Source organism: Telopea speciosissima, chromosome 4 (genome assembly GCF_018873765.1).
Source record: "Telopea speciosissima isolate NSW1024214 ecotype Mountain lineage chromosome 4, Tspe_v1, whole genome shotgun sequence".
Taxonomy (NCBI): domain Eukaryota; kingdom Viridiplantae; phylum Streptophyta; class Magnoliopsida; order Proteales; family Proteaceae; genus Telopea; species Telopea speciosissima.
The window spans coordinates 12514968-12633350 of record NC_057919.1 but is presented as its reverse complement, the minus strand read 5'-3'; the positions used below and the strand labels follow the sequence as shown (position 1 = coordinate 12633350).

General features: G+C 39.8%; 7 protein-coding genes across 7 annotated transcripts; 2 read left to right on the top strand and 5 right to left on the bottom strand.

The window, feature by feature from the left end:
* Positions 1–2452: 2452 nt before the first annotated feature.
* Positions 2453–16430, bottom strand: LOC122660405 (amino acid permease 6-like). Its single transcript, XM_043855704.1, has 11 exons — positions 16250–16430; positions 16045–16123; positions 15817–15900; positions 13622–13771; positions 7193–7327; positions 6809–7042; positions 6588–6681; positions 6262–6476; positions 5956–6101; positions 3380–3607; positions 2453–2929 (listed from the first exon to the last, which is right to left on the bottom strand). The coding sequence occupies exons 1-11, from the start codon at positions 16373–16375 to the stop codon at positions 2504–2506; spliced, it is 1917 nt and encodes a 638-aa protein (XP_043711639.1). The 5' UTR covers positions 16376–16430; the 3' UTR covers positions 2453–2503.
* Positions 16431–39001: 22571 nt separating this feature from the next.
* LOC122658979 (myb-related protein 308-like) lies at positions 39002–40615 on the top strand. The gene is made up of 4 exons (XM_043854148.1): positions 39002–39204; positions 39311–39440; positions 39552–39627; positions 40409–40615. The coding sequence occupies exons 1-4, from the start codon at positions 39072–39074 to the stop codon at positions 40613–40615; spliced, it is 546 nt and encodes a 181-aa protein (XP_043710083.1). The 5' UTR covers positions 39002–39071.
* Positions 40616–42517: 1902 nt separating this feature from the next.
* On the top strand, positions 42518–65029 carry LOC122658929 (dnaJ protein homolog 1-like). Its single transcript, XM_043854092.1, has 4 exons — positions 42518–42842; positions 42937–43361; positions 64218–64668; positions 64735–65029. Exons 1-3 carry the CDS (start codon positions 42678–42680, stop codon positions 64654–64656), a joined length of 1029 nt encoding a protein of 342 aa, XP_043710027.1. The 5' UTR covers positions 42518–42677; the 3' UTR covers positions 64657–64668; positions 64735–65029.
* A 3084-nt stretch (positions 65030–68113) lies between these two features.
* LOC122657599 (tubulin alpha chain) lies at positions 68114–70215 on the bottom strand. The gene is made up of 3 exons (XM_043852349.1): positions 69993–70215; positions 69011–69616; positions 68114–68897 (listed from the first exon to the last, which is right to left on the bottom strand). Exons 1-3 carry the CDS (start codon positions 70083–70085, stop codon positions 68241–68243), a joined length of 1356 nt encoding a protein of 451 aa, XP_043708284.1. The 5' UTR covers positions 70086–70215; the 3' UTR covers positions 68114–68240.
* Positions 70216–75549: 5334 nt separating this feature from the next.
* LOC122658978 (LRR receptor-like serine/threonine-protein kinase HSL2) lies at positions 75550–77757 on the bottom strand. The gene is made up of 3 exons (XM_043854147.1): positions 76203–77757; positions 76047–76121; positions 75550–75923 (listed from the first exon to the last, which is right to left on the bottom strand). The coding sequence occupies exons 1-3, from the start codon at positions 77755–77757 to the stop codon at positions 75550–75552; spliced, it is 2004 nt and encodes a 667-aa protein (XP_043710082.1).
* A 9147-nt stretch (positions 77758–86904) lies between these two features.
* LOC122658977 (LRR receptor-like serine/threonine-protein kinase HSL2) lies at positions 86905–87801 on the bottom strand. Its single transcript, XM_043854146.1, has one exon. The coding sequence runs from the start codon at positions 87799–87801 to the stop codon at positions 86920–86922; it is 882 nt and encodes a 293-aa protein (XP_043710081.1). The 3' UTR covers positions 86905–86919.
* Positions 87802–108151: 20350 nt separating this feature from the next.
* On the bottom strand, positions 108152–111636 carry LOC122660333 (receptor protein-tyrosine kinase CEPR1-like). Its single transcript, XM_043855589.1, has 2 exons — positions 108982–111636; positions 108152–108688 (listed from the first exon to the last, which is right to left on the bottom strand). Exons 1-2 carry the CDS (start codon positions 111461–111463, stop codon positions 108333–108335), a joined length of 2838 nt encoding a protein of 945 aa, XP_043711524.1. The 5' UTR covers positions 111464–111636; the 3' UTR covers positions 108152–108332.
* Between the last annotated feature and the right edge of the window lie 6747 nt (positions 111637–118383).

The window sequence follows — 118383 nt, the reverse complement described above, 5'->3', positions numbered from 1 at the left end:
GAAGCTTCAGGTATCCAGGTAGCAGCAGAGTGAGAGGAACGTTAAGAGAAATTGTTATGTTTTAATGATAAATACCATAAATACCCCTAAACTTTTAAGTGACATGTGTTTCATCGCATTTTTTGCAGAAGCGTTTCTCACCTGCAGAAACACAAAATTAGTGTTTCTCAAATAGGACTCAAAAGTGTGCCAAGTGTCTTGCTCGTTAAAAAAAAAACTACAGAAAGTCAAACCGGACATACCATACAGTTCTCACTCCGTTTTTATTGGAAAAAAAAAATCAGAAAAACACTAGAATCATTTTTGTTTTAACATTACCAAATGGGCCGCTGTGCTACCATGGAGGTTTTTTTTCTTCTTTTTTTTCTCTTTCTATGATGATAGGAGGCGGCAAAATAGAAGGAATATTCTTAACCTAGAACGATAAAAGTACTATGAGATGACAAGTGGTAGCTTAAGCATTCAAGAATCTGTTTGTCAAATGTTATATCCACTGGAAGCCTTATCAAAATGGTTTTTAAGTTTTTTAATCTGTACTGGACATTATGTCTAACTGACTTGATCAATTGAAAGTCTAATGGAGATTAGATGATATTTCTACTGCTTTACGCAAATGGTGTGTGTGGATGCACAAATTGGTAAACTGTGATTGAAGTCACAATTTATGCCAAAGTGGTAAAATAGGTGAGTCAATATCTTAAGACCTTCACATCCATCTCATTGGACAAATTTCATTTTTAACAATAAAAGTGATTAAGCAATGAAGGCTAATTAAAAAAAAAATTGAATGTAAAATTCTATTTTGATATCAGAGAATTCATTTAAGAGAAAATCGTGAACAATCTAAGGCCTCATGAAATCAAGGAATAGAATGCAATCATTCTGTCTTGCATGAAATCGACAAGGCCGTCTTGGTCAGGCTATTTGCAATTCTATTCCAAGTTCTTGAAATACAAGAGAACAAAATTGAACGAAATGTGACCGCTACACAAATTATATCATGGATCAATAATTGGTGTAATGGTATTTTTTGTAATCTTTGTCACTTTAAATTCAATTTTAATGAAAAAATAAACTGAACCTGACTTAAAGAGGAATGAAGTCAGACACATTGTCAGTTACATTTAAACCGTTTTTGGAACTCCTAGCAATAACTGCAACTTTATGAGATACACACCGAAGAGAAACTGTTCAAAAGAGTTCGGATACCTAAATGAAAACGAGAAGAGCTCCCATGGCTAGTGACATGAATCTTGAGTCAACTAACCTATCAAAAGTTTACAATGAATCCAATTGTCAATGGTGAAATGCGTGTGCTTTACTAACACACAATTTATTGATACTAACGTGTAATACACTTCGATGGAGAAGAAACTAATTCCAAAATTCATGGATCGGAAACAGGCCATACTGTCATACACCTAAATAGGTTTACACCCTCTCAGGTTTTTCCACATTATATCCCAAATATGTTTTTATATTCCTAGTTTTTTTTTTTTTGTTTTCATTTTATATGCATTTTTCTTTTAACATCCATCATGTTGGTTCTGTTTGGTTGCAAGGAAAATTAAAGAGAAGGAAAGAGAATTTTTTTTTGTAATTGTTACCAAACATGATTGTATGAATTACTTATATTTCTTACTATATTTAAGAATGATGTAGGACCACTCTAATAAAATGGGTCATACAACTAAAATGAGTCACCATATTTGACATATGATAAATTTAAAGAATTTCCAATCAATCCAACAATGAGAATGTGACCTCATCTTAATGAAAAAAATAGTAGGGGTGTAGTCGAACCTTTATGTACTCCATTTTTTGGGTTGGTCCATTTCCCCAAGTTCCTCAATAGAGGGGGTGGAAATGACCACCTTACCCCCTGCCCGGGTGGGGTCCACCCCCCTCTATTTAGAGGAATTTTGAGAAATGAAACAAGTAGCAAATGAAGCAGATAAAAATAAGGGTGTAGTCGTATAGAATATTTTTTCACTTTTATGGAAGAGATAATCTTATTGATATAATTTGTAATCTTATTTTGTTGCCCTTTTAGTATAATAAAATGAAGGTACATCTTGTCATTTCACATTTATATTAAAAAAAAATTGTACAAGACATTGACAATTTTTTATACAGACATAATGATAAATAACTTTCAAATTATTTTTAAAACTTTAGTTTATTCTTAACTTAAATAACAAAGGGCAATCAAAAAAAGATGTTAAGTTCTAAATATACAAATAGGGGAGTCATGTAGACGATCCCTCTCTCTTTTGTTTCTTAGGGCAACACATAATTATATATATATACATACACAAGGAGGTGCCTTAGGTTACAAAGCTGCATACAAACACCATTGCTCAGAGCAGTTGCTTACAATTTGCAACAAAAGTTTCAAATATTTTTTTTTTTATTTCAAAAAAAAAAAATTTATTACATACCCATTTTCAACATTGGTGATCAACTACAATCTAAGTATATATAAAGAGACATTAATTAATAGTTAATTTTTTATCTTAAACGGCTTATAGGTCTTGACATCTGCCACAAGACCCTGAACAGATCCGGCAAAGGCAAGAATTGAAACAATCAAGCAAGCCCAGCTCAGTATTTTGAGCCATGTCCACCTTAAAGAATACTTCTGTAGCTTAGCCTGTGCAATGTGCATTTCAATGGGGAAGTAAACAGTGAGTGGATAGAAGGAAGCAGCTCCCATCAATCCAATGAAATCATTGAAAAATGGAAGAATCATGGCCAGAACTGAGGTCAAGATCACGTATGCCGTCCTCCATATCAATCGGAAGAAGTTGATGTAATATGAACCGTAGAATGGAATGTTAACGGCATATTCGTTCGTTAGGAATCCGTTTTCCGGCCACCGTTGGTTGCACCGATTTTCAACGAATCCAAATATGGGTTGGCAGAACACCTGATCGAACATAGTACTTAAATCAAAATAGAAGAGGGCGGGCCTTGGTCCAACGGTTAAGGTTGTTCTATTATGACCAAGAGGGATCACGGGTTCGAATCTAGAAACAACCTTTATGTGAAAACAAGGGGTAAGGCTGCATACATTATGGGACGAAATTTTGCTGCTACACTTGCAAGGCTGGCAGTCAAGGAAATGAGATCTTAAAGGGTATTTTAGAAAATACTTAAACCTAGGAGGGTATTTTTGAATCCAAAGGAGAATTATTCTATTTCTTTGACTGCCTGTCAGCCTTGTAGCTGCAGTAACATTGCTACTTCAAGTGTAGCAGCAAAATTTTTTTCTACATTATGACCCTCCCCAGACCCCGTAGTGGCGGGAGCCTCGTGCACTGGGTACGCCCTTTTTAGAGAAGGTAGTAGTGATGAGTTGCAGAAGAAGATCATTTACCTGGTATGCTCCGATGAGATGGATTGCAATGCAGATGTTTGCAAAGTCTATGAGCCAAAAGGGCTCATAGAAACCAAAGCCAGTGAGAAAGTTTCCTGGTGCATCGTTCCCAAACGCAGCGTAACCCATGCAGCCGCATAGCATATAGAACAAGGTGGTCGTCAAGACTCCGACGAGAGAAGCCTTCTTCATCACTTTGTTTTCCGGCGGGCTTGATTTTAGTGTGTCCTGAAATTTTCATGGCAATATTGTCGATGTCACACCACTAAGAATCTAACAGATGATTAAATCAATTGGGGTTCCACATGGAAGACGGAAGTAATAATCCTACATCCAATGAGACTAGTCTCGTGTGGAGATTTATAGGTACTTGGATACCCATTTCTTAATGACTAGCTTTTAAGGATGAGTTCTACCCAAGTCACTTGCAAATGGTAACAAAGCCAAAGTTGTGGATTGACCTATAGCCCTACTTACTCGTAGGTTTGAGAAATGTAATGGCAAGAGCTGTAGATGAATGTTTCTATTCTCTTAGAGCAAGAGAACATTGTTTGGTCACTTAGGTTGTGTTTGATATGTATTTTTGGAATGCATTCTAGGTTGATTCTGTATTCTTAGGTGATAAAAACAACTAATTTATCATCCGAGAATACGAAATCAACCTAGAATGCATTCCAAGAATGCATACCAAATGCAACCTTAATTTAAATGAGAAACTTTTCCCTCACCATGCAACGCAGGTTCACCATACCATCTTAAATTCACAAACCCTATAGGATTTTAGTATATTCACAAAACTACCCTTTCGATACCTTCCCACTCGCAACCTCGCTGATGATATTTTACATGATTTTTTTTTCATTTAAAATTTCCAATTTTTTTTATTTTTTTTTTTTTAATAATTCTTATATTTTTTGTTAAAACAAACAGTAAAAAATAATTATTTTACAAGAAAAAAATTTCCACCATATTTTACTTGGAAACAAGTGAAGATCTCAAAACATAGTTTGAAATTTGGTGGATAAAGCTAGGGAGCAGCCAACTGTTAACCTTTTGTAAAGTCAGCTTTGAGAAACATGGTACTAAACAAAGACAAACACTGAGGGAAAGATGAAAAACAAAGACAACACTGAGGAAAGATGGAAAAGGTGCAAAAAGAAAGAAGATAAACGATGCCTGGGTTTCCTAGGAAGATTTTGGAAGGAATCTTTTTAAAAGAGTGGTGTAGGGAACGGAATATGGAACAAACACAGACTATCACACCTGGCAGCAAAGAAATTTCCCACTTTTTCCAACTTTCCAATCCATCCAAGGGGCCACGCCAACGCTAGGGTTTCCATCTTTTTTATCTTTCTCTCTCTTTTCCATGCTTTATATTTACTATTAGTTTCCCCTTGCGTATTAGATTCCCATATAGTTAGCAACCGGGGAAAAGTAAACAATCAAATAAATAACCCATTTTTACTGTCTAAAGAGATGCAACACAACACATTGAATGGTCGAAACATTTGAGGTGAAAGTTGTTTGTGGTAGCAGAGGTCCCACTTAATTGGATGGTTCCTCTGCTATCGGAATTTTAAGGTACAGGTAGAGATGCTTTCTTCTTTTTCATTGATGCAGAGTTAATTGTTCTTGAGTTATATTTTATGGATAGGGTGCTGGCAAGAAGTTACGTGTTGATTTTCGGATCTTTAGTCCCTCCAATTCCTTACCCGACCTAGTTTCCCAGTCCTCCTAACAAAGGGGGCGCAATGACCACCCTACCCTGTCTACATGGGATCCACCCCATCTTATTAGAGGAACTGGGACCTAGTTTCCCAGTTCTCCTAACAAAGGGGGCGCAATGACCACCCTACCCTGTCTACATGGGATCCACCCCACCTTATTAGAGGAACTGGGGAACTGGACTGAGTAGAAAACTGGAGGAGATAATTTTCCTAGTTTTATTGGTTCTTGACTATCAAAATAATCACCAAAAAAAAAATTACAAAGGGTGGATCTTTTATGAGACTTGGCTGCAACTTGTCTTTAAGTTTAGGCATGGAAGGGGATCCAGAGACGTGGGATGGAGGGGGGATGTAGAGGTGAGGTGTGGAGAGAAGGCAGGGTGGGGAGAGGATGCAAAGGGAGAGAGAGAGAGAGAGAGAGGCTGACCGTTGGGGGTGAAAGATCACTATCACGGCGTCACAGTCTTTTTCAGGTAAAATGTTCAACGACTGAGATTTAATGCAATTAACTCGATAATTATCAGTCCAAGAACAGCCTGGCAACTTAGCATATTAATCTTTATTTAATGCTAGTCATGGAATCCATTCATCAAGATGGGTGGTATAAAAAGGGTATTTTAGGAAACATACCAAAACCCCATAGGGCTATTGAGGAAAACTTTGTCCCTCCGTACTTGAGAACCGGAAAGAGAAACTTTCCTTTTTTTCTGTATTTTCCCTTTTGTTGGGGTCCAATGGAGAGAATATATGCATATATACATACATACATACATATATACATATGAAACAAAAATTGATAAAATTTGAATGTAAATGGTGTGGGAAACTGAGATAATGGGATGGGCTTGCCTGTATCTCGATAAGGACCATGGAATAAGAATAGGCAAAGGCAATGTTTCCGAGGGCTTGGAAGGTCCTCCACACCTTTTCCGTACCCGAGACATCTACCCCTACGGTAACCCCCGTTAGGGTTGTTCTCATATGATGCCCTTTCTCTGCAGGGTATAAAAAAAACAGAGACCACCATAATAAAGTGAATGGAAACCACAGAAAGAAACTTCTGACCACATCTTTCTTTTTGTTTCTTTCTCATAATCAATCAGACAGATGATCTCAAAAACAGTAGTGTCAGTGTTGTTGGAAACTGATGCTTACCTGCAACTTTTGCTATGGAGAGACCCACTCCAATTGAAGAATAAGCGAAAGACATGATTGCAGCTACAATGGAGAGCCATGAGAGCTTATGGAAATTGGGTATCTGAGAAAGAACGATCTGTATGGATGCAAATATCACCATGAATGGATAATTCGATGTGTAGCAAGGAGCTTGATGACCGTTCTGGTGGAAACAATTTGACCTTTGGATAGCCCTGATTATCAAATCAAATATAAATAAAAACACACACAAAGATTAAATAAATACAGAAATGGAAAAAACCTCAAAAAATTAAGAATTTGTGTTTCGGAGGAGGATTACGTACACCATACTGATGGATGCAGTGATAGTGTATCCGATTGTAGTTCCTATAAGGTTCGCATACTGAGCCAATCCACAGAGTTTAAATTTCATTCCCCCTGTAGAGGAAAAAAAAGGAAAAAGAAAAAAACAAGAATCACTGATGAGAATTTCGATCTCGAGAGAGAGAGAAGCAATCTTGGTGGGAAAAGGTAAAGAGAGAAATGAGGGATTGATTGATTTTACCTAAATTGGATCTCACAACATCCATGTAGGTATAGCTTCTCTGGCCGGAAATAGGGTCAGGAAACCTGTAACAGTCGGCGAGCAGAGTGGAGGTGAACCAGGTGATAACAGAGAAGGCTAGTAGAGCAGCAGGTCCGGCCACCCAACCTAACTGAGCTATCGCCCAGGCTAGCGATAGAACACCCGATCCAATAACAGCAGTAATTATATGAGCACTTGCAGTGACCATCGTTCCTTCATATCAAAACAGTAAGCACAAATAATTATTACGAATTGGTAGGAAAAGAAGAAGTTCAAATTAAGTAAAATGTTGTAGTGAAAATGAAAAAAAAGATCGGCCAAAAGGAAGGAAGCATATGAAGAAGATGAAATCAAATATACTACCAGTTCGCTTTTCCCGACCATCATCATCCAAGTTGGACTTCCCACTGAATCCCTTCTCCATCACCTCCGGCGCATGATGCTCCATGAACATTCCATTCCTCTTCTGCAACTCTAAAGCCATCTCTCTCTCTTTCTCTTCTCTTCTCTTCTCTACGACTGAAGACTGCTTATCCGTATGGATTGGACTATAAAGAGGAGGTGGAAGAGGGAAGATATATATATAGAGAAGGGAGGGAGGGAGGAAGGGAGGAATGAAGTGGAGTGTGAGAAGAAAGAAGTAATTGTTAGAAAAGAATGGAAAGACAGAGAGAGAATGAGCAAAAGGAAGGAGTTCCGTATGGACCGGTGATCTTTCAGGCCTACCTATGGAGCACCACTCTGTGACAAAATGTTGGGCGACCGAATCAATGTAGCGGAAACTCTGCGGTGCCTTTTTCTTTCTCTCTCTCTCTCTCTCACACACACAGCCAATGAATACAAATTTTTATCCGGTTACTGTAACTGTAGCGCTGCTGTGCGCATCGTGTGGTGCAGCAGCGGCCATGTGTGCACAGCAGGTCTCACTGTGTACACATGGTCGCTGTTGAACCGCATGATACGCACAGCAGCGCTAGTATAACTGCAGCGGATAAAGGTCCAATGAATACAGGTGCAGAAAAACCCCAAAACAGTGACTATGAATATGATTGGCTGTAGTGGGGCCATAAATATGCCCTTTGACTCCCCCGTATTTGGGATGAGTCAAATGGACCCGCAAAAGAGGGAGAGAGAGAAAAGGGTTTTAGTTAATGATATTGGAACGGATATCGGTCAATTTTGATATCGATGTGATACCAATATGTATTGGTATGGACAACGAACACCTTTTTGCGTATTATCAACAATATGTATTGGTATCATATTGGTATTATTAATCAAGATCGATATCGATATGGATCGGTCGATATGACAAATCCGATTATGATACTATAAAGATCATCAACCACACCCTGAGTCAATGCAGGTAAATCGGTTACTGAAACAAATGCACCTGCACCAACATAGGGGATTGGTAAGGGGATTTTTCATTTTATAGAGGGTAGGACAATCAGGCGACGTGCTTGGCACATGCTTCATGTGATCAATTTTCTTTTTTTCTAAATAATAATAAAGAAAACGAGCTTGTGTGGGATCGTGGTTCTTGCATCTAGACATAGGCCCCCACAAAATGACTACCAATCCTCCCCCCCTTTTGAAAGGCAAAAATTCCATCCTATTTATGGTTCCATTCATGCTCTCATTGGCCTATGCTGATGCCGAACCACGTTCCCTGGCAGAGAACTCTCTACCCCTATGCTAGACAGAGGCGCATGGAATGACCATCATGCCCTTGGAATTTTCCATTGGACATGACGGTCATTTTACATACCCCTCCCTATGTGTGGACAAAGGAGCACCAATGCGCTTAGGTAGTGTTCTTTCTCCTTAATAATAATAATAATAAATGAGAGAGAAAAAAAAAAAACCCTATTATCACTTTAGGGTCCTTCAAAATTGAAAAATACTGCACCACCACTGATGGTGGTGGTTTCAAGTCTTCCCGGACCTACTCACTCCGATCATTTCTGGCCGTCCACACAGAAAGAAACACCGCTGACTTCGCCCTCTCCTTTGGTTACGTACCCTTTTATTACAATGATGACGAAGACTATATGCCTAAATTTCTACAACATTGATGACTCGTATAGTCTTTACCAAAAAAAGATAACTCGTATAGTCGTATATGCTTTTTTGGGGGGGGGGGGGGAAGAAGAATTGATAACATTCCTACTTTGAGATTATATGAAGGTATAGAGAAAGAGAGAGAGAGAAGTTTTGCCACGTGGATGAATGACATGGCAGATCTAATTACCGTCCACCTAATGGCTATCATGTTGATTGCTCAACATCTACGTTTCTCGTGCTCCCTAATGAGTCAGAGTCAACAGGGAAAGGGATTATATATGAATATGAGTTTGTGTTGGTGAAATTGTGGAAGGTCACCATTGATTGGTCATTTAGTGCTATTGATGATGATATTTCTACGTTTGACTCTCTTATTTTAGTATTTTTTTTGGGGTAAAACTCCCTTACCCTTGTTAAAGGGCATTAAACTATTAATTGTTCTTGTTTGGAAACTATAATGGAGTAACTATTCCCATTTATAGGGAGAAGGTTCTCTGAGCAAGTAGGTAGTCTGGAACCAGATCCTCTTCAGTGCGTAACTGATGGAGAAAAACTGTTCTCCATATTAATTTATTGATTTTTTAAGAGAGAAAAACAAATATTTAAAAAAAGTACGTGAGAAAAGGAGGGTGTAGAGTTCCCTGCTTACTAAGAGAACCCTCTTCCTTCTAATAATTATTATTTAAAAAAAAAAAAATAAATAAATATATATATATATATATATATCTATGTGAGGAAGCATTGTGTACTCTATAGGTTGAGAGAGCTCTTCCCCATTTATTTTATGAGATGGAGTTTCAACTTTTTTTGGATTAAGAGCTTGTATTATAATAGGAGGGGGGGGGGGAATTAGGGGATGTGGATAAGCCCCATGGTGGTTTGAACTCATAACCTCTTATTTGAGAAGTTGGTCTCTTGCCAACTGAGCTGATCTCTTTGGGTTAGAGTTTCTACTTTTCTTTGACTAAGAAAGGTACTTAGACCTTCCCCAGTAGGAGTGGAAGTCAATGATGAATTTTTGTTGGAAAAAAGATTGCTACATTGCCTTTGAACAAATTACTTTATACACTCTTGACATAATAAATAGTGTGACCTACATTGACATTTCTTTCCTATCCTAACCATGTGGGCCCCATATTGGTTCCATATGGATGATACCATTTTCCAATCTCTCATTGGTTTTAGTGTGCAACTTTTTTTTGACACTATCCTTGTGGGAAACCCTCTCCCTAATACTTAAAACTTCTATAGGTGTAACTATAACTTGACACCTTCATATAAGTGCCCCTTCTCTCACTCTCAAAAGTTTTCAAGTTAGAGGTATAAAAGGGTTTTCAAAAATTATTTAAAAATGATTTATCATTATTTCATTATTATTGTGTTGCACATATTTCAAATATACATGTGAAATTATATTATTACCTTTATTGAAAAAATATTTCTATTTTTTCGTTAATAAGAAAATTCAATCATGAGAATTTCATGGAATACACAAGACCTCTTGAAAAACTAGCTCATGAAGCCAAGTAATGGAATGCGGCCAATCCATCTTAGTGTTATATTAAAGAGGTAAAAAATTTATTAAGATTATCAATCATTTTTTTTTGTTTTTGAAGATTATCAATCATTTGACAACTTAAGGGGTGTCAATGAAAAAATCTGTACTAAAAATTAATGTCTCTAGTTTAATTACTTAAGGTTTGAAGATTAAAAAAGGTATACCCAGTGCACGAGGTTCTCGCCATTGCGGAGTCTAGAGAGGATCATAATGTACGTGATCTTACCCCTGCTTTGTGGAGAGGTTGTTTCATTTGATAGATGACATCTATTAAATATGTGCGTTTTGACATCTCACTTTTTTTTTTTTGGTGCTAAATGTTGTAAAGAGTTAGTTTGAATGTTTGATGAATGAACTATAAGCATCAAAATATTATATGGGGGTGAGATGTACATACCACCGTATGGAGGAGAGATGTACACCACCATGTCAAATCAATGGACACAATGGAGGGAGAGTCTCACCACTCGTATAAAAGGGGTCTACATTTTCTGGGAGGAGAGAGTGTGTGAAGGGGCATGTACTATCGATAGTGTGTACATCATTTTCTGTTGGAAAGTTTCAATACGACACTCAAGTTTTAAGAAATATGCATCTTATATTGTTTTTGTGCATTGCCTTTTGTCCTCGACATGGGTGTTTTACTTTGAAAGTTTAGTAGCACAGTGTTTGGAGATGGGGAAGAGAAGAGGTATATATGTAGGATGAGGTTCTATACGGGTGTAAACCCTAAATGAGAGACTTTCCCTTCACTCATAAGTGTGGGCATGGGCTTTTTTTTTTTTTTTGGATGACAACCTTTTGTCACGGGCTTGGGCTGGACTTGACTTAATTATTTCGTGGAATTGGGCCTACTTTAATAATACATTAGTAGAATGAAGGTGTGTCCATTTGTATATACATTTTGGTATGGACATGTCTTTGCATAGAGACGTACATGACCATATATATATAAGAGTGCTTTAAGGCACTAATTTGGAATCTTTCCTTAAGATTTTATACAATTTAATCCACACCATTGAAGTCCATCCCTTCAAGGGGTATACCCCTTCAAATAGATGCGTTGAAAGGACACTGTCACCTCTTTTCATCTAATTTCGTATTTTCTCTTTCTCTTTTAGTTCTACACTTAGCCGAATTAACAGTGGTATATTATAATATAGTCGCAACCAAAAAAGAATAAATTATTGCCGCTACCTATTGATATTTAGCAACCGAAATATATTACCATTGTTGAATGTTCGAAACCCATTCTCACGCCCCAACATGAACAGCCCGCCAAATAATTTATGTGCGCATCAAATGGGTATTGGCATTTTTTGCAGTGATAGTAAACTTTTTTTTGGTTGACAGCGATAGTAAACAATTGCCCTGATTATAATATCAAAGACAGTTTTTTTTTATTATCGCTGCTATGTAAATTTAATTTTTATTATTTTTTATGCATTGTATGTTATTAGGCATTTTTTTTTAGAACAAGTACTTCTTAAAACAGGGTTCCTAAGTGGGTCCAATGGATCATGCAATGAGTAGCAGTTATTGAATACCATGTTATGTTAAAGTAAATGGAGAAATTATTGGAATGATTTAGTCTCAGAAGGGACTAGGTTGTTTCAAGTGGTGGAATAAGTAGGATTAGTGTACATATTTCTCATTTGCTTTGCTGATAATTGCATGATTTTCTCTAAATTTGGATCAAGGGTATCAAATTGGATCCGCAATTAAAACTGAAAAAGGACCAAATAGGTCAAAATGAATAAATTCCGTTATAATTCTGTTCGATTTCGATTCCAACATAGGAATTGTTGGTTCGAACCAAAACTAAACCGAATTGGGATACTAATATATTATAGTATATTAATAAACTATAATACTAATATATTATAATATATATTAATAATATTAGTATTAGATTTTATAATATTATATTAATATAATATATTATATTATATATAGTATATTAATATTTTATAGTACTTATAGTTAACGAATCGAGTATGGAAACCAGAACCAAACTGTGTAAAAACTGAATGTTGGAACTGAATAAGCACAATAAACCCAACCAAGCAAGTTTGGTTCGAGAATCAATTTTCAGAACTAATTCGGTTCTCGGTTCACAACAAACACTCTCTAAAACCTAACCAATTTACACCCTTAATTTGGAGGGTACTTCCATTATGAATCCAGCTATTGTGAGATGTTTGGTTACCAAATGAATTAGAAAAGTCAGGCACTCTATTTAATTAGTTCAAATACCTTTAACTCAAAGCAAGTGACGGTGGCTATTTCAATGGGCTTAAAATTTGTATTCACTCATGGTACCTATTTGGGGCAACCCTCAGAGGGGAGGAGGATGGTGTTTACTCGAGATTTTTTTACTTATCCCCAAATCCCCAAATCTAAGTATCCAAAATATCAAACCCCTCCCCCAGGTTTTGAATAATGATAATGCATTCCCCTACTTTTGAAAGATTCTATCAAGAACCTGGATAAACGCCTATTCTTAGGACCTATATAACCTATTAAAGAAGCTCACAGTTAAAAAGATTATGGAGGCGTCTCCTTCATTTTCAAAGTATGAACAAATCTATTATCCAATATCTAATTATGAATGAATCCCTAAAATTCATTATGGAGTGAACACATGGAAAAATATATGAACATAAAGTTCTGTTTTTAAGTCCTCTCTCTCTCTCTCTCTCTCTCTCTCTCTCTCTATGAACCTGATGAATACATGCAAGTTAAAAGGATTCCAAAATAATAAGACAGATCTCCTTGCCATTACTCTTGATTCCCCGCGAGGAACAAAATTCTCGTTGATTCACGAAAACGTTGTGTTCAACCATCCAACCCCATTGAGGTGATCTGATACAACTGAAAACTGAACATGGAACCAAAACATCACTGCTCATCTTTAATAATCTTCCTCGATTTTCTTCGATGAGAATTTTCAGAGGAACCCAAAGAAGTAACATCACTCCGACCTGCTCCAGAATCTCGGGTTGATCGATCCACGGATGTTGTGGTCTCCACAGTGACCCTTTTCTTCGCACCTCTTGATGGCACCTCACTTTCAATCAGTGAATTTTTATGTCTACCACTAACTGATGGTGATACAATACTATGTGACATTCCACTCCTTGAGTGTGGGCTTCTCTGTTTGCGACTACTATGGGTTGGAGTTGCCATGGGATGGGATGTATAGGTGGAAGTCCCCGATCTCTGACTCAATCGGCTTGGATGATTAGAAATGGGTTTCTCCAACTCTGTAGGTTCTGGGTAATGGACTAAAGAAACCCGCCGTGAAATCTTTCCAACTGCACAAGACAAAAATATGCATAAACCTTTCATTCCATAATATTTGCCCAAAGCCCAAATTTAAGTTTAAAAAATCTGTTCTTTATTGGTGTGATTACAGAGATTAAAAAAGAATACACTAAAAAATTAAGTTACCTAACGCCCTATTTGCTTAGATGCAAAGTGAAGTAAAACAATATTTTCTTTGGTATCTTTATGTGATACTAAAAAGAGAAGGGCAAAGGTAGGCTGGATGGCCAATCCAGCCATGGAATCTATGAGCAGCGCAACTACATGTGCCATGTGGCAGGTCAGGTTGACCTAAAATTTGAACACAGGTAGACTCTAAAGTCCCCTAGTCACATGTTAAGTTTCAACCAAAAGGGAAGTAGCCAAGAGGCAAATAAAGCAATTGAATGAATCAAAGACGGCAGAGAGAGTGCACACTAATACATGACCAACTCTTAATTAAAACAAAAAAACTAACTAAAATAAAAATAACAATGACTAACTTAGAATTCTCCCACTCTCGACTTAACACTAACTCTCCCCTTCACGGAAAAATATTCAACATGTACAAACAGTTCACATAAACTGTGAGCCAGAGCTCTCCCAATCCTTAAAAATAAAACTTCAGACATAATGGATAAAGATTCAGCATAATACAAATTGTTGTCTGAAGTATGGACAAAAGCAGCCCAAGGAAACTGACAGAACTTATATAGGGAGTTGAGAAGTTGCACTAAATAAAAATTTAGTAGGTCAATGAAAGAAGTTTCAACAGCAAAACTAAATATAATCTAACACCTGAAAAAAATTGGGTATACATACTCAGTATGGTGGAAAATTTTAACGAATGTCAAATAAGAGTCAACAACGAGATATAGTTACTTGTCTTAGAAATCTCCAGGGAATTTTCATTTCCTTGTGTCCCTGACCTCCCATGTACATGTGACATTTCCAAATTTCATGAATCAGGGCTAATGTTTTATTTCTATTATCATGGGTCAAAGTCAATGGCTAGAGTATCCTGAAAACACAAGGCATTCCTGTCCCCCTGCAAAGTTTATTTCTTCTTCTCTTTTTTTTTTTTTTTTTTTTTTTGGGGGGGGGGGGGTGCGGGTTATGGTTAAGAAACAAGAGGAATAAAAGTGAGAGAGGGGCCTCATTCCCAAAAAGGAATAGAACGGTTAGAGAAACAAGTAAATAAGACCACAACTCTGACATCCCCAAGTATAAACATCGAAGCAAAATAAGAAACCTCCAATTCCCAATAACGATGTGACACTTCCCCTCAAAACCACTACTTCTACTCAATTCATCACCCCACCCTCCAAAAAAAGGCACAATGAAACACAACTGTTTCCCCTGCCTATCCTCTATCCCTTGAACCTTATCCCTCTTTACCCCTATCTGCTTCCCTTCAACTGTGATTTGTATCAACGGTCCTTTTTCATTCACCTCCTCTATCAAATGAATTGAAATATCAGAAATAATTGGGTTCAATTTCGCTATTTAATCCGAATACTTCTCACAATCCTGGTTTCAGTGTCCATCTCCGTCAATTGAGAAGTTCCCCATCATACTCAATTGCTCAACACTAAACTCCTCAGGTAGACTACATCATTCTAGACAATCAACGCCTCAGGCACTGAAAAAATAGGGAATGGCACCCAGAGGGATAGATTAGGAGTTATAAGAGGGGCTGCCTATTCAAGATTTACGGCTACAACAACTGCAAACCTCTCTCTCTCTCTCTCTCATCTTCTGTGGTCAGTAAAGGAAAAAAAACTCCAGTAAACAGATGAGAATTGATACAAAAAATTTTGTTGCAAATTTTGGGGGTCCTTGGTATGTTAATAATGTAGATGAATGCATTTAGATCCATTTCCACTGCAATATAAATATCCAGATCTCTTTCTTCTTTTTTTAATAATTAAAGTGAAATCCAGATTTCAACCTGAAAGAAAAGATGCATTGAATAATGAATAAAATAAATATAAATGAACATAAACAACCAAAAGAGGGGGGGGGGGAAGGAAAGAAAGAGTGCACCAATGCTTACCAGCTTTCGACTCTGACGGAGAGGATAGGAAAACTGTAGCATCTGGTTCTTGTGCTGCAAAGCTAACCAATTTATATGATTTTCCTGTCATAACTCATAACAATAAACCAGGGTTTAGAATTATCAAAGAATTCTCAGACATGAATGTCAATTAGACAATTATAACTATTTTTTTAATAAATAAACAAAAGTACTCTTTGAAATCTTCCATATATGAACTGCAATTACCAGAGGAACTCTCAAAGCTGCCTAAATGTCCATCATTATGGAGCTTTAGTGACACCTCTTCCCCATCAAAATCAGGAGGCTACACAACCAACAATTCAATGGAGTGAGATCAATGCCAAGTAAATACAATATTCACTACGAATGAAATAACTGATTTCAACAACCTTCAAAGAAAAAATAATGTGATTATAAAGGAAACTTTTACTTGATTAATCGGCCATTGGATGAGCCAAAGCTCAGTCGAATCTGTCAAAGAGATGTCAACAAGAGGGTCCTTGGCATCCACTTGAAATTCTACTGGAGGCTTGTAATCCTCTTCTATAGTACTCATTTGCACTGGTTTCAACACACCAACAGAACCACCACAATTATTAATAAGCAAACGTTAAGCTAAGTTTTTTTTTAAAAAAAAGCCAATATTAACATGCAATTTATTTTTTTTAAAGGAAATTTTCAGTAATTTGTGTTACCAAAATACATAAACTATGGTTTTATCTATTTCTTGCAACCAATGCTTACTAGAAGGGAGTAAACTATAGTTACAAAATGAGAAATGTACGAAAATGTGGAGCAAAACCCCAGTGACGGAAATATATAAACTAGGGCTTTTGATTGATAAGAAGCCCTCGTGCTAATAATCGAACATCATGAGTGTTTAAGAAGATAAGGCATCAAAAAGATAAAAACAAAGAATGATTAAACTGTCTATATTGACTGAGCTTCATAAAAGATTGTATGAGCACCCCAAACCACCTACCATTACCTGCTCGAATCACAATACAACAGTAACATGTCCGAGGGAAAAGATGTTCCTACTCTTGTAGAAGAAGCGAGGGTTAAGGGTCAGACCTTCCTCTTCTCCACTTGAGGAATTGGGGACTGTTAGTTAAGAGACTTATACTGGCATAATGGTGAGGATTTCGAAACTCGGTACCTGGGTCTGAAGCGCAAGGAACGTAAGTATGATGAGTAGCAGAAGACCAAGGGATAGGATAAAAATCGGAAGTTTTATCCCTGGGTTTTATTTATCCCCATCCCGAAGTGGAATTCTACACAACCATGTCCCATGAGGCCATAGATACAGAGTCAACGAAGGAAGGAGACAGATACTAACAGAGAGGAAGGGGCCGCTGCAATCCACAAGGAATGGAGACGGAGAATAGGAAGGGGACTCAATACCCTTAGATGGAGAGTGGAGACTCGCCGGAGTCGTAACTGGAAGCTTGCCGGACGGGATTTAGGGTTGTAAAGTCCACAGGTTTCTTCGGGTGCAAACATTGATGGAAGACATTTAGGATTCGAAACGTAAAACCGAGATTTGGGGAAGGGACTAACTTGGCTTTAGGGGTTTTGAATCGTTTGATTGAGCTCCTCCCCAGGGAGCCCAGCACGCCCAAGGGGGCATCCAACCATTGGGCTGTGCCACACACATCCCGCATGCACCGAGATGTGTGCGGCATAACCCAACCCTTGGATGCCCCCTGGGCTTGCCTTGGGCACTGAGCTCCCTAGAGAGGAGCCGGATTGGATTACCACAAGGTACCCTGAGTTTGATGAAAGTATGTTTGAGGTAACGATGTCAAAATGGAACCAAAATCGAATATCAGAACCGGTATCGACCATTTACGATCGAACCGAATCGCACTGCAGAAAAATGATCCGTTTTGATTTTATAGGTTCTTTTTCTGGTTCGGTTTTGACTTTCACCACAAAACCGTGATTCTAAACCGAATAAGAAACCAGAATAACCGAATAAAAACTGATACCTCTTACTTTAATACTAACACATGCATCAATTGGATTAAATAATAATATATAATTAATTTAATAAATATAATTATTGCATCAACTTGAAGCATAAAATAAGTAAAATATCATGGGTTAACTATATATTATATTAGTTCAAATATGAATTGAAAATTATGGATGATGTTAAAATGGATTAACAAAATCCTACTTTTTAATAAAAGAAATAGTTTGCTCATCATGTGAGAGTGAAGAAGAAAAAAAAAATGGAAAAACAAAGAATAGGAAAGGAAAAGGACGGGTGAAGATAATAAGTTTTTTATTTTTATCACATAGGCATAGGAATTATGATGAGTGAGGAAGATCGGGAGAGAATGGGAAAACACGGGAATATAAAGGCATTGAAAACCAATGTTGTCTTCATTATTGTTTCTCAAAACGACACTACACAAATCGCATGTAAATCGATTGTGAATCGGATAACGAAAATCGAATAAAAATCGATAAAATCGGACCGTATACAAAACGATTCTTATTTTGACTAATTCCTATTCGGTTCGATTTTGATTTCACTTTATCAAAATGTAAACTGCACCGCAACCAAACCGAATAATCAGAACCGCACCATTTGACACCCTTAGTTTGAGGTACCTCAAGTTTTAAAAATGACATTTGCGATACTTTGTTGAGTTTATTTTATTTTTCCAAAGTGGAGCTCTTTTTTTTCTGTTTACATTTTGCTTAATAATCTGCTTCATGTTTTTGAATTCGTATCTGTAGCCACAATCAAATGGTTTAGTCTCTTACCCCTCTCAACCTCACTCCCATCCTCCCTCGGCCACCACCTCCACCCACCCCTAATGCAGAATCGCCTACTTATCTCTCTCTACCCCACCCTTTATTGTTCCTTGTGGCACTACAAGAAATATGATTTTTCGCGACGGTAATAAACCGTCGCCAAAAATAGATATCTGTCGCTAAAAATATAGGCGACGGTAAATTTAACCGTCGCCAGTCCGTCGGCTAAACTGGCGTCGGGAAAAATCGCGACGGTAAAACTGCTACCGTCTAGCAAAATCATTTTTGGCGACGTTTTATATTACCGTCGCTAAAAATACATTTTCACGACGCTTTATGTTTCCGTCGCTAAAAATATATTTATGGCAACATTTATGCTTCCGTCGCCATAAATATATGTTTAGCGACGGAAACATAAAGCGTCGTGAAAAATATATTTTTAGCGACGGTTTTAATCATCACTAAAAATGTAAATATTAGATGACGGTCTTTTGTATACCGTCAGGGAAAATCTAATTTATACGACGGACAATTAAATAACTGTCAGTAAAAATAAATCTTTAGCGACGATAATAAGTTTACCGTCGGCAAAAATTCTTTTTTTTTGTTTTTTTCATTTATATGGTATTCATTGTTTGTAATTCAGAAAAGGATACTTTCACCTGCAATTTACATCTATATATAATATTCATTCCATAAAAGAAAAACTATTAACTACAAAATCCATATAAACATTGCATTAATTCATTGCTTTCCATTAACACAAAAAACTCAAAAGGCTAGTATTCCTTTAAAATTCACTTTCAATCAACTCTCCACCAATGTTGTTAACCAAAACACCAACAAAAAAAACCCAGAGAGAAAAAGTTTTTAGCCAAAGGAACATCATAATCTAGTACTCCTTCCAATTAAGTACTTCATCACCGTTGCTGTCCACATTGCAGATCAAGAACATCATAATCTAGTCCTCCTTCCAATTTTCATCCTTTCGAATTTCATAGTTGGAACTTTCTAGCTTCTAACTTCATTGGACCTGAAGGAAACATAGATGAACAAATTACACATAAGTAAAAATCCTTTGAAGGACTAAAAGAAACAAAAAGGGATCATCTTGACAAGTCATCATCTTCACACTAAGAAGTGGCAAACCATATCCAACTTGCCAAGTCATCATCTTGATACTTTAATTTCATTGATAATGCCAAATCAAACTAAACTACCATTTTTAATCACTAACACCACATTTAAGTAAATATAGGTTGTATTTCCGACATCAATTCCATAAAGTTCAAACAACATAACCAAAAAAATGAAAAAAAAGGAATCATGATATATATTCCAACAGTAGAAAAGAAACAAACACTTCTGTACAAGTGCAAAAACCTACTTACCAAGGAAGACTCCAAGGAGTGAGATTCAAAACCTACTTACCAAGGAAGACTCCAACAGCTGCTGAGATAGTTATTGCATCCCATTCAAATCTAATAATATCTTAATTAACCTGTCTCAAGCTAACTCAGTGGGTACTAAGGCTGCTGAGGAGAATATGAAATGTTGAATAAAAACTAAAGTAGGCCTACAAAGATACTAATACTCAATTTCACTTTCTCAAACGGATTTAGTGCATGGATTTATACCCCAATTGAAAGCTTTCCAACTCACATTCCCCCACTTGGATCCCATAAAAAGAAACTAATGGGGGAGAAGGGGAGCATGGTTGTCTTCTTTTCACTTTCAGATAGTGTCATTGCAGGCTTGCATCCTCCATCCAAGGAGTGGAGCTCACAAAAGGGCCATATGTTTAATCATCAAGAAAAATTCAAAATTTTCATATTAATCTCTTTCTTTCTTCCTCTTTCATGTGATAATCAATTATATAATGCCAAATCCATACACTATTAATGCCAATTGCTTAAAACTGTTAAAGAACTCATTCATGGATTTCAAGAAGGGTGAGGAACCCTCTTAATAAAAGTAGTATATCAGATTTTCTAAGTGATCAATTCCTGTTGGGAAGATAAGAGAACAGTAGGACCCCAAGAAAAGGGAGTGCTACTAAGCCCTATAACTCGAGCACACACCCCCTTTGTTGCCCAATACCGAGCACACACACCCTTGCTGCCCAATTTGACCTCGAACACACATCCCCCTTGCTGCCCTACACCGAGCACACACACCCCCTTTGCGGCGGTCTTGAGCACACACCCCTTGCTGCCCTACACTGAGCACACACCCCCTTCCCCCCAATACTGAGCATACACCCCGCTACCCAATACCGAGCATACCCCCTTGCTTCCCTACAACCGAGCACACCCCCTTGCTGCCCAATACCGAGCACACACCCCCCTTCCCGCCCAATACCCGAGCATACACCCCTGCCTGCCCAATATCTGAGCATACCCCCCCCTTGCCGCCCTACAACTGAGCACACCCCCCTTGCTGCCCAATACCTGAGCACACACCTGAACTGCCTTTGTTAATGTCCTAATCTACTTTTCAAATAGACAAAATCCCCCAAATCTCATTAAGGATGCTCTTGGATGGGGGGGTTTTAGTAATCCAACTTGGATCTCCTTGTGGAGGGAAGCAGCTCTTAAGTCTCTCCCTTCTTTGGGCTTTGAAAAAGAAGTTCATTTTCAGGCAACTTGGTTTAATCCTCAATTTCATGAGTTTCTAGTTTCTAAATGGTAAGGTCTTGGTAACCAAAATTTGATTGTTCAGTTAAATGGAGTAGTTATGATGTACTTTAAGCAGTGGAATAGAGAAGTGTTTGAAATTTTATTTCCTCTAAAAGAATCTCTCTTTAAGAAATACCAGGAATTGGAACATAAGGATCCTTTCCCTGATTCTGCAACTAAGCTAACAGAGATTTCCAACAACAGATGCATGTGAACCAAATAGGCAATCACTCAAGAGATGCGCTACAGATCCGAATTTCCCACAAATCTAAAAAACTATGACACACTGCAGTACTGAATCAAATAGCAAATTAATTAGCAATTTGTCCACATGAACTGGCCCTGATTTGTGGAAAGGATTCGAAGATGTGCCTAAGGGGTGGGGGTGAGTGAGTGTGTGAGTATGTGTAGGGGCAGCAAGGAGTAGGTATGGTTTGTGTGTATTTCTTTATAATGTTGTTATTGCATGGGTTGCTGGCCATGTGGCTACGAGTGTGCTTGGTTCAGATCCATGTGGTCTCAACCATAGCTATCAAAGGGAAGAGAAAAAGTAAAGAAGAAAATGAAAGAAGAGTAGAATGGGAAGAAGAAGTTGAAGGAGACAAAATATAAGAAGTGTTGCAGAAGAGATGGAGACTGGGAGCTGCTGCCCTATTGCGCGGGCGAGGTCACTTCCCTCTTTCCTCTCCATGTGTGTTGTGATTCGGTGGTGGTTGGGGTGCTTTGTGGCCCCAGCCATTACCAAGTAAAAGAGAAGACCAAAGAAAAAGAAAAGAAAAGAAAAAACGAAAAAGAAGAAGAGGTAAATGATGATGGTGCTTGTATTTGTGTTTATTTGCTGTCCAGGTGTTTGTGGATATGTGTGTGTGGTTGGGTGTGTGTATGTGACTGTGTTGTATGTGTGTGTGTGTGGGGTGAAGGTGCTTGGTTGAGGTCCATGTGGTCTCAGCCATAGCTATAGAAAGAAAGAAAAGAAAAGAAAAAAGAAAGGAAGAAAAAAGAAAGGAAAATAATGAGGACAGTTTTATGGCTTGTGTATGTAGTTGGTGGATTTGCCATTAAATCAAGGGATTGTGGAATGGCACCTAACCCTTTAAAGTCATCAGGTGTGGTTTGGTTTTCTATCCACTTAAAATCTATGTTCTAGAAACTCTTCAACAAAATGAGGTGTTCTTATTTTGTGGCCACAAGAAAGAAATAAGGAAGGAACTTCACTGGAAAGACCAGGCATCGCTACTTCACTCTTAATACTCGATTTCAAGAAATGTAAGGTATAGTCGGGATAGATGTGATTGGATATGGTTTCTTTCCATGCTTTACATTTTGCATTTTTCATTGATAATGTGGATTGTGTAATACAGGAGCTCAATGAAGCGGATAAACGACTTTGGAATGTTAAAGCAACAGAAGCAATGGAGGCTTACAAAAAGGAGATGGAAGAATACAATCAATCTAATGTGATAATAGCTAACAACAACCCTAAGCCCCGAACACCCCAAGATTTCTGTTCATGTTCAAGTAGTTCTCATTGAACAGCTGCATAACCCCTCTACTGGTGGGGGCTTATCTTTTATGCTAACCTAAAAATATATTTGTATTCGAAAGGTGGAGGCCAGTGTAATTTTTTTTTTTTATAAGATGTAATTGCTATTTCAAGAGAATCACTTTTTCCAATTCAAATTTCCTCTAAAAATGTACAGTCCAGTGCCTTATTTTGATGTATAAACTAAATCAGGCAGTGAGTGAATTCAACTTTCAAAGTACTGTATTTTGAATTTTAGATGCTTTTACCTAATATTTGAACTTAATGGTGATAGGATAGTTTGTAAATCATCAATAACATGGTTAAATTTTTCGGAGTGAACGAAGAAACTCTGTAGAGAGCAGATAGCTAGCAACTCTGTCTCTTAGCTGAAATATCCAATAAGTTTCATATACTTCTACTACTGCTGTCTGCAAATCCAAAATGAAACAAGCATCGCAGGGCATGTACAAAATATTTATGTTGCTAACCTTCTCTAAATACATCTAATAATTGAAAGAGATAAATGATAAGGATATGGGTTTGGATTTGTGACTCATGCAGGTTCTTTTGTGGTAGATAAAGTCAGTCAAAACACTTAAATTATCAATGGGAAACAGGTAGGTATTTTTTGTTTGAAATATTTAGGTTGAAATCAAGAGGACCATACCAAAGGGAGCCATTAACTCTTAAGGATTTTTGGATGAAGAAGATCTTTATGGGTGGAGTTCCTACAACTGAAATAGAGGTATTTTCCTATTTCAGCATCGGATTAAAAGCTATTCTTAGAGTGAGTGAGATCAAGAGAGCCATACCTTGTAACGATCTTCAAGGTTTTAAACCCAGAAAAAAATGCTCAACAAAATCCTGAAATGGAAACATTGCACACAACCTTAAATAGAGTAGGTGTTTTTCATCTTAAAAAAACCTATTAAATATAACAGTGCTCATTCCTCAAAGTAAGCCTGTAGGAAGGACTTTACCACAATTGAAAGAAGAAGAAAAAAAAAATAGATGGATTTTACCCCTGAAATGCAAAAGCAGCCCTGTCCATCCCATAAGGTCCCCTTGAGATTAGCCATGTGGAAAAGCAATAAAGTGTGCATCTCAGCTTTATATTCCACCATGTATAACACTTCCCACAAGCAATGATAATACTTCAATTTAATCAAGCCTCATTTTTCCACAACCACCATCTACCACCAATAAATCATAGACCATTAACATGTTTTTGAGAAAGGGCATATCCAGATTTAGAGATATTAGGAGTTCTCAAGGCCAGTCCATTCCCATACAAAGCCATATTCTGTACTACAGTGTAAGCTCTCTAATCAATTCTGAATACCTCATTGACATCTTTGTCTGCCATTCTATTTTAAAGCTCAAATCTTCACCATTGTGCTCCATTCCAGAGTTGCAGCCACTGGCCTTCATTGAACATGATTAGATTAAAATTTGAATGAGTGCTACACTTAATTCCTCAGTAGGATTTGTTTTTGAATCTCTTTTATGATCTTGCTACTCATTCATCTTAACAACCTTTCCTCTTTGGAGTGTTTAAAAAAAAAAAAGAAAAGGGGAGCACCCAATGCATGAGGCTCCTCTGTTGGAGTCAGTAATTTGAAATTTGATATTTTGTCATGCTCTAATGTTTCAAATCAATTAGTTTATTCTTTATCTAATAGCATCTTCATATATACCTTGAAAAAGAATTTCAGGCTCGAAAGTATTGTTAAAATCCAAACCTTGAAAAGGCCTTTCATACCTTAAAACCATCACTATCAGAATCTGTCCCCTCCCTCTCTCCCTCTTTCTTCCATTCTGTACTTCTCTTTGCAACCATAAAACCTTAAATGAACATTCTCTTTCTTATCATAGACCCATTAGAGCTTCACTAGATGGAAGACTCTTGAGCCATTTACAAGCATTATTCCTGCATCTTGTGGAGCAAAGTGTTACATGCAAATATGTTTGGTTTAAACAGTACTACGACAAGTAAGCTCTCTCCCTGTGTTATTGGAACTGATGTAAATGTATGTTCATGGAAGCAAAAGAGAAAACCCAAGTTCTTCTAGGAATTCATAGGCTTCTTAGACTAGATATTTCTGTGGTTTCTTTGGTTTGTGAGTCCTTTCAGGAGGTTGCATCTATGCTAACATAAAAATGAAATATGAACTACAGGCACAATTTTATGCATCTATTAAATTTAACTTCTGGTGGTGATTTGCTATTCTACACTCTGTACATGCTATGGACATCTTGTTAAACATTTATCTGTAGTTATGTAGAAATACACAAACTAAGAATTTTTTAACTGACTCTGTTTGCATGAGTAACTAGAAATTTTCAGATTATTGTAATAGAAAGATCCTGTAGTAAACACAAGGAATCCTGGAAGGTTGTGTCTATGGATGAATTCCCATTTACAGACTAGTAGACTGCCATATGAAAACCTCCATGAACATAGATCCAGACCCTGAGTTTGGAGGCACAAATGATTCAGAAGGTTGCACCCTGAGATTCCAAAATCATATTGACAAAGAAATTGTTCCAGATAAAACAAAAACAATCTAACCCTATTCTTCATTGGCGTACTGAAAATGGTTTGTCTCCCTACAAGTGTGACATGAGTACCACTATAGCTCAAATAGACTTTCTTACACTACCTACCCAACCTATGTGAGACTAAATTCCCCTCCTATTCTTGACCATAAAATGCACTCACTGCATTAGAGGCTCATTTCTTATGGCATAATCTCCTTTGATACGGTTGTTGGCATGGTTGTTTGATTCTTGACTGTTGGTTCCATGTAGCTTTAAGAATTTGACTGGACTGATCAACCAATGACCAGGTTCAACCAAACCAAGCAATTTTGTGTAGTCTTGCTGTAGGATTACTTGATTTTATTGGAAAACCAATTGGAACCGGACATTTCAAGGGAATCCTAATTAGAGTAGGGCTCAGAATCTAATTGCAAATGTAGGGTAAATTAACAACAACAAAAATTTAATCATATCCTATTTTAGAAAATAATTAGGAAATACTTTATTAGAGCTCAGACATATATAAAAACAAAAGGCAAACAAATCTGAAATGTTTAGATCACAGGAGCTCAGAAACCATCCACAACCGAATAGAAACACATATTAAGGTCCCACCATTAATATCCATTCCTTACGTTTCTCTCTTTCTCTTTCTCTCTCTCTCTCTCTCTCTCTCTCTCTCTCTCTCTCTCTCTCAAAAACTCAAAAACCAAAAAAGCACCAAGGTCCCATGGGGAGCGGACAGTGACCCAAAAATATGTGGAGAAAAGCAAGAAAAGAAAAGCTGAAACAGGAAGACCCAAATTTACCTTTGATATATATGTTGGGACTTGGCAGCAGCAGGGGACTACTTCTGATGAGGAGGCAACATCATCGTTTATCCATCGCCCATCGGAGACCAACAGGAAAACCAGAAAAAAGGTTTTTTTTTTTTTTAAAAAAAAAAACCTAAAAATCTAAAATAGTTTTTCTCCCTGCAAGTGTCACACCCCTATCCCGACAAGGGATAGAATACAATATCAGGGTATGATTGGGGTGACACGCGTCATCCCACCTCACCGCCAGGATCTCGATGCAGTGGCCAACTCACAGTCATAAACCAATATTAAGATACAATAATATCAGAGTACGAAAAGACAAAGGAATATTACATTCCAAGACAGGTCAGAGTTTGCGAAAGCGTAAATGAAATGATTATAAGATGTTCATTGGCTAATGATAATAAGTAACATAGTTATAAAATTCCTATGACCATCAAGTAGCTACCAAAAAGGTAAAACATAAAAGTTTATACAAAGCACAATGCTCTAAAATAATAATAAAGCGGAACGATCCCAAGTAACAGACAACCCGTAGGCACAATCATCATGGGCAACCATCGCCATGATCCTCGACCACGGTCTCGGCTCCACAGAATCATCGCATCCAAATCTAAAAAGAATGTGTACACGGGGGTTAGCTCCACCGAGCTAGTGAGAGAGAAAAGGGGATGCACAATCACACAATCACACAATCACAAATAGTCCATGGTGCATGCTATTATTAATTCATTTACCACCTAACACACAATGCTAAGTCAATGGGTATATGCTATCGCAATAACTCGGGAAGACATTGTGGATCCTTCCATTCTCACCACAATGCAACCTTAATTATTACTATGGAGCCGCGCGGTCGTAGTCATCACCACCCGCAGGCGGACCCGATAACCATTACTACCCCCGGCCTGGCCTCTCTAACTCTCCACAGCGGCAGGTGCTCGCTACCCAACACCTAAACCCCTGTTGGTAAGGGTCGTAGCATAGGGAACCGAGCCTAACCACGGATATACTACATGAATCCTATCGTGTTGAGAGGTACATCCGGGTGTGTCAACGTCCCATTCCATCTAACACCCGGTACCAAGACAACACGGCGCATACAGCAAGAATGAGATGCAATATACAATTCCATCGTACACGGGGTTCCGTGCCGTGACTTCCGACCGTAACCCAACACAAATCCATATCATCCAAATCATCATCATCGAATAAGAATAAATACAAATATGCAATCATGCTTGAATGATAATGTCACAATATAATTCATAATTGCATGAATAAGCAATAGTAAACAAGCTCAACATACCCAAACCCACTCACCAATTACTTCAAATGGAGTTTGTATAAGCGCAACGATTCCGCTCAAAATCACCCCATTGCACATATGTTGGCGCCTATGGAAGTGAATAAGAGTGTGAGAGAGTGTAGGGGAGGCCTCATAGAGAAACCCCACCGTTTACATAAGTTATAAGCCTTAAAAGCGCATCGGAGGCAACGTCGGACTCAGCAGGCTGCCTCCGACCTTGCCTCCGACCTTCCCTGCAGCTCGGGACACATCGGAGGCAAACATCGGACTCACGCAGCTTGCCTCCGATGCAACCCAAGTGTGATTTCAAGGTCTTTAAAAGCCCGGGGTTGTCCCATTTGGTTCTCTAAGCCTCAAGGGACTAGGGAGGGGTGTTTTGGAGTCTATTTGGGTCTTAGAAACACCCAACATTCAAAGATTTAAGGGGGTTTAAAGGATCAAAAGCTCAAAAATCCAGATTTGGGGTTTTCTTTGGTGGTTGAAGCTTTAGAATCAAATAGATTCAGAAGAGGTCAAAATAGAGGTCTTTATAGGATTGTAATGAAAATGGGATAGCATCCTACAAGGGAAACTACACATGGCTCGAGCTAACCCTTTGGGTTTCCAAAAGAAATCCCCATCTTGGGGCTGCAACCAACGAACCACCCAAGCTCAAACGAGCAAGGGGGAAGAGAGAAAAATGGGGGAAAAGGGCACTTGGCTTACCTGGTTTGAGGTACACACGAGGTGCCCTCTTTAAAGCTCCAAACCCAGCAGCCGTTTCCTTCTTCTTCTTCCCTTCCTTCTCCTCCTTCTCCTCCTCTCTTCAAAGCTCTCCTCTCCTTTCACGATTAGGTTAGGAAAGAGAAAGAAAAAAGAAAGACTAAGGAATAGTCTTACCCCTCTCTCTCATATAGACTTCACATTTATTGGCCTATTTGGATAAGGCCTCATAAGTGTAACCTAGGGTCTATTTGGGTAGGGTCAAACATGGCAGGGCACCAATAGCACCTTAGCCACGGGGTCTCACCCACAAGGGTCCTTGTTAGCGGCATTGGATGCGGTGGTCGGAGGCGCCGAGAACCTTGCCTCCGATGCGAGTAGGAAGGTGGTTCCCACCATAAGAGGTCGGGGCCTTTGGACCACACTTCGAGGGCTTTGAGAGGGCGTAAGCACACAACAAAATTTGGTCAACTACTTACCCCGACACGTCAAGGTGCAACCTCCGTGGTCCCGACTAGTTTCCACAGGCAACCTCTCGTACTATGGTCAATATAGCTGGGTTTGACCACCAGTGAGAACAACTCACCGGCATACGTGGCAGTGATAACTACACGTCACAGGAAGAATTAATAATTAATTATACTCCCGGTGCGGGTATAACATTCTCCCCACCTTACAAGAAATTTCGTCCCCGAAATTTGAGGCGACTAGGGTCTCAAGTGATAAGGGTTGTTGGATAACAACATCCCAAGTCACCCACATCTTAAACTAAGTCAAAGGTCGGGTCAAGATGAGAGGCGGTGCCTACATGTCACGGCAAGTCGGGTTCCACAACTCTCTTTTCCTTACAGGTCAAATTACCACGGGGTGTGGTTCATAATAACCCTAGGAAAACAGGGTTCCAACTACTAAGTTAAGTCTCAGGACCAAAGGTTCCCTAGATCTTCCGGATCGGGTGATACCACTCTAGCCTTCATGATCTGGTCATTCTTGGGTTACAGGATTTAACCTGTCCATGACCCAACATAGGGTTTACATTCAAGGCTTTCACATCCGGTTGTCTCATTACCTAACCCAACTTTAGAATGATTTGGAATATTGATGGAATCTCCTATTGTTCACTCCCATGCACGAGGGAACGCATTTGGTGATCCATTACCCCATTCATATCTGTCGTTGGAGAAGGTCTTGTTACATCCTTCGGTTTCAACTTTCACAACCTTTAAACCTACTACACAGTTATCCCACAAGGAAGAGTCCACATCAGTCCTCTTTCGAGAACCAATAACCCTTTAATAGTTTTGGTCCAAGTCAACTCTTCAAGCAGGTCTCAATAAATTAACCTACTCGATCATTAAATTCATTATTCATTACCCTAAGGTTTGGTCAACCAAGGTCAGGGCTCCAACTAGTTTCACAGCAAGGTCGAGGTAAGTCATACTTATAGTACCAGAGAATCACTCTAGTCACACAAGTCCAAGGTTCTAAGGGATAACTATATATATATATATATATATCACACCAATATGTAGGCATAAATTCAACAATTATATTCAAATTCCTATGGACATATCTGTCATCTAGGTCAATCCACCAGAACAAGAAGTTCTCAGGTACGGCTCGCTAAGTCCTTTCTTTGGAAAGTCAAATCGCGGTGTAGGACTTTCTCTATGAGTCTAAACAAGGTTTGGATGGACCAAGTAAAGTTCAAATAGAGTCGTCACTAGCTTGAGGTGTTATGAGTGACTTCCAAATACACGTGACCTTCATGGCTTACTCAAATAAACAGCCCAAACCACCTATTACTCTCCTTTCCTAGTACCTACCCACGGTTTAGATTCTACGCACCCCATTAAGGGTCTCTACCCGCATAGATTTAAGTTTCCCTATCCATAAGGTTTGAGTCCTTACATTCATAGGGTCTATGGATCTTCACCCTCAAGGGTAACTCTTCTCCTTTTAGGTAAGAGAGGAGTCACAGCGGTTACCAATGCCTGCTAGTTCTTATTAGCTGGCCCAGTCAGGTACAAGTCCTAACCTCTTTCAATTTTTTAGGTATTAACTAGACTCATGTGGTCCCCACAAATGGGTCACACAACAGGGTGGTCGATCTAGGGTATAGGCACAAGATCATCACATATAGGTGTGGTCAAAAGGTCTCCAAAATAGGCTCAAAATCTTAAAAGAAAATCGGGTGGACTCACAAGCGACGCCAGACTCCGGGTGCGTTCGTGGCTCCTCCGTGAAAATAGGTAGAGCGGATTAACAGGCGGATGTAGAATGCAAATCCGTTCATTCGTCCGGTCTCGAAGTCTCAAAGGCGAGAGAGTTGAAGTCAAACGAATCTATGGATAGACGCATGAGTGTGGATCCGTTCGTTGATCCGCACGCTTTTAAAATGATAATTTCAAGTTTTGTGCGGAGCGGATTCACGACAAGTGGATCCGTTCGTTCGCTTGTTCGTAGAATTTTAACAAAACAGAGCCACGAGTTTTAAAACTCATTTTTGGCTTCAAAGAAAAGGACATAACCGTAGGGAGAAAAATCTCTGAGGGACTTCGTTTAAGCTCCCCTTAGGTGGTTTTCTTGTAATCCTAAGCCTCAAGGTTCAACTCTTACTTGTTCATGATATGACTTTCTTCTCATTCCTACTTTCTCTTTCTTGGATTTGGGATGAATCATCTCAAGTTGTGATCATGTCTTGATTTTGCTTGTAATCCCATGGCCATGTACACCAAATTCATACCAAACCGATTGGCCGAAACTAGGGTTTTTAGGTGTAAATCAAGTCCTATTTGATCGATGATACTAAGTTGTTGGATCTTTATTTGATTATTGCATCTTTTATAAATTTTCAAGTCTTTGCGCATTTTAGAGATGTTGCTATGTTTGTCAAGTCTAGTTGAATTTTACTAGGATTATATTCGGGTTTTGATTGTGGTAAAGTTATCAATTCACAATATTTTGGGAAAACTCTCCAAGTTCAAATCTAATTCTTTTACATGCCATAAAATCTCATAGAAAATTATCACATTGTCTTATCTTCAAACATATTTCCTTGTATACATGATTGTTGATAAAATCCTTAGAATCTTTCCTCTTCTCTTTTGCCATATTTGATTCGGTCTTACTAGATAGGGCTTAGCTTACATTCTCCGAGTTGTCACAAATCATATTTACTTGTTTCCTAAGATTCAAACTTCCAACCACAAAATCTGAAAATTTTCTTTGAAGTTCAAGGCATGCTCCATGATTGAATAAACCTATTTCTTGCTTGAACCCATTGTTTTGTATAAAATATTACTTTCTAGGCATAATATGGCCATTAACCTCTATCATGTATGATTGCATTCACATAGTGGCCATGCATTCCCTTTTTCCCCAACTTCTTAGATCACAATTTGATAAAAAATCAGAAATTTCTAGCCTAAGAATCCTGCTGTAATTTAATTTGCTTTGAAAGGGAAAATCAAGGGCTAGGTTTTAAACCTCATAACCTTACATTGATCATCTACTTAGGCCTTAGCATTCAAGGTATTAATTTGCTATCTACTTGGCTTTTGGCTGCGGTTAAAACAATCAATGGCTCCAAGAACACGACGTACATGCGTAGAACAAATTGCACCAACTGTCCTAGATCCACTATGGTTCCAAAAGATAGAGGACCAAGAGCTTTATCGAGACTACTTCCGCTTGAAATATAATAGAAGGGCGGGATGTAGTGTTGGATGATCTCAAGCTTATAAGGTGGGGCGGAGATTTGAGGCATTGGGGTGGACCAACATTCTCAACCTTCCCGAACCATACTACCCAAAACTCATCGGCATTTCTATGCAAATCGAACACCGAGAACCCGGGCACACAAAACTATCGGGTTGTTTCATATGTAAAGGGGGTTCCTATAGCCTTCACTGCGAAACGATTGGCCGACATTATCAATGTCCATTGGAGGAGCAAAGACCTATTGTTCACCTAGAAGGAATCCCTATACCTTCATCGGTGGGAGGTATTGACATTCCGACGACCATAAGGCGGTTGAACCTACGAGTGGTGGATGGCTTCGATGAGGTCACGAAGTAACTCTTCGACCGACTCGGCGCCTAGAGGGTATCGAGAGAGGGTAGATGACATCAACACCTTTCTTGGTCGCGATGGTGGCGGTGGTGCAAATGACTATCCCAACTTTCTCTCAACAAATTGAAGTTATCCCGGATCAGTTCTTCTAGTTCTTGTCTTAGGATGAACAACTGGGAACTTTTAGAAATGGTAGACTTGTATATTTAATCTGAGATGAACAGAATCAAATGTTTTGAGTTGGAACAGATGAGATCTTGTATTCGAGTTGGGAAAGGCACATTTATGCCAAGGAGAGTCCGGAACAATTATGGTGTTTAGATTGGTATCTTTTGATTGAGTAGGATGGAGTCATATGTTTTTGTTGGAATGGATGAAATCATGAATATTGAAATAAGAAGGATATGGTTGCCTTCTGGGAAGATTTGGAACAACTTGACATTTCTAATTAATCTTATATATATCTTTATGTACTTGCTTAATTCTCTCTTGTTTAAATCATTGTTGATAATTATGCTTGGTTATAATTGGTTCATTATTGTTTATGAATTTTAACATATAGTTACTCATTTATGACCTACCTAAGGCTCAACCAAGCAATTTCAAAGTTGTAGCTTAATGTACCTATGGTTCAAGTCCTAAGTGCCATGTTGCCTATTATCTTCTAAGTTTTTGTTTCACCACAACCAGTCTTCTCCTATGTCCGCACATAATCATTTATGTTCTTGAAGATTTTTAGTTTAGAACCTAATTGTGGAGAGTAAATCAAGAGTCCGCGAGATCGTGGGGTGCAGAGCATCATTTCTCGATACCATGTTGTCACACCCCTATCCCGACAAGGGATAGAATACAATATCGGGTATGATTGGGGTGACACGCGTCATCCCACCTCACCGCCAGGATCTCGATGCAAAGGCCAACTCACAGTCATAAACCAATATTAAGATACAATAATATCGTAGTACGAAAGACAAAGGAATATTACATTCCAAGACAGTCGAGTTTGCGAAAGCGTAAATGAAATGATTATAAGATGTTCATTGGCTAATGATAATAAGTAACATAGTTATAAAATTCCTATGACCATCAAGTAGCTACCAAAAAGGTAAAACATAAAAGTTTATACAAAGCACAATGCTCTAAAATAATAATAAAGCGAACGATCCCAAGTAATAAGACAACCCGTAGGCACAATCATCATGGGCAACCATCGCCATGATCCTCGCCACGGTCTCTGCTCCACAGAATCATCCGCATCCAAATCTAAAAAGAATGTGTACACTGGGGTTAGCTCCACCGAGCTAGTGAGAGAGAAAAGGGGATGCACAATCACACAATCACACAATCACAAATAGTCCATGGTGCATGCTATTATTAATTCATTTACCACCTAACACACAATGCTAAGTCAATGGGTATATGCTATCGCAATAACTCGGGAAGACATTGTGGATCCTTCCATTCTCACCACAATGCAACCTTAATTATTACTATGGAGCCCGCGCCGGTCGTAGTCATCACTACCCGAGGCGCACTCCGATAACCATTACTACCCCCGGCCTGGCCTCTCTAACTCTCCACGGCAAAGCAGGGTGCTCGGCTACCCAACACCTAAACCCCGTTGGTAAGGGTCGTAGCATAGGAACGAGCCTAACCACGGATATACTACATGAATCCTATCGTGTTGAGAGGTACATCCGGGGTGTCAACGTCCCATTCCATCTAACACCCGGTACCAAGACAACACGGCGCATACAGCAAGAATGAGATGCAATATACAATTCCACGTATACGGGGTTCCGGTGCAGACTTCCCGCACCGTAACCCAACACAAATCCATATCATCCAAATCATCATCATCGAATAAGAATAAATACAAATATGCAATCATGCTTGAATGATAATGTCACAATATAATTCATAATTGCATGAATAAGCAATAGTAAACAAGCTCAAACATCACCCAAACCCACTCACCAATTACTTCAAATGGAGTTTGTATAAGCGCAACGATTCCCGCTCAAAATCACCCCATTGCACATATGTTGGCGCCTATGGAAGTGAATAAGAGTGTGAGAGAGTGTAGGGGAGGCCTCATAGAGAAACCCCACCGTTTACATAAGTTATAAGCCTTAAAAACGCATCGGAGGCAACGTCGGACTCAAAGAGCCCGCCTCCGACCTTGCCTCCGACCTTCCTGCGAGCTCGGGACACATCGGAGGCAAACATCGGACTCACGCAGCCTTGCCTCCGATGCAACCCAAGTGTGATTTCAAGGTCTTTAAAAGCCCGTGGTTGTCCCATTTGGTTCTCTAAGCCTCAAGGACTAGGGAGGGGTGTCTTGGAGTCTATTTGGGTCTTAGAAACACCCAACATTCAAAGATTTAAGGGGTTTAAAGGATCAAAAGCTCAAAAATCCAGATTTGGGGTTTTCTTTGGTGGTTGAAGCTTTAGAATCAAATAGATTCAGAAGAGGTCAAAATAGAGGTCTTTATAGGATTGTAATGAAAATGGGATAGCATCCTACAAGGGGAAACTACACATGGCTCGAGCTAACCCTTTGGGTTTCCAAAAGAAATCCCCATCTTGGGGCTGCAACCAACGAACCACCCAAGCTCAAACGAGCAAGGGGGAAGAGAGAAAAATGGGGGAAAAGGGCACTTGGCTTACCTGGTTTGAGGTACACACGAGGTGCCCTCTTTAAAGCTCCAAACCCAGCTAGCTTCCTTCTTCTTCTTCCCTTCCTTCTCCTCCTTCTCCTCCTCTCTTCAAAGCTCTCCTCTCCTTTCACGATTAGGTTAGGAAAGAGAAAGAAAAAGAAAGACTAAGGAATAGTCTTACCCCTCTCTCTCATATAGACTTCACATTTATTGGCCTATTTGGATAAGGCCTCATAAGTGTAACCTAGGGTCTATTTGGGTAGGGTCAAACATGGCAGGGCACCAATAGCACCTTAGCCACGGGTCTCACCCACAAGGGTCCTTGTTAGCGCATTGGATGCGGGCGGAGGCAGCCAGAACCTTGCCTCCGATGCGAGTAGGAAGGTGGTTCCCACCATAAGAGGTCGGGGCCTTTGGACCACACTTCGAGGGCTTTGAGAGGCAGTAAGCACACAACAAAATTTGGTCAACTACTTACCCCGACACGTCAAGGTGCAACCTCCGTGGTCCCGACTAGTTTCCACGAGCAACCTCGTACTATGGTCAATATAGTGGTTTGACCACCGAGAACAACTCACCGGATACGTGGCGTGATAACTACACGTCACAGGGAAGAATTAATAATTAATTATACTCCCGGGGTGCGGGTATAACAGCAAGTGTGACATGAGTACCACCGTAGGCAAATGCTCAAAGGGGAGGAGGCGGGGACAGTAGAGAAGGGCGTGGGAGAGGGGTTGCAGAGAAGGGGGTTGGGGCTAGGTAATCAAATAGGTATGAGTACGATTGGGGGTTAGGGTTTCACCATGAGAGAGGATCTCGATCTTCTCCGTCGTGCGGGAATGGGGTAGAGAGGAGGAGAGAGAGAGATGTTTGATGGCGGAATCGGAAAGAAGAAAGCGGGAAGTTGAAAACTAAGGTAACCCGCTAAAAATTTAAGGCAATATAGCGACGGTATCATTACAACCGTCGTTACGATGATATTTTCTACAACGGTATTTATACTACTATCGTTAAATATATATATTTTCCACGACGGTAACAACTATATCGTCGTTATAAATATTTAATTCATGACGAAATATTATTATTGTCGTTAAAGATTCCATTTTTCACGACGAAACTTTTAATACTGTCGTTATACATTTCATTTTCCGCGACGGTAATACTGTACTGTCGTAAAATATCATTTACCGCGACGGTAATATTTATACTGCCGTTATATATTCTATTTTCTGCGACGGTAATATAAAACTGTCGTTATAAATATATAATCGACGACGCAATATTAAGACTGTCGTTAAAATTCATTTTTTGCAACGAAAATTTTATTACCGTCGTTTTAAATACATTTTTCACGACAAAAAATTATAATATGTCGCCCAATTATATTTTCCACGACGGTTACTTAAGAACCGTCGCGAAAAATAATATTTTGCTACGTTACTTTATTATCCGTCGTTGAAAATCATTTTTGGCTACGGATCATATTTCTTACCGTCGGCAAAAATAGGATTTCTTGTAGTGTGGGCACAGTCGTCTAGTATCTTAATGTCTTTCTCTTTCTTGAGGCCTTCAGTTGGGTCAACTTCCCCCATGTAGAAGAGGCAATGACTTGCAGGTCAAGGTGAAGATATCTATTTTAATTATTCTCCTTGTGGAACTATTGGATATAGGTACACAATTTCATAACGTAATTCCACACAGACTAGATAAATATGATTCAAAGTAGAATTCATTCCATAACAAATACTTCAACTTATAATTCATTCATACACAATTAATCACATTAGTCCTACAGAAAAAGGATTCACACAAACATAACAAGGAGATTCAAATATAGCATTCATTTGTACGGAATCAAACATAGTAACTCAATAACAACATGATTTCACACAAACAAGGAATTAAGGCTATATGCTAGAACTCACCCACAAACAATCTCATATGTATACAGTAAATAAGATAACCATTCAACACACATTAGTAAAAGGTTTCAAGGTAGATTCCGCTCAAATCATTTCACCATCGATGAATTGCCCGATCGAGGGTTCTGGGGTTCTCAATAAACCCCACGCCATCTGAAATTAAAAAGTCATGTAAAGTGTGTTACCATTGTCGAATGAGTCAAAGGTCACGTCCATGTTAGACTCCAATAATCATAATAATCATTTTCCCCAAAACAGGGTGATTTGGACTTGCCGGATTACGATCTGGTTGATTCTGTTGCACAGATGAAACAAGTCCTTTACTCACAGAATCATCTGGATTGTCTTCTGGACTCGCTAGACCACGATTCGGATAAACTTTGACTTGAGCTAGAACTAGTTGTAGCTCAAAAATGGTTAGGGCTTTCCCGAGATATAAACTCCAAACTCTCATGCACAACATTCTACCTCATATACTTCACATTTGCAAGCCTAACACTTGGATTGAGTCCATAGAAGTCAAATCCAACTTCGAATCCCAAATATTTCACTCTCTATGGTATCTTTTACAAACCATAGGCTTGAATCACTTCACTCTTCTTGTTTCTTTCGAAACCTAGGTCATGGATGCGTGTATTGGGTCTCATAATACCTTTCACACGGATTAAACTTCATTTTTTGCTCCTAAAATGAAAACCAAGATGGAACTAGGGTTTTTAACTTTCGGGATGACTTGGAGAACCCAAGTCGGAGCGTAATGGTGATCTGCCCACCCTCCTCTGCGGTCAAGTGAGCTTTGCCTCTTTCCAATGCTATCCATTCCAAGTATGTCCCGACCATTTGCCCCCAAGCTTGACCGATGGAGGTGTTCTTCCCCCTCCTCTCTCTTTTCTCTTTTCGTTCATTATCCCAAATGAGAAGTGAATAGTCCCACTTAACCCAAACCAAGACATTATATTGGCCAACCCTTAGACCAAGGTGGCCCAACCGTGGGTTTGACCGATCCAATTGAACCAGCCAACCAGATTGGTTTCCTCATGCTTTTAAAATTCTTAATTTATTCTATTGTTCATTTCAAGCCAATTAATTATATTCACTAATCCTTGTACATCTCTTTCCCTATCATTATTAATGTAAAATTATGAAGTTGCCCTTAGATTTCCTAAACCAAAATTCGGGGTACTACACTCCCCTTCTCTCTTGGGTTTTCGAGTTATGGAACATTAATCAAATTAAAAATCAATATCAAGGGAAGGGAAAAAGAAAAAAAGAAATAACATAAAATCAGAAAAGGAAACTATTGTCCCTTACATGGATTTCTCTAACAGAATATCTATTAGATTTTGTATGTATTAAGCATATCTTTAAGTCAAAAGATGGGGTAGAGGGAAGGGCTCACCCTTTGTTTATGTTGTTTACCGTTTTAAACGTGTTTTGGTACTTGTTTCCCAATAATACGAGAAAAAATGACAAAAAATCAGTATTTTGTTTAAAGAGGGAAATTATCAACGCCACCCCTTAAGTTACACATTTATTTTAGGATTTTTTATAATTACCACCCCAAAATTTTTACTATCTACTATTATCCTCCCAAAAACTTTCAAACAACTGTTACCCCCCTCTATTGCATACTAATAACTAACTGACCCCCACTGTTACATTTCTGTAACGGAGAAGGTTAGTCGTGACAGTGTGCCGTTGTCACGTATATTTTAGGATCAAAATACCCTTTTGGGGTTTTGGGGTGGTAATTGTAAAAAAAAAAAAAAAAAAAAAAAAAAAAAAAAAAAACCATCACCGTCCCTTCTCCTCCTTCTTCTTCTTCTTCCTCCTCTGCATAAAACCAGTTTCACTGGATCAAATTCTTTCTAGAACAACCTTTACAGAAATCAAATAACAAAAATATGGAAAGAGAAATCTCTCTCCCTCTCCCTCTCGTTTAAATGATGAGATTTCGTTTAATTTCTTTTAACTCTCATGAAAAAGTAGACCTACCTACCAAATCCCATTCAGCATTGAGCATCTCTTTTCTGATCCTATCTTGTAACTACTCGTCTTCCTCACTAAGTCGGTCAAATGCCCACGAAAGGGTTCGACTCAATTGGTACTCAAGAGTTTCTTCCTCATATAAATCCTCTCGTTCCTTTGTTCCAGTACTCCTTTCCATAAATCCTCTCTCTCTCTAATTTAAAGGGCACAAAACACATAAAAGAAGCAGCAGCAGAACACATAGAAGAGAGATAGACAGATGGGTCGTTCTCCTTGCTGTGAGAAAGCCCACACCAACAAAGGTGCATGGACCAAAGAAGAAGATCAGCGCCTCATCAACTACAACAGAGCCCATGGCGAGGGCTGCTGGAGATCTCTCCCTAGAGCCGCAGGTAACCCATTTAGGATTAACCTAACCCAAATCAGCCAAGCTAGAGAAAACCCATGTCGTTACTTCTTCTCTAACTCTCTTTCTCTCCATTTATGTGTGTGTTTCAGGTTTGCTGCGTTGTGGAAAGAGTTGCAGATTAAGATGGATAAATTACCTGAGGCCTGATCTCAAAAGAGGCAATTTTACTGAAGAAGAAGACGAGCTCATCATCAAACTCCATAGTTTACTTGGAAACAAGTAAGCCCCCTTCTCTTTCCTTCTCATCAATTCTTTTCGATTACACATTTAATTGAGAATCTGAAAGCACTTCCAGTATGAACTCATTTGGGACTTTTTTCAAATATTTAGATGGTCTCTAATTGCTGGTAGAGTACCCGGAAGAACGGACAATGAAATCAAGAACTATTGGAATACCCACATCAGGGTACTCCAGACGCCACTTATAGTGGGTGAGAATTTAATTGGGTTTTTCAAATGGGCCTGAAAAAAACCTGAATTTTCTATCGGTCCAAGGTTTTTGATTTTGGTTTGATGGCAGCCACATTTTGGGGTTGGGGTTGCAGAGGAGGAAGAAGAAGAAGAAGGAGGAGGAGAAGGGACGGTGATGGGTTTTTTTTATTTTTATTTTTTTTACAAATACCACCCCAAAAAAGTATTTTGGTCTTAAAAAATCCGTGACAACGGCAAACTGTCACAATTAATCCTTTCCGTTACGAAAATGTAACGGTGGAGTCAGTTTGTTATTAACATGCAACAGAGGGGGTAACAGTTATTTCAAAGTTTTTGAAAAGGTAATAGTAGATAATAAAGATTTTGGGATGGTAATTATAAAAAACCCTTTATTTTAATGCAATCCCATTAAGTATCCAAATATCAAACTCATCCCAAAATCTAACCGGGTTAACTGTGTGAAATAAAATTACTAAAATACCTAGTTTTGAAAAATTTTATGGAGAAATTGTAGAAATGACTAAAATTTTATGAACCCAAATCTAATGGGGACTGACGCCCCGGCGAGGATTTTTCTGGTTTTGCGTCCCTCTCCTCCTCTTTGACTCTTTCTTTTTTTGAACCAGTTTCCAGATCTGGTTTTGTTCGTCGTTTTTCTTTTCTGTTCCGCTCTGTTCACATTCTTCCTACAACTAATTTGTAGCAAGAACATGCCCACTTCTGAAGTACCTGAACATTGGTTAAATGGGAATTAGGTGGAGATGACTGCTGCAACCTACACAATATGTGGCAAAATTCCAGTGAAGAGCTCTGGATTTTTCTTGCAAATGGCTTACTCTGCACAACCTGGAGGCATCAAAGCTCAAATTAAGAGAGAGATTCGAAAAATCAAACATAGCAAATTCCCTGAATTTACAGAAAAGGATTCTTCAGACATCACCAGAAAGAAACCCAATAATTAAAGGCATTTTGAAATATCACTGAGCACCAGGTGCCGAAGCTAATGGAGGAAGACATGGGGTCCGGCATGCAATACCTGCAAAGGAAGGGTCTCTGCTTCATGCACAGAGGGGCCTGGGATTTCTGCAGGACTGGAGCAACCATGGTGAGTTAGTCGAAGGAGCATTTGAGAATCTCATCAGGCTGTTATCAATTAGGGTTGAATCTAAACCCTATCGATCAAAGTTCTTCTCCGGTAGCTTCCCATTTCCTTTTTTTTTTGGGTTTTATTGCAGGGATTCCTTCGCCGATTTTAATCAAACAATCCATTTGGAGAACAAATATTCTCTTGGAAAGAGAGTACGGTGGAAGAGCACAAATGGGAAGCTCCAAAAGGACACCATCTCTGCGTCAATAACTGCGGGTTCTTCGGTAGCCCAGCGACCTTAGATCTCTGTTTAGAAATCCCTCGCCGCTGCTTCCTCACCCTCCTACCCGTCTTCTTTGCTGTCGTCTTCCACTTCTGCCACTCCGGCGACAGCTCCTCTCTCCTCCTGCTCTAACCTCACCGGTGGCGGAAACCACCGATGACCAACGGGATCCACTAACCATCTCGTCTGCCACCGCCGTTGCGTCAGCATCAGAGCAGGTGCCACCATCGATGGTGGTTGCCGGAAACATGTTGGGTTGACTGGGTTGAGGAAGAAAATGATTTGGTTCCCCTTCATTTAATTGAAAGGGTATAATAATCTTTAACAAAATTTTACCAGCTGACATCACCACTTAACAGTTTTATAGTCGTTTTAAACATTAGAAGTAGGTATTTATGTAATAATTTCTCAATTTAAATGAGTATATTATCATGTTTTTTTTTGTCCCTTTTTCATTTTTTCTTAGACCTGTCCCACTCATTAATAAAAGATATTGGATCTTAGGTTTAGAATCGATTAAATAAAGAGTGTGCTTGAATGACACTTCTATAGAAGTATTTAGAACTTGACACATTCTTTTAATTATCAATTGTCTTTTCTTACCAAAAAATTGTTAAGATAAGGGTATAAAAGAGTTTTCAAAAATAAGTTGAAAATAACATGTCATTATGTCATCATCAAAATGTGTCATTGTTATGCAAATTTTTTAGAGTATGCATGTGAAAATGACATTATTACTCTCATTGGAAAAATACCAAAAACACAAAAAGTAAGATTACAAATTATTTAACACTTTTCTTGAAAAAAAATATATATATATATTTGACACCTCTAGGGTGCTATTAAAGTTGTTGTTTGGAGTCTAATAAGCATGTATAGACTCGGACCTTTATCCGCTGCTGTGCACTGCAGCGTTGCTATGCCATCGTGAGGCACAGCAACGGCCATGTGTGCATAGTGGGGCCCACTGTGCACACATGGACGTTGTTGCGACGCACAATGGCACACCAGCGGATAAAAATTCGTTAGACCCAATGCCAATACATATAGGATTGAAGGGCTGATGTTCTTTGTGCCGCAGCGCAGCTTGCGCCCAGACACATGGGCCTGCCATTCAGGGGCAGGGTGGTTATTTCACCCACTCCTATGTGGCTGGGCGCATGCCCCGACATAGAGAACATTTGACCATGATTGAATATATTTTTTTGAATATATTTTTAAAGGGAGAAAGAATGGTACTTGAGCACGTAAGGTACACTGCTCAGGCATTTCTGCGTTTTCATGAGGGCACCGTTGTCTTTTCGTTGCACCATGTGTCTGGCGCAGAGACAGCGTACTGCACGCGCCAGGTAGCATTCTCTTCCCCCTCCCATCCATGATCCAACGATCAGAATGGCCACGTCACTATTCGATGTTAAGCTCCGTCGGCCAGAAATGAGGGTCATTCAGCAGATGTCTCTACTGTCTGTTACGGCCTACGGGGCGACATAACGGATTACAGGCCCACCGGAGAGCCCTTGCTCATGAGTCGAGCTTACTTTCTCTGTCTTCCATTGCCTTCTCTGTCGCTCTCCCCAGTGTCTAGTAGAAACTTCCGGCCAAAATCTCAGGTTAGTTGAAGCAAACACGCGAGGGGTAAGAGAGATAGGGAGAGATGGGGGTGGATTACTACAAGATTTTGCAGGTAGACCGAAACGCGAAAGAAGATGACCTGAAGAAAGCGTATCGGAAGCTTGCCATGAAATGGCACCCAGACAAGAACCCCAAAAACAAGAAAGAAGCCGAGGCCAAATTCAAGCAAATTTCCGAGGCTTACGACGTAGCAGATCTCTCGAATCTCTGCATCTTCAATTCCCTTATTCTATATCTATCCGTTAGTAGTAATTATTTGTTTTTTTTCTTATATCGAAAAGGTTCTGAGTGACTCACAAAAGCGAGCAGTCTACGACCAGTACGGCGAAGAAGGGCTCAAGGGTCAGGTCCCACCGCCCGGTGCGGGTGGGTTCTCCGGCATGCCTGATGTCGGTGGCGGTGGGCCCACCATGTTCCGCTTCAACCCAAGGAACGCCGACGACATCTTCTCTGAGTTCTTCGGATTCTCGACACCCTTCGGAGGTATGGGCGACATGGGTGGCCGTGGCGGTGGTCCTGCTTTTTCGAGGAGCGTATTTGGGGAAGATATCTTCTCTCAGTTTAGGGGTGGAGGTGGTGAGGCTTCGGGTAATGCTCTACGTAAGTCTCCCCCGATCGAAAGGACCCTCCCTTGTAGTTTGGAGGACTTGTACAAGGGAACCACCAAGAAGATGAAGATTTCCAGGGACGTCACTGATTCTAGTGGGTGAGTTCACTTGTTCTTTTTATTTCATTTTAAGTTTAGCTGCTTTGGTTTGGTTTGGATTTAGATGAATTGCTTGTTTATTTGGATTTATTTATTTATTTTTTAAATTTGTTGTAATGATGATGTCTTGCTCATTGGGATGTTGCCTGTGAAATTGATAGTGTCTGGAATTGGGAACAAATGTCAAGTTCAAGTTTCCCACTTTGTTGCTTTTGGGTCTCTCATATTCATAGAGGGGGAGATTGGTTTTTAATGGTCTGGCAGAGTGCGGAATGTGTATAGATTTTTTACTTAGCTTGATCTTCCAGTATTCCCTTGGAATGGGTATTGCATTTCCATTTTTTTAATTTTATTTTCTTATTGCAATATACCACTGATTTTCGTATTATTATTTGTGGATGGAGTAATGAGTATAAGAGAAAACTTGAGTTATTTATCACTTGAATCGTAGCAAATCTTAACTCAAATAATTTGAGTACTGGACCTGAAAGGAAAATGTTTTTTGATTTTGATTATCTACATCTGAATTGAAGATTCTTTGAAGTTGTAGAAGTAACATTTGAAACTATGCTTTCCTACTTTGGCTGAATTAACTTTCTAGTTTAGTTAACTTATTAAAATGTTCTATTTCAGTTAAGGTTTTTTCACTTTTTTTTTTGTTTGGAAATATGACTCAGATAATATATTCACCAAGTAGTACACTTCTCCTATTCTTTATTTTAAAATAGTTTTGAATCTATTAACAAAATATAGGACTTATTACAGTTCAGGGAGGATGGGTTATACCTTGGAACAGTTTTCTTTATAGAGCACTAGCTTGTAGATCATCTGACTTTTGTGGTTCTAAGTCTGCAAATTATTGATGTGGTTTTCTTATTGTAAATGTTTTATTTTGCAAGTGGTTGAAGGTTGATTATTATTTGCATTGTTGCACTCTCAGGCATAAAGGCATAAGAACAAGGAAAACATATCTATAAAGTTCTCTATATGGAGCTTTTATGAAATATGACATCACTGAAAACATGCAAAGCAGCATGCCTTACATATATGATTGTGCTGTGTTGTATAAATGAGACTGTTTAGGAAACAAATCAGGGCAGGGGCCTGACATCTTGAAGGCCACAGGCATAGTCCTGAACACTGTCCAGAAAAATTCATATTGCTGAAAAAGAAAAAAAGAATAAAAGAAGACAATGCAAAGAGGGGAGCCACCACGATTAAAAATCAGGGTGGTCAGGGCTGGCACTTGGGTGTCCTGACACCTTCCAAGCCCTAGCATTTCAAACCGCACTGGTTTATTCAGCACAAGCATTAAGAAGTAATATCAGTGTTGCTGGAGTTTTTTATGACACCTAATAATCTAATAAAAGCTCATCATACAAGTAATCAACTGGTTGCTTTAATTGTCAAAAAACAAAGGAAAAGCAAAGCAATGTTTGCATTAATTGACCTCTCATATCTGTATTCTCGAAATACAAGTAAAGCCATTCTCAAGCTTATGTGTAATGCAGTTCGGTTCCTTGGGGTCTTCCCTAACTAACCTAAGTAATTAAAAATTTAAAATGCACTAAGTGAAGTAATTAAAATGCACTTAGGTCACTTTAGGGTCTTTCCTAAAACAAAAAATATTAGAGTTACATAAAATTGTAATTTCGTATTTCCTATTGGCTACGAATTTTTGTTACACTCCAATTGTCTTCCATGTGACATCTTAAAATTCCATTCTTTGAAAATACAACCTGAACCTGAAAATCTCCCTTCACACATCTAAATTGTTAGAGAAATCCAACTTTTTGTATCCCATATGGTGTCTTGGGGCCCATAGACTCTCTCCTTTGTTTTGTATTTTTTTTTTTTTTTTGGGGGGGGGGGGGGATAGATAAAATATTCAGTTTAAGTTTCAACTCAATCTAACTTGAAATGAGTGATCTTTTATAATAATATTATGGAGCACCTGTTGTGTAGCTTTGTTTCTTCAGTTCCAGAAAGTATTTGCCATTTTATAACACAGATCCTGTATCTCATGGTGAACAATTCCATAAATGGCTTATATATGTTTACGTTTGAGATTAGACTTGTTTAAAAACGTTTTAATTTCCCTTATTTTTTCTTAATTTCTTGTGGTTTCTATGCCTCTAAAATCCTAATCTGGTTTGATTTTTTTGACCCATATTCCTATTTTTATTCAGTACCATTACTGTTCCATCTGTGAGCACTTTATATTCTCCTAGCCAAGTTAGGAAGGTCTTTGAAATCTGGTTGCTTCATTAGAGCGATGTACTGATTCTCCACTACCCATTTCCCAAGCATGATAGTCAATATTTCTGGGAGAAAGTTTCTTCTAGTAATAAGGTGATAAACTGTGAAGATTTATTCTGACAAAGATTTCCAAAGAGAAGCTAATATTTTGTCGCTAGAGTGTAGCACACAACAATTAAACTTGGGAAGCATAAAAAATTCTAACTTGATTTTAAGGTGAACACGCCTTTATTCTGTAAACTGTAAAGTTCCTTATTCTTCAGCTATCCTTTCCAGTTCAATACTTGCCCTCTCAAGGCTTTTCCTGGAACTCAACTACAGTTGGGATCTCCCAATCATTTAGAGACACCGCTAGGAAAGATCCTCAAACCATTTTACTCATCATGCTTTCGTCATAATTAGATTCCTTGTCAAGTTTGTCAGAGCTAATTACATAAGTTGGTTGGAAAAGCCAATGGCACGATTTCAGGTTTTATGCCTGAAACAGAAGTGTATCCCGTCGGAGTGGTTTTTTGGGTCTACCCCAGTACCCCATAAGAGGAGGCATCTCTGGACTGCACATAATTACTGCAGCATGGCCAGAAAGATGGTGCTGAAATTCTGTGGACGGGTAGAGTATGAGGTGAATAAGGCTCAGAATATAATCTATCTTAATGCACGTTTGGTTTCGATTCTAATTCTCAATTTGGCTGTGAATTAGTATTGGCATCATGACGCATGTGTTTGGCTCCAGTTCTGGAGGTCAATTCTTAGAATTAGGCTAGATTGAGAATTGTCCTTCTGCCAATTCTGCACTAAAGGCTTTAAAGATTGTATTGTACACACTTTAGCAGGGGCATTCTTTTCATTTCATGAGAAAACATAAGAAACAATAGCAACTGAGGGTGGGGGGGAGAAGGGGTTTTTGTCATCAACCAGAGGAGTGGGAAGAATTGGAGATACTAATAGTGCATCTACACACTGTTGATTGGAGGCATAGTTGTCATGGCATCTGGGTGAACAAAGGCATTGAAGAGGGCCTGGATGCAAGGCGACCAAGTCGACCAAAGCGCCTGTCTAGATGATCAAGGCGACACTAGTAGTCAAGGTGCTTGGATGCCAAGACGGTGAACGCTTGACAACTATGATTGGAACAGTCCACATATGCTGGATTAGAGGCAAATGGCTGGAAGAATTTCATACTGGTTTGATTGGATGATGAACAGGTCGCTTGAAAAGAATTCGAAAAGTTCTGGAGAAAAAGAAAATGTAAGAGATCCTATAGTTGGCATACTCCAGCATGTTGGTTATTCGCATTAGTAATCTCTCAGGATCTTGCAGGTGTATGATGAGTCCTAATCCTCATGAGACACATGTTACTTATTGATGTTTGGTGTTGTCCTATAAGCTGGTCCTATGGATTGGTATAGCTCTATTAAGTACATAGCAAAAATCCCAGTATCGCATATAACGCAGCGGAAGCATACAAGTTAAGTTACATTACAAGAGTTATTTGTACACTGGTGGCAAGTATATACATTAATGTACACTTAAAAATCTGTTTCCAACATTCAAAATATTACTTTACAACATCACCAGATGTCCTTTAGGCCTCAAGCTCTAACTCTAATCATATTCTGGAGCTGTATAAGCTTCCTCTCTTGTCTCCTCATCTGAAAAATAGCAACATATAAAGGGTGAGCTGAAAATCCAGTGACGAGAACATGCTACTATACATGCAAGTGTACATGTGAATAATAAACAGAACACTTGCATAATTAATAAACATAAGGTTTCTTTTCTTTTAGATCCAGTTTGGCCTTTATCATCATACGTACTTTGATCCCCACCTTGGCCGGTTGCTGAAGCACCGGGGAGAACCGAGTTCCCACCCTAGCCGTCACATAGGTATTATCCATTTGGAGCTATCGATGCTGGGTCTGGACACACACCAAGGATGCAAAATCAAAGAGCCCTATTGTGGCATTATAATGACTTGTTTTTTTGTATCCTCTGGGTCTTTATAACCTGCATCCTTAGCCTAGAAATAGGATTTGGTTTCTTGAAATTGTCCATCCAGTGAGTATTGTCTGATTCCTTTGACCATCTCTTCTAGCTTCTGCTTCCAACTAATTCCTTTCAACAAGAATATCAGCTTGAGAGAGTTAACAATTCTCCAGTAGGTAACCCATTTGTCAATGGGAAATTGCTTTCTGATTGTTCACCCTGCCAAAAATGTCCTCTTTTAAACTTTGATCTCCTCTTTTGGTGCTTTGAACCTCAACATTTATAGCACCTTTCCTCTGGCACTAATAGAATTCCACCATTCCACAATCCATTCTACAAAACCTGCATGAGTAGCTGGATATCTTCAAACTTCAATGGAGGGGTACTAAAGGTCCCTTTAACATCATAAACCTTGTTATTCCTTGCCTAGTTTATTAGGTGTCCAAGGATTCTGCTGATCTTGGCATCCAATGGTATGAGGTGTTCACTGTTGATGCCAAAGCACAGTACAAACAAGGTGAAGCATCTCTGTGGCCACTTGTTTGGCTAATGAACCAACTGTTCACCACCTCAAGAGTAGATATCTTGCAAAACCTACCTAGAATGTGATTTAGTTATCCAGAAACCATGGATAAGAGATGAGGTTTCTTTGAAAACAGTTAAAAGAATATCAAAATGGCTACTCTCTGAGATATTTCAAAATACTACTGGGCTCCATAAAATGCACTCTGTCTAAGTGACTTCAAGTGTTAATTGTAGGAAGGACTGAGGCCTAGACAATTATTTCAGATAGAGAGGGTATGACATGTCTTAGAGGCGTCCCCACCAACTACATATTAGTATCCTATAATTAAAATGGAAAGTAAAAAAAAACCCAGTTTAGTCTGAAGTGTTTTCAGTGTTTTTGAAAGACACTAGATTCCTCCAGATTTACATGGATGAAAGGGGAAAAAACAGAGGTTGGTTAGTCTTTAGATGTAAAGACATTTGGGTAAAAGTTTTGTAATTAGATCTTGAAATTTTGAAAGATGAGCTGCTTATAAAAGTTTGATCAATGTCAACCCATGTGTGTGTGTGATCACCAACTCGATATTCATTAGATTCAGCACTCCTGGTATAATTATCCATTAGAAGTTGGGATGTTTCTGTCATGCACATTAGGGAGTGACTCCTCTAGTAGGAGTGATTTTGTGCAAGTTGAAGACTTTAAAAGAATAATGTGTTGGCGAAAAAAGAGCTGGCTTGAGGTAGTAAGAAAAATGTGAAGAGTTCTGTTTGAACACATGGAATGGCAAAACAGGTTTTGTAACTGACCCTATACAGATGGAATAAAGCTTAGGTCTTGATGATGATGCATCATTTTCCCAGAGATATGAGGAGATTAATTCAGTAGAGAGTATTGATAGGTGTTGGGGATAATCTAGAGCTGGTGCTCTGCGATTAGATAATCTTCAAAGTGTGGAAAGATTCTAGAATAGCCGTAGGTTTTAGTGCAAGTAGGAGAGAGAACTTACGGTTTTGGCTATGTTCAATGGAAACAGAAAAAGGGGGTGGGGGTGTTAATGTTAGAATTAAGAAGGAATGGTGGTGCATGGTTGGAGTAGCCAAAGATATGGTTTTAAAGCATAGTTCTAAATCTCGGTTTCCCAAGTAATCAAGATGAAACTTGGTATGAATCAGGTTTCAACCATATTTCGCACATTTTGGTAGTTTCGACCAATTTTGACCATCCTAGTTTCAATCAGTTTCGGTAGTTTCGACAAGTTTCAACTAGTTTCGACCAGTTTTGACAGCACAGGACATGACATATCTAGTTTTGCCTAGAAAAGTACTAGGTTAACTTGGGAATCTCAGTTTCTTGGCTGATCAAAACCGGCCTCGAAACCGAGATTTTTTCCAAATTCGGATTTTTTTTCCCGCCCCCTTCCGCGTGGAACCCCAACAACCTCCCCCTTCATGTGGGAGCTACTGAGATCTTCCCCATCTCCCCCTCCACACGGGACAATCTGAGATCATACCGGTTTCCCACGCCCTGGCTTTGCCCCAAGTTTGGTCTTGCCACACCTTGGCCCTACCACAACCTTGGCTCGGATACCACTTGTTAGGGACTTGGGTAGAACTCATCCTCAAAAGCTAGCTGTTAAGGAGAGGGTGCCCAAGCACCTATAACCCCCCCCCCCCACACATTCCCCATTCATATTTGATGTGGGATTGGGCCGTTATCTTTTGTTATGCCGTGAAAGACAAATGCTGATGAATTTGGGGAATTGAACTTGTGTCTATGAGACACCAGCCCAGCTTTATTTATAATTGAATGTTATGAGGTACAAGTACAATAATGCCCCTAGGGCAACACTATTAAACCCTAATAAACAACCCTTGTACCCATATTACCACACTCCCCCCTCAAGTTGGTGCATAGATATCAAGCATGCCCAACTTGCTAACAATAAGAATAAAACTCTTAACACTAAGTCCCTTAGTGAAGACATCAGCTAACTGTGCATTTGACTGAACAAATGGAACACAAATAACTCCTTGTTATCTGACTGAACAAATGGAACACAAATAACTCCTTGTTCCAACTTCTCCTTGATAAAGTGACGATCAATCTCAACATGCTTCGTTCGATTATGCTGAACTGGATTATGTGCAATGCTGATTGCTGATTTACTATCACAATATAGGAGCATAGGGGTCTTTATGGTAACTTTCCAAAAAATTGATTCTGGTTTTTTTTTTTTTTTTTTTTTTTTCTAATTCTAGGGGCAGAATTGAAACAGATTATGTATGTGTTGTCTGGTTCGTTTCTGTGTTTTTTTGAAACGGACCGGGTGATATAATAGATTCTGGCAAGGTTTTGAGAAACACCGAAAAGATGTTTCTCACATTTAAGAATTGATTCTACCAAATGTCGGAGAAACAACGTGGACTTAAGTGAATCAGGGGCATTGATGGAATTTACCATCAAAACATAACATTTCACTCAAACCTAAACCTTGTTCTTTGTAATCACACAAGAGACAGCTTTGACCGACCTCTACAACTCTCAAGTTCTCGTGCAAGCACTCCCGCCATTCTTCCCCAAGCTGCAGCGGGTGATCAAAGGCATACAAGAAGCAAATCCCACTCTTCACATCGGTTTAAATTTCCTAAGGGTTCTCTATTTTTTTTTGTTCAGTCAGGGGGGTTAGGATTCAGACGGTTCCTTCTCTTCTTTCTTCCCCAACTCTTCTGATTAGGTTTTTTTTTTGGGTAAATTACATGACACCCGCTGAAAATCAGACGATACTCAACTCACCCCCTCTTATTTGAAAATACTCACCCGTCCCCTTCTAGAGTAACGGTGTTAACTTAAAATAATTCAAAAACTGAAAAGACAATTTTAACCTCAACCAAAATAAGATAAACAATGACAATTGAAGTACCCAACGTTTGTAGAAAATGCACTTTAGATATCCAAAGCTTGTAAATTATATTTAGGATACCAATTTTGATATTTCCAATAATACCCCAAATCACCACCATCGCTGCAACCACCATTGCCGCAGCCACCACCACCTCCACCACTAAAACCACCATTGCCGAAGCTCTCCCTTACCTTCCCATCCACCGTACATGGGATTAGCTTCTAGAACACCGACAATCTCGGCGGCATCTCAGTCCCCGGTGATGAACTCGTCTTCCCCTTCCCAGAGATTTGTTTATGGTCTCTAAGTGAGGATTGAAGTCTGTGGAGTAGTCAATGGAGATACTTCGAGAGGAGGAGACAAGGGTTTCGGTTTCTTCGCCGTCTTTGTTGTCATCATCGCTACCTTCGCTGCTGAACCAACCACTATTGCCGGAGGAGGTGCTGATTCTAATCCTGGGTTTGGATTTCTTTTTTTTCTTCCTCTTCTTGTTCTTCGAATCGACAGTAGGCGGCGATTGTGAGACATCTTTAGGAGCCCTTATCTAATGTTGGGAAACCTGAAACCGTATTTCTCTCTCTCTCTCTCTCTCTTTCTAACCTTGACTCTTCATATCTCCTTAACTTGTTGCTATTCTTCCCTGCTGCTTCTAATCATCTGGCCATCTTCAGGTGTCAACGGACCAATGGAGACGATACAAAGGAATTCCAAAAATGAAAAATACCCAAAGAAAATGCGCGAAGGAAGGAAGAAAGGAGCCAGAACAGTTGGCGGGTAAATAGAAAACTGTTGATATTAGGGGCAGTTTAGTCTTTTTTCTTTATTTTCTGTTAGTATTTAAGTATTATGTAAGGTCGGTTAGTTGTAGGGGCATTATTGTCCTTACCTTTACTTTGTTTTGGTTATAAATATAATAGGGATAGACCTGCAGTAAAACATTCTGTTCTAGCCGCAGGTTCTCTCCCATCACTTGAGACTTGCGTGCTTCTTCTCTCTTCTCCTCATCTTCTTTCCTTGATTCCTCTAATCTGGTTATAATATTCTGATATGTTCTAACATGGTATCAGAGCAATTATAATCAGATTAGAGGACCCTCCCATGATTTTCTGCTGATCCCTCCTTCTTGATTTTCCTTTGTGGTGTGCAACCACCTACTGCTGCTTTTGCAATGAGTTAAAATCACTCCTCCCAATATTAATGTAGTGTTTTATCTCTACCTACACTGATGGTGCTTACTGATTTGAAGATTCAATCATCTACAGCCAAGGACTGCCAATGTCGATCTCTAGCAAAACCCTGACAAAATCGACTTTCTTTGGATGGATGTTTTTGGAGAAGTGCCGATTCAAGGTTGTGATGCTATGGTTTCTAGTTGGTGATTGCAATTGATTGCATATCAATTTACATCCCTATGCTGCATATTTGAAGTTGGTGGTATTTGATTTCGATCTCCCCTTGGCTGATCTCTTCTATTTTACCTTATATTCTGCTGGTTGTTTCTTCTTGCTGATTGGAAATTCAACCTGTTCTACCTACTGGAGTCAGTTGCTGCTCCTATTTTTACCTCTACAATACTGGAGTTAGTTGTGTTAGCTGCTCCTTGAATCATCTACTACTGCTGCCTTATAGGTGTTTGAAAAAATTCTTGAACCAGTTGCTGCTGACCTTACTGTTTTTCTTTGAAGACCCATCTCTTATAAATGGCTGATACAAAGAATTCTACAAACAATGTCAATGTTCAGATAACATCTATCAAACTCAAGGGGAGTTCTAATTATCTATTGTGGGCCCAAGCAGTCCGGGTCTACATTATGGCTAAGGACAAACTTAGCTACATTATTTCTGACCCTCCGGCTCAAGATTCTAAGGATTACAGCACCTGGGTGAAGGAGAATGCAATTATTCTGATTTGGTTGTGGAATAGCATTGAACCCGAACTTAGCTACATTATTTCTGACCCTCCGGCTCAAGATTCTAAGGATTACAGCACCTGGGTGAAGGAGAATGCAATTATTCTGATTTGGTTGTGGAATAGCATTGAACCCGACATTGTAGCTAATGTCATGTTTCACACAACTGCTAAGGGAGTGTGGGATGACTTGAAGGAGACATTCTCAAGAGAAGAGTATGACCCGTATTTATGAGCTTTATGTGAAGCTATTCTAGTTCCAACAGTCCGATAAATCTCTTTAGGAGTACTACAGTGCTTTTAAGGGGATTGTTGAAGAATTGAACGTGTTTCAGCCCCTTACCACTAATATTGAAAAATTGAAGGCCCAACGGAATGAATTCTTTGTCTCAAAATTTTTGGCTGGATTGAACCCCAATCTGAAGGCTATGAAGGTCACTTACTTGCTGATGATTCGGTTCCCACTCTTAATGATACTTATTCTAGGCTGCAGCTCATTGTCTCTCCTAGCTCCAAACCAGACACCACCCCTAAGGAAAACTCAGCATTGACTACTAGTAAAGGTCGTGGCAGAGGTTGTGGTTCAGGGGGAGGACGTGGTACTGGCATAGTACTAAATCTTGCGAAATCTCGAATATTTCGAGTATCTCGACCTGACCGAAACGAAACACAAGCTCGAATAAAAAAAATGCAAAAACTCGGTTGAAATTTCGACCATCTCGCGATATCTCGAGACAAAATCAAAATCTCGCGAAATATCGAGATTCTTTTTTCAAAAGTAGCTTTATAAATACCAAAACTCGTTAGTCGGTCGAAATTTCGACCGAGGCTTAACAAGCTCTGGTTTTTGAGGGTTTTTTTCTCCTCGTTAGCCTCGGTCGTTTCTTCTCCCATACTATGACGTGGCATTCATTTGTCCTATAGTCGGAGAACAATGCACGTCAGCTCCATCGGACTATGAGTGGGGTCGATCCTGGACGTCGGAGTAATTATTATTAGAATATTTGTAAACATTTGAGTCACTAGATGACTACTTAACTTGTATTGGACTATTGGGGATATTGTCATATTGATATCATCTTCTTAACTTGTTATTTACTTATTGTACTTAATATTATGATTTAAGTTATGACTTATGAGTCATTCACTTTATGCTTCCAACTTCCAAGTCAATTTACTTGTTTAAATTGCTTATTAATCATTAATTTATTATGTTCTCTAGTACTTAAAGTCTTAAACAATGTGTATGTGTAATTAACTAAGTTATACATTAGGATTCGACCGTACATTGGCAATCAATGGTGCAAATCCAAAATACCACTTTGGGTGACTATTTTTGCAATTCGAACATTTAAATGTGTTTATATAGCTTAAAATAGGGTTTCCATAAAGTTTCAGGCCTTAACTTGGCCTAAAACCCACCGAAATGATCTACCGAAACATAATAGAAAAATGCAAAATTTCGACCGAAATATCCAAAATTTTCGGTCAGCCCGAAACACCGAAACGAAACGAGTTTTCGAACTATGGGTACTGGAGGCTGTGGATCTGGTGGGTAGCATATTGACAAAGCTGCCCGACAATGTTCTTATTGTGGGAAATCCAATCACACTGTTGATACTTGCTGGTCCAAGCATGGGAAACCAGATGGGCTCAACACTTGGCCAATCATGCAGCTCCTGAAGAAGGTACAAACATGGTTGCATCCAGTGATACTAAATCAGGTTCAGCCATGGCAGAATCTTCCACCGCTCTTCGTGATGAGGTTCATCAACTGATTCACCGCATAAAGAGTCTTGAGTCATCCACTTCCACTACTGGGGCATCTACTTCCGTTGCCACATTGGCCCATGCAAGTACACCTGCCTTTCTCTCCACCACTTCCACTCCCTGGATCATTGATTCGGGGGCTTCCGCTCACATGACTGGTAAGTCATCTATTTTCAGTTCCATTTCATCTAATTCTCATACTCCATTTGTTATCCTTGCCAATGGCTCTTCTACACCTATTACTGGGCATGGTACTGTTTGCCTTAATTCTAACCTTTCTCTTTCTTCTGTATTACATGTACCTCAATTTCCCTTAATCCTTCTTTCAATTAGTCAACTCACAAAAAATCTGAATTGCTCAGTAACATTTTTTGCCTTCTCATTGTCTTTTTTAGGATCTTCACACGAGGAAGACGATTGGTGGAGGGTGTGAGAAAGATGGCCTATATTATTTTTACGATGCTGCCCCATGTGCTTCTGCAGTTGCAACTACTGTTGGTGGAGAGTCGCCATTCCAATGGCATTGTCGGTTAGGACGTTTGTCCTTGTATAGGTTACAAATTATGTTTCCGCAATTTAAGTCTTTAGATAGGTTAGAGTGTGAGGACTGCGAGTTGGGTAAACATCATCGTGCTTCTTATCCATCTCGCACTGTGCCCCGTAGTTCTTTATTTTCTTTGGTGCATTCCGATGTATGGGGTCCTTGTCGTGCAAGTAATAGGCATGGTTTTTGGTATTTTGTCACTTTTGTGGACGGCCATTCCAGACTTACATGGTTATATCTTTTAAAGGATCGTTCTGAATTTTTACATGTATTTTGCAATTTTTGCAATGAAGTAGAGACCCAATTTAAAGCCTTTATTCAAGTATTTCGTTCTGATAATGCCTTAGAATTTGTTCAAAATGAAATTTATTCATTTTGTGTTGATAATGGCATGATTCACCAAACCAGTTGTTCCTATACCCCTAAACAAAACGGGGTAGCAGAATGGAAAAATAGACATTTACTTGAGGTCATCCGTGCTATGATGCTTCATATGCACGTGCCTAAACATTTTTGGTGTGATGCAGTTCTTACTACTTGCTTCTTAATTAACCGAATGCCTTCTTCTGTGCTTGTCGATAAGTCTCCCTTCTCTGTTTTATTTCCGGACTTACCGATTTGTAACTTACCACCTCGGGTTTTTGGCTGTGTGTTTTGTTCATAATCTCCATCAACCAGGTGATAAGTTAGATCCTAGGTCATCTACGTGTGTTTTTCTAGGTTACTCTCGTACTCAGAAGGGGTACCGGTGTTATGACCCAATTACTCGGAGACAGTTTGTTAGTGCTAATTTCACCTTCTTTGAATGTACCTCCTACTTCTCTGATCAGCCCACCTTGTCGGATGATCCTTTGATTGTGTTTGACCCTCCTCCATCCCTGTGGTTGTTCCTCTATCTAACCCTCCATTGTAGGTGTATCGGCGTAAGAGGCGTATTGGGTAGCACAGTACAGATACTACTGGTCCATCTCCATCTCCTCTTGTACCATCCTCAACCTCTGGTGCGGATCCTCCCTTACTTGCTCTTCCTGACTTACCAGCTCAACCAGATGACTTGCCAATTGTTGCTCGTAAAGGTAAGAGGTCATGTACCCAAAAATCCTTAATTGGTTATCCCATTGACAAGTTTGTGTCTCTTTCACATCTTCCGTCTTGTTATCATAGTTTTGCTCACTCTCTGCCCATTTATACCATTCCTCATACCTACACTGAAGCCCTTTCTATCACTGCTTGGAAGAAAGCCATGGATGTGGAAATGGATGCCTTATTGACTCGCCATACATGGGAGTTGATGGAGTTTCCTCTTGGTGAAGACCTGGTGAAGTGTAGGTGGGTGTATACTATCAAGTATTACTTTGATGGTTCTGTTGAGCGGCTTACGGCTTGCTTGGTAGCTAAAGAATACACCCAGACTTATGGTGTAGATTATTTTAAGACTTTCTCTCCTGTGGCACGGTTGAATTTAGTTTGCCTTATTATTTCCATGGCTGTAAATTTTGATTGGCCTTTATTTCAGCTAGACATAAAATATACCTTCCCGGCTTCCTCTATGGTGACTTACTCGAAGAGGTCTATATGGAGCAACCTCCAGGGTATGTTGCTCAGGGGGAGAATGGTGGGCATGTGTGTAGGTTACTCAAGGCTATTTATGGGCCGAAACAGTCTCCTCGGGCATGGTTTGAGAAATTCAGTGCTATTGTGACTAGTTATGGTTTTTCTCAGTGCTTTTCTGACCATTCAGTGTTTGTTTGTTGCCAAGGAGAGAAATTGGTTGTTCTTGTTGTCTATGTAGATGACATCATTGTCTCAGGAAATGATGAGGGTGGCATTAAGGAGGTAAAAGATTACTTATAACAGAATTTTTAGACCAAAGACTTGGGCCAGCTTCATTACTTTCTTGGGATTGAGGTTATTAGAAGCAAAAAGGGGATCAGCCTATTTCAAAGAAAGTATGTTTTAGATCTCTTGACTATTACTGCTATGCTTGCTGCAAAACCAGTGGATATTCCTATGGATCCTAATAAAAAGTTTAGGATTGATGATGGGGAACCTCTTAAGGAGGTTCACTACTATAGAAGCTTGATTGGGAAGTTAATATGCTTGACTGTCACTAAGCCGGACATATCATTTGCTGTTGGGGTTCTCAGTCAGTTCATGCAATCTCCTTGTAAGTCTCATTGGGATGCAGCTATTCGGGTTCTTCGATATTTGAAGGGTGCTCCTGGAAAGGGACTTATTTATCGTCCCAATACACATATGGAGTTAGCTGCGTACTCTGATGCAGATTGAGCAGGTTCAGCCAATGATCGACATTCTACCACAGGGTATTGTACTTCTATTGGCGGGGGCTTGGTTACGTGGCGAAGCAAGAAACAGACCACGGTTGCCAGGTCTAGTGCTGAAGCTGAGTATAGAGCTATGGCACATACTACAACTGAGCTTATGTGGATTTAGTCATTACTTCTTGAGATGGGTTTTCCGGTACCTACTCCTATGAAGATGTATTGTGACAACCAAACAGCCATCTATATTGCTAGTAATCCAGTCTTCCATGAGAGGACCAAACATATTGAAGTAGATTGTCACTTCATCCGTAGTACTGTGTATTGAAGAAGCTGGTTGAGACGCCGTTTGTATCTTCGTCCGATCAGCTAGGTGATGTGTTTACCAAGTCTCTTTTTGCCCCTAGTTTCCGTTCTTGTTGTAACAAGCTGAGCATGGGTGATGTATATGCTCCAGCTTGAGGGGGAGTGTTGAACTGTTGATATTAGGGCAGTTTAGTCTTTTTCCTTTATTTTCTGTCAGTATTTGAGTATTATGTAAGGTTGGTTAGTTGTAGGGGGCATTATTGTCCTTACCTTTATTTTGTTTTGGTTATAAATATAATAAAGACAGACCTGCGGTAGAACATTCTGTTCTAGCCGCAGGTTCTCTCCCATCACTTGAGACTTGCGTGCATCTTCTCCTCTTCTGTTCTTCTGTTTCTTCTTCTTTCTTTGATTCCTCTAATCTGGTTATAGTATTCTGATGTTCTAACAGAGAGAATGGGAAAGGAGAGGATGAGATTGATGAGGTTATATGGCATTTCTTCCCTCTTTTTAATTTTTCTGGGTTGTTCTGCGTCTGTTTCTGCATCTGTGTGTGTGTGTGTGTGTGTGTATGGAAGAGAACTCGAAGTACAGCTCAACCATCTGAGAAACCCACCTAGGGGGTGGACCTGTTTACACTTTACCCGAGCAAATTCCATTATTCCCATTCCTGCAAGGTTCCTCTAAATTCTTCCACCTTAACCCATCTCGTCAATCTTCTTCTTCTTCTATTGTCATTGAAATTATTTGGGCAGACAACAATGCGGTCTACCTAATTCCATCCGCTGTTGTCATAAGAATTATAGTAAATTATAATCTTCAACATTTTTGGATAGAATTGTAAGAAGTTATAATTGGAATCTTAGTAATTCTTCAACCACCCCTTCTCACAAACTCTTAATCCCCTTCTCCTTTCTTCCTTTCATTTGTCTGTCTTCTTCGTTTTGCTGTCCGCTTCCCTACATAACTCAACTTCTTCTCCGATTTATTGCTCGATTGGACTGGCGGAGATTGAGTTGTAGGTCACGTGAGGAAGAGAGTGGTGTGAGGAAGAGGATCGATTTTGAGGTTTTTAGATTCAAGGGTAAAATAGTAACTCTACACTGCTCAAGGGCAGTTTAGGGATTTAAATATATTTAACTTGTTGACTTCATAAGTTAACTGCATAAAATTAATCGTGGGGACTAAGTTGTAATATAGTGCTCTAATACAGGGGGACGTTTTCAAATAAGAGGGGGTGAGTTGAGTATTGTTTGATTTTCAAGGGGTGTCATGTAATTTATCTTTTTTTTTGGTTTCATTTTTTGGTGTATTCAAGAGAGATTCAGACATTTCTCCCGCCATTCTTCCCCTGACCTCTCTGAAGTCGATTTCATCATTCTTCCGCTGCCTCACCTCTATGAGATCTTTCTCTTGAGGTTGAAGTCCTCATCGTCCCTGGGGAATACTGTCTTGATCACTCCTCTGCTGCCTCACCTCTTTGAAATTGTCATCACGGCTTCAAAGATAGCTAGCAACAAAGGGCTTCAATAGTGTTGCATAGCTAAACTCCTCATCGCAACTCTATCAAATGCAAATGCAAGAACCTCGCGGAAGCAAGCAAAGTGCTTCAACAATGTTGTAGGTTTGAATTCCTCATCGCAATTCCAACGAAGGCAAGAACCTCTCTGAAATCCCGCATGCTCCTCTGAACTCCTCCATTAGTAAGTCGATCGTAGAGAAGGGGTGCCCTAAATCGAAATCCAGCCTCATTCGAATGTATCCCTAAATCAAATCTTGTGTTATGAAAAAACAAAAATCGATTCTGACTCGGGTTTACCATACAACATTTGTTGGTACAGAATTACTCCAAAAATCTAGAAACAGAAAAAATCGATTCTGACCCAGAACCAATTTTTTGAAACAGAATGGTTGCCATACATACCCTAGGTAGCTCAACTGGTAGACACATAGATCTTTAAGTAGACCTTGAAGCCAAAATAGTTCACATATGCCATGAGCCATAGCCCGGAATTCAGCTTTTGCGCTGAACCGAGCAACTACAGATTGTTTCTTGCTCCGCCAAGTAACAAGTTTGCCCCCAACAAAGGTGCAGTACCCCGAGGTAGATCTTCTATTATCTGGACAGCCGGCCCAATCTGCATCATTGAAGGCCTCAATACGCAAATGATTGTGAGAAGCGAAGAAAACACCTTTCCCAGGAGTAGATTTCAAGTATCTCAATAAACTCCCTCTATGTGTGATGAGTGAGGATCATGCATATATTGACTCACCCAACTAATAGAAAAAGCTATATCTGGTCTAGTTTGGGATAAGTATGTTAGTCTTCCAACCAACCTCTGATAGCTGCCTTTGTTGATTGGTTCACCATCCTTATTCTTGAGATGGGAATTAGACTCTAAAGGTGTATCTGCTGGTTTACAACCCAACATTCATGTATCTGACAAGAGGTCAATAGTATACTTCCGTTGAGAGAGGAAGATACCTTGAGCTGAATGGGCAACTTATATGCCAAGGAAATATCTCAGCTTACCTAAGTCTTTAATCTCAAACTCGGTTCCCAGTAAGTCTTCAGTTGAGATATCTCATCTACACTGCTCCCAATAATTACAATATCATCTACATAGACGGTCAAGACTATGATGTGGCCATCTGTCTTCTTAATAAACAAGGTATGATCTGCATTACTTTGTTCACAGCCAATAGACACCATGGCTTTATGAAAGCGTTCAAACCATGCCCTGGGAGATTGCTTGAAACCATACAAAGCTCTCTTTAACTTCCAAACTTTTCCATGGGTTTCCTGGGACGCAAATCCAGGAGAGATATCCATATACACCTCCTCTTCAAGTTCACCATGGAGAAATGCATTTTTGACATCCAGTTGCTGAAGATCCCATCCTAGGTTGATTGCACAGGAGAGGATAACTCGAACAATATTCATTTTGGCTACAGGTGCAAAAGTTTCCTAATAGTCGATCCCATATGTTTGATTAAATCCTCCAGCAACCAACCTTGCTTTATCTTTGTCTATTGTTCTATCTACTTTCTGCTTAACTGCAAAAACCCACTTGCAACCTATAGGTTTCTTTCCTGGAGGAAGATGTACCAAGTCCCAAATGTCATTCTTCCCAAGAGCCTTCATCTCTTCATTCATTGCCTCTTTCCACTTTGAATTAGCTAGTGCTTCTTGCCAGGTGTTAGGAATGGAAACAAAGGACAGGGATGAGACAAATGTATAAAAGGAGGGAGAAAGGGAATCATATGTAACCACGTTAGAAATGGGATGCTGAGTTCAAGTTCTACAAGGTTTACGAACAACAATTGATAAGTTGAGACTAGGATCACTAGAAGGAGAAGACTCACCAGACAGAGTGGGATCTTTTGAAGGACTTGAATCCGGTAAGGCCGGTTGGCTAGGTGGAATGGTGGTAGTCTTGTCATCTTGCTTCGTACTTCGATTGCAGACAAAAACCTTCAAAGGAGAAACAATGGGTGGCTCCCCCTGGACAATCGGTTGTGTCTTTTCTTGTCCTGTCATACCCTTTTCAAGTTGCTCCCCCTGTATTGTGGGCTGTCCCTGTTCCTACCCTATCATACCCTCTTGGCCTCTTCAAGTTCAGGTGAAGTATCTTCCACCGTAGGTATATCCAGAGGAGTAATTAAGGGCACCTCTTCCCTTAGAGAAGACTCCTCCTGGAGAGGTGCAGTAGATGGATAATATGGCTTAGATTCATGAAAAACTACCTCCTTGGTGATAAACAATTTCCGTGAAGGGGATTGATAGAACTTATATCCCTTTTAAGTGGCAAAAATGCAGAATAGCCGAGGAAAATACACCGGAGTCCCCTGGGATCAAACTTGCCATACACATGGTGATTGCGAGCGAAGACCACACAACCAAACACTCTATGTGGCACAACAAATGATGAGCCTAGAGTACCTCAAAAGGGCAGCATGATGCCAGCATACGGGACGACATCCGGTTGATAAGATAGGCTGCCAAGAGAACTGCATCACTCCAATACTGGGAAGGAACGGTTATGGCGAACATGAGTGAACGAGCCACTTCCAAGAGAGGGCAATCCTTGCATTCAACCACACCATTCTGCGTAGGAGTGTCAACACAACTAGTCTGGTGAAGAATCCCATGATCAGACAAATGTAACTGGAAAGCACCATCAATATACTCTTTGCCGCTATCAGTGCAAAGAATCTTGATCTTGGCATCAAATTGAGTCTGAACCATCTTAGGGAATAACTGAAAACATGGGAACACATCGCTTTTCTATCGTAAAAGATAAATCCAAGTGGTGCGGCTAAAACAATCAATGAAGGTAACTAACCATCGGTAACCAGAAATGGACATACACCGGGCATGACCCCACACATCAGAATGTATCACACCAAAAGGAATCAAACTTCTATTATCTGAAATAGGATAGACAGATCTAGTTTGCTTTGCAAAAATACAATCATCACAGAAGAAACTGTTTGGATTACATTGCTTGATTAAATCTGGAAAAAGCTTAGATAAAGTGCCTAGAGGCAGGTGATCCAAACGACGATGCCATCTGTGTAACTAAGATAAAGCAAAAGTAGACAAACCAGGGAGAGATGCTACATTGGTCAAAGTTGATGGAGAGCTCTCAAGCAAGTATAGACCAACAACCATCTTACCACTGCCAATCGTACGTCCCGTTTCCAAGTCCTGAAAAAGACAGTGAGGGAAAAAACATTACTTCGCAATTTAGATCCCTCCCGTGTGAGACTACTAATAAACAAAAGATTAGTAGAAAATTTAGGGACATGGAGAACAGATGAGAGAGATAACAATGGAGAACACTTGATGGATCCCTTTCTTGAAACAGAGGAGAGGGAACCATCAACAACAAGGACTTTATTGTTACCTGACAATGAAAAATATTGAAAAAATTGATTAGAAGACCCAGTCACTTGATCGGTGGCACCTGAGTCGATTATCCAAGGAACGGATACGGCTGAGGCACAATGGGCACAGAAAGAATTACTTGAGGGAGCAGGAGATGAATCAAGAGGGCACTGGCAGGGATATGGTAGATGCGGCACTGGCAGATGGTGCTGATGAAGAGAAGAGTCTAGGCCAGACATCAGACAACGCAGGGCGAGTAACTCCTCAGAAGAAAGAGATGAATCTGTAGGAGCATCATCAGATGTGGAATGATGGGCAGCAGCACTGTTGCCCACGACCGCGAGAATTTGGAGGACACCCATGTAGCTTCCAGCATTTGTCTTTGGTATGGCATTCTTAACATGGGGGTCGGCTGATCCATTCAGGATCGATCAGTCACCTGGTTAAGTTGTCTGACTTGAGTCGCTGAATCTTTGTTTTTTTTCTTCCTCCTGAAATGGATTAGCCACGTGGGTCAGAAAAAATTGCTGATTAGATCGGCAGATCTTCCAATCCTATTTGGCTTGGTGGATTCTTTAGAAATTTTAGTTCGAGATTAAGGGGTGCATCTTCACCCCTAAATCACATTGCAGTTCCAGTTTTGAAGAGGCTGAAGTGGCAAACCCTCTCTCCATATCCCCATTTTCAGGGGCTTAGTTCTTTTTTTTTTTTTGGGATAGGTTCAGGGGCTTTTTCTTCTTCTCTTCTTGGAATGGTACTCAGAAGTGCTGCGGAGGAGATTTTCTGTTTATATGTAGGGTGGTGTTGGGTTCATTTCTACCTTGCTGTTTTCTGGGGATGTGAGTGAGGTATAGTAGGAGATTTATACGGTGGTTGAAAAATGATGTACTTTACTTCTCTCTTTTTAAACTAGATGAATATTTTTCTTTTTTTAAACAAACGCACATTGAAAGATAAGGACAGGAGGATTTTTTCTTAATACGTATCTGTCTATGCGGCGCATGTCTGTATATGTATGTTTTATTTCCCTTAACATATTTTACGTTTATTCTTAAAGTTTTCTATGTATTTTTATAATTTCCGTAATTTGTTGTATTTTTATTATTCTTTATTGACTTTGTAATCTACTAATCTTGATTCCAGTCCACTTGGATGAGCTGGTCAGTCAACATGGTTTTTCGGGTTTAAAACTCTGCCTGATATGCCACATTGCAAAACTTTGGACAGCAGAACTGCCTTCATTAACTATACATTTGTCCAGCTTCCTTTTTGCTGTTTTCGACTCTGGACTTTTTGTTTCCATCGTCTGCTTGATGATAAAATGTCAAGTTATTGACCAAACAACTGGAATGCAATATGTGTGTCTTAAACTGCTCATTGTCTTTATTGGTCTCATATTGTTTGTAGGAGAACATGTCAAGTTATTGACCAAACAACTGGAATGCATTATGTGTGTCTTAAACCGCTCATTGTCTTTATTGTTCTCATATTCTTTGTAGGAGACCCTCAAACGTAGAAGAAATTCTGACAATTGAGATAAAGCCGGGGTGGAAGAAAGGGACGAAGATCACTTTTCCAGAGAAGGGAAACGAGCAGCGAGGTCTGATACCTTCAGATTTGATCTTCATCATTGATGAGAAGCCTCACAGTGTCTTCAAGAGGGATGGCAATGACTTGATTGTCACACAGAAGATCTCTCTTGTGGAAGCTCTGACAGGATACACAGTACAGTTGACAACTCTGGATGGACGGAATTTGACCATCCCCATTAATTCTGTTATAAGTCCTAGCCACGAAGAAGTTGTGAAGGGGGAGGGGATGCCAATTCCCAAAGAACCTTCTAAGAGAGGAAACTTGAGAATCAAATTTAACATCAAGTTCCCTAGCAGGCTTACGCAAGATCAGAAGACGGGTATTAAGCGGTTGTTGGCATCATAATGATTGATGGTAGTATCACTTTACCAACTTTCATGTAAGTTCTCAAGCGGTTGTTGGCATCATAATGATTGATGGTAGTATCTCTCTACCAACTTCGTGTAAGTTCTTGTGCATTACTCTTCTTTTCGCTGGCTTCTTCAGGAATGGAAATTTAAGCATTTTGCTTTTGATCATGGATTTCATGGGAGCAGCTAATTGGGGAGTTAAAATTAGTATATGATTATTTTTTCTTCTATTGAATTCTTTGTTCAGTTTCTAGGTCTTCCTGCAATGCCAACTGTAGCTAAATCACTTGTAGGAAACTGAAAAAAGGTGTTTGATTTTCCAAAGATTAGTTAAGGCTTAGAGTGTGCGGGATGCATAGCAAGTTAAATCCTTGATTGTGAGTTGCAGAATCAGCTCGGTGGTGGTGGAGCATGTTGATTTTATTATCTGACATTGTTTGTAGGAAATTTTGGATTGTTGGCCATGATCATCATATAAGCCCTGTGATAATTTTCTTACTGGTTTGAAATTTAGAATGTGTTAGAACTGAGACTGGTGCTGATTAATTTGAGAGGTTTTTTTTTATTTTTTTATTTTTAAACTCCTATACCAGGTAAAGTTCATTTCCTATTTGAACTGCTGCTTCAGAACTGTTGGGACAAGGACAATGCAAGGATTCCTGTAAAATGTGGCCCTAATTTCCAGTACGAAACTGGGTCCCTCAAATAACAGGGTCTGCAATACTTACTGGTGAACAAATGTTGGATTAATTGAGGTCATGATGTGGTAATATTACTTGACTGCACTGAAATAAGTGGGAGAAATACTAGGGAAGAACCAGTATATGACTTGGCATGATTGCATCTGCATCTATTCAGAAGGGATATCTAGCTCTTCCAGAATTTGCCTCTGATGAAGAAATCCAAGCACATTAATATCATTAATCCTGATCACGTCAAGGATTTTAACTTTAAGAGGATCTAGAAATTTTTTTTTTTTTTTTTCTAACTTAGAAAGATAAATGAAGAAATATGAGGAAGTGGGGAAGGTGCTTCACTGGGAACAAGGCGGGAGGCAATGTATTTGGTCGGGATCCCTACCTTATTATGCCTAAAAACAGTCAGGGAAATAAAATATTTTCCTTTATTTTACTTATGGGCATTTTATGTCCCAATAAATGAACCTTTTCCAAATTTTTAATTCTAAATACTCTATACTTAGTGGTGGGGTTGTCAATGGATCATATTTTCATCTTGATCCAATCCGATCCGGTCTAGATTTTATTCAAAAACAGTCTACCGTTAGTCTAACCTAATCCAATTTTTATGCTGACCTGTTAAGGAATGATCCAATAATTAAACTAAGGTCGAATCCAGTATTCTTAGATTTGATTGTTTATGACATTTTCTTTTTTTTTTTTTTTTTGGGGAGAGGAATTATCAGATTGATATCGATTTTTACCAAAATTTATTAATTCATTAATACTTTATGCCATGTGTTACTACCCTATTGACTGTATCATCAATGTCGATATTGAGACTTTACACGAAAAAATGAACCTTTTCAAATTGTCATTGCATGACTATTGATCTAATGAGATTCATCTAATTAAGAAATTGAGATCAACCATCTTTTTTTTTTCTCCTAAGAAATTAATAATAATAATAATAAAAGAGAGGAAGATGTTAAATGCACAAGGGCTTGCAAATTATGTTTTTCATCACAATTTTTCATTTGGTCGTGGGGTTGGGTTGCAGCAGGGGTAGGGCGGGATAGGGATTTTTATCTGTTCCATTTTTGACATCTTCCATTTTTGTTCATTTCCCCTTTAGATCACGACACATGGCATACCTAAATCCTACGATCAGATTTCACTAATGGCATTAACCCACTTATCCTAACCTAACCTGAGTTACCCAATCTCTCTCTCTGCAACTCCACCTGCAACACCGCCCCCTTCCCTCCTCCCACCTCAGCCCTTCCCCATCTGAAACCTCGGTGATTGAGGTGGTGTTCTATTAATCCCTCATTTGGGAAGTTTCGGAAATGGGCTTCAAGCGGTCCATTCTCAAACTTTTCTCACTGCAATGACTCCCAACACCCCAAACAGTGAAGACATTATTACTACACCTGCACCATAACCATTACAGCTGCAAAAGAAAAATATTGTTTCCAAAATCAATTTTCAATGCCTTTTAACATCAAATCTTTCTTATTATCAGTTGCAAAAATAATGGAGAAATATGTCATGAAGGGGAAGGACTGAAGGAGAGGAGAACAAGAAGAAGATTAAGTTGCAGACTTTCTTCAACTAAGTTTATGTGAGCCGTGATGTTACCTTTCATGAAGAAAATTTTCCATGTGCCTTATTGCCTAATCCAATACCAATAGGCACCGCCATTCTACCCTTGCCTCAACCTCATACCTTTGACACATCCACTGTTGAACCCCTTCCATCTTCAACTGAGTTTGACACTCCATTGGCCATACCTTAAACAGACCCACCCACTCCACCACCACCTACACCCTATCCAAATGCCACACCCGCAGCTATACCCGATCCAAGTGCTACCACACGATCCCAATGCAATCAGCAGCCCCTCGAGTTATTTAAAAGATTATGCATGCTCTCTTATCACCTCACCATTGTCTTCCTCTGTTACTAGATCAGGTCTCCCCCATCCTCTCAGTGATTTTCTTGGCATGATAATATGGGTTATTATTTAGAGTCTGTCTATGTCTACAACTCTCACATCATTAAGTAAGGTTCATTAATTACGGAGTATGAGTAATTTAGTAAAATAGTAACTTGACGCGCAAGTGAATCAATCGTCTGTTGCATATAATATCGACTTTTTCCTCTTCTTTTCTATTTTGAACCTCTTTGATCAATCTCAATAATGGAAGACTTGTCATTTTCCTCGGCTCTTTTAGATTTTGTCAGAGGAACTCCCAACGACTTCTCCATTTACACGAGATGCCAGAAGAAAAAAACAGAAGAATAGATTCATAACATAATCGATCGAGGCTATTGGAGGCAGGAGATGACAACATAACAATTCTGAAATATAATATCTTTGTAGGATCCATCGACCTTTCCGATGATTATATTCCAGACTTCTTGTGTCCATTTCTTTTTATTGGAGCAGATTATCCAGATCCTCTATTGTCGAGCTGTTCGGCAAAACCGTACTGTCAAGACATGGCAAAGCATGCAATGACCACTTTACCCTTGCCCTTGTGGGGAGGATTCACAGGGGAAGTGTGAGACTTACGGAACAAGATGCAGTGGCAAAGGCAGAGCGAGATGCCACGGGGAGGGGGAGGGGGAGGGGAAGGTAGAAACGGATCCAATGAGACAAAATCGTTCCTCTCGATAACCAAGATTCCAAAAGCCACCATGAGCACCAAGATAAATCGAATACATCAATAGAACACAAGAGCCCTAGCAAATGAGATCTAAGAGTATCTAACGATGATCCATTCAAAATATTAAGCACAAAGAACACAATCCGGTTTGAAACGGAAAGCACACCACAATGACAAAATGAAAACAAGGAAACGAAACAGCCATGGTAAGCACACCAGACAGACACAACTCAATACTCATCTCCCTCATCACCATCTTCTCCCTCGGCAGACTCGGCACCAACCTCCTCGTAATCCTTCTCCAGGGCAGCAAGATCTTCACGAGCTTCAGAGAATTCTCCCTCTTCCATTCCCTCACCGACATACCAATGCACAAAGGCACGCTTGGCATACATAAGATCGAACTTGTGGTCAATCCGGGAGAACACCTCTGCAACACTGGTTGAGTTGGAGATCATGCAAACAGCCCTCTGAACCTTAGCCAGGTCACCTCCTGGAACAACAGTCGGTGGCTGGTAGTTGATTCCACACTTGAATCCAGTAGGGCACCAATCAACAAACTGAATCGTACGCTTAGTTTTGATGGTCGCCACAGCAGCATTGACATCCTTGGGCACAACATCACCACGGTACATCAGGCAGCAAGCCATGTATTTCCCGTGGCGAGGATCACACTTGGCCATCATAGACGACGGCTCAAAAGCACTGTTTGTGATCTCCGCTACTGAGAGCTGCTCGTGGTAAGCCTTCTCAGCCGAGATCACAGGTGCATAAGACGAGAGCATGAAGTGGATCCTGGGGTAGGGAACCAAATTAGTCTGAAACTCCGTCACATCGACATTGAGGGCACCATCGAACCTCAGAGATGCAGTCAACGATGAGATGACCTGGATAACACCCAAAAAAAATATTAATACTAAATACATAAAGAATAGAATAACAGCGTTACAGAGCCAAAAAAAAATGTTGTATCTGAAATGGAAAAGAAAGATTTTATCACCTGAGAAACCAAGCGGTTGAGGTTGGTGTATGTTGGTCGTTCAATGTCGAGGGAGCGCCTGCAAATATCATAGATAGCCTCATTGTCCAAGAGAACGGCAACATCAGTGTGCTCGAGAAGGGAATGGGTCGAGAGGACACTGTTGTAGGGCTCAACAACTGAGGTTGAGACCTGGGGAGAAGGGTAAACAGTGAAGCCAAGCTTTGATTTCTTTCCATAATCAACAGAAAGACGCTCCAAGAGAAGGGAACCAAGACCAGATCCAGTGCCACCACCAACAGCATTGAAAACCAGGAAACCTTGGAGGCCGGTGCAGTTGTCCGCAAGCTTCCGGATGCGGTCCAAGCAAAGGTCAACAATCTCTTTCCCAATGGTATAGTGGCCACGGGCGAAGTTGTTTGCAGCATCTTCCTTGCCACTGATGAGCTGTTCTGGGTGGAAGAGCTGGCGGTACGTTCCAGTCCTCACTTCGTCAATAACAGTGGGCTCTAGATCTACAAAGACAGCACGGGGCACATGCTTTCCAGCACCAGTTTCGCTGAAAAAAGTGTTGAAGGCATCGTCTCCCCCACCAACAGTTTTGTCACTTGGCATTTGGCCATCAGGCTGCAACATGAGCAAATTCACAACTTAGACTAGGTCGAAGAACCCAAAATAATTCAGATCTACAACATATATCGAATAGATCTAGGACTATCTGGCAATCAAAATCCTAGATCGCAGAACTTAAAAAAGAATTCAGATCTACAACATAAATTGAACAGACCTAGGACTATCTGTCAATCAAAATCCTAGATCGGAGAACCTAAAAGAATTCAGATCTACAACAGAACAATAACAGTCTTTTTATCGAAAATGAAATGACAGATCTGATCTGAATATATACGCAGAGGCAAAATGGAGGAAGACACAAATTAAAACCAGAAGCCAAGAAATAAGAACAGAAAAGAAGAAAAATTCCTACAGAATTGAGAAACCATACCTGGATGCCATGCTCGAGGCAGTAAAGTTCCCAGCATGCATTGCCGACCTGGATACCGGCCTGACCAATGTGGATCGAAATGCACTCTCTCATTGTCGCTTGGGAGAATGATCTGTCGAAGGAATGGAAGAACCGTAGGAGAGAAGAACGCGAAAAGGAGAAGAAAACTGAAGAAGAAACAAAGACGGACGTTTATTAAGACGCCCTGGGATGACAGGGTTTGGGATTTCGCTTCGGGTTTTATAGGAGAAGAGAGGGGAAGAGGAGGGGATAGAGCCTGGAGGGTAAGAAAGATCTGGTTCTTCTAACCATGGTTAGTTAATCATGGTCACGAGACTCACGAACGTCTGCCAGCGAAGCACCGTGATTGAACAGTCCAACGAACGCCTGCTATACATTTTTTTTTTTTTGGTAATACCCCTGCTGTACATCGTTTCCTCTAAATTAGGTTTGCCGCCCGATTTTGATTTTGTTATCGTAACGCCGTAACGGGTCTTAACTTTTGAAATTTGCAGTAATGACACTGCGCGGCTTTTAATTTTAAGTGAGTCGTGGTCCGTGGACTCTATTCTTGGCAATTTGGAATTTAATTTGGGAATTACTCGTAACCGGTCTGACCTATTTATTAATTGTATTGGGCTAAAGTATGGTTCGGTTGTTGGTTTGAGGTATCAGTATCGGATCGCTTGATAGGCTGATACACCTATACTATACTAGTGAAACAGTATGACTAAAGGGTAAAACAGTAAAAAAAAACATTATTAAGAAAAATCAGGGACAAATTTGTCTAATGTGGCTGTTTCATGGCAATACCAAAGGTGATCAATACCTCATTCGATAGCGTGCACTAAAACCATCAGTGCAAGGGTGCTGCCTGACGGTTGCCAGATCGGGACCAACTGTCTACGGGCCCGACTAAGCTAACCCCAAACCCAAAATACAAGGCCCAAACCAAAAGGCCCCTAAACCCTACAGAGGGTATTAGGGAACGAATGAATAATGAGTAACAATATCAACTTTGTACAATAGTGGTAGAGCCATGACCCTTAGATGAGTGTATTTTTCTTTCACCCATGGTGCAAGAAAACTTTGTCCTTATATATATAATGCTTATCTTTCATCACTATTGCAAAGGAAAAACAAAAAACTTTATCAAGAGATTTCAATAAAACCAAGTTTAGTAAGATGATTTTTGCTTCATTAAGTTGACATTAATCTTCTATACAAAATGGGTGAGAGAGAAATTGAGAATAGCTTGGGCAAGAGATCGTTGCCTAATCGCATAGCCTCTGCACCAATTCAGGGGCCATTGAGAGCACATGCAAGAGCATATGCATGGATGAGAATTTTGATTTCATAAGTGACAGCAGGGTGGTAATTTTGCACGCCCATGTATCTCAGGATATAAATCCTCTCCAATTCTTTAATCTGGCAATTCCTAGCAATACCACCTTCCCTGTGCTACAAGTGGCGTTACAAGATCTTGTGGTGGAGATTGAATTGCTCCATTTGATGAAGCCCAACCTGATTTGGCTTCCGGATCAATCTCAACCCGATGAAAATAGGAACGAAAAATGTAGAACACCTAGACTTTCCCTCTCCCTCTTCATCTCCTTCCCTCCTTCCCACCATTGGAGAGGTTCAAGGTCTGATGGATTTTCTTTTTACCAGACCTTTTCGGTGATTTGGGGTATTTCAATCCCTGTTTATTTGATTTCTTTCGAGAATATAAAAAACTGACCCCAAAAATAAATCAGAGAAGGATAAACTGAATATGGGGTTTCCAAAGAAATTCCACCCTGTTCTTTTGATTTCTTTCGAATATCAAAAAGTGAACCCCCAAAAAAAAATCATAGAAGGATAAACTGAATATGGATTTCCAAAGCAATTCCACATATTGGCTTCTCCTGGAAAATCTGACTCTTTTCATCGCCAGGTCTTCTAAATCTCGGTCAAATTTGCAGATCTACAAAAAGTTATTTTTGTTTACTCTTATTTTGCTATCACACTTGGACAGAAAACCGTCTTGGATGTTCAAAACTATAACAAGTACCTACAACAAAGAATTCTAATTGAAAAAATCGATCCGTCACAAATAAATGTGAAACGAAAACCCTTATTCAATTTAAGGTATCACAAAAGAGGGGAAGCAGATCTTCGACACGATGACCATGGAAATATCCTCATCTCCATATAACAGAATTCTGATGCCTAGGGCTTAAAAAAAAATTGGACCACTGGATCACCAAGCACGGAGAGAAACAGAAAGGTATACCTGCTAGTGCTTCTACGCGAAGTTGAAATCCTAAAAAAGCTTCCTGTGACTGTTAGATCCCTCCCCTGCTCCCAGCCAGAGCCATTCTCCAAGTTACAAAGCTTGTGATTTGATTATCAGAACTTGAAGCTCTCCAATGGTGGGAAGGTGATGAACCGAGAGAGGGATAGGAAAAATCGAGGTTTTCTGTGTTTTTTTTTTTTCCCTATGTTCTGGGTTTAGAATCTCATCGGATTGGGAGTGATCCAGAAGCCAAATCGGGTTGGGCTTCATGAAATGAAGCAATTCAATCTCCACCACAAGATCTTATAACGCCATGTGTCGCACAGGGAAGGTGATATGGTCAAGAATTGCCAGATTAAAGAACTGGGCTTCATGAAATGAAGCAATTCAATCTCCACCACAAGATCTTATAACACCATGTGTCACACAGGGAAGGTGGTATGGTCAGGAATTGCCAGATTAAAGAACTGGAGAGGATTTTTATCCTGTATCTCAATGCAGGGTTTACGCGGTCAGACAGCTTTCTTTTTCCTTTTTATTTTATTTTATTTTTGGATATCGAATGGTTTGCATTTTGTTAGGACATTATATTTTGGTAATTTTTTAAAAGGTCACCTGCACCACAACAAGGCAGGGAGCCAACCATTAGGCCAAGCCTCGGTTTTTTTGTTTTTTGTAAAGGGCCATGCCTTGGTTCACCTCTCAGAATTTGTTGCTTATCTATAAATAGAAAAAAAGAGATTATGTAGTCACCTCCTTGCTTCTAATAAACAAGTGAAATTATTCAATTATTCATATTTTTATGGGTTTGATATAAGTGGTCTAATTTTCAAGATCAAAATTTATATTAATGCCTCCATCCTAAGGAAATGAATATTTTTATACGCTTCAAATATTGAGATTGTGGATTTAGAAAGGTATGTTCATCGCAATGCAGATCGTCTACGGCCCAGTTGCCCGTAGCAGCCTATGAGGCGTAGACTAAGCCGCAAGCGCAATGACCGCCTTACCCCCTGCCCAACTCCTTGCCCGAGCAGGGGTAAGGCTGTCATTATGCGCGCAACCCTGTCACGTCGCACGGGCTGCTACAGACAGCTGGGCCGTAGGAGATCTAGATCCATGTTCATCGCCCCCATTTCTCTTTTTTCTTTTTTTTTCTTTTTTTCTGTTTTTCCACGCTTTATTTCCTTGCTTATTATGGAGTCTTTGCATATTAAGAATCTATTAATTGAATAACGGGTCACGCTAATGATTCATGTTGGGTGGATATGTGCCCGTCCTGTTAGTCAATGCTATCATGTTCAATGGTTCCAAAAGCTACTTAATTTGTTTATTTAATATTATTATTTTTTTATAAATGTATATATGTCTTTGATATATATATTAATCAATATAATTAATTATTATGTGGACCATACCCTTCATTCTCATTCAACTTGATTTTTTTTTGGGTCTAGATGATGGTTGGAAGAAAGGTATTATGTATGATACTCGAGAATCAAGTGTATCGGGAATATCTATATTTAATGGATTTTTTTTTTTAATTGAAATCCCTTAAAGTGTCAAATAATAATAATTTTATTATATTTTATTCTTTTAAATAGAATTTTTTAATTAAAGTAAATATTGTTATTTTAGATGTGTATCCATAAAATGTGCAAGACGAGAATAACTTTTGATAATGACATAATGATAACTTTGATAAGTTACTTCCAAATCCCAAAAAAAAGTGAAAAGGATATACATTGAGGCAGTAATCAAATCCCAAAAGAAAATGGGTTAATCCGGCGCTTTTCAGGATAGAAATTTGACTGGTCAATCTCAGAGACCTTATCAACCGGTAAATTGGAGAGGGACGACTACGATCTTGACCTTACCAGCATTGAAGGTTTACTAATCAATGAATCCCCGAAACCTACTTTATTTTTAGTCAACCAAGCAAAGAAAAGCTTTACTTTAAGTTGGATAACTAAACTACATTTAAAAAAAGCCCCAAAGAATCAACACTCAAGGAAATCATCCACATTAGCCTCCATAGTCCTCCAAAGTGTCTTAACTTTTAAGCTATCTGACAATTTTTTGACTTAGGGATGTAATAATTAGCTATAGCCACGGAAACAATTATTCAACCTAATAATTGGAGATCAACTAAGGATGTCAATTGGTTTGATTTTGGTTATTCAATTTGGTTTCGGTCCAAGATATAATATGTGGAAACCGAAAAAGAATAGGAATGTATTTTCCATGTCAGGGGTGAAATGACCGTCCCACCGCCCGTGAAAGATAGAAATCCCGCCCCCCATGATGATTCTGTGTACACTTCCTCTTTTTTATTTTATCTTTTCTAGTTTTACCATTCATTCATTTAAACATTGGTCCATAATTAAACTAGCCTAATAAAAACTAAATGACCAGGCCCGTGGGGGGAGGGGGAGAAAGGATTTCTCACAACGTAGAGTACTTGGGAAGGTTACATCAATGAGAGACACACGATCGGTTTTATCAATAGAGGAGTAGGGGAGAGATTGTCAGGGAGGAGGAGAGACTCTGAAAGAGTTATCCACTCTGGCATTGTAGGAAAACTTCATCCAAAAATAGAGTGTTTAATCAATAATTAGACCCATGTGAAAAGGAATGTTTATCACCTCCAATTCGCTGTCCCCTCCAATTCCCTCCAATCCCTCACATAGGAGCAGAAATGACCACCCTACCCCACCTTGGGCAGTGTGTTTGGGTAGTGGGTAAGGTGGTTATTTTCGCTCCTATGTAAGGGATTGGAGGGAATTGGAGCAGGCAGGAATTGGACGTGATAACGACTCATGTGAGAAGTGAGGACATCAACCAAGAAATCATATCAAAGTAGCATTCCTCTTTCAATATTACCAACTTTTTGTGGTAGAATATTATAAATTAGCAACATCAATACAGATCTTGATACTGATATTTATAATCATGGTGGAGATGAACCCTATGACGACGTGGAGATAAAGTTGGAGAAAGGAAGAGAAGAGAGGGGAGGAGAGCAATTCAGATCTTCTACGACTGAGCTGCCCTAGTGTTCTGAGTGGCGCAGATACAATCGCATGTGCAATGACCACCTTACCCCGCTCGGCCACCGAAGATCTGGATCCCAGTGGAAGGAGGTGGTTCCCAACTTCCAAATTCTGTCTTTACATAAAAACCATCGCCAGGGCCATGGGGCTATATGACATTCATAATAGGCGGCAGCACAGCATGCGAGATGGGAACATCTCTCTCTCTCTCTCTCTCTAACTGATATCAATTAACTCTGGTCTCCTTAAGCAGCTCAACGACACTTCTCATGGATGGTCTGTTCCTTGGATAAGTAGAAGTACAGAGAAGAGCGATGTTCAAGAAATTCTTGATCTCTTCATGATCGTGAGATGAAACTTTCATTCTTGGATCTATAATGTTAAGCAAATTCATGTTACCACAACTGTCAGCATTAATACTGCCTCCTCCTTTAGGTTCTTGAGAGTTTGACGTTGCAGCATTAGTTACCCACTTAACCATGTCCATGCTCTCCCCAGCAAAGGAGTCACTAGGCTTCTTTCCTGTCACCAGTTCCATCATTACAATCCCAAAGCTGTACACATCACACTTCTCCGTCACTTTAGAGGTGTAGGCGTATTCTGCATGCATTTGCTCCAAAACACAGCAAATTAATTAGTAAGATCGATAGGGTCTATTAAATTAAATTAAATTAGCTAGGGTTTAATTTGTTGTGAGGACAGAAAGGTAATAGCATAGCATACCGGGTGCAATGTAGCCAAAAGAACCAGCCACGCGCGAGAACATTACACTTTCCGTGCCGGTACCGGTTTCAATTTCAGTTTCAGTTCGAACAGTCCCGGTCTCGGTCTCAGTCTCAGTCTCAATAGTCACGTGACTCACGCCCCGCTCCAAAGCAATCGCCAGTCCAAAATCCGCCACACGGGGACGGAACTCCGCATCCAATAATATGTTGTTGGGCTTAACATCCCTGTGTACGATAGCCGGCATGCAGTCGTGGTGTAGATAAGCCAATCCCTGCGCCGTCTCAACTGCTATCTCGAACCTCTTCCTCCAGTCCAGCAAAATACCCAAACCTTTCTCCTCATCATGCAAAACATCTCCCAAGCTCCCATGTTCCATGTACTCGTACACCAACAGCTTACAATCCTCCCCCGTATAGGTAACCAGTAATTTTACGATATTCTCATGCCTGATCCTCCCTAACGTCTCCACTTCCGCCCTGAACGCTCTCTCTGTTACCGCCTTCCTGACTCCTCCCCACATTTTCTTCACCGCCACAGTCCCTCCGTTTTTCAATCTTGCCCTGTATACCTTGCCGGATCCGCCCCTTCCTATCAGGTTGTCCTCCGTCAACGAATCCAATATCTCATCTTCGTCGAACTCTACCACCAGTTGGAATGTCGTCATCTTCAATTGCGGTTTCAATTTTTCTTTCCCGCCAACTGTTACTCCAATTCTGCAGATTTTGTATAACAGGAAGAGTGAGACTACCAGTATGAATGGCAAGAAGAAGACGATTATCGCCACCACCAGAACCGAGGTTCCTAACGATGACGATTTGGTTTTCGGGCAGGGAGGGAAGGGTTTTAGGTCGACTGGACTGCATAGGTTAGGGTTTCCAAAGAAGCTCATGATATAGAAACTGTTGTTAAAGGCACGAGGGATTGGCCCAGAGAGATTGTTGAAGGAGAGATTGAACTTATCAAGAAGCTTCAAGTTCGCTAGTTCTGTTGGAATCCCTCCGGATAATTGGTTCTCGGAGAGGTCCAGAAACGTGAGCTTCGGCAGATTTCCAAGGCCGCTAGGAATCAAGCCGGAGATTCTGTTTCTCGATAGGTTCAGCTCTGTCAGTTCAGTCCAGCTGCTTACATCGCTTGGGATCTCGCCCGATAAGTAGTTCTGTTGAATGTCCAGCTTGTGCAATCGTTTAAGTGCCGTTATGCATGGCGGGAGCACACCGGAGAAATTGTTGTGAGAGAGGTCCAAGGAGCGCAAGTTGGTGAACGGAGGGGTTAAGTCGGGCAATTTCCCGGAGAAAAAGTTAGTGGATAGATTCAAATGGTGAATATGAGAGCAAGGAGAAATTGAGGGAGAGGAAAGAGTCTCTCCGAGAGAGTTATCGGCTAAGGATAAGTACTCTAAGGTAGTAATCCGGCAAAAACCGGAGGGGAAGTTGCCGGAGAGATTGAACCTGGAGAGCTCTATGGATACGACTGCGAATGTGACTGGGTCACAGACAATGCCAGTCCAAGAGCATTGAGCATCGGGGGTATGATGCCCATCCAAGGTCCAATCTTTGAGATGACCAAGGGAATCTCGAAGGTGAGCATTCTTGGTCAAGAGTAGGATTTCGGCTGCGTAGGAAGAAAGGCAGCTCTCTGGTAAGAGAGAGAGACTGCTGAGGAGCAGTGTGAGTGAGAATAGGAAGATGGGCTGCCGGCGTTGCATCATCTCTAGTGGTTTTTGTTGAAGTTTTAACGGGGGATGGTTGGCTGGCTGGGGAAACTGGCCGGGAAATGGGAAGAGAAGTGAGGGAGGGATGGGTGATGGGTATGGTTTTATCCTCTCAAGTTCCCAATCTGCAATTTCCGGTGTGGTATGGTTTTATAATTTAACATGGTTAAGAAAAAGGAGAAAAAGCAAAGCGGGAAAACAGGGGATGCTCAGAGACTTGGAGTCAGAGGTGATCAGAAGCAGCGTGGGATGTGAAGGGAAGTTGAAGTAAACGGGTGACAAATACGAAGTAACCGTTTCATATGAACTTTAACCCCCCCAAGGGAGTTGAGGTTGGCAGCTACGTTTCTGTTTCGGTTGAAGACGAAGATGAACTGAAAGCAGCTGTGCCTTTGTCTCTCTTCTTTTCTTTTTATTGGGCTGTGGCTGGCTCTTGGGGAAGGAAGAAAAGTAATAAGGAATTGAATCAGGGAGAGCGGTTTCGTCTGGGTGGGTGGGGGCAATTTGGGCATTCATTGACAATTTTTACCAGTTTTTAAGGAAGATTAATGAACTCAAATATCTCTCTCTTAGTGCATGACATCGACACCAATTGGTCATATGAAATATCGGACAAGTCTTCCCCTGATTTTCTATAAAATATGGGGTTTTTTCTCCACTATTTTACCTTTTGTTTGTACCATTTCACCAATATGATATGGCACAATATCGGGATCATGGTTTGAAGAATTGGTCTTGGATCGATCGATTCGTATTAGTATCAGTATCAGTGGAGATCAATACCAATTTCTGGCTGATCTCGTATTGGTGGACCGGTACAAACAAGGGTAAAAATCTTTTAAAAATAAAAATAAAAATGATCGGGATCGATGACCTACGGTACCCATAGTTTTAGTGAACGGTATCGGATCAGGTATTGGTCACTTGCAAAACTGATACGATACAGCTACGATATTGACAACAATCAGTCATATAGAACAAAATTGCCCCTGATTTCCCTTTAAAAGAAGATTTTTGATTGTTTTACTCCTTGTTCATACCTTGTCACCAATATGATATCTGCACAGTATCGGGATCAGCCACAGACAAAACCATTACGTATTGCTCCGATACGAACGATATGATACTGATACCTCAAACCATGGGATATCGGGTGATGCGATAATACCTCAAAGGTTCAAACCATGTTAAACTGTTTCGTCAAAGCTTTCAAATTAAACTTGAATGATTTTTAGTTAAAGCTTTAAACGGTTGGAACATTATTTATAGTTGGGAAGAGCGTATTATACCACTTAAAAAAGGTTATATTCCTATTTGAATTTTGAAATCAAATCACGTTTAATGGATCCTTATAAAAAAGAAAGAGAGAGGAAAAAAGAAAAAAAAAATAAAGAAATAAGGAAACAGAGTGAACTCTCCGTGAATGGATATATACACGTGGCATTAAGAGAGGGACATTGGAGAGGATCCGGACTGTGAAAGAGGGTTAAAATTTCTGAAAGAAAATTAGAGATGATGCAACGCCGGCAGCCCATTTTCCTGTTCTTCCTCACACTGTTGCTCAGTTGCTCAGCAGTCTCTCTCTCTTACCAGAGAGCTGGGTTGCTTCCTACGCCGAAATCCTAATCTCGACCAAGAATTCCCACCTTCGAGATTCCTTCGATCATCTCAAAGATTGGACCTTGGATGGACATCACGTCCCGAATGTTCAATGTTCTTTGACCGGCATTGTCTGCGACCCAATCACATTCGTCGTCGTGTCCATCGACCTCTCCAGCTTCAATCTCTACGGCGACTTCCCCTCCAGTTTCTACCGGTTTCCTACCTTAGAGTACCTATCCCTGGCCGATAACTATGTCGGAGGGACTCTTGCCTCTCTCTCAATTTCTGCTTTCTCTCACCTTCACCACTTGAATCTCCCCTAACTTTTTCGTCGGAAAATTTCCCGACTTAACCCCCCCATTTCACCAACTTGCGCTCATTAGACCTCTCTAAAAACAATTTCACCGGAGAAATCCCCTCAACCTTCGGCTGTCTTCCCAATCTCAGTGTGCTCCACCTCTACGCCAACCTGCTCAATGGAACGCCCGTTGCCGTTAGATATCCTTTCACCCAATTTACTTATAGGAATATGAAACAAATATAAATACATAATACACGTTAGATCTTAGCTTCTTTTAGATTTTTAGATTCCTTTTTCAAAAACTGCTTCAGGCTATATGTTTACATCTATTATCCACCTTCTAATGATACATGCCATATCGTCACTTACCCTTGGATGCACGTCGGCATGATTCCACTCTGCTTTCTGCCTACTTCTATGCTTTCCAACTACGACTTACTTTTAGTCCTAAATAGTGATTTGACATGAGAGGTCAAGAAGGTAAGGTCATGGATGCAAACTTATATTCTAGAGTTCAATCCTTAACTCGGAGTTGTAGACATTATTATACCCATATCAGGGAATTTTACTACAGCCTTTGGCCTTTTGAAACTACTCACTAATGTCTAAGAAACGATATAACATCTTCATTAAATACAAAAAATCAAATACTTACAATGAATTGAAGATAAATAGTTATTCAGGCATCATTGATCATACATCGTACTTAGACTTTCGATGGGAGGTGTCGTCCTTGAAATAGACCTTCGGCCAAAGATTATCATTCGAACAGAAAACTCAAAAAACAAAAGAAAAAAAATAAAGGGTAAAGCTGATAACAAACATTTAGAGCTATCTTATTGATGGCAATAATGGCTCTTAGAACTGATTCCACACTCTTTCTATTTTAATGCTTCAAGAACTCAAATATCCAATGCCTATTTCATAACAAAGACTCCCTTATATAGACTAATGGCGGACTTCAAACTATTTTAAGTCTGACCCTCTTTTCCGTAAAACTGAAGAAACCGACCCTCCTTTCCGTAAAACAGAAGAAAAATCGTGAAGAATCTTTCATTTTCACAACGGTCGAAAGACCATTATGCCATGTACTCTGGACCGTATGATTTTCGTGAAGGCTCAAACCGACCTCTATAAAGAAAGCAGATAAGACTAGACTGGCCTGTCCAGCTGGGCTACACTACTTTATTCATTTCCAAGTATGCATTGTCCTTCGAAAGATTCTACTTTTGTTTTGGTGTAGTCAGGGTTTGGACTATCACTCTTTTGCTTTCTTCGAGTAACTGCCAATGCTTGAAAAGTTGATGCGAACGTTCCAACCTATTTGTTATCCTTAGGATCCTTTGCGATCTCCACCGGAGCCAATACTCTTTGCTGAAATAGAACATTTTTTTTTCATCACCTCTTAAATTCCTTGGATCCGACCAAGGTCAATTGAAGCGTATATCGATCAAGGTCAATTAAATTAGTGTCCTTGATGATACTATAATTTTCCTTCATTTTAGTATCCGAATCTACAAACTCCCATTCATTAATTTTAGCTTTATGATTTATTATTTTTCTAATTTCTTCAGGTAGCTTATTACTAATTATATTTGTTGAATGAATTCTATCATGCAACTCTAAGTTCCCTACATAATTTTCTTCTCCATTTTTTAAAGGCTATAAATGTAACCAATAAGTGTTTATCTATAAATGTACTAATGTCATGATCTTCTATCATGCATGGAAAATTAATGTTCTAATAGAGGCCCTGACATAGTTTTGCCATTGGTATCCTCTTCTATATGATGCCTTCTTATGACTTCTAAATCTGATGGATTTATGATGTATGCAAATGCATCTATTAGAGGGTTCTCATCCTCTGTTTGGATGCTTACATTAATTTTTCTTAAATTTAGGATACATGCCATGCCATGCCATGTATGACCTGTTGTAGATGATGTATGTATGCACCTACATTACTTTGCTCATTATTTCTGAATAGAATGTGCTTCTATGTAATGCATGATCTCGTCTAAATGCCTCCTAGCTGGAATATTTCTTTCTAGGATTCGTGCTAATGCAACATTCAGATTTCCTAAAATACAATTTCTACGGGATTTAGATTACTCTCTGGTCCTCCTGTGTAAGGCTGGTTGGGAAGCTTTGGCTGGAAATGATTTTCTGCCATTGTTTCCTATATAAATCACTTAGTTATAAAGATAAACTAAAAACTTAATGGCTGGTTATATAGGTCTAATGAGGGGAGAGTTATTCCTCCTCATTTTCTTCCACTACTATTTCTTCTACCATTCCCTTGTGAGAGCATCGACTAAAGAATTATTTTCTCTTGGAACATTTTCAAGATCATAAATATATATATCTATGTAATTTTGTTTGTCAGTATTGTACTTTATTCTTTACTTTTCTGCTTTTAAAACCAACAAAATACTTACAATCTGTCCTAATTAGAAACTTATTTTGTATGACAAAAACATCAAATTTTTCTAAAGCCTTTAAGATTGCCCATACTTTTTCAAAGCTACACCATTTTTGTTGTGTAGGGTTAAAAGTTTCCAAAGAATATCTACATACAACTTCATTTGTTTGTCCATTGGGTCTGGCTAATAATACTGGATCCCAGTAATAATCTGAAGCATCTGTTTGAGTAATAAGAAAATCATCTTCTTTTAGAAGTCTTAACTTAGGTAGGTCTTTACAAATCTCTTTAATTTGTACAATTCTATCTTCATCTTCTCTATATCATTTCTTCAGCTTTTGATGTAGAGGAGATATAAGAAGAGTATTTGAGCCGATTGGACTAGCAAAAGTCCACCTAGAGTGGTTGGAGGTACTAAACAAGATGGGTTGAATCATATATCAAATCAAAGATCTCGAGGAGTTTAAATTACAATTGAGAGTAGCATGCATTTTTTGGCCATCCGGACGCATTTTGAAGGTGAAAAAAGTCCGTCGAAGTTTGAAATTTGAATTTTGGCACAATATTTTGAATTTTAAGCCAACTCTTGAGTTTTGAATTGTATTTGACCTAAAATATAAAGTCTCTTCAGTGTTTGTAATCTTCATCTTGAAATCAATTGAAATTTGACGTTTTTCGTCCTTATCCCTTACCTTGTGGATTCGAGGTCGTTTGAGCTAAAACGATATCTAGCCCACTCTACATCTATTTAGGGGAGAAAATGAATAGCTGGAATCCGTTTCCGTATCCGTGTTCGTATCCGTTTAGCACTATCCGAATCCGTCCGAAAGCTAAACGGATGTGGATATGGATAGGCTATAACTATCTGAAAAGCTATATTTACATGTAAACGAATAAAATATCCGATCCGTATTCGTGTCCGTATCCGTTTAGCACTATCCAAATCCGTCCGATAGCTAATCAGATGCGGATGCGGATATAGCACTATCCGAGCCGAATCTGATCCGGTTACAACCCTACTTCTATTACATCAGCTTTAATGGTAAAGTTGCTCTACTCTATGCTAATCTAGGAATAAAAGGAGAAAAAAAGAGTAAAATTACAATTTATTTTTGGACCAAGTTTACCTTGATCCATGGATCCATTAATTGTGGGGCTTCGGATGCATGTGGGTGAATATTTTTGAAAATGTATTAAACCCTATAAGGGTTTCTGAACCCTAGAATGGTGTGATGAACCTTTACCACGAAGGGAAGGAAAATTTTCTCTTTTCTTTTTCGCCGACTTTGACTTTTGTTAAAGCAAGATCTTCCTACTCTTATCATCATTGGAATCAGAATTTGTATCCTATATCCAATTTTTTTGGATAAATATATAAGGGAAAATGATCCTCACACACTAGTGGTGTCATGCAGCCTGTTACACTCTCTCTTCTCCCTAAGCCTATGCGGTCCATATAAATGAAATGTGTCTCATCCTCTCTTGCACTCTCATTGGTTGGGCGTGGGATTTCATCCCATGTGGCTTGTGTGGTGATCTCCTGCCCTTATTTCAGTAAAGTGTACTTAATCCAAAGCAATAACAGCTCCATAAGGAAGCACTAATAATGTCCACTTAATCACCATTTGTCGCCAAATGCAAGAAAGAAAACTCCATTGTGTTGTTATGGAAAATTATCGCCCCCAGAACTGGGGGCGGTGCTGTGCGCATCGTGCGGCGCAGCATTGCTCATGTATGCATAATGGGTCTCACCGTGCACACATGGATGGTGCTGCGCCACACGATGCGCACAACACCCCCCAGTACTGGGGGCGATAAGGACCCTATTGTTATAGACCCTCCATTGAATCCGAATAACTTTTGAATTCACATTAAGGTTTCTGCTTAGAATTTGATTAGAGAAAATCCTCATAACCTTGATTAATATCATCTTCTTGTGTGAATAAGACATCTTAAAAGTCTACCAAATGTAGTTTCAACAAATTGCAATCCTAAAAGAGACCAAACAAATTATTCGCCAAAGAATGCTTTACAAATCCAAATAGACCTTTTTGAAGGGTTTAACTTAAAACTTTGAGGCATTAGGTGGAAAGAACTTTGACCCACTACAACAAAAGAGGCCAATAGCGATCCATTTTAGCGAATAGAAAATAATTATCCATCCCTAATAATTAGTGATCAGATGTCAATTGGTTTGACTTCTATCCAAGATATAACATGTGGAAACCAAAACCGAATAGAAGCATATTTTCCAAATCAGAACCGAATTGACTTGGTTCAGTTTTGATTTGGTTCTTAGTTGTTTGGACCCTATTTCAGGTGTTTGGGCCAACTTCTTACATCTTCACTAACCAAAAACCTCTATTTGTTTGGGACAATATTAATCCACTAAACTTTTTTCAAACATTAAAAAGGAGAAAAACTTATAACCCACATTTATTTAAGTTTTAAAAGACCTATTGTGGACTCACATAACAAAAGTCCCAAATAAAATTCCAAGCTGCAACTGGCATGAGCAAACATCATCTGTGAGGAGCCCTCAAAGGAAAACTGCTAACTCTAGTCTCCTTAAGCAGCTCAACCACACTCCTCATGGATGGTCTGTTCCTTGGATAAGCCGAAGTACAGAGAAGAGCCACGTTCAAGACCTTGTTGATCTCTTCATGATCAGGAGATGAAACTTTCATTCTTGGATCTATAATAATGTTAAGCAAATTCATGTTACCACAACTGTTAGAACTACTGCCTCCTTTAGGTTCTTGAGAATTTGTTGCAGCATCAGTTACCCACTTAACCATGTCAATGCTCTTGCCGCCAAAGGAGTCACTAAGCCTCTTTCCTGTCACCAGTTCCATCAATACAACCCCAAAGCTATAGATATCACATTTCTCCGTCACTTTATGGGTGTAGGCGTATTCTACATTTGGTCCAAAAAACAGAAAATTAGTAAGATAGGATTACTAAATTAAGGTTTAATTTCGATGTTTTCTATTGAATAGGTGATAAGGGTAAAATGGACATTTCCAATTAAACACTAACAGTAGACTAACACCGTCAGGTTTTGGGGGGTGTCAAGTAATTGTTTCAAACGTTGGTAATCGTACGCAAAATAACCATAGTACAGGGGGTGTCCAAGTAATTTTCTCTTTTTATTTTTGATAAGAAGAAACTCATGTATTATGGCGTGTAAATTTAACGCAAGCCATCTGAGTTACATAGATTAGACAACCAAGGATTGGATATGGGCCAGGTAGTCCGACACATATAGGACATACATCGACCTCTTAACCAGGGAGTCAGCTATGCAGTTAATCTCCCTGGAGATGTAATGGAAAGAACCAGACAAGAGGACAGTTGCTTGGTGTTTGATATCTTCAATGATAGTGGTAAGCTCCAGCGGAACCACAAGACCGTGAGCGAGATATTGGGTATCGGTTTCCATCATGATATTACTGAGATACCTTGTAAAAGACCAGCTCTGATTTCTAAAGCTTCCCCTTGAATGGTCGATGAGAAAACAAGAAGCTCTGAAATTGATTGGATAGGCTTTCCTTGATGATGATTTCTTAAAACTTAACCAAGTCCACCTTTCCCTCTGATTAAAGAGGCATCTAAGTTTAACTTGAGAACCATAGAGGGACTCCAAAAATTGTGGTCTGTTTGTGATTGAGTCAGGATCAGGACGGGCCTGGGCCTGGGCCCAGCTAAGGGAACTTAGAGTTGAGTTGGGGCTTTAAAAAACCTGGCCCAGCCCAACCCTGTAACTCTGTTGCAATCTAAATTATACTGCATTTACCACTACATGTTACAGACTACTTCGATAACCTACGTGTATGTAAAGGCTTCACGTATGGTCTAATGATGACACGTATTATCACGAAACCATATGTGAAAGGCCGTTACTTTCCTATAGAGAGCTGATATAAACTCCATAAAAATACATACAAAAAAGTATACAATTACATGTGATGAGGGCCGGGAATGATTTAAATTAAAATTAAAATTTAACACATGATTAATCTAGATCATTTTCTACGTATTCAATAAATTTTTTTTTGGGTAGAACACAAATTCAATAATGAGAGCTACAATTATAATGCATTTACAACTTACGTGTTACAGAAAAAGTTTCTGATGCATGAAAAACAGATATTATTTGTGGTCTTGGATAAACTAATTGGTCTGGTCTGGCTGGTCCGGTTTGGGTAACAAGATTAGTCATCTACTCATAATAATCACCAGCGCTACTTATCCCTAGATAGTTGGGTTAGCACTAAGGTTTTAGTTAACAGTATCAATATAAAGTGATCTCATTAGTGATACGATATTGGCTCCTGTCGGATATAAAGTGATCTCAATAGTGATACGATATTGGCTCCTGTCAATCCGGGCAGCAGTGCTGCATGGGCAGCACTTGAGATGAGGCGATGCGCATTTACCGCCTTACCCCCTGCCCAACGCTTTGCCCGAGCAGGGGTAAGGCGGTCAATACGCCCACCTCATCTCAGGTGCTACACACAGCTGCATGCTGCCCGGATTGACAGGATCTTTTTCACGATATTGGTCCAAATCGATAAAATTCAAAACACCCCTTCTTTTATCGATACATATCAGTATATATTAGTATCGATCACAACCGATCCGATACCGATACCTTAATCCATAGGTTAGCATAACTAGATCAATCCAATAACAAAACCTGAAGTTTGGTTGAACTTGTGAAGCTTCAAGTTCGCCAGTTCTGTCGGAATCCCTCCGGAGAATTGGTTCTCGGAGAGGTCCAGAAATGTGAACACCGACAAATTTCCAAGGCCGCTAGGGATCTCGCCGGAAATTATGTTTCCGAGAGGTTCAGCTTCGTCAGTTCTTTCCAGGTGCTTACATCGCTTGGGATCTCACCCGACAAGTAGTTCTGTTGAAGGTCCAGTTTTTGCAATCTGTAAAGTGCCGTTATGCATAGCGGGAGCTCCCCAGATAAACGATTTCTACTCACGTCAACAACGGCAAGCTCTTGGAGAAGACAGATTTCGGCCGAAAGTTTGCCATTAAACTTGTTACCGGATATCAACAATTTTGTGAGGTTTCGAGCACCAAAGATTGCAGGAGTTATCGAGACTTGGAATCTATTGTTAGCCATTTCTAGCAAATAAAGCCGAGGGAGACTCCAAAATCGAAGAGGCACTTCTCCAGATAACTCGTTGTTGAAGATTCTCACATACGCAAGACTATTGCAGTCGCCGTAATAACCAGCTAGTTCTCCAGAAAATGCGTTATTAAAAGCCACCAGATGTTGGAGCTTGCTTGCGTTGCAGAGATATGGGGGGAAATAACCGGAGAAACCATTATCTGAAACATCGATTACCTCTAGATTGGAATGCGAGCCTAAATCTCTGGGTAAGCTACCGGAAAAGCTGTTGTTGAAAAGCTTGAGTTTTGCAAGATTGGGATTGAAGGCGATAATCTCCGGAATTTGGCCTTCCAAATGGTTGCCATTGAGACCAAGGGAAAACAAATGCAAAGCAGCGAAATTGTTGGGCAATCTCCCTGTGAGATTGTTCTGAGAAGCATCGAAATTAACCAGGGATGTTAGGTCACAAAGACTCTTTGGTAATTCTCCAGTGATACAATTGCTGAAAATCTCTATTTGTTGTACGCTCTTCAATCTCCCAATGCTGTGAGGAATGCATCCGAACTCGATGCTCTCAATAAAAACCATATCTGGGATGTAGTTCCCTTACATGAAGGAAAACGACTTGTAGGGTGTTGATGGATCTATAAGATCAAATATAAGAATGATGGCACCATTGAGCGTCATAAGGCGTGGTTAATTGCAAAAGGTTACACGCAAACCTATGGTGTGGACTACAAGGAGACTTTTGTTTCGGTTGTAAAAATGAATATTGTTCGTGTTCTAATGTCTATAGCTGTTAACCATGAATGACCCTTGTTCCAAATGGACGGCAAGAATGCGTTTTTGCATGGAGACCTTGAAGAAGAGGTGTACATGGAGATTCCACCTGGACACCCACATGAAAACCGGACCAGTATGGTATGTAAACTCAATAAAGCCATCTATAGGCTTAAACAATCTCCTCGTGCCTGGTACAGGAAGCTAAGTGCTGCCCTTGTGGACCTTGGGTTTAAAAGGGGTGAATCTGATTTCTCTATTTGTCAAAAAGGGAATCAAAGGAATGGTTATTGTTCTAGTCTATGTGGATGATCTCGTAATTACGGGGAGCAATATCCATGAAATCGAAGCCTTGAAGTTGCAACTTAGTAAAAGATTTGCCATCAAGGATCTTGGACATCTTCGATACTTTCTAGGGATCGAAGTGGCCAGTTCAAGTAAAGGCATGTTCATCTCTCAGAGAAAGTATGTGTTGGACTTGCTTAAAGAGACAAGAAAATTGGGAGCTAAACCTGCTTATACTCCTATGGATTACGGCAGTAAGTTTGTTGATAGTCCTCTTTAGGACAATGGTCGATTTCAGAGATTGATGGGACGTCTGATTTATTTGACCATCAGTAAACTTGACATAACATATGCCGTTAACTATGTCAGTCAGTTCATGCATTCTCCCACCATAGGGCATATGGAACTTGTAGATCGAATACTTTGTTATCTCAAGTCTTGTCCTTGTCGAGGTGTTTTGATGACGAAAAATGGTAGCACTGAGATTGTAGGGTATACAGATGCAGATTGGACTGGAACCTCGATGAACAGAAAATCAACTACTGGTTTTTGCACATTCGTAGTAGGAAATCTCGGTACTTGGAAAAGCAAGAAACAAAAAGTGGTTGCTGGTCCAGTGCAGAGGCCAAGTATAAGGCCATGGCAGCAGCTACAAGCGAGCTCATATGGCTTCGTCTTCTCCTTCAAGAACTTGGTTTTGAAAATGTGTCAAGTACTCTGTCAACGTTGTTCTGTGACAATCAAGCTGCGATTTATATCGCCTCAAATCCTTATTTCATGAAAGGACAAAACATATAGAGGTCGACTATCATTTTGTTCGAGGATAACTTCAAGATAAGACCATTGAGACTTCTTATGTTCGTAGTAAGGACCAACTTGCCGATGTTTTCACCAAGGCTCTGTCAAAGGGAGACTTCCAGAGTCTGTTGTCCAAGTTGACCTCCAAAGACATCTTCACCCCAACTTGGAGGGGGAGTGTTAGCCAAAGTCAATCATTACAGATGTACACGGTTGGAAGGATAGGATTCTCAGCAAATCTTGGTTCCAGTATGGTAAGAAATCAAGCACTATTGGATGGTGATTGTAACGACCATAATAGTGATTGTAATTACCATAAAAGTGAATTTGCCAAGATGTATTCTGTGCCTATTAAAGTGAATGAACCCTCCCCTAGTAAAACAAGTTGAAAGAGGGAGTCTTAGCAACGTGGATGTAGGTCTCCATTCTAGAGAACCGAACCACGTTATTTGCTGGTGTGCTTCTTCTTTCTTACATCTTTCTTCTCTTGTCTTCCATTATTTCATGTGCGATTGATAGTGAATCAAGTGAACACTAATAAATTAGGATTCACCCCAACTATAGAAGAATTTTGGGCCTGCATGTTGGCACCCCCTCAAGGAAAACTGTTCCTCCAGGTCATGCAGAAGGATCAACTTTTCAAAACTTAAGAAGATTTCTTCATTATGGACAAAAGGGAGATAAAGCGGATTCTCAATTATGACAAGGTGTATGCATTAAAAGTAGTAAGAATCTTTAGCAACAACCGAGCGGAAGAAGAAAATCGCGCCCAATGCAGACAGCGAACATACTTTTTTTGTATGATTAGGAAATACCTCTTAACAACTCCAGGGAAGGGCCTGTCTCCAATGATTGCAGAAGTTGTTAAACAAATAGAGGAAGGATGCGACATCGTTCCTACAGTTTTGGCAGAGACTTTCAAAGGATTTGACATCATCTATGGATCTCTAGTAGTTTTCCAAATGTGGTTGATGGAAAAGTTAAGATTGGTGGAACCAATTCTGTGTTCTCACCTCCGATATATGCACTAACAAGTAAGAAGAGAAACACAGGAATTTTGCAAGATCCAAGATTGGAAAGAATACTTGGGTAAAAGGACTGCTCAAGAGATCCAATGGAACTGCCATTGGATGAAGGCCGAGATGGAACTACCAGAAACGCCTGGGTGCAATTACGTGAGATTCATGGGTTTGACTCACACCAGTTTCTATATTCCCTCCCCGGTGTCTCCAAAATAAGAACAACCTAAGTTGAAGAATTTTAGGGTTCTAGAAGTTTTGACTTAACAAGTGGTGATTCTATTATCAGAAATAAAGTAGAGGAAAAATATTGTAAACAAATGATATCAAGTTGATGATTGGATCATCCTTTCGTTCTCCATGTAATTGAATACATTATTAATGAAATTTGTGCTTCTATAGAAAAAAGAAATCATTTCAGTATTATACAAATGTATATACATCAACAAAAAAACATAATAATACAAAAATGTGTACAAATGATCCTTTCCAAAAAAAAAAAAAAATCTTTTCAAAATGTACAAAAAAAATCATCCTAAAGAAAATCGTCCACCGAAAAGCTCGCTCCTATACCGTCGGCGCTATCTCGGTCCAGACGAAGAGCCTCGATCTCAGCTCAGGTGCGAGCTAGCTCGGTCTGATATCTCGGGGAGTCAAACCGATGCCTCTCAGACTCAGCCTGATGGAATGTGGCCTGATCCCTCTGAGAAAGGAAACAAATAAACAATGAGCAAAAAAAAGAAAAAAGAAAAGAAAAGGCATAGATATAAGGGGAGAAACTCACCCAGTGGCCTATCATGTCCCCTCTGGAAATGATGATCTCGTCCATGCTGGCCATCATGCGCTGCATGTCAGCGTACTGATCCTCGGTCACCTAGAAAAGAAGAGAGGAAGAGAGATGAGAAGTGAGGGTTTTCGCTTTGCAAACATAAATAAAAATAAATAATAAATAATAAATGAAGGAAGTTTGCTTACCCCATCATACGGGATAGGGATGCCTAGGTCACAATCCGGCGAGCTGGGAGGTCTCAACTCCATATTCGACCTACTCGGATCGGCAGGTCTGACAAACCATGGACGGTAGCAGGGGATGTGGTCATCCATACCTGCTAACCGCATAGGAGGGACTTCGCCAGAGGTCTCCGCCTCAGGGTCTACCCCTGCCGTCCGAGAGGCGTGAGAAGACTGTTCGTGACCAAAGCTCCCAGGAATGAGAGGGTGGACGGGGTACTGTGAAAGAATAAAAGTTAGTTAGCACAGGCCAATAGTTTTCCTGATTGGTTGACAAAAACTAATGAAATCTTACCCGAGGGCCCTCCGGAGTTAGACGGATGCAAACAGTCTCTCAAAAAAGAAAAGCTGGGTAATCCCCAGTGGTAGCCAGCTGCGCCACTGGCTTGCCCACCCTCAGGCGCCGGATCTCCTCCGACTCCAAAAAAGAAGGGGTGTGCATGCGAGCTGGAGGGAGACAGGGGATGAGTCTCTCCTCGGACCACTGTAGGGACATGTAAGAACCATGGATTCCGAAAAATCCCAAATTCCCCCGTCTAGTGGTTGGTTCTCGATGCGAACCAGATCTCGTCGGTGAAACCTAAACCAAGGACCCTAATTCCTCCTAAGAGGGTAAACGGGTCAGTAGGAAGCCGCCACCTAAAAAGGGTCTAGGGCCCACAGATTTCTCCAGCGGATGAGGAGAGACTAATGACTCATTGGATAAGGCTGAGGTCCACCTAGGTCACTGGGTAAGTATCAAGTTACGGACTGGGAAGGTGTTAGGCACCCAGTCCGCCCGGCCCAAAGCCGATCGTCCTTCTCTAGACTATTGTTATGCCTAAGCTTGCTTGCAATCCCTAAAGCTAGTTATTCTAGATCTAAGTCATCTTAAAACTGGGCACCTAAGACTAGGTATCTATGTACAAAGGTTTACAACCTAAACCAAATTCCTAAATTATTCTAGGCTAAAGTGTAAACAAATAATTTGACAAACGATTAAGCTACCTAAGCATTACGCTAAACATGCAAAGATACACAAAGCACGGAGTATGAAATACAGAACAATGAGCATGGAGCATGGAACACAGAGAATGGAACAAGATAATCTAACTAATCACATCATGAGGATTTCTAGAACATTCACGGGCCAGATGATGGGCTAGCCCAACTCCCGTCCTAAAGATCGTGCATCTACGTCCCAAGGGATATCCAAATCAAACGCATTTCAACTTGGGCCACTGGTGGGTGCCCTCTCTCTCACACGCTCTAAATCCATGACTGATCACTGGACTAGTGCTTAGACACCCACGACCTAGGCGATTCCTAAATAGGGTCTCAAGTGATCCGAAATGGGGTGGGGGACCAACATGAGAACTATGCCGAAAAGACCGGAATTTAAAATCCCGATACAAGTCATAGGCTCTTTGGTTTTCACGGCATGATGTCAAGATCACATGAAACCCTACGTTCTACCCAAAATGGTTTTTGAAAATTCGTTTGGAATCCCATAACCTCAATTCGAAATTGATTTGAATTTGAGGGAGGTACTTATTTAATCCTAAATTATAAACTAAAATGCACTCATGGGCCCAACCAAACTCTCTACACATGGCTTATCCTTTGTCGGTGGGCCTAAACCCAAAATAAAGTCCAAATCCACTTCTAGGCCCAAAGCATAGGGGCCCAAACTTGCCGTACACGATTCAACCTTGGTTGATGGGTTAATGCCCAAACCAAAACTAAAAACAAGTGGGCCCAAATCCAAATGGGCCACACACCAAAATCTGAACCAAACCAGCCCATTGTCTTGTAACCTTAAGTCTAAACCCATTCCCCAACTAATTGATTTATTAATGTTTGAGATCCAAACTGAACCTAGGCCCAAAATTTGATCACATGGCCCATTATCCGAAGGCCCATGCCTAAAGCACATATTCTAAATAAAAATAATTTTCTATTCTATCAAGAAGGAATTAATTAGGAAAAAAAACCAAAATCAAAGAGCCAACACACCTAAATTTTCTCCAACCCACAGATCCGAATCTTGCAATGACCCAGATTCAGCTCAAAAGGAAATCCAAACAAACGTTGAATGGACCAAGATTTGGGCCATTGCAGTCTTTGGACCTATGGTTTGAATCGGACCAGACCCATATTCAAATCCATTGATCATCACCATCTTATTAAAACAAGAGCAAATGAAACTGAAGATAACATTAAAAAAGAAGCTCAAATGAAATGCAGAAGAACAAGAACAAGAAATAAAAACAACAAATGCAGGATAACAAGACCATATAGATAAAAAACAAGAACGAGATAACAAGAAAAATAAAAAGCAATATTAAAACAGTAACAAGCATCAATGAAATATATAGAAATAGAAATACACTGAACAGAGATCATACTGTACACAGCAACAAAAGGGGTAGGGAAATGATAGCAATGGCAGCAGAGAACAAATTAGTAAACAAAGTAAAATAAAGAGAGATTGAGGGAATTACCTGACTGAACTTGACGCTGCCATGAAGCTCGGCCAAGGCAGGTTGATGGATGATCGATCAAAGGAAAAAGAGAGGGGGGGGGGGGGATTTATTACAGACCAGGGATTATAGTGGGGAAGGGGTTTGGTCACAGACCATTAAAGAAATTAAAAAGAAGTAAAAAAATAAACCAAACAAAATCAAGTGGAAGAACCAGAACGTGACCTGCAAGAACACCTTCGCCTCACGGACGTCACAGGTTTGATCGGCTTTGATCTCCGACGGCGTTATACTGCCGCTGCTGCTGGGATGAAAAAAATCTTTAGGCGGATTCATCGGATTCTGGCATTGGAGGTGGCGCACAATGGGAAAAAACAGAGATTAAAAGAGAAATCAAAAGAAATGGAATCGGGAAATGGGTTGGGGAAAATGGGTTCGGCCACGAATGGAAGATGACGGTGGTGAGTTTGGTGGAGATTAGAGATAGGAGATGGGATTTGGTGGATGGAGAAGAATAAAAGGAGGTGGGGAAAATGGATTACAGATTGGGATTTTGGGTTGTCCGAACAGAATGGAAGAGGGTCAATGAGTTTGGTTAAGGCTTAAAAAAAAAATCAGAGAAGTGAATACAAAAGAGGTAAAGAGAGATGAAGCGTAGGCAGTGGCGACGGGTTAGTTCTTCCCCGGCTCAGGGAGCTCCGGCTTTCTCGGTCTCAATCCACATCCTAAATCTCTTCCACTTTCATTCCTATTCCTTCTTTCACTCTCTGTACTCCTTCGCTCTCTGCATTTTTCCTGTCTGCCTTCCTGACACTCCCCTCTTTCTCACTCCGTTTTTTGCTCTGTCTTCCTTCCTTTTTGCTCCTCTCTATTCTCTCGGTTTTTCACTCTCTGTACTTCCTTTTTCTTCTCTGCATTTTTTTTGGTTTTGTCCCCTCAAGGACGATGACCCATCTCTGAAAAATCCTTTTTTATTTTTTTGGCTTACTCTCCCCTTTCTTTCACTCTCCTCCCTTTCCGTTTTTTCTCTTTTTTGGGAAATCCCACATTTTAGAATGATGGTTCCTTCTCCCTAAGGTGTCAATGGGTCGGGTTGGGCCGGGACTGCCTAAACCCTGGCCCTGACCCACCTTAGAGGCCTTAATCTAAATCCTGACCCTAACCCAATCCTGGCATGGCCAAGAAACCCTCAACCCTGACCTGACCCTGCCAGGGTTTTCACTAACCCGGTCCAATCCAACCCGACCCTGATAGAGTCGGGTTGGCCATGATTGATCCTGTCTTGACCCTGTTTTAGCAAGTGAAAGCAATAGGGAGTTGAGTTAAATGGTACAAACCCAACCTTCAGAAAGTGATTAAAATATTGTGATTATCATAGAAGTGGTTTCACTATGAATATGCCTAGTCTGGACCAAAAGTCCAAGGGAATTTGTCAATAAAATTCTTGTCAATACGGGAGGCAATAGAATAGAATAAAGATATTTGAGAAAAAACTAATGGGTAATCATAGTACAAATTAAGGCTGGTTTCACAATTATCCATTAACAAACACAAATTTGGTCCAGAATAACACCTTCCCAAAGTATAAAAAGAAAATCAGCAATGTTGCGACGAGAAAAATCAACAATGTTGATAAAAGAGACAGAAGATAATGAACTATGGCCTGTTCTAATTTAGTTCCTCTTATAACAACAAAGAACCAGGATCACTCAAAACAAACAAAAAAAAAAAAAAAAAAAAAAAGGTCATGAAAGATTATTTAAAAAAAAAACAATCAAAAGAGAGGAATCAGGCAGACAACTTCTCCGACAACAGGGTCGTAAAAGATCTGAGAATCTAAGATGTGATTATGTGAAGTGCAGGAGTTACCTAGTAGTAGGGAAGGCAGACGACTTCTCCGGCAACGAATCGTGGTTAAGGCGAGTTTTGCAGGACATTTAATGGTGGAGACAGCGAAAGGTTACAGAGATTCCGCCAATTAAGGAAACTAGAAATAACTTAAATTAGGGTTTTTGTTCTCTCTTTGCTTCTACTACTATTCAGAAATTTGAAGAACGAAACGCGACTTTGAGATCTCGTTCTTTCTCTATTGTGGATCCAATGCTCTCTTGTGAGATGTTGGCCTGCATTTTGAGTGGGTGTACCTGATATAGGGGTTTATCCAGTAAGCGGGAGAAGAGCAGGTGAAGATCTTAACTTTGGAAAATCGTAATCCTGTGAGAGCAAAAAAGATGAAGAGCTTAGAAAAAGAGAGTAGGGAGACGTCCTTAGATTTTAGACCAGTTGTGGTTTCTAGGATTGCCCTACTAGAACTTGGGCACAAAGCGTGGGTACACCTCCTTATCCTTTAGATTTTAGAGAGGTGGTCTTGCTTCTGGGTTCATCCAAAAACAGTGACTTGATGATTCTGTGAATCATTAAGGCGTTAAGCCGATTACTCAGGGAAGGAGGAAGAGGAAGGCAACGAGCAAACGAGCGGCGCCCTAAGTCCCTTAAGCCATTAAGCGTTAGGATGCTTCGATAGAAAGTGAAATTGTAAAGAGATTTAGCCATTTAGGGTTTGCCCTTAGGATTTTTTCGTCTTTTCCTATTTAATTTGTCTCAGATATATATACTATTACATACTTATATTAATACAGGGTCGGGCCGGGCCGGGCGTGGCTAAGCCCGAGGCCTTATCCCGGACCCGACCCGACCCTGCCAGGGTCAAGCTATTTCTCAACCCTAACCCGCCCTTCGGGCTGAAAAATCAGGGTCGGGTCAAGGCCGGGCTTAGGGCGAGTTCGGGCGGGTTGGGGACGAGCGGGCTTTTTTGACACCCCTACTTCTCCCCCCGCCCCCCCCCAAAACATTCCCTTCTTTTCTTTTTAAAGCCCTCTCTTACCCACTTAGGGTTTAGGTCGTTTTTCTATTCTACCCTCTTTCCCAAACTAGGTTTAGATATTGGCTAAAAGGTCGCAGCGCTCAAGCACTGCCATAAGAAAACATTGATGGCAGTGCTCCATCAATCTTAGTCATTGATTTTCTGACAAAAAATCTGATTCGTTGAATTTTTTAAAAGACAAACAAAATGATAACCTTCTCTTTACCCACATAGCCGGTAATTAGATTCATCTTCTTTTCCACACACGATCCCCTAAATCCCTTACCCTTCTTCTTTACCAATCTGAAAACCCTAATGGTATTTCACTCTAGCCTTCGAAAGTGAAATAGAACCCTAATATTGAAGATAGAATGAGAGGTTCTGCCTTCCAAACATGAAATGGAAACCCAACCATTTGGGCAACTCTTTCCAACCAATCCGTCACATACTCAAATGCCAAAGGAGTCATTTGTTATTCTTTCAATAATTCTATAGAAACCCCATTTCCAAACACTTGTTTTTCAATCAAATTAAGCCGTCAGTGACTAACGTATGTATCATAAATGGATATCAATCGGAGAAGAAGGGGAAGGAATCCAACCATCATTTCTACCAATTGAAAGAAACCATAAAATCAAAATTTTTTCAGGTTTCTTTTTTGTAAAGAAACCATAAAATTACAGAACTTTGAACTTAAGCTAAAAAGTTCCAAATAAAGAATCGATGAAGTAGAGAAGGAATAAGTAATAAAAGGAGAATCACTGAGCAAGATCTGTATAAACCAAGCCTGAGAGAGTGGATTGGGCTGCCGCCGATGGTTTTCCTTTGAATAGCGATGGGTATTTGCTGCCTCTCTTTCTATCTTCAATATTAAGTTAGGATTCCACCTTTGGAAGGTTGGAATGAAATGCCTTTACAGTTTTGATCAGGGAAGAAGAGGAAGAGGTTGTTTGCAGAAGAAGATGAATGCGGTTTAGATTTAAGGGACCGTGTTTGTAGGAGAAGACTACTCAAATTTGGGGGATCGTGTTTGCAAGAGATGAATAATTCACCGGCTATGTGGGTAAAGAGCAGGTAATGTGCTCTAGAAAAATGAACATTCCAGATTAGATGATGGTAATTCAACGGTTCAAATTGATGGAGCACTGCTACCATTACTTTATAATGGCAGCGCTCAAGCACTTCTACCGCTCGCCCTTAGATATTTCTTTTTTCTCTTTCCACTTTACCCCTTCCCTCTTTTCTTTCTTCTTTTTATTTTCCCTTTTTACCCTCCCCCTTTAATAGGTTTAGGTTTTATTGTTTTTCCTTTTTTACCCTTCTTTCTTCTTTTGGCTGCCATGTGGCACCCTCTTATGGACTTGGCACCAATGGACTTTTCCATGGGCCAAGCCCACACACTCTTTTTATTTTTCTTGGTGTGCCTGAGACAGAGATTGCCGATCCTCCATGTGTCATCATCGCCAGGGAGGGTGACAAAAATTAGGTGTCTATAGGACACCCGCTCTCCCAGAAAGAAGGAGAATCCCCACGGGCCCTCAAAGAGGATCCGTCGCGAACAGAGAACGTATGCCCGAGCGAATAGGTCCGGCTCAGGGAGGTACTCCAGAAAATAGGGATGGAGGGAGACCTGCCAAACACAGAAAAATGTTAATAAGCAAAGAGAATTCAAAATCAAGATCAGGAATAAAAGAGAGTGATTTTGAACTTACATCATCCAGCCGCAACTCGTTCAGGAGACCCCGAACGGAAGGAAGATCCATGTGGCGCCCGCTCTTCAGAAGGGTTCCCTCAGACCATCGTCAGGCCCTAGGGAAAGTAATGCCCTGGTCCTCTCCCCCCTTAAAGAAGGGAGCCCAGAAACACAGGACCTTATAGCTCCATGTTTGTAGAAAAACAAAAAGAAGTTAATAAATTTGGACACTAATAAAGCTTTTAATAAAAGAATAATATATATATAAAAGAGAGAGCAAGAGGGACTTACCCAGATGAGATAGGAGCACCCAATGAGGTTCGGGAAACCTAGGAGTAGAAAGTCCATAATGTAGAAGAGGTGGGCATACACCGAACCTCTCCAATCAAACCCTGCCGCCGGGTCGAAATCCTTGAAAAATCGGCAAAAAGCAAGGTTGATGGTCACAGTCCTGATCATGTCGCTGAACGGGACCTTGGCCAGCAGATAGAGGAGGAAGCACCAGGCCATCTGATCGTGCTCTTCAGAGGACGACTGATTTGTCACCCCTTTCTCCTTCTAGAATCGCCTCATGGTGGCAGCAGGAAGGCCCCTCTGTGTGACGTGGATCCCTGTCATGCGATCCACCTGGTCCTCCGGAGCGAATGCCAAAGGCACCCCTCCAAAGGGAAGCCCCGTGATCATATAAAAATCGAGAGGTGTGATGGTCACCTCTCCTAGTAGGAGATGGAAAGTATGGGTGCTCGGCCACCAACTCTCCACTAGAGCCCGAACGGTCGGGCTATCTAACTCTTGGACGAGGCAGGCAGCGATGTGCCCCAGTCCGGTCCGTCTCACCCGGGATAGTATGTTTGGGCAGAGCTCCCCGTACCACTCTCTCGCTTTTTTCGAGCCGCAATACTTCTTCAGCATCGGAATGGTCTTACCCTGTAAAAACATAAGAAAGAAAATTTTAATTAGATTCCGATAAATAAATAAATAAATAACGAACACAACAAGCATAAGAATAAGTCTAAATATGACTGACTTAGAGGTTTTAGAGGCTTTACCTTGATTTGCATGCAAAAAATGCCTAAATCGATGTTTTAGGGTCACCTCAATTTATGTGCCAAAAGATAACCGATTTGGTATCTGATGGTTGTACCTCTATTTGCGTGCCAAAAGATAATCGATTTCATATCTAATGGCTTTATCTCGATTTGCGTGCCTAAAAATGCATAAGTCGGTGTTTTAGGGTCTCCTCGATTTACATACCAAAAGATAATTGATTTGGTATCTGATGGCTTTACCTCGATTTACGTGCCTAAAAATACCTAAGTCGATGTTTTAGGGTCTCACGTCGATTTACATGCCAAAAGATAACCGATTTGGTATCTGATGGTTTTACCTCTATTTGTGTGCCTAAAAATGCCTAAGTTGGTGTTTTAGGGTCTCGCCTCAATTTGTGTGCCAAAAGATAACCGATTTGGTATTTGAGGGCTTTATCTCGATTTATATGCCTAGAAATGTCTAAGTAGATGTTTTAGGGTCTCACCTCGGTTTGCATGCCAAAAGATAACTGGTTTGGTATCTGATGGTTTTATCTCAATTTGTGTGCTTAAAAATGCCTAAGTAATTGTTTTAGGATTTTGACCCGATTTGCGTGCCAAAAGATATTCGATTTGGTATCTAATGACTTTATCTCAGTTTACATGCCAAAAGATATCCAATTTGGTATCTGACGACATTGTCTTGATTTACGTACCTAAAAATGTAAAGTTGATGTTTTAGGGTTTCGCTTTGATTTACGTGCCAAAAGATGATCGATTTGGTATCTGATGGCTTCGCCTGAATTTATATGCCAAAAGATATCCGATTTGATATTTGACGGCTTTGTCTCGATTTACGTGTTTAAAATGCCTAAGTAGGTGTTTTATGGATTCGCCCCGATTTGCGCATCAGAAGATAGCCTGTTTGGTATCTAACTGCTCCGCCTCAGTTTATGCGTCTAAATGCCTAAGATGGTATCCGACTATGATATTTGACTAAGACTACATAATTAAATAAACGAAAAGAAATACAGGATAAGGTAAGTGCACTTACCGCCTGTGATCGCCCCCAGATGGCGCAGCAAATGTGGCGGGAAGTGTCTTGCAGTGTCATCCCGATCAGATACCAGTCCGCTCGATCATCCGCATCAATCGTACCCAGCAACGGACCATGTGAGGACTGTCGAAGACGTTTGCGGAAGGCCATCTCACTTAGAAAATGCAGAAAAAAACGAAAAACGGCAGAGCTTCTGGTCTGAAAGCATAAAAGACTCAAGGGGGGACCCCCCCTATTTATTGGGAGGAGCAGCCATGATACTGGCGCCGTGGAGGATTTCCACGGTGCTGTGATCAATGTCACGCTACCGTGACCCCAGTGCCGTGGAGATCTCCACATGGCGTAGTGGACAAAAAAAACAAAAAAAAAAAAAAAACCTGGCTGGATGCCCACAAATGCAACCTTTTGAAAATTACCAGTGCTGCCTCCCCTGCCCCTAAAAAGTCTCACCAGACAGCCTGTGAGATGGATCCTGTGGACTGTTTCCAATTGCTCCTAGAGCCCCATTCACATTAAGAGGGGTGTCATACGCGGCAATGGAAGTTCGTCGGAGAACCCGTAAGACAATTTCCTTTACAAGACACTTATAGTTTAGCTATTTAACTACTCTCAAACATTCCTGAGAATTTCTGAATCCACAAAGACTATAAAAAACCTGCGAGTAACTTAGTTCATATTATATAGACAACACTAGTTAACGCAGCCACAGTCCAAAAATTGGTCCGATTTTAATATCAATGGCATGTGGGCTTTTAATTCCTTGTGTTTTAATTGTAATGGCTGAAATATAAAGCCTAAAAGTATAAGTCTAAAGGGGTGTACAAAATTATTATTTTAACTACTAGTTAATATCAGTAGGGGCCTCCAAATTCTGGTTTCTTCTCCTTTTCTCTCCTACACTCACTCTCTCTCTTTTCTTTCTCATACATCTTCTTCTCTTATTCTTTCTCCATATCATCCTCCCATACTCCAACCGATAGCCTGTTTTTCCCTTTTCTTTGCTGTTGCTCCATGCAATGAAATAGGGCTATTCTGTTGATGGTCTTCTCTGTAACAAGTACTATTCTACAGAGATCCAGCATAGGATCCATCCTTCGAGTATCATTCTACTAACCATTTCAGATGTGTTTCTGTTATTTGAACTTTAATTCTGGGTTCTGTTATAGACCAGTACATCAGATCCGGTTTCTTTGTTAGTAAGTTTCATAGCTATTGTTCTGAATTACTAATTTAGCTCTGAACGCTTTAATTCTGTTAAGCCCTTGGCATAGTTATCGTATGTATTCCCTCAGCCTATTCTGCAATTGAAATTCACATACTCTTAACTGAGATTTGTGAGATTAAACCACATCAGGCCGAAGCTTAAAACCTTCCTACATAAAGCAAGTGCTCACAACCGAGTATGTGCAAAGCACAAGAGAGGTGTGCCGACATTACATTTAATACTTGTCTTCGTCTCTAGGGCCATTTTGAAGAGATTGCACAATGAGAGAGACGTAAACAACATCCAGCATCAATCATTTTGTAATTTACCCACCCATAACACACTATCTGCAAGTTGATAGCCACTCTGCCAGTTAGCATAACATGCTCGAGATGATTGTTAACTCCCTACTTATGGTTCTCACTGTGCTTTCCAACAAATTGCATCCTACCATAACTTCTTAGCTTCTATTCTAACCATGTTCATAGCAACTAATATAAATTTGTAATAAGAATACATTGAATCCAGCTATGCGCAGCAGTACTAATCCACTTGTCCAAATATTCACTGATCTTCTCAAACATCCCTGAAATCCGTCAAGTAATGCCTCATCATCTCCAATTTCCTAGAGATTCCCAGAACTTATTAGGATTTATTTTCCTCTGTCCTTTACTAGAAAAAAATCCCTTGGAGAAAGGATTTGCTACCATCATTTCTGGGGTGATAAGAGGGATGGTAGATATGTTCTTCAAAAAACCATTCTGCAGGCCCACTGGATAAAATCCAATTTCAAATCCTTGATGAAATATCCAACAAAAATGGAAGGCTGAATACATGCTCTCATCGGTATAACCAACAAAACCTGACTCTAGGGTGTCTTAGCAATGTGCAACTGTAATTACTTGACTTGGGGGGGGAGCTCGACCTCAAGCCTTCTAAGATCTTCTACACTACCTTACTTCAGCTGGATAATCACATGCAGCCAGACCCACCCAGCTTTGCCTAAGCGGACAAACTATGGATGTACATTCTTGGCCAACTACCTTCAATTGATCATCAAGCAGTAGATGATATTTGATGTAAGATCAATCGCAATCCATCCAATCAGTTGACCAAAACACATGTTCGTCAACAATAAAGTGTTACAATTGATATTAACAATAATAATAATAATAATCTGCAATTGTTGAAATTGAAAATTGTTCATGTACCATTACGTGAAAAACAATGGAAGAAATGAAACCAATAAATTCAAGGAATCAGCTGCGGAAACTATGAAAATGAATCAGTGGTGCAGATATCAGTGACAGTCCACAATGACAAAAATAGTAACAAGTGAAAAAATCTAGTTTTTGTAAAAAAGGCCAGCAGAATACTACAAACTATAATATTTAGAAGCTGACATCATCAACCCAAGCAAATACACACATTCACAGACCGAGAGAGAGAGAGAGAGAGAAGGGCAATATAGTGAAAAGCTGTAGGTAGTATTTTTCTATATGCACCACAAGGAAAAGGTATCATCTTCTAGCATAAGGATCACTTGGGTTCTATATTTCAGACCCAAAAAAACCTGATGGTACCCTCTAGGTTGGTCCTTATTTAAACAAATTTTGAAGCATACCAAAAGTCAACAATGCTAAGAATCTGAAATAATAAAATGGAAGGATTTCTTTTCTTTCCAAGGCAGGTATCCTGCAACAGTAGCATGCTAAGTGAAATAAAGTAGTCAGTTCAGTCAATAACTTCAAATGATAGCACGAATGTGCTCTACCATGTTCTCTCCACCAACCAAAAGCCAAAAGTCGTGACTAAATGGTGGCACTGTTCAGCTTTAGCTAGTTACAATAGAAAGGCTTCAATTCCTCGCAGTGGGTCACCAAGCATAACTTCACAACTGCCCAATTTTTATTTTTATTTTTTTAAAAAAAAAACAAAAAAAAAACCAGGGGAGGTGGAGGCCAGTATCCTATCCTTAATTCACTTTTCAAGCATTCTAATTTGGCTTAACCTGGTTCGAATGCTTCCATCATCAAAGACCAGTTACAACGATCACAATGTGATGCGGATCCGGTGGTATTTGACGATCAGTGAGTTCCATATCACAGAAAAGTTTGGTATAGAGTATGACTTGACAAAAACCAGCTCAAGTTGGAAAGGAACAAAAAACTAAACAAGCCCTTAAAATTACTTCTCTGAAGGGTACCGCGAACGACTAAAAAAGCAAAATCTGATTCAAAAAACCAACCACCAAACAAGAGGCATATATCACTGTATTGCTCACAACATAAAATAGTTGACAACTCATTCACATACTGGTGGACAGAGAGGAGGAGATAATAGAATATTGATACCAATAGAGACTGTAAAAAAGTGACATAGAAAACAAGTTGGTGATACCGAAAGGAATCGACTATGATCATTCTAACAACTGGACTTCACACCAGATTCCCGACTGATTCAACTGACTCCACATTTTCATAATTACTAGATAATTGATGGGAAAGAACATAACCCTTTTTCAAGTTCAAAATGCTACAACAACAGAAATTCAGGGAAAATGAAAAGAACTGACATTAGTCCAATACTCCTTTTCAATAACAGCTATCACCCATTACCCATCAATGAGAGAGACTTCAAACGCAGATACCCACAAGTGGTCCTAAAGTATGTTATTCAACTTCAAATATGGAAGGCAAAAAGCAAAATGATGAACTTCACAATACGAAACAAAGTAGATCATCAAACAATTGCAGTAAACAGAGATTACTAATCATAAAGCAGTCCTTAAACTTATCTGTTTGCTTTCTCAAACTAAACTGTAAGCCCAACCAAAAAGATAAAGAAAATAACAGCATCATTCCCCAATCCGATGCAAAAGTTTGAATTGATCAAGAAATTCAAACTCCCTCTGTAATCCTCCCTTCAATTTAGGCAAATAAAGTTTAAAACACACACACACAGATTTTAGACCACCTGTATTTCTCTTCCTTTTCTATTTTGATGGTTAAGATGTACAAATATGCAGATGAGATCATTTTTTTTTATCTTACCCACCAAAAGTAATGAGAAAAAATGGAAAACAGAGCTGGTTAGGTCGAAAAACATCAAGGGATTCCCTACTCACCGCCCATTTCATATCATACACATAAAAAATATTCGAACTAGAGAAAGGTGAAGATGGCACGATCAATGCTCCATGAGGACTCTCCTCCTTCTCCTGCTTCTTCTTCTTCTTCTTCTTCTCCTTTCTTTTTTCTTCTGAAGATAAAGTAGGGTGGGAAAGGACTGTAAATAATGGAAAGAACAAACAAAGGAGTTGAAGGCGAGGTGGTATGGGGGGTTTTTGTTGTTTGTGTAGAATCTAAGAAAGGTATTGTGCCTGGCTTCATCCTGTCTGCCTTCTCTATGCTATAAGAGGGGATTCTACAGAGCTACATTGTATGCCTCATCTAGAGGCGCAACAAAATGACCTGCTCACAAGAGAATCTTCTACTGAAGAAAGGGCATTTGTGTTCATTGCAGGAAATGAAAGACGAATAAGAAGAGGACGAGGAAGAGAGGAGGTGGTGCAAGAAGAAGAATCCATGTCTTCTAGAGCCATTGCAAGATGGTAAAAGACCCAACTACTACACTAACAACAACAATAAGAAGAAGAGGACAGAGCAGATCAGGAGACTATAGGTAAGTAAACTTCTCTCTTTACGCATTTAGTTCTATAGAAGTCTCTCTCTCTCTCCGTTTGTGGCTTTCTCGCTTCCATCTTAGTTGTGTGGCTTTTTGGGGAATTATGAGACGAACATTAATAAAGTTTAAAACGAATGGTTTCCTCCATTTTCAGCGTGAGACCATGAGAGGCTAGACTAGCATTCCGATGGGATCCCCTACATTAGTGCTAGTATCAATGAATGTATGACGAAACCCACCAAGACTAATAAGTGAGTTAGTTGTTTCAATTTTCCCCCAATTTTTTTAGGAGAAACTTAGTTGGGTAAGTCTTTATTTTCATATTTATTTAATTTCTTTTGTTTAGTTGTTTTATTTTTTTGGTAACTATTTTTGTTTTTGGCCAAATTTTCTCGGTGGGCGTAGGCTGCGCTCAGAGCCCCAAACCCATGGAAGTGAGCAAAATCACCACCCTGTCCCCCCCTAATGATAGGGATACCCAACCCCATGTGTCTAGGCACAGAGAACTTGAGCCCATTTTTTTTTAGTTTATTCTCCTCGTCAACTTAACTCGATATTTACACTTGGAATCAAAGCTAACCAGAATCATCCCCGATGGTTTCCAATTTTTAAAACCATGAATGTGGTCAAGGTTAAGTAGTCTTTTTAAGAGGTTGAGGTAAGCTTCTCTCTCCATACTCTTCAACTTCAAATTATGTGGTACTTTTTCTATCAAGATTGACAGGGTGAAGGTTTGAAGGCTCATCTAATTCTGCCACCTGATGAATCAAATTAGGTTAATTTGGCAATTAGCTCCCTTTTCAAATGTCAAGTTTCAATATGAATATAGTTTCTCAAGTGACAAAATAAAATATTGAAAAATCTTCGACTGCCAAAGTAGTACTTAGACCCCTAAATTGAAATACCCAAAAACTCAAGGGGAGTTGCGTTTGGAGGCGTTTGTCAATTACTAATACATATTTTTTTACTAAGTAATAATACTAATAAATGATTGAATTTGAGACTGCAATTGATACGTATCCAATCTAAATCATTAGTAGACATACCCATATCCAATGGTTAAAATCGTCACATTATGTTTCCTCCATAACATAATTAGATGTCTCACCTATTGAATTCTTTTTTTCTTTTTGTATTTTTAATCAACTATTATTTTAGTGCCCTTTGTTCATCCATTGGTCTACATCATCAATATACTCATATCAACTTATCAATAAGTCAGTTGGTCTTTCCTGTTGGGTTTTTGGCCTACATCATTATTTTAAGGAATTCATGCACGGTTGTACATGGGGAAGGAACCATTCGCCAAATAAAGGTTGGTTATTTTATTGTTCTCATCCGACATTTTGGGGGGGACAATGTAATGGTCCACTCTATGGTTAAGTGGGCTATCAATTACCCTAGACGGGGTTTTAGGTTGTCTTTCTTTTCTTGAGGAAATTTTGAGAACTATAGAACAGTTTATGCCCAATTCCCCCTTTCCCCCTTCGGGGTCTAGGGGGGCTTATGCACCTCAAAAAAAAAATTGGGCTGGGGGTTGGGGAATCGTAAATTAGAAAAAGCCGGACGGTTATGTAGGTCATTTCGGCCATTCAAGGGGTGGGGGGGGTCATTTCGCCTACCCCATGTGTCTAGGCGTATCCTGCGTCCTTCGGTCAGAGAACACTTGTTCCTATATATATACATAATATCGTTTTACGTTGATGGATCTGGATTTTGGATCATCTGGTGAGCTGGATGGATGATTGCATGATTAAATTTTGATGGTACTGTCGTCTTCAGTTTCAGTTTATGCAACTGGGATTTCCTGAGGTGGCCAGTGGTATCCTTCCTACTGTCAGAAGTCTTATGGTCATCATGGTTTTCCAGATTTCCAGGTAAGGTTCTACAGATAAAGAGTGTTTATTTTGGGTTCTTGACCATATTTTGCTTATAGGAATTACTTATCGTTATGCTGTTGGCCACATCTCAACAAACATATTCTTCCTACACCTAAGAATGCACAGCAACTATTTGCGAAATAGCCCATGACGACCTAGCCTTCCACTACTCACTAGTCTCTACTGCTGTTCCTAGGGAAAATCACGGTTTTGTTCATCTGGGTTTATTAAACTTTCCTTGCCTGAGAACCCTGGAGTAAGATTTTATAGGCAATGAGGCCATGAATGACGGGTTTGGGCCTGTGGCATGGACTTCAAATGATTTGTGCTTCGCTAACCATCATGCAGGTGACTGTAAACCTGTAACAAAGGCGTCTTTCTTTCTTTTATCAAAACCCTCTCTGCTTTTCATAATGGCATTCCACCGTGCTAAAAGCAAATCATGCTTGAATCCTATTCTTCCCTAGTGGACCCAAAAACCCACGCTTCACCCTATGGATCCACGAACCCACCAAATTAGATTCAATTCCTGACATGACTAAAAAACTCTCATTTGATCAATTTGCTGGTTTAGTACATTCAAGCTTTTACCAGTGGATGTAGAGTTATAAATCAGTGTAATGGATAGGCAAAATTCTTTCTAACAGTAGAATTGAAGCAACCCACCAAATATACAAAGAGTTTCATACTTGTAAGTGGAGTTCATGGGACACTATCTACGGTGAATGAAGCGAACTGCTTTTGCTTCCTTTAGCTCTTCTTACTCCTCTTTCAACAATATAATCACCCTCACAAAGACAAAGATGCTCATCACTCAATTATACTCCTTCCATCTTTATTACAACGGATAACCATTTGAACTGGACCCTCCCAACGAATCTTAACATTTAAATTAAAAAATCAGGAATCCACTTACATGCAAAAGGAATCCTTAGCAAAATGATAACCTTCCATCCTTCTCCAAAATTTATGCTTTTCTGAGTCTTTTTTCTGTATCATTCACATCAAATAGAGGGAGACCAAAATAGTAGAAAAAGAGTTCTCAACCAAATGCTGTGCGTTACTATGAAGCAGTTATAAGTGCTCAAATTCTCACATAATTAAAAAAAAAAGAGAGGGGGAAAGAAAGACAGAATCTCTCTGCTGCTTTATATATATAGTTTTTTTTTCCCTCTAAGTTCTCCTATTTTATTTACAGTGAGAGTAAAAAAGCTGTTCTTCAAGAATATTATCACAATAGTTTGAAGAGCACACTGTTCTCTAGTCCCCATATTACTTCTACTTATCCCTTGTCAGGTTCCTTCTATTAGTCATAACTCAGGTGCATTCTTAATATTGGTTGCATTGGATGGTTATTTGATCTTGCTTGATGACTTACAAGAATCGAACCTGCAAGGGTCTGCCTCAATCAGTGACTGAACCACCTCATTCATAGTTGGACGGAGGGCAGGGGCTTTGCAGGTACAACGGATGGCAATGCGGAGCACCTGTATCATCTCATCCTTGTATAACTCTGATAATCTCTTGTCTAAGACCTCCATTGCTCCTTCCTTGGTCTCTACCTTGCATGAGGAGACCCAGCATATGATATTCTTGTTCTCCCCAAACTCTTGCTCCACTGGCTTCTTCCCTGTTATCAGTTCCATGAGCACTACCCCAAAGCTATAAACATCGCACTTTTCCGTTGCCCTTGACGAGTAAGCATACTCTGTCATTAAATGTCAACCAGTATGAATATTGTAAGATTAGCAGGGTTGAACAGTGAATGGTTAATACCAGAAAACTCAAGCTAATTGATATGTGAATTGATCAATTGGAAAATAGAAGATTTTGACAAGAAAATTTGTAATTTTAAAATGCAGGTGGATCACGATCCATAAACAACCCAAACCAAGTAAAAGGCCATATTATAGGGAAAACAGAAGGGATAAAAAGCCTATGTGAACTACATCGGTAACAGTGTAGTTGGCATCAAACTGCTCTGAATTGTAACTTGATTACCTGGGGCGAGGTACCCGTAGGTTCCAGCAATAACAGTAGTAGTGGAATCCTTTCCTCCTCTTGCTTGCAAGACCTTGGCGACACCAAAATCTGCAACTTTGGCCTGGTATTCTGAGCTGAGCAGGATGTTGGTTGATTTGATATCTCTGTGAATGATCGGCGGCATCAGATCATGGTGAAGGTAAGCCAGACCTTGTGCAATCCCAAGTGCAATCCGATGTCGGATGGGCCAGTCCAATAGATTCCTCCCTCTGTGAAGTGCATCCCATAGGTTTCCATTCGGCAAATATTCATAAACCAACAGGTTCAAACCTGAACTTGACAAGTAGCAGTACAACTTGACGATGTTCTTATGCCTGATGCTCCCCAGTGTCTCTACCTCTGTCTTTAGCCCCCTATCTAGGAATAGCTGATCCTCTGTTGCAGGGTCCTTTGTCTTTTGACTCCATAGTTTTTTCACTGCAACTGCTTCTCCATTATTCAACTGGATCTTATACACAGTCCCTGATCCTCCATGCCCCACAATGTTCTTGTCTACCAGGGCCTCAATGATCTCATGCTGATCAAAGCTGACCTTATGGAAGTTTTGGACGTATGAGAAGGAGGACAAAGACAACATCTCATCCTGCTCCATCACTTCTTTCTCTCTACTATACCAGCGTTTAAGAAACAGGATAGCTCCAATAACTACAATGACCACTGAAATCCCAACTGCCCAGATACAGCTCACCCTCTTGCGGCTGTTAACTTGTGGACAAGCAGGGAACTTTTTATCAGACAAATTGAAATAGACAGAAACACAGAGATCTGGATTTCCTGAAAGGCTTTCTGCTAATCCTCCTTTAATCAGGTTGGGAGGAACTGGACCTGAGAGATGATTGTTTGAAAAGTTGATTGAATTGGGAAGCAATTCACAGAGGCTTTCTGGAATAGGCCCGGTCAGTTGGTTGTTGGAGAGATCAAGATCATTAAGAGATTTCAAGTAAGAAAGTGACTCCGGAATTGATGAATTTAGCCTGTTACCTTGCAAAAACAATACGTTCAACTTTCTGAAGTTGCCAATTTCGGGGGGAATAGGTCCAGATAAGAGATTGTTGCTGAGATCAATCTTCACCAGATTACCAGCATGAGAAATTTCTGGTGGTATAACACCTGAAATCCTGTTGCGTTGTATGAACAGCTCTGATAAGTTCTTAGCATTTCCAATTGTCCTTGAAATTGGACCTTCAAAATTATTGGAACTCAAATCAATGATCGATGCATGGGGAAGCCCCAGAAGCTCCTCAGGGATTGAGCCTTGCAGAAAGTTGGAATTAACTCGAAATCGAAGAAGAGACTTACACTTCTGATAAGTCTGAGGTAGCTGACCAGAGAATTGATTTTGCAAGACAAGAAAGTACATCAATTTACCTCCCTTACAAACATCTGGCGGCAATTCCCCTGATAATTTGTTCTCTGACAAGTCCAAAGCAATCAACTTTGATGCAGCCCCGAGATTCAGGGGCACTTTCCCTGACAAGGAATTGTCATAGAGGGATAGTATCCTCAAAGTAGTTGAGTTTCCAATCATGCTTGGGATTTCTCCGGTGAGGCTGTTGTTGTACAGCTGCAGTACTTGAAGATTTGGAAGCTTACAGAGAGACTCTGGAATTGTTCCATTCAGTCGATTGACGGACATGTCCAAATCAATGAGCTGTGTCAGATTTCCAAGCTCATATGGTATTTCACCAGAGAGCTGGTTATAGTAAAGCTCCAGCTGCTGCAAGTTCTTGAGTTTTGCAATCTCCACAGGAATCTGGCCGACAAGGTAATTACCACTCAATTCAAGGTCGATGAGTGAAGTCATGTTCCCAATCGTTGGTGGAATTTTCCCATGCACCATGGCTGTTGACAAGATCATTGACTTGAGCTTTGTCAGCCGAGATATGTTTTCTGGCAACTGCCACAGGGTGAAATTGAAGTTCTCATTGAAATTGAGCACTTCTAGATTGGAGAGGTTTGTAACAGACATGGGGAACTGCCCAGTGAAGTGGTTGTATGAAAGGTCAATCAGTCGGAGAGATACCATAGGTGAGAAATCCGGCAGTGTTCCAGTGAGAGATGACTTAGTAATATTAAGCTCTTCCAAGAGAGAACAGTTGATGATGCTAGCTGGGAACTTGCCATGGAGGAGATTTTGCCCAAGACGAAGAACGCGAAGTTGTGGCAGATAAGAGCAGACATCAGCAGGGAAATATCCACTGAGTGACCACCCGGACACATCAATCTTCACAACATCTCCATGACTGTTGCAGCCAACTCCAAAGTAATTACAGTAGGGAACTTCAACATCCCAACGAGACAGAGATTTGCCCGCAATTGACTGCTTCATGAGAGTAAAGAAATGAGACTGATTAACCTCAGTGGCTTGGGAGGAGGGATTGAAGTGAGAAAGAAATAAGATCATGATGAGGAAGAGAATTAGAGATTGAAGACCCATCATACAAAAGCTAAGTTTGATCAAGGAATAAAACTAAAAGAGATAATATAGGGAGTGAAGAGTTGAGAATAGGTGATGGTTCCTGCCTCAGGAGAAGAGGAAGAGATGGAAGTATAAATGGCAGGGCTGAGGTATTATTGGGTTGCAGCAATATTAAGCTGTGTTTGATAAAAATAAAAAATAAAAAAGGAGGTAATTAAGGAGATGCATGCAGGAAACTATTAAAATAATAAGTGGAAGAGGTGTAAGACAACAAATTAAAGAAATAGTTGCATACTTTGTCTCAAAGAGGCTTTGGCATTTATGCCCCCTTCTAATCTCTAATATATGAATGTGTGTTTGTCGGGGGACTGGGTGGTTGCAGCAGTTAAGTAGTTACTGGTTAGTCTGTTAACTGTAACCGTTACAGCAAAGGGTATGAATGTCCAGTGCCAAATGGACCGGCACATGACTCGTCGGTACACATGGCTTAACATGTCTGGTTTGGTTCAGTTAAAGGGAATGTGGAACTCAAACTTTTGCTCAGAGAATCATATTGTTAGTAATGTGTACATGGTGATGCTGTACAGCTGTAGGGAGACCAGTAGTCCTGAACACCTCAGAACTGGGTCAAGTGAAGCCAAGAGCTTACTCACAAGGAACAGGTACACATTAACAAAATTGTTTTGGTTCTTGAAATGGGTTGGCCTGATCATGTAAAGGAGGCTTCAGGTTCTAACTGTAAAGGTATGAACTAAAACCAGGGCTTCCAAATCTCTTGATAGGATGGTGTGTGAATGTGTTGGGAATAAACCACAATAATATAATAGGTTTGGAGAATTTTTGCAATTGAATGATATAGACATCTGGGGCTAAAAAAAGTAAAGCAGAATAATGAGAGAACCAGAAAAGAGTAAGCATGGAGAAAACAGTGTTAAGTTTACCATATCTTAATATGAAGGATGTGATCCCCTCCCTTCCCCTCCCCCCAATGACAATTAATCAAAGACTTAGACAAATAATGTAAAGCATCGCACTCAGATTGACACTTTGTATGTGAATCTATTGTCAGAACATGACCCCAATATGAAAGATGTGATTCCCCCCAACACTTAAACAAAAGAACTAGACAGCTAATTAAAGCATCCCACTCACATTGACACTTTGTCTATGAATCCTCAAATGTGCATATAAGCACAACAATCCTAGACCTATAAGGTCATTTCAGTTCTTGACCATTACTGTTATGAGATGTGAAAACTTAGTTTTTTAAGTACTGAACCAGCATCAATCTTATGATTGGCTAATTGGGTTTTTTTTATTTTTTATTTATTTTTTTATGTTACAGCTTCATTTTAATGGCATCCAATCAAAAGCCCGAGCTTCAAGGTGGAGAGGCCCTTCCAAGGCCATAAGCTAAATTGTTGTACATTATTCGACCGATGTGAGATTAAACTCTCCTCCCATTCCTGGCCATAAAGTGCATTCATTGCATCAATTCCCCCCCAGCTTTGGGCTATGGGCCCCCACATGATCGGTGCACGGACAACCCGCTCTGATACTACTTAATGAAGTCCAATCCAAAAGCCCTAGTTTCAGGGTGGAGAGATCACTCTAAGGTTATAAGCCAAACTGTCACACACTACCCGATTGATGTAGGACTAAACTCCCCTCTCATTCTTGACCATTGAACGTATTCTTTTTATTTTTTTGTAACAGTCATAAAGCGCATTCACTGTATCACATTCATAGACTATCAGGTCATCCTTGACACTTGGGAATTTGATATGGGTATATCACAAATAGGCTAAAGTGAATATTAGATGTTATGTTGGCCCTCTAAGATGCCTAGAAGAAGTTGCTATTAAAGTCAATAAATGGGAATCTATGTGGGATAAGAGCACTCAATGATGGAGGTACAAAGCAAGATGCCATCTTATCGGGTAGTAAAAGCCATTTAGATGTTGGAGAGTTGCATTTTTTTTTTTTTGTGCTAATAAGCACCTTAATCATGAGCGCACAAAAGCCATTGAAAAGCCAAAGAATAATGGGCCCTCCTTAGTCCTACCCATTTCTTTGGGCTTTGAAGTTGACAAGCTCCCTTGGATCCTCTTAATTGGGTGTGCTTGGAGTCACTCATAACCAATAGAGGGACAGAAATTAGACTCTACTACTATATCAAGGCAAAACTATTCCCCCCCATTAAGCACTCAAAGTTGTTTTAGTGATATAGAAAAATATGCTTTAGGGAGTGGGATTATCATAATCATGTATTGTATTATCGTAAGCATCCCCTATTAGGAGGTTCTTGTAGATCATTTCTGTTTCTTTTTCATTCTTCTACTCTTTTGTGATCAATTATTCTGATCCAACGATTATCAAAGATAGTCTTATGTCTGACTGATCGTATGGTAGCAGGTACATTGCTGGTGGTGTTGTTGTTTCTAGTTGAGACTCAAGTTTATACGCATTAGAGGTAAAGGTGCTAAAATTGAAATAAAGATATATTTCATTCTGGGATCGCACCACCTTATGCTGAGTAGTGAGTAGTACATCAAAGGAGGTGATTGGATCGGATCAAAAGGATTGATGGGACTTGACCCATTATTCGGGTTCCAAGTGGATAGATACCCAAAAAAGCAAAGTGGATAGGTTCCAAGTCAACTCAATTTTATGGTCTCAAAAATAGTAAACTTAGTCAATAAGCCTGTGATCAATATGGGTAAATTTTTCTTTAATATACAAATTACAAATTCATACTTGTGATTTATTTAAGTAGGCACTAATAAGTGTATTAATGAAACTTCCTCATAAAACATTTTAGGGCATGAGTATCTAAAGCTTAAGCCTATCGTTGTTGATTTTTGTTCATCAAATGATTATGTTTGTTGGCATTCCAATTTTGTGTAAAAATTATTTGCATCACTATATAATCGTGGATTGATCTTTAGTTTAACCTTACGTCACAACTACGTGTTAGAAATTTAGAATATTATTTTCCAAGTTTGAAATTTCAATTCTTTAGAATAAAAGGACGGCTGACCATATGACTATACGAGTGTAAAGGCCTTCTTTGTGATGGTCGTCATATGGTTAAGTCAATAAAGAGTTACATAGGAATTATTCATCTTATCTGATGGTCAAAATTACCAAAATGAGTAATGTAGCATAAATTGATGAGTTAATTGAGTTTGACAAATCTAGAAGGCCCGGAACCATTTTGTTGAGTTCCTTTCTCATTCCTCTCGCATTACAAACTCTGTGTTTGTATCCTCTTTGTCTTTTAATTTATGAAGGCTTACATTTGTGTTTCTACTAAAGATATTTGTCCTACTTTTCTTTTTTTATATATCAAGATAATTTAATTAGGTATCCAACCATTAAATGACCCAAAACCCTAGTTTCTATTGAAGGGGAGCCTTTCGGATGGTTAGTGTTTGGTCTTGGCCACCATCTCCAGCGTTGGGCTCCTCTGTAGCGCGACATGGTGTGTAGCGCACATCCAATGGCCCACAGTGCTTGGGCATGCAGCTCAACACCCCACCTGTGTGGTGGGCTGCATGCCCGAGCACTGTGGGCTGTCGGATGGTGCGCTAGACACCATATCATGCTACAGAGGACCCAAATCCCCATCTCCACACCATAAGGGTTTGGATTTATGGGATATGAGCCGGGGGGGTATATAGGAATCCGAATATATGCACTCTACTATTGGAATATGTACCATTCAAAGAGATAACCAAAAGGGGAGGGGTGGTGAAGGCCGTTTGTAAACTTGGCATGGTAGTTGAAGATATGAAAAAAGATCAGAAAATATGCAAGTATTAGACATAACATCGAGATTGGAAGGTGTTGAGTAGATAGGTTTTTGATGTTTAAACAATAATTCAGAGCTGAAGCAGATGGAGAAAGTGTGTACAAGGAGGAATTTGAGATAGATGCTTGGTTGAGTGTTTTCAAAAGAGTTAAACTAGTATATGGGAGAGGGTTCTCTCAACAAGTTGCATAGGAGAGTGCACCAATGAAGTGTGTCAAAATGGGTTCGTGTATAAGAGGGCAACAAGGTCATTTTATGAGAGAGAGAGAGAGAGAGAGTACTAGCATACCCTCCCTTAGTGGCTTGGAGAACCTTTGGGAGAGGGTTCTCTAAGTAAGCAGGCATAGGAAAGCACTAAAGTGCTTCAGAACGGATTTGTACATTAGAGGGTAGAGGGGTCATTTTCTATGAGTAGAGAGATAAAGTGATAAGGTACCTTCCTTCCGTGGTTCAGAGAACCTTTTCCCTTAGTATAGGCGGATTGGGCTCCAATCCTTGGAGGCCCTCGTCCAATGAGTGCCCGATGAAGTATCCAACGGCTGGGCTATGTCGTACACATCCCAGCGTGCTTAGTTAGCCATCGGGATGTGTGCAGCACAGCCTAGCCTTTGGATGCCTCATTGAGTAGTCATTGGGCGATGCTCTCCAAGGAGAGGAGCTGAATTCAATATTGGGAGAGGGTTCTTTGAGCATTCAACATAGGAAAGCGCACCAATGACGTGCTCGAATGGTTTCATACATTGGAGTGTAGAGGGATCATTTCATGTGAGGAGGGAAGAGATGGAGAGAAATGGTGCTAGTGTACCATACTTTGGCGACTCAGAGAACCTTTTCCCTTTGTAAATAAGTTTCAAGCATAGCACACCTTAGAATGTCTATCAATACATAGCCCAAAGAATTTGTGATTTGGTCATTGTGATCATTGGATGGATGAGAATTCCTTAAATAGCTCATGTATCAAATTATTTGTCTAATCTCCATGGTGTTTCCCACCATGAATGGCACATTTGCTCTTGATTTTCTTAGTGGTCCTATTTTTCACAAGTAGAATTGGATTTTTTTAAATTACTTTTTAAAGCGTTACGATGACACATGGACAAGTTAAACCGATTTAGAACTTAACCCATGATTTGAATGATGAATGACATAGACATCATGTCCAATATATAAAATATTTGGGAGAGGGTTCCCGACAAGGATAATGTAAGAAGGAGTATGTACAGTACAACCAATGAGGGATTGGAAAACATATCATTCATATGGGCCCATATAGCGAGAGTAGGAGAAAGAAACGTCAATGTAGGTCCCACTATTTATTCTATTTATTATGTGAAGAGGGTATAAAGGAATCTGTATAAAGGCACTATAACAATCTTTTTCCCATAAATATAGTACAAAAGTGGTTTAAAGTAGAAGGGAGAAAACTAAGACTCTCCTTCATTCCAATACTCCATATGGAGTTTGCCGGTTTGCCCCAACAATCCATTAGCCTTCTTTTCATAGAGTTCCTTACCAAGTTAATTGAAAGGGAAAGAGAAAGCTATCTAGTCATGTGTGGCGCCTAACCCCTCTGCCTAAACACAGGGTCTTGCGAAATGACCATTATGCCCTAAAAAATTTTTGCCTTTCTATGACGGCACGACGGTCATTTCATGCGACCTTGTGTCTAGGCACAGGGACCATGCACTGCACGCGATCAGGTAGTGTTCTTTCTCCCTAATTGAAATTACTAATTTGGAAAGAGATTTTAGATGTAATTATGGATTTAAACAATTGGGAGAATGTTCTTTGAGCAAGTAGCACAAAAGAGCATACCAATGATGTAAAGAACATATCAATGATGTGTGATTATATACGATTTCTTTCATAATAGGACAGCAAGGTCATTTCATGTGAGGAGGAGAGAGAAAAAGTGTTAGGGTTTACCTTTTCCTACCACAATTGTGTTATAAAATTTATTTGATAGGTTATATAGTAGGAAAGTGGTTTGGGGCTGAAAACTGAAAAAGCCATAGGAGCAGGGCTTATGTTTGGTTGGGCGACCCCAAAAGAAATATAAGCACTTCTATCCAAAAAAAAAATAGGGAGGAGTTTTGTACACAGCCGTGTATGGTGTACGATTGTGTTTTTTTATCATTGGATGAATATGATCGTATACAGTACACGATTCATCATCCCCATCCAATAGTTATAGGCACAGTTGTGTACCATGCATGGCTTTGCGCAAAACCTTTTGCCATTTAAAATTTAACTCACTAAAGCCGGAACAGGTTGGACAGGACAGGGTTGGTCATGGGCCTCATGGCATATTAGATGTATTGAACAATGCTTGGACTTGGGCTGGGCCGGCCGGTCCAGAATTTGGGCTGAAGTTATAAACCTGGTCCAAATGCATGAACTGGTTACTTTGTGACCTACATGATCTTTTTTGGAGGATAGTTAATCAAAATTTGATTGGAGAAAAATGTTTATGCATCATATGCATATAAATAAATACTAATTGATGTGTATTTATAAGGGCAAAGTAAATTTGATTGGTTGGATTAAATAAGCTTTATGTGGTCAGCACAAAATTTGGTATTTGGCGTGTTAGATGGGGTCCAAATATTGTGGATAGGACGTCTCTTGTCACATGTCAAGTTTCAGTGCAAACGGAGTTTGCTAAGTGGTAAAATACAACTTTGAAAAATACTATAAACATGCATAGATAACATACACAAGGATGCATGCCAACACACGAGGGGAGAGGTTATATGGTTGAGTTTGAGAATTAAATGACAATTGGCCTAACTAGACACTCCACTGACAATCCAATTGTTAAAGTTGCCTCATCATTTTGCCATGTAGTAGTAGAATAAGGTGGGTTATTTAGATAAGCATATTTACACTGGACCATTAAGTAACAATTTTCCCTTTTTTATATATAATATACGTTTCTAAAGTCAATATATGTAAAAAAATTTCAGAAGCATTCCATCTTGATAAGCTTAACAAGGTAGTCCTCATATCTGTCATATGAAAAATCGAAAGAGATTAAATTCTGTAGACAGATAGACCCCAAAATGCCTTACTCACATGTAAACTTTTAGTACAAAAGTAGTAAAATCAATAGAAGTGTGAAAATTCA

Coding starts and splice junctions, on each gene's coding strand:
- LOC122660405 (XM_043855704.1), bottom strand. CDS start 16,375: ATGAGTACTATAGAAGAGGATTACAAGCCTCCAGTAGAATTTCAAGTG. Junction 7,328..13,621: donor GGCAACTCCAACCCATAGTA/GTCGCAAACAGA, acceptor AGAGAAGAGAAG/AGAAAGAGAGAGAGATGGCT. Junction 2,930..3,379: donor ATCTCATCGGAGCATACCAG/GTAAATGATCTT, acceptor ATGTTCGATCAG/GTGTTCTGCCAACCCATATT.
- LOC122658979 (XM_043854148.1), top strand. CDS start 39,072: ATGGGTCGTTCTCCTTGCTGTGAGAAAGCCCACACCAACAAAGGTGCA. Junction 39,205..39,310: donor ATCTCTCCCTAGAGCCGCAG/GTAACCCATTTA, acceptor TGTGTGTTTCAG/GTTTGCTGCGTTGTGGAAAG. Junction 39,441..39,551: donor CATAGTTTACTTGGAAACAA/GTAAGCCCCCTT, acceptor TCAAATATTTAG/ATGGTCTCTAATTGCTGGTA.
- LOC122658929 (XM_043854092.1), top strand. CDS start 42,678: ATGGGGGTGGATTACTACAAGATTTTGCAGGTAGACCGAAACGCGAAA. Junction 42,843..42,936: donor AAATTTCCGAGGCTTACGAC/GTAGCAGATCTC, acceptor TATATCGAAAAG/GTTCTGAGTGACTCACAAAA. Junction 43,362..64,217: donor GACGTCACTGATTCTAGTGG/GTGAGTTCACTT, acceptor TATTCTTTGTAG/GAGACCCTCAAACGTAGAAG.
- LOC122657599 (XM_043852349.1), bottom strand. CDS start 70,085: ATGAGAGAGTGCATTTCGATCCACATTGGTCAGGCCGGTATCCAGGTC. Junction 69,617..69,992: donor GCCTCGAGCATGGCATCCAG/GTATGGTTTCTC, acceptor CTCATGTTGCAG/CCTGATGGCCAAATGCCAAG. Junction 68,898..69,010: donor TCAACCGCTTGGTTTCTCAG/GTGATAAAATCT, acceptor GGTGTTATCCAG/GTCATCTCATCGTTGACTGC.
- LOC122658978 (XM_043854147.1), bottom strand. CDS start 77,757: ATGATGCAACGCCGGCAGCCCATCTTCCTATTCTCACTCACACTGCTC. Junction 76,122..76,202: donor GGCGGATTTTGGACTGGCGA/TTGCTTTGGAGC, acceptor GAACTGAAACTG/AAATTGAAACCGGTACCGGC. Junction 75,924..76,046: donor TTTTGGCTACATTGCACCCG/GTATGCTATGCT, acceptor AAATGCATGCAG/AATACGCCTACACCTCTAAA.
- LOC122658977 (XM_043854146.1), bottom strand. CDS start 87,801: ATGGTTTTTATTGAGAGCATCGAGTTCGGATGCATTCCTCACAGCATT.
- LOC122660333 (XM_043855589.1), bottom strand. CDS start 111,463: ATGATGGGTCTTCAATCTCTAATTCTCTTCCTCATCATGATCTTATTT. Junction 108,689..108,981: donor CTACGGGTACCTCGCCCCAG/GTAATCAAGTTA, acceptor ATTTAATGACAG/AGTATGCTTACTCGTCAAGG.